Source organism: Callospermophilus lateralis, chromosome 2, assembly GCF_048772815.1.
Source record: "Callospermophilus lateralis isolate mCalLat2 chromosome 2, mCalLat2.hap1, whole genome shotgun sequence".
In the NCBI taxonomy this organism is placed as follows: domain Eukaryota; kingdom Metazoa; phylum Chordata; class Mammalia; order Rodentia; family Sciuridae; genus Callospermophilus; species Callospermophilus lateralis.
Window position 1 is genome coordinate 124,324,296 of NC_135306.1, and position 132,060 is coordinate 124,456,355.

A 132,060-nucleotide genomic window follows, 5' to 3' on the forward strand; every position below is an offset into this window, starting at 1 on the left:
CAGGGCCTCGCATGTGCTAGGCAAGCGCTATACCACTGAGCCACAACCCCAGCCCCCCATAAAACTGCTTTTAACAAAGTTGTCAGTGATTTCCTAATTGCAAAAACGTGGTGGACAGTCTTCAGCCTTCATGCTACTTGACCTGTTGGCCTTATTTTAAACTGCTGATTCACCATCCTCCTTGCCAATATCTTTGACATCACTTTCTTCTGGTTCTCTTTTTGCCTTCTGATTGCTCCTTCCCTCCATTTCATCTGTTTTTGTCACTCAGTTTTTCTGCTGCTGTGACTAAAGGACACCGGACCAGAACAACTGTAAAGAAGGAAAGGTTTATTTAAGAGCTCATGGTTTCAGAGGTCATAGTCCATAGGAGGCCAGCTCCATTCTTCAGGGCTCAAGGCAGAAGAGTGTGGCAGAGGGAAGCAGCTCACATGAAGATCAGAAAGGAGAGAGAGAGGTCTCCACTCACCAGATACAAATATATAACCCAAAGCTATGCCCCAATTCCCACCTCCTCCAGCCATACCCCACCACTTCACTTACCACTCAGATCTCTATAAGGGGATTAATTCACTGATTGGATTAAGACTCTCACAACCCAATCATTTCTCCTCTGAACCCTCCTGCGTTGTCTCACACATGCTTTTGGGGGATACCTCACATCCAAACCATAACACCAACCATGTATGGCCCTTCCAGGTTCTGGAAACATGTCAGTAAACAAAGCAAACACAGAGTCTTCCCTCAAAAAGAAAGACAGACATTAAACAAATACCTATATACTTCAGCCCAAGAGTTCTAGGCCAACGTGCAGAACACAGTGCAACCCTATTTCTAAAAATAATAGTAACAATAAAAATATATTTTTTTAAAAGGAAAAACATAACAGAGAGTACCAACGCATGTAAGAGTACATACCAGGGATCTGATGTACACTGGGGTTCAGCAAAGGCTCCCTGAAGAACAACATTTAAGCTAAGAACTGAAGGATGAGTGGAACTGGGAGGAGAGTCTTCCTGGAAGAGGGAAGAGGAGGAGGAAAGGTCCTGAGGTGGGAAGGAGTTTGCATGTTCCAGGAACTGAGAAGCCAGCATGTTTGAAAGAAGTGAAGGGAGGGACAAGATTTTTTAAAGCCCTATAATCATGTAGGATCTTGGATTAAGTCTTGAAAATAACTAGGAGCTGCTAAAGGCAGGAAAGTGACACAATCATGTTTGTGATCTAAAAAGATATCACTCAATGTCTAAATCTATTTCCCTTATGTTGTGAAATCTATTATTCTTATGTTATATTATTATGTTATTATGTTATGTTTGTTATTCTTATGTTATGAAATCTGTTTTCTCTACTCATTGAAAACCAGAATCATTCTAGACAATATCTCCTTTATCTTCCATTTCCAATCAATCACTAGTTGTGTGCATTTTGCCTACTAATGACTTCTAGATACCAAAGTCCTTTTCACCATCTCTACTATCACTGACTCACTTGGGCCCTTATTATTCCTCTCTTGGTCTATGCAATGACCTTTTAACTAATCTGCTTCCAAACTTCCCCCTTCTTCAAGTTAACTTGCTCTCTGAAAACTGAGTGCTTCATCTAAATTGCATACCTGGCTGTGACCAACTCCCTCACCTCCTGCAAACCTTTCTGAGGCTCCCCAGAACTTTGAGAAATTCTGTACTCTGTCCTGAAGTGTATGAGGCCCTCTTCTATCTCCATCTATATTGCTGCTTCTAGCCTGATAGTCCAGGAAAATTGAAATGCTTGAGGTTCTTCAAACAAGTCATACTGTTTCACCCTGTCCTGTCTTTACTTGCATTTCCCTTCTGCCTGGAATCTCCTTCTGATTTGTTCTTCCTGTAGCTCTCTCTTTTTCAGTTTAACATTGGACTTGGGAGCCTGGTATGGTGCTGCACCCCTGTAATCCCAGGGGCTTGGGAGGCTGAGGCAAGAGGATCATGAGTTCAAAACCAGCCTCAGCAACTTCTCAGCAACTTAGCAAGGCCATAAGAAACTTAGCAACACCCCGACTCTAAATAAAATATAAAAAGGGCAGACCATTCTATTCTGCAGTACTGCCTGTGTCAAGATGGAAACCACTTGAATTGCATCCTCTCCAGTTTGCAACTAGCTCACCAGTTTATAACTGTCCTCAAATGACATAGTCATTTGTCTATGACTCCTTCCTCTTCTTTCTCCCCCTTCCCTTCCTCATCTTCCTTTTACTTTTGCAGTACTAGGAATTGAACCCTGGGCTGCATCTACACACTTTTTTTTTTTTTTTTTGACAGGGTTGTGCTATATAGTCTAGGCTGGCTGCAAACCTGTGATCATCCTGCTTCAGCCTCCTGAGTTACTGAGATTACAGGCATGTGCCACCAAGCTTGGCTCATTGTTATTTCTTAATAGTTTAGTTTTTATACTAGTTTTATTGTTAATTCTAGTATAAGTATTAAAAATTTTTATAATTAGGAATTCAAGGACTTACCAATACAATGTTAAAAACAAAGAGATGACAAATGTGGATACTTTTCCTTATTTGCATTTTATAAGTCATATACATAAGTCTTCTGTGGGAGAACAAAGCAAAATAATATTATAATGAACCATAGTTTAGCTGGAAACAATGGTGCGCAATTGTAATTTCAGAATTTGGGTAAGCTGAGGCAGGAGGATCACAAGTTCCAGGCCAGCCTTAGCAATGTACTAAGCCTCTGCCTCAAAATAAAAAAGGGCTGGAGATGTAGTTTAGTGGCAAAGCACTTCTTGATTCCTTCTCCAGTCCTGCCAAAAAAAAAAAAAAAAAACCAGAAAAGAAACCAAAACAAATCACCAACCACCCACCTCCCCAAACAGAAGGAACCACAATTTGCACTTGCAGTATCTTCTGAATATGCAAATCTCAGGAGGAGGTTTTTTTTTTTTTTTTGGTGGTGATGCTGGGGATTAAATCAAGGGCCTCACACATGCTAGACAAGTACTCTACAATTGAACTGCCTCCAGCATCCCCCAGGGGCTGCATTTGATTTGTGCAAAATAAAGCGAATATTTTATTTGGAGAACAGAAATAAGTGGATTATTTCAAGAAAAAAAAAAATCAATAATCTAATGTTGTTTGAGATGTGTTGGATGTAAAAAGACCCTCAAGTCTTTCAAAGTTTCAGCTAAATCCTTAGGTATTTCATTAAAATGGCAACTGTGTCTAGAAAAAGTGACTTCATTCTCAAAAATGAAAAGGTCTGGGGATGTAGCTCAGCGGTACAAGCCCCTGGGATGAATCAAAAACAAACAAAAAATTAAAAAGAAAATAATAAAACAAAATGTTCCTCTTATTACAAGGGAAAAAACCCCGAAGAACTATCATCATCAGGTTTTTAAAGTTAAAGCATTTAAAAATAATATTTCCAGAAAAATATTTTAGCAACAAGGGCCAACAAACAAAAAGACACTGAGAAAGTGAACTATAGTAGATACCCACTATCCCATTCCTCCCCACCTCCCCTCCCCTGCCCTCCCCTCCCCTTCCTCAGTACTGGGGATGGAACCCAGGGTGCTCTCATTCTGGGCTACATCCAGAATGCATTTTGAGTTGCTAAGGCTGGACTTGAATTTATGATCTTTCTGCCTCAGCTTCCTGAGTTGCTGGGATTACGTGAGCACCACCATGCTTGGCCCCTTTAGCTTTCATTAATTAAACTACATATGCTGAAGAGAAAGGAGAGAACAATAGAGGAATAATGTTTTTCAAAGCCTGGGAAATTCTACTTATCTTCCACTCAATAAGCACAGGCCCCAGGATAAAACGGAAGTGGTGATTGGACCTGCCCTTCTTTCCATCAGTCTTAGTCCTTGGAGTACCTTCCAGTGTGTGAACCTTTTGCTGTACTCTACATAGGCAATGAAAGAGGATTTGAGAGCAATTTTGACTTTCTGTGATTTTCATCAATGTAGTTACAGGATAAATTCACCAGGAATGGAAAGTCTAAGGTTCTGTCCTTGGCTTAGCCCCTTATTAGTTGTATGGCTTTAAGAAAGTCACTTTGACACTCTGGGTCTCATCTTTCTCCCTTGAGTTAATTCTCTGAATTTAAAACCTGGCTGAGCTTCCTTGTCTCTCTGTGACCTTGTGGGTCAGGCTTATGGTCATGACAGCGTGGGTCTCACCCTTGACCAGGGTTGGGTGCCAAGGCTCCAGGCCTCCAATATCCATCTGCATCAAATACTCTCCCCATTCCTGGGATGGTGTAGGACAGTTAATACCAGCACTGAGTAGTTCTGCAGCCATGTAGGTTGAAGAAGTGTTTTTAGAAACCATTGCCATTTACACCTTAGCCAAAGGAAAATCACTCCACCTTAGCCAATGGGTAGCACCATAAACAAGTCTCCTCTTTCCTTGTTGCTGGTTCTGGAGAATAATGGGATCTCTAGGAATCTAGCTCAGGCTTTGGGAGGTTTCTCCCTCACTAAAAACTAACAAACAAACAAACAAAAAGGACAATCTGACTTTTCATTCAATCAGTCTGGTCTTTGCCCCAGCTGTCTTATAGAAGGGAAGTTTCTCAGAGTGGTAACTCATCAGGAACAGCTGGACAGATGCCAACACAGTCCCTCTGCATATGGTAAATAAGGTGTAAAGTGCTAATCAAACACATGTGGCATTTTGGTCAATTTTAAAAAGAACAAATGAGGTCACTTTCTGGGAGGCATGATGTAACATTGCCAACATTACCTTATTGCATTTATTTTTTAATTTTTTTTTTTTTATTTAAAGAAAAAATAAAGGGTTGGGGGTATAGCTCAGTTGGTAAAATGCTTGCCTCACACGCACAAGGCCCTGGGTTCAATCCCCAGTACCACCAAAAACAAAAAACAAAAAAACCCAAAAAAAAAAACAAAACACAGTGAAGTCACCTTTAATCCATTACACAGATGTGTCACCTGTGTCAGTATTTTTAACCTGCCAAATTGGAATAGTCCCTATCTCATTGAGTTGTTGTTGAGAATTAAGTGAATTAATTAAATGGAAAGTGCTTGGGAAAGAGCCTGGTATATGGTAAGTACTCAGTTCATCTATTCTAGCCTGTCAAGAACATCAACTCCATGAGGACAGAATTACTGTGTTCATTATTGTATTCCCAGAATAGTGCTTATACAGACACTCACATTGTTGAATGAATTAAATCTATTATATATTTACAGCTCAGCCAAGCTGAAAAACTTCACTTTCCCAAATAGTCTTAAGTTTTCCTGCCTTGTCCTCCCTCTTTCCTCTCCACTAACCACTTCTCTTGGGTTAGTCATAACCACTCACTGTTCAATTTAAATAGCATCTGAGGCTTATCCTCATAATCCCAGGAGGAGGTACCTTTCCTGGACTATGCTTTCCCAGTACATTGTGTTAACTACCCTTCAGCATGCAGCAGTCTTATTTATGCTAGTTTGGGAAGTTCCTTGAGTAAGTTACCACACCACTGATTATGCAAGTCTAGAATATTGCCTGACAGTGTCTGTTCGACAAATATACACTGGATTTTAAAAAACTGACATAAGATTTAATAACCCATTAGAGTATTTAATATTGTTTTGGATTTTTAGAGCATTGTCTTTTTATGGAAACTTCCTAGGATTCCCTCTGTGTGAAAAGTTTCCTACCTGCAGTGGGTTAGGAAAGCTCACAATCAATTAAAGACAATTTTGAGTTCCAGTGAACATGGTTAACCTTGTACACAGAAAATACTACCCAGTTATGTGCTAAATCATCAAATTTTCACTACTCATTTCACAGCCACTGTGGGATTTGAGGTATATAGGAATAGTGATACTCACTCATATTTGGGTATGATCAAATAAGATGTAGTGGTTTGCTAATTATAGCATTTTAAAATAGTTATTGAAAAACAAATAGCATATAAAACTGGGGAGGGGTGTTTTTTGGTGTGCATATTTTTTCTTCTTTTTAAATTACTTTTTAAATTTATATATGACAGTGGAATGCATTACAATTCTTATTACACATAGAGCACAATTTTTCATATCTCTGGTTGTATACAAAGTATATTCACACCAATTTGTGTCTTTATACATGTACTTTGGTGTGCATATTAATGACAGAGAAAAGCAGAGTTTCAAGTAACTATGCAGATATACTGAGTAGACCTACTCAGGATAGAAGAAGTACTTTGAATTATTGAACAACATAATTCTCTAAGAGGATACTGAGAAAGATCATGGTCACTTTAAAAATATTGCTTTTTAAATGTTAACAGTTCAGCTGGGCACAATGGTGCATGCCTATAATCCTAGTGACTTGGGAGGTTTAAGCAGGAGGATCACAGGTTCAAGGTCAGACTCAGCCATTTAGTGAGACCCTCACAAATTTTTGAGACCATCTTAAAAGGGGTGAAGGGTGCTGTGGATGTAGGTAGGTGGTAAAGTGCCTTTGGGTTCAAAACCGTTTGGGGGAGGGGGAGAAATTTAACAGTTCACCAGTTGCTCTTATAACATTTTGCTTTTGTCCTTATAACCAGTATCTGAGATGAAATAAATTGCAATATTTTCCATTTACCAATTAATGGGAAAAAAGTCTCATAGACTTCAGCTTCTATAGTAATTGATGGCAGTGGAACATCAACTTGATTGGAGTAATTTGCTTTCCAAATTTGGTATACTTAGCCAGACAGAAATAACTGGAAATGTTCAGGAATTTTACTTCAGTGACTTTGGAAGACTGACAGGAATTTTGGTCACTAAATTTTCAGATCAAATCAGTGTTAAATAAACTAAACAATATCCTAAATTTACCAGTGCTTGCCACTTCATTCCAGATCAATATAGTCCCTCAAAGGAGAGTTCTGAACTATTTGTAATATACATAACAGTAGCATCAGCTGTTTTTTGAATGGACAGTACATGGGCTCATGCTGATCTTCTGAAAACCTCAAGGCAGAATTCCACAGAAACTCATCTGGCTTACAATATTGAAGAGCTAAATTGTATATTGTTTTGGATTATAAAAGAACAACTAAATCTTTAGTCCATATTCTTCTCTGTGCAGTCCTAGTGAGATTTTGTAGGGCTCAAGAGATTTACTGGTGCTCAGAGAGAAAACACCTCAGCCAATAGCCTTGATCCAAAAGATAATGCACATGTGGTTTTTGCAGTTTGACTTCAGGATTCCTCGTGATCTGGCTACTCTTGAACATGAGTCTTTGCATCTCCAAAAAATCTCAGGTCTTAATTCAGGGTCACCCCAGGGATCAGTGATTCTCAGCCATCACTGAGAATGCTTCTGTTGAACTCTGCAGCAGATGTGCTTACCTCTTCATCATTAGATAGAAGTGTTAAAAGTTGCTACATTCCCTGAATGGGGAGAAATAATCTTCTGCCAGGTTTGCCAGTGGCTATATCATTGTTGATGGCTCATGGAGAAATGCAGTAGTGCTTTTTCTCAGATTTTGACACTGGATCCATGTCTTTGAGAAAAATTAATTCACACTGGCCAGAAGTCATTAGGAAATACCACTGTAACATAAGTACCTGATTTAAAAAGAACCGAGAGATGGCTTCTAATAACACCCCACAATGAAAATTAACACCCAAAAAGAGATGTTTAAATTATAGACTACTTCATGGGAATTGTATGATAAAACATACTTAGAATAAGGACACACAGGGAAAAGTATATAATAACTTTAAGAAGTTTTCTTTTTTTTTTTTTTTCTTTTAGGTGTTAGGGGATTGAACCTAGGGCCTCATGCATGCTAGGCAGGCAAATGCTCTATTGAGTCATTTCCCTAACCCCAAACTTAGTTTTAAAAAGTTACTAAGAATCAAGCTCTGTGCATCTACACATAATGAATGTAAGTTGGTAACAATATCACAAAGTTGCAGTAATCCTAGTTATTAAAAGTTTCTTTTTCTTTCTTTTTTGGTGGAGGACATCTTGCTGTATTGTTCATGCTGGCCCTGAACTCCTGGGTTCCTGATCCTTCTGCTTCAGCCTGCAGAGTACTTGGGACTACAGGCATGTGCCACAACTTGCGGATTACTTTTTTTTTTTTTTTTTTTTTGGTACTGGGAACTAAATCCAGGGGAGATTATCACTGAGCTACACCACAGCCTTTTTTATTTTGAGACAAAGTCTTGCTAAATTGTGGAGGGTGTTCTCAAACTTTTGATCCTCCTGCCTCAAACTCTTAAGTAGCTGGGATTATAGTTGTGCACCATTGCACCCACTAGTTTTAAGTACTAGAACAAGATGTTTAGGAATTTTATACAAATAAATTCTGCTCAGAGTTCTCCAAATATTGCTTTAAATTCAGCACAGAAAAATGTTGGTGTGTTGCTGTTTTTACTTTTTAACAGTATCAGAACAGTTTATAAGTCAGACCATTTAGTTTGGGAGATTTGTTAAAATATAACAGTTTAAAAAATTCTGAACATCTTTTCAATATCATCTTGTTTTCCCAGTGTCTTAATTTTGTGACTTTTTAATCTGTGGCAGTATTAAAAATACCAGTTTAAGGCTATGTTCATGGTTAAGAAGTTATCCATTTTACTTGAATCACAGGTTTTTGGAGATCCTGATCGTACTCAGGGTTCTACACATGCTAGATGTACATGCTGTACCACTGAGCTGCATCCTCAGATTTATACCACAGCTGTCTATATTCAAATAATATAGCAAAAGATATTCCACATGTAACTTGGAAACCTACAGTACTAAGTCATAATTCTATCTTTGTGTGTGTGTATGTGTGTGAGTGACAGGGTTGTGCTATGTTGCCCAGGCTGATTGCAAACTCCTGGGTTCAAACAGTCTTCTACTTCAGCCTCCCAAGTAGCTGAGAAAATGGGTACGTGCCAACTGCCACATCTGATTCTAAATTCAGTAAACTTTCACATCAGAAAAGACTGTTTATCACGAATTTCTCATGATTAAACTATAGACCAAAGTCAACAATTTAAAAAGTGGAATAGGGATATAAAATGGTAGACACTCTGTTAAGGTCACTGTTGATTCCTTCAGCATTAGTATATGTGGCCACCTGGAGCCAAAGAGAACAGAACATGAATTTACCCACAATAAAGACAGGTTATCAGTATAAATGACAGTTCCGAGCCAGGGAGACTGTGATTGCCATTAGGGAAGGTGAGAAAATGTGACTGGTTTTTTGAGGTTGCTCTTCTTCTGCAACCCCAGCTGTCTAAAAATGGAAACTGAAGGGAATCAAACATAATCCACCATCTACCAATTACCTTGGTTTCCTTTTATTATTAGTTGTTGTTGCCATGTACACAGCCAAAGTGCACTGCCCACTGGAGCAACTAGTAAGAAGGAGAATGTTACCCTGCTTCAGCCCCACCGTTTTCTTCTGTAGTGCTGGGGACTGAACCTAGGGCTTTACACATGCTATGCATATGCTCCATCACTGAGCTACACCACCAGTTTCAAGGTGTGGCTTTGAGCTAAGATGTATGATCACTATATTTTGTACTGAATAAGAGAAATGATTTCAAGCTCCACAAAAATGATCATTCTACCAATATAAAGAAATTCTACGTAGAAAAATAAGTTTTCAGACCTGCCTCACCAAACTGACATACCAATAATGGGAGATATTACACATAACACACAAAAAAGTCATTTTTAAAGACAATCAAATCTCCTTTTTCTTCCCTCTCAAATCTTCTTATTCAAATTTTGGGACTTACCATGTGAATTTGTGAACACTTATTTACAAATCAATAAGTTATACTTTTCACTAACACAAGTGTTCTGTTTTGGAGACAATAAGAGAATACTCTGGAGAAAGAAAACCAAAGGCCATTTTGAAAAACAGTGTCATGTTCATCTCAATTTCCTCTGTGCTGTTACATGTAGTCAGGTCATTTTAGAATGAAGTAGACAGAATTCTGCGTAGACCCTGCCACTGACGATGGGGATGATACATATGAAGAATACAGAAAAGAGTTCAAAGAACTCTACCTAATTTTATATATTAGTTATAGATGGACACAATGCCTTTATTTTATTTATTTTTATGTGGTGCTGAGGATCAAACCCAGCACCTCGCACATGCTAGGCAAGCACTCTACCATTGAGCCACAACCCCAGCCCCTTTACCTAAATTTTTAAAGTTCCAAATGTCATGCCTAACTTCAGGGAGCAAACTAATTTTAAACTTAACCTGGCTTCATCTCTCTACCAGTTACTACTATACTAACCTTTAATTTTTAGTACTACTTCTACTGAAAGACTATTAAGCCAAAGAGTTTTAAATATTATAAACTATCAAAAACAACAAGGAAGAGTTTAAGGAAAGAATATATTTGGACAACATAAACAAACAAAAAAGGAATTACATAAGAAAAAATAATGTAACAATTTTTGTAAGTACCTAACATGAGCATGCGCTTAACATCTAAAAACAAAAGGTAACATTGGTACATTGGTACTATATATATATATCTGACAAGTGTGCATTAAAGAAATCTCTAATATAAAACATTTAAAATGTGGAGAATACTTGATTTCAAAATACAGAAAATAAATGTTAAGATAGGCACACCCACAATTCTTACAAAAACATGCTTGCAAAGATAAAATTCATCTGAGCACTCATTTCTCAGATATACAAAAGCTCTGAAATCATTAATCAATGGATATTGCCTCCTGCTTTTGCACTAAGATTCAACACTGATTGGTATGAATTCTGAATACACAATTACTGTTTTTCATCTTTCTGCCATGTTCTATATAGAATGCATCTACCTAAAATGAGTAGACTTAAAACATTAACATTATTTGTATCACAGTCACTTCCTTATGTTATTTTTTTTAAAAGGCACTATATTTAAAAAATAATATTACAACAAATAGTGCTTTGGAAGATCTGAAATTCCAAATCAATGTGTTCCATCAATCATAAGTAGATTTAAGAAGCCGTAACTTAAAAAAATATATAAAAAGTTGATGGATTTAAAGATTATAAAATTGGTTTATTGTAAAAGCAATTCAAGAATAACCAGTTAAAACCTTATCCCCATACTACCCAATACAACCAAAAAGCATTAAACACTTTTACATTAGGAACAAGAACATAAAACAAGAAAGACCACATCAAAGCTATGATTCAAACTCAAAAAGAGAAAGGACTCTTAAATCTCTTCCAGGTCACTACAAGGGTATGATAAGATCAAAGCACTATGTCAGATACACAGCACTGCTACAACACTGAGGTATAACTGGGCAAATTAAATTTGGGAGGAAATGAAGACTATGTATTTTTGCTTTGTGGGTGTTCTTAAGTGAGTGAAATTTTAGGAACAACTGCCTTTAATGATAGCAAGATGCAAGATAAGTCTTTATTGAAGAGAAAGTTTATAAAGTTTTCTATCAAGGTCCCACTAACTCTTCACAACCCACTCCCACCTTCCCACCCTCCCCCTAAGCTAAAGCTACTCTGCTGATATATAAGATATGATTTTAATTTGTGACTTACTGGCAAATTATAGGCACTAAGTAGCTCTGATCTGCACATTAAAAACAACATACTATCTCATCCAAATGCTCAATTATGCATTCTAGGTAGAATTTCATTATTGTTCTAAAACTCAATGCATTTGCACACTGGCCATCCCCACCCCAACTTGATTCAACACTGAATCTTTCTGCTGTTTTTAAAATAAAAGCTGAGTCAAATTATTATGAACAATAACCCAGGAATCATTTATATAATACAGTGATTGCATTTTTCTTGAGCACTAAAAAGTACTTAAAATAAAACTTCTTACTTCCGCTTTTGCACTCCTCCAAATTGAAGGGTCAAAATACTTGGATTTTGTAATTGGAAAAAGGAAAAAAAAAAAAAATCTACCTTCCGGAGCTGAACCTTTTTCATAGTAATTGAACCCAGAAAAACAGATTCTGTCTGTTATAAACCCTTGAAAATAAGGGCTTATGCTAGAAGCACTGAAAGACCCTTAAATCACAGAGATACTAGCTGGTACCACTCTAATTCATAACCACTACTTTATAGCTTATATATTGAAGAGTAAATTCATGCTCACTTTGTTCATTAAAAAATAGTCTTTGGAAACCATTATTACTCCTGTAGACACATACTCTAGTTATATCTCTTCCTGTAAAAATAAAGGTATAATCATGATTATCTCTACTACTTTGCTAAATTCAACAACCAATATACATTTATTAATCTGATCACTTTACCAGCTAACTCATGACCTTATACTAGCCCACATACTACCTAGAGGTTTAATTTTCAGCATGTGAAAGTAGGAGCTGAGGATGTAGCTCAAGTACTTGCCTAGCACAAGCAAGGCCTCAGATTCGAGCCCCAGCACTTGGGGTGGGGTGGGTGGAGGTGTGGCTTCGGGAGGGTTGTCTACTCTGTTTAGATTTCTAGTCTTCAATGTACTCATTATAAATGAGAACTGAAGTACCAGAGTTTACTTCCAAAACTAAGGCGAGTATAAATTTCCAAAGTTAAAGGAAGGTGAGTTGCTGTAAAGCTCACTTCTGTCACGTACATCATAAACCTACTCAGTGATTTCTAAGACTCAAACTTGTACAAGGGAGAAAATAAAACCATTTCTAGTCTGCTCCTTTCTAATTCATCAGGTATTTATCATGTGCCCAGAGAGCAAAGAGTATTCCTTTAGGCACTATCCTTAGTAATAGCCCTTTTAGAAGACAAAACTATCTCAAACATCTGCAGATTGCCCCAACCAGATTAAAACTGCTTGTGAGATATGCACTACTAGTCATGTATTATAAATGTATACATTCAAAGCTACCATTTTAAAAATAAATTGGAAAGTAGGGAAACTTTAAAAAAAAAAGTACATTCTGCTATCACACTATTATAAACACTGTGTGTGCGTGTGTGTGTGTGTGTGTGTGTCTGTGTGTGTGTTTAGAGAGCAGATAATCAAGATTTAAATAAGATGGCAAAAAACTCAGGAAATGTAAATTTTATCAAAAGAACTACAATAAATGTCCCAAACTACAACTATAAACAGATTAAACAGATTTACTAATAGAGTAATTTGACTAAGTTTCAATAAAACCAACCAACCAACACAAACAAAAAAAACCAAAAAAAAAAGAAAGAAAAACACCAGAAAACCCAAAACATCCACAAAAATATCCACCCAAACCTATACTAGAGTATGTGGCAATAATTAATATATTTCTATGGAAATTGTCTCATGCCTTAAGCTCCTAAAATAAAATCAAGGTCACTATGTGACTAATGATAGCACTAGGAGGAAAAAACAAAACACTGAAAATAAGTCTTCAGCCTTGGTTTCAGCTACCTCTTCAAATTAGCATTAAGTACTTAATATCAGATACAACATTTTTGGCTTGTTAGACCAGTAAGACATGTTTTTCCACTGGCCAAATGCAGCTGAAGAAGCAACTGTGAACAAAGACTAAACGCTGTGACATGAAGCATCTGATTTCCAAGTCTGAGTCAAATATCTAACTGGGCAAAAGGAATGACATCCATCATCCAAACAGGCTCACTTCCCCCAGCCCCCCAAATAAACAGTAGTTATAATAGCAAAGAATTTTTTTGTTGTTTTGGGTTTTTTTTTTTTTTTTTTGATTCTTTAGGGCCAACTGTGAAAGAGGTCAGCAATATATTAACAGCAGCAATGGACAAGGAAGAGCAAAATAGTGGATGAAAGAATCTTGCTGGACGTTTGTTTGTTCATATATATATATTTTTTGTTTGTTATTAGCCATAAAATTGCAGCTGGCTTATTTGGAAATTTCAGGCACACGTCTCATCTCCTTAGATCCTTCACAGATTTAGAATTCAGTCTACCTGAGGGCTTTATAGCCATGTAAGAAAGCTTTCTTTATCTAGCTTGGTGGCAGCCAAAACAGATTCCATGTCATTAAGGATGTCAGAACTCAGAGCTTCCTGAAGACTGGGCATCAACTCCTCTCCTTCTATGTTCATTCCATCTCCTTCCAGTGTTCCAAGGTCCACATTTGTCCCAGGAATGGCTTCAAGGTAGTCTGGGAAACGGTTCTGCTGTGAGGGCAGGGTGCTTTGGTTGATAGTATCACCTAGTTTATCAAAGGGAGAGACAGATCCTTTTAGAAAAGCTAACATCAAAGCTGTATCTTATGAGTGTACAGAAATGCATAGTAATGGAAAAGTATTCCTGATTGGCCTGAATTTATTCTAGAAGACACCACAGAGATAACAAAATTACAATGCCAAGTTTATTTGTGTTTTAGCATTTGTTCATATATCCAATGTATAGCTTGAATGCTTACCACTAAGGACTGAGCACAGAAAGGGATGAAAAAGCAAAAATCCCTTGAAAATTTTTATGTGGCAAAGGAAGAAAGAAGAAGCACACCACATGACAGTATAGCTGCCTATTGTTTTCCAGATATGTACCATCATAATAAGATTAAATATAAAATGAATGGTATAGACCTGCCTTTCTCTTACATATATTTTTCTTTTAAAAGAGATTTTTAAAAAATATTCTTAGTTGTAGATGGACACGATACCTTTATTTATTTATTTTTTTATGTGGTGCTAAGGCTTGAACCTAGTGCCTCACATGTGCTAGGCAAGCATTCTACCACTGAGGTACAACTCCAGCCCTCTCTTACATATGAGGAACATAAAATCAAAGGACTACATGAGTACTCTACTCCACATTCATAAAAGCAAAACAAGCTTCCAAAAAGTCTTTGCATAAATAAATTTTTAGTCTAGCTTCTAGGATTTCCAAACTTAACCTGGTCACAGAACCTTTTTTTTTTCCGCATAGACATATTAACATTCCTCAGAGTTTAAACAATATATACTTTTGAAAAAACTAACATAATCCATTAAGTGCTATAGGGGTCTAAAGAAGAAAAAAATGATAAAAGGAGGAAGGATAGTTCATGAATTGGGTTTGAAATGGCTACTAAGTACGGCTTAAGATCTAGGTAAGCAAAGAGAAAGGGGTAATGTGGATTCTAGAAAGTATCATAGTCATGAGCTAGATAAGAAAGCATCAGCACAAAAGACTTGCCAAACACTTTTAGAGAAGTTGGTAACTAAAGAGTTAGCTAGCTGAGGAGCTGCTTTATTTCTCTTCTCTGCAAATTCCTATACTCTACAGTTGTCAAATCCAGGACAATGGTCACCAGGTAAGCTATGGGAGAAACAGTTCCTTAACTATCTCTGTGAAGCAGCAATTTCTTAATGTCTGAAAGACCTCTACTAACTATTCTAACCCTAAGTAGATAGGCTCCAATACCAAGTCTTTTCCACCCAGTTTCCTGGTCCCATTACACCCAAGTTGAATCAAAAACCCCAGAAAAAAAGAAAGAAGAAAACAATGAACTGCATATAGAAAACTCTCACCAAAATTAAAAACACAAATCTATAATAGGAGACACTTCCAATAGAGTCCTCAATTACCTTGCCAATAGACATGTTAAAATGAATCATGTTATCAGTTTTATTCAAATGGAGCTAAGATATCCATTTCATGACATTTAAATATCAGAAACATACTTGAAATCATAATTTATCTCATAGGAATAAAAAAAGGCAGGCTCAAATTGAAGTTTAAAGGATTTTAAATGGTTTTCCTCTGAATACTCTTTGCTCACAATAGCTTATTAGATCTGGTGATAATATGATTATCTGTGACTAACAGATTTCTTTCTTTCTTTCTTTTTTTTTTGATACTGGAGATTGTATTCAAGGGCACCGAGCCTCATCCCCAGCCCATTTTTGTATTTTATTTGGAGACAGGGACTCAACTGAGTTGCTTATTGCCTTGCTAAGTTGCCAAGGCTGGCTTTGAACTAGAGATCCTCCTGCCTCAGCCTCCCCAGCTGCTGGGATTAAAGGCATGCACCACCAGGCCAGTCAGATTTCTCAGAGGAATGAAGAATACTAACCTGTATCCATTTCATCAACACTGTTCAGGAAGTCATCTGGGGTTCGAGGGACACTGTAGCTGCTCATGCTTAGCCCACTGTCTGTACTCTCATCTCGAGAGTGATAGGTGCCACTATAAAAAAATGATAGTTGAAGACTGATGCAAATTTTTTTTATACAAAGCAAAAATAAACAAACAACAACAACAAAGAAGTCAAAATAATTCTCAAAGATTAGTGAAAATTCTTGACCTGAAATACATAAAACAAGGATCCCCCTTCATGGGCATACATAACCCCTTGTCCTATAAACTTGTAATAAACAAATTAATCCTAATTGAAGCTGGCATCTCTAAAGGACCAGATTGCCAACTGACTATGGTGGCAATGAAAGAAAAGAACAAAACAAAACAGACCTAGTTTTGCTAGAGTTAGAAAATTCTCTGCACAAGTATTCTGTCTGGACACCACCTGAATAGAGGAGAGTAGGGGCGCACACTCCACACAGCTCAATGGTTCCAAGGTTTCAATTATCCAGGTGGTAGTAGCAAAGGCAGAGAGGTCAAAACCCAAATACCAAGTGGATGGGTGAGACAGGCCTGCACTAGACTCATGTTAACTTCTTAGCTCTTGTGCAGAGAACTTAAACCAAGAAAAAATGAACCCAAAATAAAATATCAGAATTTCTTTTTGAACTGGACCAAAATATATGAGTCACTGCTGATAAGAAAAGAATTCCTGTAGTTTGATTTCCTTGCTTCTGCTCAGAGGAGGGGAAAACTCAAATACCTTAGCATAAGACCTTATAGCTCCAATTGTAGGAAAGAACAAAAGAAAACAGTACAAGACACATCCCTTGAGGAAAAACATGAGCCAAGTCAGATTTTTTACTTTAGGCTAAATGAAAAGTTTCCCAGATTTACATACAGAAATTGCAAAAATCCTCAGAATATTACTTCATAAATAAAATATTTTTTCCTAAGCTAGTAGCACAAAGACATCAACTGGTATTGACTGTAAAATTGTGAGTCCCTAATACTAGAAAATCATAGGCAATTGCTATTAATGTTTTTCAACATAAATGTGTGCTTTAAATTTCCCCACATCTTGATATTTAAGCAACTGTTTTGAAAACAAAAAAGCAACTAAACTTAACACACACACACACCAACCAGGCTTACACTGGGCTCAATGCTTCTGCCAGATTTTGGCAAGATTCAGAGCCTCACACCAATCTAAGAAAATACAAATTTGTCTCTAAGACTACTTGTAGACACTACAGCCATATATGAAAAGACCTCAGGATGTGGTTTGTTTTTATTTTGAATGCCCTGATCTGGGACAAGGGCCTCATCAATGTTACAGTCCATTACAAAACAGATGAATTTACAGAGTTAAACAGTTCATTCTAAATCACAGGGGAGTACATGGGTATTCCCTAGAAGACTCTCCTCCTAGGAACAGCTCTCTGCACAATCCCACCATCTGCAGGTCCCATTCAATAAATGTTCACTGAACATTTGCTATTATACCACAAGCATTAGATTAGGCTCTGAGGATAGAAGTTAACAATAAATTACAAATATTGCCAATTTCCCGTGAAGTGCTAGGTATCAAACCCTGGGCTTTGGCATGCCAAATGATACATTTTTTTCTTTTTCTTTTTGGTACCAAGGATTGAACATAGGGATGCTCAATCACATCCCTAGCCCTCTTCAATTTTATTTTGAGACAGGGTCTTGCCAAGTTGCTTAGGATCTCATGAAGTTGCTAAGGCTCACTTTGAACTTGTGATACTCCCACCTTGGCCTCCCAAGTTGCTGGGATTACAGGTGTGCACCACCATTCTCAGCCCAAGTGATGCTTTTTTAAAAGCTCACAAATGCACCAAGAGAGGTGAACAAATACACTAATGAATTAAGGGCTACATGAACTATGTAAGTAAGGTTCTTTCAGGACAAACAGAGAAGTGAGCTCGAAAATTTGTAAAAGGGAAAAGTTTTCACGGAGGGGGATACCTGAACTTGCTTCAAAGGATCTTAGAACAAGAGGGAGATAAGGGGATACTATATACCACTAGTCGATTCCATGGCAAGTGAGGGGAATCAAATTGTTTAGAGCTTAAGGAACAAGCATAAACCAACTAGTAAGCAACAGAGAAACTTCAGAAGGCGAAGTTTCAAGAAAAAACATCACAGATGTGTACTTCAGAAACTAGGGCATACTACAGAGAATGAATATATGATTCTGCCCTTAGATTAATCACATCAACTATCTGTCACTCTGTGATCTTACCAGGAAGAGAATCTCAAATGGCAGCTCAACTCTCATCAAGTTTTAACAATTTTCACCAATGACTGCCAGAGAGATATGCAGCCTGTCCATTTCCCTCCACCCCCTTTCACTACTGGGGACTAACCTCATAACTAGGTAAGTACTCTCTCACTGAGTTATCCCTAGTCCTTTTCCTGCCTAGGTTTCCCGCATAGCTCAGATTTTAGTCATGTGCTACCATGGATGACTCCATTATTTAAAAAAAAAAAAAAAAAAAAAATTTTATCCCTGAACCAAAGGTTGTTGGTAAAACTGGTACTGTTTTATCAATAATACTGATCTGAGATTTTCCTTGTGGAAGAAAAAAAGAAGTTTTGTGCCTGTGACTATTCCTCATTAGCCTCAGTTTAAGTTCAAATATGTAAACTTGTATAAAATACAAGTTGTACTTAAAATGTTTTAGCCTCTAAAATCAAAGCTCCTGGGTTGGAGATGTAGCTCAGTAGTAGAGCACTAGCCTAGCATGTGCAAGACTCTGGGTTCAATCCTCAGCACTGCAAAGCAAAATAAATCAAACCTAACCAGGTCATAGTACAATCTTAAGACAGACAGAACAATGGGAAATTCCATTGTTCTAAATATTTTTAGAATAAAATTTTTTTCCCTACAATCATGAAGTTTTTAAAGAGTCACAACCTTATACTTTATCTCCTTGAACTACACAGACTTTTAAGAACATGAGGCATTTACAATGCTTTGGGATGGAGCCACTCAGGTTGCATAGCTGTGTGGAAAATTTCTGCCAATGATTCTTACAATGTAACCCTAAGTAGGTTTAAGATGCAGTTCATTTGCTCTCACAGAAAGGCACTTACATGTTCCTTTATAATTCTATTAACTTTAAGTGACTGTTAGTCAACAGTATAGGTAGAAGCAAACACATTGTAATTGAATAAGTATCCCTTCCACAAGTCTGAACAGCTTACTTCCTCTTAAAAGAGACATGTTTTATCCTCAATTTTTATTGTACTTACCATACATGGAGATTTATTTACAGCTATGTTTTTTGGCCTGCATGTATGTTCAAAACAGACCACTCTAAGTACTAGGCAGAATAAATTTAAACCTATCTTTTTCAGATATTGGCTATTAGCACTCTTACCAACCTGTTAAGAAAGGGATCTGAGCTATTGGTCGTCATTGTTCTCAATTCCTGAGACATCCCAGGAGAAGACACCGGATTTTGAGTCCCACCATCCTGCTCCAGTGTTGGTAATTGGCTACGAAGAGCTAATTCCTTAAACAAACAAACAAAAAAAGATAATTAATTTACCAATTAACAAAAGTATTGTTAGATTTAAAAGAAATTAAATTCACATTAGAATACCTGGGTACATATAAAGTATTTATTTTAAATTGATATGTTACCTAGTAAGAACAACCAAATTCTTCTTTACACTTCAAGTGATTTCAAATTATATAAATTGAAAGTTTACCTTGTAATATTAACACCAAAGCACAGTTTGCTAGTTAGTTTCATTTTGCAATTTCCCTTACTCTAGCTGATACTCTCAAATCCTCCCTTTTGGGACAGAATTATAAGTCTGGTCTTTAATAAAAAATTAATTCTTAAGTGCTCATGTGTTTTTTTGTGTGTGTGTGTGTGTGATTGGGACCAGCAATAAAAATAAACTAGAAAGAACATTTGATAATATAAAGACAGTAATCTTCCCCTTCACCCCACCTCCACCACTGTTATCACCTGTCTCCTTTAACTTCAGATTTTTCTATCTTGAGCTAGGTAGTGTATGTTCTATCCTCTAGAAGGGACAGAGGAAGGGAAAAGAAAGACATAAGGAATTAAAACACGAACCCAAAGTTTCTCTACCAGAACCATGATATTTAAAATTTCTTCAGGAAGATCCAACAATTTTGCTCAGCAGAATTTTACCTGAAAATCTGAGCAAATGCTATTGGCTACTACACTAATGGTTCCCCAAGGCCCACCTCAACAGGCTTCCAGAAATCCTGGGCTTCAGTTATGTATGGCCCAGGCTAGTTCATCTCACTCTGAGGGACTCCTTCCCTCTTCATTATTCTTGACCTTTTTCTCTCCTTTTTATTCATTCATTGTTCTTTATTCTCAAAAATATGGTTTTATTTATTTTTCTTAAATACAAAGCACCCTGCTCTTCTCCACCTAGCAGCTTTCAGAGCCAAGTCTGCTCCCTGCAAAAAACCCCATTGCCCCCAGGCACCATCATCCCCACATTCCCCCAAAAGTTAGGAAGTATGGAAATAACCTCCTAGCTCTTCACTGTCCCTTATAGATGATGATTTCTCCCGTGTAAAACCCACTTTTTGTTCAGATTTATGCCTTCTGGATATACCATCCTTTAAACATGGGTTTCTTAACCAGAAGACTTTGAAAGAAGTCTGAGGTTTGTGACCTTGGTTGAGGAAAAAAATGTACACCTTAATTTTTGTTAGATTCTAACTTAAAATTTGTGTTTTCTTCATTTATGAATATAGGAAATACAACAGTAGTCATGGTACTTCTGATGTATCATTAATATAAGACAAAGATATTTTCATAATACATTGTAATTGCTGCAAACATCTTAAAATACCATTTAGACTTATTACTATTTCAAATACTACAGTAGGGGTAAGACATATTTCTAGATCTTGATAATTTATACATCAAAAAGAATTGTGTGTTGCCAGGAGACACACCTGTAACCCCAGCAACTTGGGAGGCAGAGGCAAGACAATTTCACGTTCAAGGCCAGCATAGGCAACTAAGTAAGACTCCGTCTCAAAAAATAAAAAGGGCTAGGAGGTAGCTCAGTGGTAGAGCACCCTTAGATTCTATTCTCAATATTATAAGAAAATTTTACATCACAGTTTTTTTATTTAATATTTTGATAACTATCATTGAAATTCCCTTTTAAAAAATAACCCTGTAGATTATCATCCTTCCTATATACTTAAAAAAGCCCAACGTTCTGAAAATGGATCCATGGGTTCAGCTGAATGCCAAAGTACCATGTACTCTTTGACAAGGCTAACTGCTTCTTGTACACAATTTATTGAACTCAAGTTATTCTACCTTAGGTATAATATAATTTCAAAGGCTGGCTAAGGGACTCTTGCCAAGTAGACCCCATGATTCTTAACATGCTTCTAGAATTCAATGACCTTCATTTCTACCTACCTCAATTACCCACGTGTATAGCTGCCAAGATCTTGTTTTTGAAATCAAGCTATCCCTAAAATCCCAATCCTTTGGAATAAGGATCTGTGTTTCACTTCTTCCCAATTACATCTATCATCCTGGAACTGTTGATTACCACATACAAAACTCATGATAAACCATTGTTGAAAATGCAATGATGCTGACTGCTTCACTATTGTATTTCAAGTATAAAACTCCCTCAGCAACACCCTGGAACTAGCTTAGAAATTTCTCTCCTAGAAAACTATGTACACTTTTCCTACTTTCTGACCATATTTTTCTTCCTATCCAGTTTCCTCCTCTACTCTACCAGCAATCCAGACTCAGAGACTCTGGAACCTTCTCTTCTTACTATCCCAGTCTGTTGGCTCTCTTCTGGTTTTATAAGTTTTTCTCCTCTACGAGCTTGAACTCATGCCTGATCATCTGAGATATAAACAGCACTTTTCAGATTCCTGATGTACAGATAATTTTACCTCAGTCCAGCAAATCCCAACCTGAGTCAATGCTAAAATATGCTTGTTTAGTTTTTATACTGAGATTCCTGAGAAATGCTACAGGGAAAAAAAAAATCATACAACTATGAAGAATGGAATGATGACAAATTAATGGTCTTTGGCCTTGGCCCTTAGTACCATTTACTGATTTTGGAGGGGTGAGATAGTCCTTGCTCAGTTCTCTCTCATATTCTCATGATCAAATATTCTAACATGGCATAATATCTTAAGCCCCTAATGGGTCAAGTCCATTTCCATCTCTTTCTAATTTAAACAACACTGAGATTGTGAGGTCCAATCTGGGATCTTCTGACTGCTCTTGCCATCTCTTCCTGCTCCCCTCAAAGGTATCTTCATTTGCACCACCTTTATAATATTTCTTCCACTTTCAGAAAATGAGTTTATTAAAGACTAACCCACTCTCAGTGCTTCTAGAGATCCCTTCTATTTCTTTTCTTTGTATCCTCTATCTTTGACCCCTCCAATTCTCATCTTCCAAAGTGAAAAGTAACTTTATAACAATGATAGTAAAGGAGAGGTTCAGCACACTTTGTAATCCTAGCTACTGAGGCTGAGGTGAAAGGATTGTCAAGGCCAGCCTGGGCAACATTGTGAGACCCAATCTCAGAATCAAAACAAAACAACCCCAAATGATAGTATACTCTTACAGACCTATAAGAAGAGTTTCTCAGTATCACATCTTTCTACATACTGTTCTTGCATAGAACACTTTTCTTTCTTCCCTTTTATATAAAACCTTATAGGGATACCAAGTTCTCTAGGTAACTCCCCTAGATGATTCCATCTCCATTAAGATTGGACTGAACACAAACATGCCAAGTCTTTAACATCCCGAGCATATGTAATACATTTATAGCACTTTTTATGATATGGAATTTCCTCTATGACCTCTAAATGTAAGATGAATCGCTTTACTAGAGTGTAAGAGGCTGATGCATAGGGTTCTAGGATGAAGCTAAGGGTCTTTAAAAACATGTAAGCATTGAGGGGATCTTGAAGATCATTTGCTTTTTAAAATTTTTTTTGTGTGGTGCTAGTGATTGAACCCAGGGCCTTATACATACTCGGCAAAAGATCTGCCATGGATGAAGCTATATCCACAGTTCTTTATTTTGCATTTTATGTTTGTTTGCCTAGTTTTGAACTTCTTTCATCACAAAGCAAGTACATGACACTACCCTGTAAATTATTATTGAAAAAACTGAATTGGCCATGATTTTCATAACTTTTTATTTTAGCTATAAAAAGTTCTCATTTTTCAAGATTATTTTATGAGGTTAAAACTAATAGTTATGTGCGGATTAGACAGTCTATGGTTTTGCTGCTTTGAATTTTGCCACTACGCTTGTTCAAAGCTAATGTTTACTTTTTGCTTCATTTAACAACTGAATTTCTACTGTCAGCAGGCACCACAGAACCAACTCTCCCAATCATAAATAAAAGCAGCTTAGAGATGTGACTAAGAAGGCAAATAATGCCAAGCTACCTAAAGAGATAATCAGACTCCAGAAGAAATATGGAAATATCTTCTCAATCAAACCTATATGTAAGCCATGAGCAAGAATTCATCTGAACTGAATTTGGGAGGATTAATGAAAGAAGGCTACTTTATTATGGGTGCTGGGTATGAGAATTTCTTCTAGTGACAGCAAACCTACCAGAATTGATTAGATATCTTAAGTAATTTTTTAACAAATTTACTGAGACATAATTGATGTGTAATAAGCTGTACATAAAGTGCTCAATTTGATGAATTTTGAAATATGTACTCACCTCTGAAACTCCCATTACAATCAAGATACCCACCCCCAATTTTCCCCTACTTTTTCTTATCCCAATTTTATCCTCAGGAACTAATGATATGCTTTTTTTTCCATTATAGACTAGTTGTTATTTTATAAAATTTTTATAAATGGAATCATACAGCATGTACTCACTTAAATTTAGCATATTTTGAGATTCATGTTATAATTACATAGTTCAATTGCTAACACTACTGTAGGGATATACTACTATCATTTATTCATCTGCTGATAGAACATTTTGGTTGTTTTTAAATTTTGGCTTTGTGGAAATACGTGCTTTCATTTATCTTGTGAACATCTTAGAAATCTAAAAACTTAGAAATATTCTAAGGTCTCCAAACTTCTGACCAATTCTACTGCCTTGTTATTTTTCTAAATAATATGCATCAATTTTATAGCAAGCCTAAATATGGTATATATTGTCTTAAAAGTTTTTGTTTTTGTCTTATTTTGTTTTTTGAGACAGGGTTTCACTATGTTGCTGAGATTGGCCTTAACCCTGTGATCCTTCTGCTCGGCCTTGTGAGTAACTAGATCTACAGACACAGAGTACCACACCTACCTTTTCAAGTTTTTTTTTTTTTTTTTTTGTGTGTGTGTGTGTGTGTGGCGGGCGGGGAGTGGGTGAGATGTTGGGGATCAAACCCCAAGCTATATCCCCGACTCTTAAAAGTCTTTTTTACTCTATGGGAAATTATATTGCTATTTCAAATGACAGGAGGAAACAGAAGGGCTAATGGTTTACTTTGGTTCTGGATCCATAAAAGTCCACTATATGAAGTAGGCAAACTTGTTTTTTCTTTGTGATCCACTCTAGGAAGTTCCTTCCAGACCAAGATGAGACCAGTGGTTTTCCTTGAAGTACAAAGAACTCTGACTCTAAATGTGTCCCATATTAGCTAAGATTTATAAGCTCAATGGGAAAAGCTACTATATTTTTATATTATTACAGGAGAAAATGAGCTAAAAATACTTACTTCATTTATAAAAAGTCAAATGCTCTAGACTATTTGACCTTTGAAATACAGAATAGAAACATGACCAAGTTTTGGCTGAATTTCCTATTACTTGCTTATTTTCCCATTTTTTAAAGATCATCAAACTATTCTACCTTTGGGAAAAGAGAAGTTTAACCAATTAGTATTTTTAGCTCAGTATTCTAAGTTTAGTTACTGTGTTCAGTATAAAACAATCTCTTACTCCTGAGAGATAGATATAATCGATGTAACTTATATTTTGTATAAAATGTTTCAACTTAAATCAGCTATGAAGACAATCTAATTATGTCCCAAAGCTTATTTTTAAAACAATTATTCCAGATTTAACCATTTACAAAATAACGTTCATATCCATAAAATCTCTTTAGTGTAAAAGAACAGGCATTGTCTACACAGGTATATACAGATACAGAAGTGGTATTGGGGATTGAACCCAACTACTGACCTATGTATTTACATCTCTCTTCATTTTCAAACAGTCTTCCTAAATTGCCTATGGAAGCAATTCCTAAATTGTTGGAGGGGACTACCAAGTCAACCTTAATTATTTTCTTAAAGCAATTTTTTTCTAAAAATATATATGTATAACATATATTACAGATATATAACTCTAAAGCTAATATAATAATATGTATTAAATTTAAAGACATAAAGAGTCTGTCTTTGTGGCTTGTATCAACAATGCTGATGAGAGGGAAAAAGCCATTTCTTCCAACTGTTCAATATAGGGGCCTTGCCATATCCCATTTTTAAACACAGTTTTTAATAGTCATGGAATATTTCATTATTTCTAGAGTTATTAAAACACTTAGCCAATACTTACAATGATTCTGTTTCTTTCTTTTATTTTTGTACCCCAATGCTAGGGATTGAATCCAGGACCCCAACATGCTAGGTAAGGGTCTATCACTAAGTTATACACCTAGCCCTGTTAAATTTTGTATCATTTACCAAATTAAACTTTAGAACTATTTTTTTTTTAACTGAAAAAAAAAACATACATAGATTTCGGGGCAATTATGAGAACTGAATAATAATCCTACACTCTGAAAAGTAATATCTAAAACAGAGGTGCTATATAGTGTACTAAGCATTATCTTGAGGTTAAAAATGTTTCTGACAGATTTCTGGAATTAAGTCTTTTGTAATCTATGTCTCAAAGAAAGGAGGTTATTATGGCATTGTTCAAATAACAAACAAGAGGCAACATTACAGTGTGCAGGGTGTGATGCTAAATCTTCCCCTTCCTTTTTTATGCAAAGTTTTCAACCCACCCACCCAAAATAAAATATATATAATGCAAAATACCTAAACAAATATGTAATTTATTCAAAATTAGGTCTTCGAAGAGAAAAGAGATAATGATGAAAAAACTGTTTAAATGATCTTGAAATAGCTTTCCTAGATCCTGCTAATGTAACAGAGAGTTGGAGGGGGGAAAAGCCAAATTGTTTTCTATTATTAAAGTTAGGGGAAAAAAAGATCTCTAACAACTGTTTCACATGGCTCTGAACAGTGGTCCTACTTGTTATATCTGACTAAAACTGTGAACATGTGAACCTTTTTACCACAGAGAGGTAAAGTAAAATATCCTTAATAGTAATACTTGTGGGTTTTATCATTCATTGAAATTGTGACTGATCCTGATTGTTGAGAGTTTAGACTTTATTTTACTCTCTCTCTAAAAAGGTCTCTTTCATTTAAAAAGAAGCAGTGACATGTGAGAAAGAGATATGACAAACAAACTGAGCATTAAATGGTTTCAAAATTTTCTTCTAGGGGCTGGGAGTGTAGCTCAATGGCAGAGCACTTGCCTGGCATGTGTGAGGCACTGAGTTCTATCTATCCTCAGCACCACATATAAATAAATAAATAATAAAGGTACATAAACAACTAAAAAATATTTTTAAAAAGTTTCTTCTAATAGAAATTGCTTTTGGAACATAAAAACAAGGAATAATTGAATAATGAATCTAAAATATTAAGCTCTACATGAACAAAATCTTTCCAGGCCCAGTAGTGCATGCCTATAATCCCAGGAACTCAGAAGGATCTCAAGTTCAAGGCCAGCCTGGGCAACTAATGAGATGGCCTAAAAAAAAAAGAAAAGAAAAAAAGAAAAAAGAAAAAAAAGAAGAAGAGAATGGAAATTCCAAAACATTTTGAAGTTTTAAAGTTTGGCATGTTCTCACATTCCAAAGCATGTGAAGTATGTAACTTTTTTTTTTTTTTTATTGGTTGTTCAAAACATTACAAAGCTCATGACATATCATCTTTCATACATTTGATTCAAGTGAGTTATGAACTCCCATTTTTACCCCAAATACAAATTGCAGAATCACATCAGTTACACATTCACATTTTTACATAATGCCATATTTGTGACTGTTTTAGTCTGCTGCCTTTCCTATCCCCTACTATCTCCCCTCCCCTCCCATCTTCCCTCTTTACCTCCTCTGTTGTTGTTCAGTTCTCTCCCTTGTTTTTTCCCCCCCTTTCCCCTCACAACCTCTTATATGTGATTTCGTATAACGCTGAGGGTTTCCTTCTGTTTCCATACAATTTCCCTTCTCTCTCCATTTCCCTCCCACCACTCGTCTCTGTTTAATGTTAATCTTTTCCTCATGCTCTTCCTCCCTGCTCAGTTCTTAGTTGCTCTCCTTAAATCAAAGAAGACTTTTGGCATTTGTTTTTTAAGGATTGGCTAGCTTCACTTAGCATAATCTGCTCTAATGCCATCCATTTCCCTGCAATTCCATGATTTTGTCATTTGTTAGTGCAGAGTAATACTCCATTGTGTATAAATGCCACATTTTTTTTATTCATTCATCTATTGAAGGGCATCTAGGTTGGTTCCACAGTCTAGCTCTTGTGAATTGTGCTGCTATGATCATTGATGTGGCAGTATCCCTATAGTACACTCTTTTAAGGTCCTCAGGGAATAGTTCGAGAAGGGTGATAGCTGGGTCAAATGGTGGTTCCATTCCCAGCTTTCCCAGGAATCTCCATACTGCTTTCCATATTGGCCACACCAATTTGCAGTCCCACCAGCAATGTACAAGTAAGTATGTAACTTAAAACAAGCAAATAAACAAAAACTTTTAAATAATGCCTGATATTCAAAACTTGTGTTACACCTTTAATATATTCTGCTGAGACTAGAAAGTGCTTTACAGCTTTCTGGATTATGCTGGTAAATCCCATTTAAAGCCATCTTTACTTAAAATATGACTCTTCTTTGTGAAAACGTTCCTGATATTGTTGGAACTTAGAAAGTAATACCCCATAGCATCGTGATTTGACATGCTGAGTACTTTGAAATGAAAGACACTGGAAGGATCACAGAGGCCAAGTCTTTTTCTAACCTTCTCCTCCCCTTCTTTCTCTTATTCTCCCTTTCTCCCTAAAGAAAGGCCGTAGAAACTAGAATTCCTTTTCCTCAAGTTGAGTTGTAATTTCAATGGATTTGGGAGGCTGTAGAAAATATATAGGATAAAAAAAACTCATATAAATGCTTCCAAATACCACCAGATTCTGGGTATTTGAGCTATTGTAAATTTAACCCTATCTGAAATTTCATACATTTACTGACTTTTTCAAAATTGTGTCAGATAAATATGCTGACAACTAAAAAACATACTAAAAAATCAAGTATTTTAATCTCTGGCATGTGCAAAGTGAATTTTTAAAACCTATCTCTTTAAGATTGTTTCCTCTGGCCTCCAAAAATCTAATGCAGTTTTACTATCTTAGAATTTTTATTATTTATAAGTCTGGCCTTTTTTTTTTTTTTTTTCCTTTTTTCTTTGTGGTGCTAGGGATTAAACTCTAGGCCTGTGCATGCCAAGGAAATATACCACTGACCTACACCCCCCAGGCCAAACCTTAACTTTTCTACAACTTCACCGTTTTTAAAAACTATCTAAGAATTCCTAATAATTTTAATTATATCAACTATCTTCTCTTTGACTATAAAATAAAGATCTAAAAGTATTTAATTTATTTGTCAAATTTAGGGTTTAAAGTCTAAGTAGGAACAAAAGAAGAAACAATTTCAACACTCACTTTGGCTTGAAGGACTTTTTACTTGAATCCAATCCTCATTTGAGTTAATTTCTGCTCCTATATTGATTTCCACTTTACTTACTATTAATAAAAGCTTCCTTTGAGAAATACTTCAGAGAAAATGCAAAGAAAAAAATGTCTTTACTTTATGAAGTTTCGATGCTATGCTATTCTTCCAGTCAAATGTGGTAGGAGTACCCCTCATCACAAGAATGTCTATGTTCTAATTTAGTAAAGATGACTTGTTATGAGTTATTCCCTTACTTGGTCTTTTGATTAAATGGAAGCATTAATAAAATAGATCAGAAAGAACAGGCTTCACTCTTTTACAAAGTTAACTGTTTCTATGAGGACTGTATCTAACTTTGTCAATATGATGTTCCAAAGGACAAGTTAACAGTTCCCACTTCTACAGCTGATTCTAAAACAATGCACTCATTTAGCCCAGTGCAAAAAGGCCAACATAGAATATGAGGTATTTTATGGTTACTTTTGCCCATCCAAGAGAAGCACAATGATCCTTTAGTTCCTAATTTCTTCAAATCTTGTGGAACATACAGAATCTCTCTGGTTTCAAGGAGATTCTTCCAATAAGTCAGAAGAATCTGTGTTAGAAAGAAAAAAAACCCACAATCTTTCCATGTACATCTAATGCCTTTATAACCAGTGCTCCCTGGGGTAAATCAGAAAGAAATGCTGACAAAAGCCAAAGAAACCCGAGACATGACCAGGCAAAGCCTTCTCTCTTCTGATAGGATATTCTTCCTTTGGAATGTCTACTAGAAAGAAATTTTCTTTTCCACAGAGTATTATGATTCTTAGTAACATTTCAAAAACCCCAGCCTACCCAAGCAAATAATCTGTACTACCTTTTGCTATTTTCAATTATTAATTCCTTTAAAACATTAAAAGTATCTATATTAAACTACTCAAAAATTCGACATACTTTGAGGCTGACAGCATGTATAAATGAGACATAATACATATCAAATGTGGAATAAAAAGACCTCTGTGGAATCAAAATGAATACTAGAAGGGAGAATTGGGAAGGGAGTAGATAGTACAGATTTTCTTGGAAAAGTAATGTTAAATTAAGTGTTCTGGTAGAAAGATAACTCAAAGTTATGTTCTGGCTAATCTTCGGTGAGGACAGGACCCTGGTATATAAGTTTCTCTTGTTCCTGAAGTGATACCTTTTTTTTTTTTTCCAAGGCTATAACATCATATAAGAGCCTACCTGACATTTTGGAGAATTTGCTGTGCTGGGATTGATATTCCGCATTGCCTAAGAGTGAAAAATAAGACGGATAAAGATTACTTTTAAGCCACATGGTTTGGCTGTGTAGGCTCTTACAAATTGTATCCAGACATATCACCATAGCACAGAATTCCCAAGCTACCCAAAGAGCAGCAGGCTGAGGAAGACAGGAGCCAATGGAGCCACCACATAACAACTGAAACTTCAGAAGTTTTTTAACAGCATCGAGGATAGGACAGCAAGACTTCAAATGTCAGGACTAAATAAAATTTGGTAACAGTCAGGTAGGTTCTTTCCTTCTAAGTATTAGATGAAGCAGGTAAAATATTTTTGATGTTTCAGTGATGAGATACTATCAATGGAAGAAGTTTGCAGGAAGCCAGATGACTTAAGATATACTGAATTTATATTGATTGCTAAAGCAAAAACAAAAAAATTCTAAAAAATAGACTATTAGTATGAGTCAGAGCAGATTGGTCACTTCAACATAAGAAAGACAACACAGTAGGTAGCAAAGAAGAACAAAGATGTTACCTTTAAAAGAAGTGAAGCTATTCTGTCCAGGACCCATCACCCAAAGTAAGAATGAGTACAAGATTTAGAAAAATTCTTCAAAGAAAGAGTTTCATAAGTAGCAACATTTTGTCCACCGAAAACCAAAAACTAAACTGATCTATGGCACACAACAAAATAATGACTGGCTCATTTCTAGACTTTAAAAATTAAGAATAGCAAAGACTTTGACATTACTAGCAACTTTTTTCTCATTATGGTTTCTTGATTTTAATAGTTCTCATTCATGTGAAATTGAAACTTGTGTTTACTTAGACCGACTAGGACTCAGGCACGACAAAATAAAAAGCAAATCCTGCAAACAGCTTTTAAACTTCTTTATTTCTTCTAACAATCATATAATTAAATTCTCAGTGCTACCTTGTTCTGACAACACAGTTTCATATAAATGAGAAATATTTTTTTCTTTAATTTGCTAGAAAGTCAGTAAGAGGAACAATAAACTGTTACTATGTGTCCTCTCTCCATCTTCCTTATGGTGAAATTTCTTTTAAGACCAATTCCTGACATCATATGCTAGCACAAACTCTCTTACTCTCTCTGAGGAATCACCTTTAAGGCCAACCACACTAGAACTACATTGACAGATTACTGACAGAGCACAAACAGTTTAAAAGTAAGTCTGTCTGAGATTCCATGACTACTTAATATAATCAATTCCTTAGGTACTAGTAGTTCCTTACAACCCAAATCAGAGTTCAGGGTTCAGACAACTTAACTTCATGTATTAGATAATACTGAAGTGGTACTTTAAAAAACTAGCCCTTAAAAAAAAAGTATCTTTAAATATATATATATATATCTTGGCAATAAAAATGTAGAGTATAATTGATTTTTAACCCTTTTTTATTTTGGTACCACGGACTGAACCCAGGGGGCACTCAACCACTGGGCCATGTCTCCTACCCTCTTTATTTTCTATTTTGAGACAGGGTCTTGCTAAATTGCTTAGGACCTAAGTTGCTGAGGCTGGCCTCCAAACTGAGATCCTCTTGCCTCAGCCTCCCGAGTCACTAAGATTACAGGCATGTGCCACCACAATTGGCTGTATAATTGATTTTTTTTTTTTTTTTTTTTTTTTTGGGTGGTGGTGGTGTTGCTAGGGATTGAACCCAGGACCTTGTGCATACAGGACATGCACTCTACCAACTGAGTTATATCCTCAGCCCATGTATAATTGATTTTTAAAGGTCTACCCTTAGCATGTTATTTTCAAAAGGACACAGTATAGATGCATGTATTTTTTGTTTGTCAACAATATCTCAGAAAAAACAAAAACCAACATATTTACTTTACCTCCAGAGGAAAGAACCAGGGAAATAGGGAAAAGGAAATTTTATTTCTAGTGTATGTCACCTTTCATATACTTTTCCTGCTATATCATTTATTTTACAGAAAGGTTTTTTATTGTTTCTTTTTAGTTATATGTAATATTAGGGTTTATTTTGACATAATTATAAAAGCGTGGAATATAATTTTATCTGATTCAGTTATACCATGTTTGAACTAGCCATTCAAAACATGCTCATAAAACGAATTTTAAAATCTGTATTACTTAACATAAGATCACATCTCTTTTATCTTAAATTTTCTCAAACAAGATAAAGCAAAAATTAATTTTGACATGAGGGATTATCTGTTCTTTTGCAACATAAAGACCAGTAGTACTTTTTGAAAGAAATTGGTGAAAAAGAATTTCAAGCTCTCTACTATCAGGTCCCATCTTTCTCACTATGAAAAAACACCTATAAGTACTGAGGATTGAACCCAGGCCCCTGTGCATGCTAAAAAAAAATGTTCTACCACTGAGCTACAAACTCAGTTCCATAAATGGGTAATTTTAAGAAATATCAAGATATTATAAATTTGGGAGTAATTGGCATTATGTTTTAAGTAAAAATTCTTAGATTTAGTAATACTGAAACACATGTGTCATTTAAATACACACAGACACACACACTAGATTTAAAGATGTTTTCCCCCAAGTGATATTCCACAGTTTCTTCATTAATAAGATCCTCAGAAACACAGTAATCCAAAATATCATGTACTTTTGAGGAAGCATCCTCATTTTCTTCAATTTTTGCTCAATTGCAATAACCATGGCCAAAATATCTCTTTATGATACAGGTTATGATATCCCATATGATCAAAGGCCATTTAAGAAAGAAAACAAAATCAGAACTGGACAGAATAATTCTCTGTTACTGATTTCACTGAAACAACATTCCCCAGTAACTAATAAATGATAAAATGAAATTTGCCCAATTTCATTCATGTAGGAAAACTCCCAAAATTGAAAGGCTGGTTTCTAACCTGTGGCCTCACCTGCCGAAGCAGTTCTTGCTGTTTCAATCGCAGTCTCTCTTTCTCCATCTGCAATTGTTGCAGCCTCATCTGTTGCTGCTGGTTGGAGTTGCCACTACCCATAACACCTCCTTGTGGGCTCTGGGGAGCCAAAGGTGGTGGTTGTTTCACTGGAGCACTCTGACTGATTCTCTGGTTCATGGCTGAAATAAAACAAAAGATTTGTTCTAAAAATTTAAAGGATGACTTAGTTATTCAAAAGCAACTGGGAATATTTAATGTATTGTTTTTGTAGTATAACTAGAAATAACCTAAAAATATGTCAATAGTACAATGGTTACATAACTTGTCATTCATCGTTTTTATGGGATGCAAGGCAATAATAAGAGAAAAGAAACATGAGGTAGCTCCATAAAATATAAACTGAAGAATAGTCAAGAAGCAAATTAACATCTGTCAACTCTGAAGGTGGCACACAGAGAGGGACTTTTTGTAACTTTTGATACAATGACATTAAAAGAAATCAAGGTGACAGGCAATTCTCTATCATGACCCTTGCTAAAAACTCCCAAATAACTGGCTTTTTTTTTTTTTTTTTTTATTACTGGCCTCTCAGGCACAGATCAGACTTCTTGTGGTGACTTTCATGTGTCCTATAGGGTAGAATAGTGGCCACATGGTAAACACTACCCACTTTTGTGCAAACACAGGAATGTTTCCCAGAGTCCAACATTAAAAAGTCTTCTTGAGGCTTGATTTGGTGGTGCATGCCTGTAATCCCAAAGACTCGGGAGACTGAGGCAGGAGAATCCTAAATTTGAGGCCAGCCGCAGCAACTTGGGTGAGAAAGTTGGGATATAGCTTAGTGGTAAAACACACCTGGGTTTGTTCCCTGATCTCCCTCCACCCTCAACCAAAAATAAAAAATAAAAATCTTCTTGGACTGGGGTACCAAAAAGAAAGAAGAATCCTTTTCCCTCTAGACACTGTCTCAGAATTTTCCCACTTTGTCTATTGACATTTCTCACTGAATTCTAATTTTTTTTTTTGTTTATACTTGTATAAGGAGGATATTGTTAGTGGGGGAACATCCTATTTATTTACAAATCCTCATGCCTGAAAAAACTATTTCTAAATTGAGCATTTATTCACTGAGGCAGAAAGTTAAGGTAAAAAAAAAATTTATTTTATTTTTTTAGTTGTTGATAGACCTTTATTTTATTTATATGTGATGCTGAGAACTGAACCCAGTGCCTCATAAATGCCAGGCAAGTACGCTATAGCTGAGCTCCTGGCCCCAGCCCTAAGGTAAAAATTTTAAGGTTAAAAAAAAACATTCCTTGAGTGCACAACTTTGGCTTCTCCTTCCTCAGTGTCGTCTCCCCCCACACCCCCATGGGAATTGAACCCAGGAGCACTTAACCACTAAGCCATATCCCCTCCCCTTTTAATTTTTTATTTTGAGAGAGGGTACCATCAAATTACTGAGGCTAGCCTTGAACTTGTGATCCTCCTGCCTCAGTCTCCCAAGTTGCTGGAATTGCAGGCATGTGGTACTATACCTGGATAATGTCTACATTTTTTAGGATGAGCTAAAATGTAGTTCCATGGTAGCCAACAAGCATTATTTTATTTTAAAAGTTATAAAATCACAGATTTTTAAATATTTTTATGATACATTTTAATCCAACAGAGTTGTCTTGACCAATGTTCAAAAAGCACCATTTTGGCCAGTGGAAGACCTTTAAATTGGATCCTTTTACTATGGTTACAGTGGGCTTGATTATCTCCCCTGCTTGCTTTTTCCAGGTTCATCTTGTATCTTTTCCCTGCCCCCAGATTTTAGTTCACTTTTTTCCTAAGAAGCCCTCGTTTCTTTTAGTAGAAAATGTTATTTAACATTAATCTGTGGAATCAGGGTACCTATTATTTTGTTGATTCTTTGGTCACTGATTCTAGGTGGTGCTTCCTTCTAATTCAAATTTAGGACTCAGTTTTTACTTAAGATTATCTGCCCCCATCCCATACTGGGGACCCAACCCAGGAATGCTCTGCTACTAAGCCACATCCCTAGCTCTTTTTATTTTTTACTTTTGGGACAGGAAGGGTCTCATACTAAGTTTGAGGCTGGCCTTGAATTTGAGATCCTTTTGCCTGTTTCCCAAGTTGCTAGGATTACAGGTGTGTACCGTCATGTCTACCTACGTGATCTTAAAACAATTACTTTTATCTCATGATGAAAAGTTGATTTTAACATTAATATTATACTTCCATATATATGTAATCATCTAAATAAAAACTATGAACAAATGATTACTAAGAAGTATCAGATTTCTTTGCAAATTTTATATATTATTAGGTATATACAGTGAAATCTTTGTGGTTTAAAGTTGCCTGAAAGAATTCCTCCTTATATGATTAGGCCAACAATTCAATATAAAGATTTACTTGTGAGATTTTGCTGTTGAATTTGGGAACCTGATTTCCTCATCTTCCTACCCTACCCTCCAACAGGTAACAGAAAACCATGCTACATGCTATGAATTTTTTCCTCCATTTTGCTCCCCCCACCCATTTAATATAACCTTGACATGACTCCAAAGCAGCAGCTTTCCCCCCATTTTTTTGGAAACAGCTGACTCCTATTTTATTCAATCCATTTTCTTTTAGGTTTTCACTACTACTTACGAATGTTGTACAATAAGCTCAAACGTAGATCTCTTAGTTGTTAAAAGCATAAGCAATTTTGTAAGATATTGCCAAATCTGCCCATCCCAAGAAGGACTGTACTTTGTTGTTTCCTCATGTGATGAGAGGGCCTCCTTTCACCAAACTCTTGCTGAATTCTTGGATTTTTGCTATTATGAAAAGATGACAAATAGTATCTAGAGTCTGATATCATTTTAGTTAAATCTTACTTTAAAAAAAAAGTATGAACAATTTTCATTATTTTAAAGGCTATTTGAATTTTTTCACGGATCATTTTCATTAGGGCTATTGATGTTTACCTTTTCTATTTTATACAGGATAAGAAACTTTTGTCTATGATGTTAGAAATGACTTCCCCTCTGTTTTCCATCTTTTTACTTTTTTCTACATGAGCTTTGCTTTCTTAAACAGCCAATTTTATCAATCTTTTCTGAAATTTGAGTTGTTTTCCTTACTTGCAAATGACAGAAATTCATTTTCTAATCCCAGTGGCTCAGAAGGCTGAAGCAGGAAGATTTCAAGTTCAAGGCCAGCCTCAGTAACTTAAGAGAGGTCGTGAGCAACTCAGTGTGAACTGCCTGGTGGTGGTGTGGGAGTGTGGATCAGTGGCTATGTGCCGATGGGTTCAACCCTAATACCAAAACAATAACAAAAAATCCTATGTAGCTCTGCTTTACCCGACAATTTAATCCAATCAAGTGGTATTTGTCCTGGCATAAAGTACAAAAGGATTTAATTTTATCTTTTTCCATAGGACTATTCATTAGTCCCAATACTACTCATGTACAAGCATATTTTTGCCCCAATAATCTGTATCACAGTCTGTTTCCATATTTTGTTATTTTATATCTGGATATTTTTATTGCTAATTTAACTACTCTTACACTAGAATCCTCAATAATCTTTATCACAGACCAAGTGTCCATATCTTGTTATTTTATTTGTGGATTTTTAAAAACTGTTAGTCTAGAACCACAGTAGTATTACCTTTATGTTTATGTTATTTTATAAAGCATGTATGCCCATCAGTGCAACATTAATGTTTTAATCAAGCTTTGTAAGGGCAAGTCATAACTTTTTGGTGAACTTTAAATTATGGGATTCTAATTTAATTGCACTGTAGATAAATAGGAACATACTCTGTATACTGACTCCACAGAAAGTTTGTGACTTCTTTCTGTCTTGACATTTGGTGTCTGCACTACACTAGGGCCAGGTCAACTGAATGTCTGGCTTTTACCATGCAGCCTATTTTTGAATAGACTTCCTTATTCTTATACTTAATACTCTGATAACCCCAGAAGCTGAAAGCCCTCAAAGCTGGCAGGCTCCAGGACTTTCTTCACTGCTTTGTGTAGTTTTGTTTTCTGACCTTTACAAACCTACAATCCCAGTTATGTCTTTTTGGTTATCTTATTTTAATATTTTGTCTGGAAGAACAGAGAAGGGATATTGCAATACAATGGATTGCTCAATCTTATTCAAAGCCCGTTAAACCTCTTTCATTACAAAAATAAATGATACTGACTTATGAAATGTTTACCAAAGGATAAATGATTAGAACTTTCATATTATGGCTTATAGTTTAATATATAGGGGAATAGATAAAAAATAAGCTAACCATTTTTGGGAGCCAAGATTTGTCAGGCATCAACAATCTTGATTTCTTTATATTAATTTATCTGTCACCAACATAAATATATGATTTATAGGTACCATGGTATGATATTTTTAAATAGCCTATAAAGTCAAACAAACCTGGATCAGAGTTGGACATATCAATTCAGTAATTCATTTAATCATCAGTTAGTTTCCTTAACTGTTTCTGGGGGTACTGAGTCTCCTTCTGGAATTACCATGGAGACTAAGTATTATTTTGCAGATCTGGAAGAGTAGGTGCTCCATAAATGTTAGTTCCCCCCCCTTCCAGAATAGTTCTAAGCTTTAAGATTACCTCTTCTACTGATAATCATCCCATTTCTCCCTCCTCTTCCACAGAAACAAACCTCCTATCATTTCATCACGACATTTACTGTATCTAAGTACATCTATGACTCACAGAGACATACATGTTTATCTTTCCTACAAGACCTAAATGGAAAAAGATGAGTGGTAGAGATTAAACTGAGGGGATCCTTCCTTCTTTTTGGTGAATCATGTTCCTGACATTCTAAGAGAACACTCATAGAGATACATTTTATGCATTGAGCTATGTCAGGTTCAATAGTATTGACTTAAATATGAATGGAGGACTCATCGAGATCCATTAGGTATAGTGAACATGCTGTAAACTGAGCCCTTCAGCAAATGACTGTTGGGAGTTGGGGGGGATATTTTCAGCTTCAAATAATTAAAAAAAAAAAAAAAAGGCTAGAAAACAGTCTGTTAGTAAGTTCAGAAGTGCTGGAATTATAAAACATAACTTATTTCAAAATAACTTCTGTACAACCTCTATGGAAATCAGTATGGAAGTTCCTCTAAAGACTAGGAATGATTGGGTGCAGTGGCACATGCCTGTAATCCCAGCAACTGGGGAGGCTGAGGCAAGGGATTCCCAATTCCAGTCCAGTCTCAGCAACTTCATGAGGCCCTAAGCAACTTAGCAACACCCTGCCTCAAAATAAAAAAATTAAAAGGGCTGGGATGTAGAGCTCAGTGATAAGGTGCCCCCTGGGTTAAATCCTCAGTATCTTAAAAAAAAAAAAAAAAAAAGACTAGCCAGGTACAGTGGCACATGCCTGTAATCCCAGAGGCTTGGGAGGCTGAGGCAGCTGGACTGCAGGTTCAAAGCCAGCCTTGGCAAGAGAGGCGCTAAGCAACTCAGTGAGACCCTGTCTCTAATTTTATTAATTAATAAATGCAAAATAGGCCTGGGGATGTGGCTCAGTGGTTAAATGTCCCTGAGTTCAACAACCAGTACCCCTCCAGCTATAGCACTCCTTGGTATTCATTGTAAAGAATACATGCATACCCATGTTTATAGCAGCACAATTTATAACAGCCAAATTATAGAACCAACTTATGTGTTGTCAATGGGTGAATGGATAAAGAAAATATTCTATGTATACACAAAAAGTGTTATTTATTCAGCCATCAAGAAAACTGAAATTAAAAAAAAAAAAGAAAACTGAAATTATGTTATTTGGTGGTAAATGAATGGAAACAGAGTACATCATGCTGAGTGAAATAAGCAAAACTCAGAAAGTCTAGGGTTGTTATTTTTTTCTCTCACATGTGGAAACTAGAGAGAAAAAAGGGGGAAAATAAAGTGGGGGTCCTTATGAAAACAGAAGACAGACCAGTAGAGAAGATGATGAGAACCAGGGAGAAGGTAGAGGGAGGTAATAGGGAGGTATTGGGGACCAAAATGACCAAACTATACTGTTATATTTTATGCATATACAAAACAACAAATTCCACTGTTAGTATAATTATGCAAGGCACTAATAAAAATGGGTGAAAAAAAATGAAAGCAGAGAAAGGCAAAAGAAAGCAAAAACAAACCAACCTCCATCAGATTCTAAGGCTCTTAAATATTTCTTCTATTAAAAAACATTAGGAAAAGCTTGAGCTTTCTACAAATTGTATTAATCTAACATTTAATAAGATATAAAGTAATATATACTTGGTGAAAACAAGCTGGAAAATAACAAAAATTACATGAAAATAAAAAAGGTAAATATCCTTTACTTCTCACCAGTTTACCAGCATTTGATATCAAAAGCAGTAATCATTCATTAATGATAAAAGCCATGGCTTATGGCCAACTGAACTGGCTGGGAAGGTCCTTTTGAAATCTAGGCTTATCTGACTATGCAAAACCACAGAATGGGGTGACACAGGATATCAAAAGATGGAGGAAGAATGTGTTCCCAAATTAAACAGAAACTTGCACAAAATATCTAGCAGAAAGTTAGTGAGCACTTCTGGCTGTGTTTATCTAAGTGTTGTTACCTGTGGATACAAGGAGCACTACAAGGTTTCCATATAAAGAGCTCTTTTAAATGACCAATTCAAACAACCTTGTTTATCTACTGAAGCTGGGATTTATTCCTCTCCAGAACCATCTTGTTCTTCACCTTCTGATTATCTTAAGCATTTCAACAAAGCACAGAGCAGTGTACCCACATGGAGTGCAGCAGAGACCTCACAAGCAGGAAAGAAACAAAACAGGCTTTGTTTCCAGGGAAAGGGGGCAGGGCAGCTAGAAAAGAATAGCATTACCAACTTCTTCCCCCATGATGAACTATTGAAATCCCAATGTTTCTAGTTTTAATAAAATTTCTAAAAATTAAAGATAATACACTCTACAAATGTCTGAATTTAAAAAATTATAATATGCCATATTTTAAAATTCAGAGTCTGTACTGTTTGGAATATGAAATAGTAACTTGCTTCAGGTTTTATTTAACAAATCAGTCCTGACAACTTTACTGCAATTCCTGAAAAAGAAAAAAAAAAGGCGGCGTGGTACGGGGTCGGTCATCACCATAGGTCTCTCCCCAACTCCCTCAGAGTTTCATTCCAAACATCTGAATTTTCAAACTTCAGATATTAAAAAACACAAATATCTTTAAACCACTAAAACATTACTATAAACCAAATCTCCCACAGTAAGAGAATAAAAACACTACTTTCTCTAACACTTATTAAAAGAAATGAATGTTTTTCTAAAACTACAAACTAAATATACATACTATCTGTTGGTCTTCAAACAGGAAAAACACCTGCTGGCAGCTCTAAGTGTTTACTACTTGACCAATAGGACTGAATTATCTATATAAATTGTCACAATAATTTATCTACTTATCTAGCATTTTAAAATGCCAGTTTTTCAGTAAAAAATTTTTATAATTAATATTATTTTTAAAGCAATAAAGATTTTAATTTTGGTTCATGGTTTTATAAGTTCAGTCTATGGTCAGCCTCCAAGGAAGAAAAATGGTGGAAGGCCACAGCAGAAGAAAACTGCCAGGTTATGGAAGCTGGAAGGGGAGACAGAAAGGGAGAGTGACCAAGTGAACACATGCAATTACTATATGATTCACCATAAAAAGTTCTCTCAAAAAAGGAACAAAAGATCAGGCCTAACCTAAGGAATGAATAAATATTTTTATTGTCAACACACAAAGAATGTTTCCCAATATTTCTTTCCCAAAGAATTATTCCCAATAAGGTATGTACACAAATGATAATACCACATCTAGGAATCACTTTTTACTAAGATAATTCACATGCAAAGTCACCCATTTAACATGTACAATTCAGTAGTTTTCATCTGTAGAACTGTACAATCATCACCACTAATTTCAAAACACTTCGATCACTTCAAAATCAAATGCTATATCTATCAATAGATCACTGCCCAATGCTCCTCCCCCTAGTATTTGGCCATTACTCATCCCTTTTCGGTTTCTATGGATTTACCTATTCTGGACATTTCACACAAATAAAACCAAATAGCACGTATCCTGTTTTCATTTAACCATACGTTTTTAAGATTCATCCATGTTGTTTTGTGTATTAGCACTGCACCCTTTTTATTGCCAAATAATATTCCATATTTGGAGATACCATATTTGGTTAGTTCATCACCTGATGGACACTGAATTTTCATTTTTTGGCTATTATGAATAATACTGCTATAAACATTCAAGGTCAAGGGTTTTTTTCTTTGTGTGTGTGTGTACATACACGTTTTCAATTCTGCATATATACCTAGGAATAAAATTGCCTGTCATATGGAATGCTATAGTTAACTTCTTGAGAAATTGCCAACTATTTTCTAAAGTGGCTGCATCATTTTTAAATCCCACCAGCAATGTCTGAGGGTTCCAATTTCTCCACATTCTGGTCAACACACTTGTTATTGTCCTTTTTTCTTTGGTCCACAGTTGGGGGAGGCATCCTAAAGAGAGTAAATTGAGTATTTCCTTTGGGGTTTTGATTTGCATTTTTCTAATGACGAGTATGTAGTAACTCTGAGACCCTCCCTAAGTCTTTTCAAAGGTAAACTAATGTCTTTTTTATTTTGCACTTTTATCCCTTCTCAAGCCCCCCAAAGCTGGGTTAAAGTACTCAATTTTTTTTTTGGGGGCGGGGTACACCAGGAATTGAACCCAGGGGCACTTAACCACTGAGCCACATCCTCAGCCCTTTTTAATTTTTATTTTGAGACAGAGTTTCAATAAGTTGCTTAGGCCTCTTTAAATTGCTAGGCTGGCTTTGAACTTGTGGTCCTCCTGCCTCAGCCTCCTGAGTCATTGGGATTACAGGAGTGCACCACTACACCAGGCCAAGTGCGCACATCTATAACTACCCAATTGATAACAAATATTAATATTCAGGGCAATCCAATTTCTTCCTTCAATCTTCTATCAAAAGATTGGCATAAAATTTATTATAGTGGTTTTTTTTTTTTTTTTTTTAAAAATTGTGCGACCTGATGGAGCTAAAAAAACACATTGAACAGAACAATTTCTCCTTATGGCCTCATTAAGCACTTTTGAGGTAGGACATAGGGTTTGCTAAATGACATGAGTTGGAGAAAGTGTTCTAACTGGGCTTTCAGCTCTCTGCCTCCAGAGCACAACCACATTTCTCCCATACTATAAAAATAAAGCTTTAAGTCTAATTTGGAACACAAGTTCAGATCATGAGACTACTGCTCTAAAGAGAAGGGTTACCACAGTTTAAAATATATCTGCTACCATGAGATTCATGTTAGATTAAGGAGTAAACAGGCCCATTAATTATACTATATTTCTAATTTCACATAATTACCATGAATTTCTTTCACTGGAGAAATTTATACCTTAAGAGTTTGTCGTCTTCTCATCAAGACTCCTTCAAAAAAGCCTTCCTTAACCACCCAGAAATGCTACCTATTTCCTTTATTCACACCATGTTTATTGCTCTTCATTCGCACAGAACATAATACAATGATTTATTTATTTCTTTAGTAGCTTGTACCGCTTCCCAATGGCTCACATAGGGCCTAGCATATAATTGCTACCCAAACATTTGCTGAATGAATATATAAATCCTGAAATAATTCCTATCCCTAGTTAGAAGGATGCTGTTTGTAATGCTGTTTGTAATAGGAGAAATCTCTAAATTGAAGCAAGTTCAGAATGAGTACTGAAATGACCTTAGCAACTGGGATAGTAGGACAAAATGAGTATAAAACAAAATAAGAATTGTGAACCACTCTTGTCCTAAAGCATTCTAGTTTATTTCATGAGATTTGACTTTTCCCTTGGGAATGCTTTAATGAATCTCCCCCACCTCTATTTATCTGGTACTGGGGATTGAACTCTGGGTCTTGCGCATGCTAGGCATGCACTCTACTCCTGAGTTAAATCCCCATCCCTTTTTATTTTTAGACAGGGTATCCTCCCTACATTGCTTAGTCTGGCCTTTAACTTGCAATCCTCTTGACTCAACCTCTCAAGAAGCTGAGATTACAGGATCTTTATAATTTCTTTTTCTTTCCTTTTATCAGAATCTCTAGGCTGGTACAAAAAGTGGTAAGCAACACCATCATATTTTATAAGATACCTGTGTTTAATGCAGAGTTAATACAAATATAAGTCGAAACACTCTCAGAAACAAAGCACAGTTTATGTATGTGTGTGTTTGATATAATGGGCTTTAATAACACAAATAGGCTACTAATTTAAATTATCATAGTGACTATAATATAAACTTTTATTTTTAAAAAATCTTGTATGAGTAACTTCAAAAACAAGCATTTTCTTAGCTATACTTACCTATAGCTGAACTATACATCAAGTAGAAACTACATATTAAGTCTGGGTATATAGCTCAGTGGTAGAGGGGGTTATTACCTAGCATGCACAAGGCCCTGAGTACAATCCCTAGCACTGCCAAAAGAAATTATTTTGGCACTATTCTACTGAATTTGCCATATATTAAAACAAACAAAAAAAGTAAAGTAGTGAGCTAATTTTGATATTTAATAATTTATGTATTAAAATATTCATGTCAGCAAACTTTTTTTAAGTCAGAAAGAGGGCAACAGCTGGGCACAGTGGGACACACCTATTATCCCAGCAGTTTGGGAGGCTGAGTTCAAAGCCAGTCTCAAAAACTTAGTGAGACCCTGAGGAACTTAGCAAGACTCTGTTCAAAAAGAAAAAACAGGCTGGGGATGTGACTCAGTGGGTCAATTCCTGGTACCAAAAAAAAAAAAAGGTCAACAGTATCAATCTCTAAGAGAATGCCTTAAATCAGACTTCAATAAGCACATAGCCTGGAACTAATCCCCAAATTCACTCATATTAGATTTTCTATCATTGCAACATTATGGGTATTCTAAATTTTAAAAACATAGCACACCAACAATGAACTATCTTTAAGGTAGTAAAGCTGCACCTGCTAATAATTGCAAGTTTGAGAGTATGGATACAGCTTCACTATTCCACCCATCATCACTTTCTATCCCCCATCAGATTTGTCTGTCTCAGTATCCTTATGTGATATAGCTTATATTTAGATTAAAGGTTGAGAATTTCACTGTCTCCTCTTCAATAGTAATTCCTGTGACCAAATAAACTTAAATGGTACAACAAATAGCTCTTCACCTCTGAAATCTCAAAGCACTCAACTTAAGTTGATTGAGAAGTAATCTTCCACAAGGGTCCAAAGGAGTTATTGAAGAATTAAAAATGTAGCATACTATATTCAGTTAATTAAAGAGTAGAAACATTCTTAAGAGCATCCAGTTTAATACAGTCATATTTACATGAGTCAAATTAAGTCAAGAGAAGTTAGATACCTTTCTGAATCAGATGGTTCACTTTCTGATATCAAAACCACTTGGATCTCTTGATTCCCAATTGAGGAGGTAATTTTTTCTACATGACAATTTAATTAAATCTAGTACATCATACAACTGTTTTATGCAATACAGGATGTTAGCCTTTACTGCAGATTTGAAAAGTGGTCTGGCAGAGGTCACAGGAAATGCCAGGTCAGGTCAATGCCATAACCATTCTTCTTATTGGATAATGTACATATAAAACATCACAGACTATCACATTTAAAGAGGCAATACTAAAATGAAAGGCATCAAAAGGAAGTGATTGAACTATTAACAGAGAACTCTCAAAACATGAAAAACTGGGGAAACCATAGAATAGAAAAATGGAAGTAATTTCTAAGTAATAAAGGGACACAAACTTTCTGATCATTAGGATTTTCATTAAATAGAATGGACTGCTGTAAAATGCAGTAAACCTGTCAAGGAAAAGGTCAAGCTCAGACTGGAAGACAGTCTCTTAAGAATTTCACAGAGGTAAGGAATGAACTGCCTAGACAATTCAACTAGATGGCTTCAAAGTCATCCAATTAGAGATCTTATAATTCTCTTCTAAGAAACTCATTAGCTTTGGGTAATTTGCTCAAGATGAGTCACAATATATGACACAAGTACACTAACTACTGTGCTTCCTCCCTATGAAAGCCCTATATATATCAGAACAGGTATATTAGAAGTGTGTTTGAAAGATATTGGTAAGCAATCTAAAGATCTTATGGATTCCTGGTATCAACAGAAATCTAGATACAGATCATATAAATCTTTTGCCTTTTACTAAATATTTCCATAGAAACAATTCCAAGTTTTTCAACTAACTTTTGAGGCCTTGTTTTGGCAGGGCTAGGAAAAAAAAAAAATGTTTAGATTTTAGTTCTATTGCTTAACTATACAACCTTGAATAGATTACCACTTCCCTAGACCTCAGAGAAGCTCAAGCTGAAGAAATATTCCCTACTTCTTTCATCATCACTATTTTTTTAATAATGTATTTTAAAATATGTGTTTGTTATCTGGAGAATCAAAATAACTGGGTGACTCTATGGCATTTAGTGGCCTAGGGATGGTGAGTATCCTTCAGTGCTCAAAATGACATTCCTTTCACTGAGAAATGCTCATGAAAGAATCGCAAATTTCTTTTCAGGTCAAATTCTGTGAAATTGTTAACATTTTTAGCTAGTAATTGTTAACATTTTAGCTAGTAACTAAAACACAATGAAACATCATATTTTTCTATCCTAAGTAGTTAGTGTAGAACACAACCAAATATTGATTGATTATCTAGGATTACTAGGACAAATTTAATAGAGCTGGTAAAATAACCAAAAACAACAACAAAATCTCTTGTTTTTAATGTATAGATGTCAAGAGAATTACCCTTCAATAAACTCAATAATTTGGTGTCAACTCTGTAACCATGACATTATTAATTAATTTACACTTTTAGTTTCTAAGCCTATTTAGTGTTTTTCCCCCCTTATCACTAAATTGGACAGATTGGACAGATTCTTAAGTATTTAGTGAGCCACTGTGACTTTTTAATCAAAAGAAAAATATTACTTATAACAGCTACCAGAAATATTCAGTCTTAAGAGAATAAGGTTAATGAATGTCAACAATTGTAATTAAAATAGATATTTAATTATCAATACAAATTATATTTATTGATTAAATTGACTGATCACAGTACCAGAGATTGAACCCAGGACCTCACAAATGCTAGGCAAAGGGTCTACCACTGAGCTATATTCCCAGTCACTTCTATTTTATTTTCAGACAGGATTGTGTTAAATTGCCCAGACTGGACTTGAACTTATGATCATCCTGTCTCACCATCCTGACTTAATTACAGGTGTTCTGTAGATTATACCACAGTACATGGCACATATAATTTAATTTTGAAATGAAAGATGTGCTAAAGAATTTTTGGCTTTAGGGACCAATTTTAAATAAGTATGTGTGTAATTTACTTATCATTTTATTTCTAGGCAAATTTTTTCTTACATCAAGAAACATTACACACATAAATAGTAAGTTTTGGAAAACCTGGAAACAAGGGGCTAAAATCAACATCTGAATTTTAATTACTTTTAACACTTCTGGCACAGAATTGTAGTTAGGAATTAAAGGATATTCTGCTTTTACCACAATAGATTGTTCATTACTTCCTCTAAAATTCAAAGGTATACCTTTGTCCCCAAATATCTGGCTTCAATAATTTGTTTATACCCATTTTATCTCAGTGATACCATCAGTACTTATGTCTAAGAATACAGAGCACTAATATTATTTTAATAGATCTTTTATATAAAAGGACAATAATATTATACAAGATCATTTCACTGGCTTTTTAAGTGTTTAGAGTCCTTTTTTCATTTTGATGAACAGAAACTAATGTTAGTGTGTTTTCATTAAGGCTTTCTCAGGAAAACATTCAGATGACTATGTTATATAAAACATAATTGTACAATATATAAGGTAATATTTAAACTTGAGATTCTTCATGTTTACTGGCATAAAATTTCTAGCAACAAAAAGTATACCTAACATATTTTATGAAATAATTTAATGGTCTGCATAATACTCAAGGATCCATATTCTTTTTACAGAATAAAATCATTCTTAATATGATTCCTTAAAATACAAACATAAAAGCCTTCTTTTTAAAAGCTTAATATCAGCACATCCATACTACTATTTGATTTGTTATAAATTACTAATAAATTATCTAAACAATATAAAGACATACAGGTATTAAATGTTAAAAGAAAAAAAATCAGACAAAAAAAGGAACCAATCCCCAACAAATTAGTATTTAATTTTCTAGTATTATATCGGTATCTTACTAACATCATAGAGGATGCAAAAAAGTGGCAAATTATTTTTAAATTCTAAATTAAAGAATCTGATAAGAAAAATTAAGCTTACACAGTGTGTTATCTTTCAATCTAAGATGTCAAAAGACAGGTCCATTTGACTTAGCTAAAAACTGGCCAATACTTTAATACAGATTTAGAAAATATAGGAAAGTGAACTCCCCAATCATGAAAGCAATGACCTATATCATTTGCTTGTGTTTTCATGGCTCAAAGGTCAGAAATAATAGTTTATATTTCTTTGGCAGAGATAAAACATAATCCTTTATACAGAACTTCAGATTTCAGGGAAAACTTCAAATCCAGCAGCTAACAGCTTGTCTCTATTTGCTGTCACTCTAGATCAGAGAAACCCACATGTTTTTTTTCTTTTCTGCCCCCCCTTCAGTTACACTTGAGCTCTCTGACTGAAAAGGTCTGGAACAGATTAAAAGTCGGCCACAAAATAAAAAGCTCTGGCATGTTGTCAAGCCTGTCTGGAATACACATACACAGTGGGCCCAAAAAGGGAAACTAAATGCAATAGGAGAATATCATGAAACTGTTTTTGGCATATCTAATTGTATGCGTGTGTGTGTGTGTGTGTGTGTGTGTGTGTGTGTGTGTGTGTAAGAGGTAGAAAGAAGTACTTTTTAAAAAATATCTTCCCATGATTAAAACAAAAGACTAAGTGATGGGTATAACCAGTGAATGTACTTAATCTCACAGCAAAGTTATTTTATTTAGCTGTTTTAAGTAAAACTATTCTTTGTTTTTTAAAAAAAGAATAAAGAATATATTTTATTTAGTTCGTTGCTGAACGACCTTTCTTTTTTATTTATATGCGGTGCTGATAATTGAACCCAGAGGCAAGTGCTCTACCACTGACCCACAACCCCAGCCCGTAAGTGAAAATACTCTCTTTAAAAAAGCTTTGATTCCTGATCTCTGAGGTTAATTATGAGTTAATTATCATCTTTCATAATTTAAGAATTTGGGGGGCATTTTACTCATAACACTATTCTTTGAATTTTCCAAAATGTGGACAAGTTTAATTCATTCCAATAAATATGATTTAAGGAAACATGTCCATTGTCATTCCACTCCATACAAATTTATTATATTTTCCATCTTACTTGATTTCCTACTTCAACCACAGGCTTATTCAAATATTAAATAAAATCTGAAGCTACAAATTATTAACGTGACACAGTGCTTTGTTTAACACCGAAAGAAGTCTTAAAGCTCAAAAGCCTGGCATTTAAGACAAACGGGATCTCTGTCAAAGTCACAGTCTCTGCCTTGATCGCACCTTTGACTTTACTTTGAATAGGGGTTTCGGTCAGTCAATGAAGCCAAACAGTCAGGCAATCTGAGGTAAAACTGAATACTGTTTGTTTTTAAAGCATATCTAAGACACAGGAGAACTTGTTCATAATGTTCCTGACAGGGAAGTTGTTTTATCCAACCAACTCCCAATAATTTTCTTTTTCTTTCTCCTCCTAGAGTTGTGTTTTGATGGCATTCACAGAGTTAATTCTTCTTTCCTGTAAGGGCCTCACAGTTGTTGTTAGGTCAACCCCTTACAGCTTCAAAGGTTCCGCATCCCTTCGGTCTGACCTACTCCTAGATCTGCACGTTGTTTTCATTAAGCTGCATCTAGTCCATGATGAGAGCTTCAAAACCACAATTATCTGCTTCTTTTTAGACTCATTTTTCCATGGCTTTGGAAAAATATCTCAGAAACCCAACTGAAGAAACTAAAAACAGTGGGAAAATATGGATAAAAGGGCACTAAACAACTTGTATACTTTTATCACAATGTGCACATTTGAAAGGGAAGAGTTCCTCTGAGCACTGGTGATTTATCTATGTCATCTGGAGGGAAATATGGCATGCCTTTTGCTTCTTATATAAAAAACAAAGGGAAGTATTTTTATTTACAAAAAAGAAAAATGGGGAAAATGCTTTCATTAGACCATTTCTAGGGCTACAGGTCCCCCCCCAATCACCACCATTCAGAATAACGCTCAAGCATGGGATGGTGCCCATTACTCTCAGAAGTTAAACATAAGCTGACACCAGGTCACTGACAAAAGCTGGTATTCCAGATTTTCAGTGTTATCTGATAGCCTGATTATTTCAGTGTTATCTGACAGCAATCAGGTAGAGAGAGACCATTATCAACAAGGTGGATGTGTTTCCCCAAAACATGAATTCTGGTTAGTAAGTAAGTAACAGTAATTCTGATTAGTAAGCGACTATACCATTCTCTCATCCAAACCAGACTAAAAAGTCAAGTTAGACCTAAACCTCTCAAATTGAAAATGAAAAGGTAAAAAAACAATAATGGGAAAAGTTCAGTGAGCAGTCATTTTAATACTATGAAGCAATGCAGTTTTAAATGTGCTTTCCTAAATTCACACATTAAAAAAGTAATCAAAAATATCTAAAAAGGTTTTGAGATGAACCTTTACCAAAACGAGGGTCAAGCCTTGGGTCTAGCCAAGAGGTGGTCTTGTTCTTATGGTTTATATAGTAAATTTCTCCATCCTGAGTCATGGCTTGCTCCCATCCATCAGGAAGAGGACCTATAACACAGAAGAAAAAAATAAATCAGGATTGGTTTCAATTTGGTGCACCTAAAAAAAAAAAAAAAAAAAAAAGTGGGAGGAGTGCTATTTTAAAGAGAAAACACATCTTAACATAAAACAATTCATTAAAACAGATTAAAAGTCTATGTTCAGAGAAGAAAGTTAAACCTTGTACCTAATTTTTCTCAACTAAAAAGAAACTATCAAATAATAATATTGACATCCCCAAAGACACAAATGACAGGGAAAAAAATCCTTTTGGAAGTCATAACCCAAATAATTATTACTGTTAATACAAGTCATGGAAGTGCTACAGTCCAGGGACTTAGTTCCCAGTCCAATCAGTTTTGTGACAGTACCTTATTAGGGACTTCAAGGTTCTGTAATAAGAAATACATGCAGGTATTTTCAGAACATCTAAAGTATTATAAACATTTTATTTAATACAGTGCACACTTTTTAGCAAGAACTGCCAAGCTCCATTTATTTCCATTATTTATTTGACTGGCTTACACCAAGAAAACTATAATTCAGAAAACTACTGTCCAAAAAAGCACATTTTTAAAAAGGCCAGGTGGGGATGGGTAGTTGGAAGTTTGCTAAAAGCTTGGAAGAAGGGCAGGGTTAAATGCTAACGCTGTTAGAAATGCTAATGCTGTTAGAAAGCAAATTTCTCAAGAAGAAAAGGAGGAAGACGAAACATTTCAAAGCTACAGAATGAAGAAACAACATCTGGGATATAGGACTACAGAATACTCTAAGACTTTTGTTTTAATGAGGGTAGCCAGACAATTGCTTTGGGGAGGTAACAGTCCTTGGATAACTTGGATAAACAAGTCCAACAGTAGTCAATGAATGCCTTTCAGAGTTTCAACAACCACAAGAAACTTTCATTAGAAGCTTAACTATGCAGATTCTGTCTTTTGCAGTACCAGGGTCTTGTGCATGCTACCACCACACTATACTTCCAGTGTGACTCTCTATCATTTCTCAGTAGCATTACTCTTCCCCTTAGTTATCCGAGTTAGAACTAAAAGACGTATCTTAGATACAAACAAAACTTTTCCTACCTGCTCCATCCATTTCATCCTGGACATTCCAATTTCATTCTGATTTATCTCTCCTACTTGGTCTCTAAGAGCTCAGACATCAATATTTACCATCTCTTTTTCTTAACTGTCAGAGCTTCCTTCCTTGGTGTCTGTCTTCTCATCTCTTTTACTCAACTACTTTGTATCAAACAGCCACCAGGGTTTTCTTAAAATTCTTTCTTTTTGCAGGGTGGGTTAGAGTCTGGGGACAAACAAGGGCCTGGCAAATGATAGGTAAGATAGGTAAGTGCTCTATTTCTGAACCACATTCTTAAAGTCCTTTCTAATCAACTTTTATATGTCACTCCTTCTCACACTAAAAGTATTTCCATTGCTCTCTACTATCAAAAGGAAAATGCCCAAATCCTACACTAACTGGACTGCCTTCTTTTTTTTTTTTTCTTCTATTTTTCAGTACTGAGGATTGAACCCAGGGCCTCATGTACACTAGGCAAGGGCTCTACGAATGAACCACATCTTTAAGCAGGGTCTCACTAAGTTGCTCAGGCTGGTCTTGAATTTGTGATCTTCCTATGTCAGCTTCCCCAGCAGCTGGAATTACAGATGTGTGCCACCTCATTCTTCTTCTTCTGGTACTGGGGATTTAACCTAGGAGCTCTTTGCCACTCAGCTTTATCCACGGCCCTTTTTATCTCTTATTTTGAGACAGGGTCTCACTAAGGTGTTGCGGGTCTCATTAAGTTGCCTGAGCTAGCCTCAAACTTTCCATGTTCCTTCCTCAGCTTCCTGAGTCACTGGGATTACAGGCATACACCCTTGCATCCAGCTGGACTTATTTCTTACATTGTCTTCACTCTCCCAATTTTTTCAACTTTTCATGAAGCTCTTCTTTGTATACATTTATTGATTTATGCTATTATTAATAATAGTACATTGTGAGAGAGAAGATAGCAATAGCACCTCCACCACTAATAGTTTCATTATCACCAGTACAAGATGATGAAATTACACATTTAAATCCACAGATTCGTGATCTTCCCAGAACTCTGAAGGGCGGGGGATGACAGAGATTATTTGGAGACTGAACCTAAGACCTGGAAATGTGGGATTTGAAGGTGATTTAGGGGACTAAGAACTGGGTCTCTCACCACACGAGTGGAAACCAGGGGAGATCCCTGGTGTACAGTCCAGTGTGGACCAGCAAGTATGGGCACTGAGAAGTGTGATGATTTAAAATCTCCAGACCAACTGGCATTCAGTAAGAGTCTTGAACCTACATAAGCCTGAACCCTGCCTCCAAAAATTCCACCTAAGGAATTATCTCACTCACTCCAGCAATCCAGAGGATGGAGCATAACCCTCCAGATGACCCCACCTAAAACTACTGAGAATCTTTTAAACTCCAACAGAAAGAATTCTTAAATTCATCAAGATTATTATTTTTTTTTTTTTTTACTTTTTTTCTCTGTTTAATTGTGGCCTTAATGGTACATGGGCATTTATACATATTCATATTTTTTTTCTAATTTCTGACATCTTTGAAGCAAGTTATTTTTTCTGGATAAGTTTTTTGTGAACTAGAATGTTTGATGAGTATATTTTAAGTTTATTTGTTTGTTTGTTTTTGTGGTGCTGGGGATTGAACCCAGAGCTTTGTGTATGTAAGGCAGGCACTCTACCAACTGAGCTATATCCCCAGTCCCTCTTTTATTTTTTTTTTAATTTTTACTTTTTATAATATATATATATATATATTTTTCTTCCTGTTTCCCTTGATTCTCTTTTCTTCTGCTAACAGCCATTCTCTACTGTTCTCTTTCACTCTTCCTTTAATTTTTTACTTCTTCTCTCTTCTTCCCTTAAAATCATCACATCTTATATCACTTTTGTTCCCCCCGCCCCCGTCTACCATTTGAAACTATAAACCCTTTTGCAAACTTGTTATTTTTATTGTAGGCAATAGCTTATCGCATCATTTCTATCTGTTGTGATAATTAAACCAAATAATAATTATTTGATTTAATGCTGTATAGTATTTGCATTAGTGGTTATTATTAAAACAGCAAGGTAGTGGAAACCTTAAGGATACTTTAAGTCCACAGGGCAGAAACTCTATTACCTTAGATCCATACTTTCAGATGGGTAGACACAAAAATAACATGAAAAAGCAAGGAAACAAACTGCCCCAAACTAACCAATATACTCCAATAACATAATACATTGACACCACAGCATTAGAAATGTTAGGAGTTCAAAATGTACATAGTTAAGCTGATGTGCAAATTAAGGATGGTATAAGAAATGAGATTAGAGAGAAAATACAGAAAGTAAATCACTTCAATAAAAAGTCAGAGATTATTAAGTGGAAAACCTTGAAATGAAGGAAATAAGTAACTAAATTAAAAATTCAATGGAAAGCATCACCAACAGACCAGACCACTAGAAAGACAGAACCTCAGGCAATGAAGACAAAATATATAATACTGAAAATAGAATTGATCATGGAGAGAAGATATTAAGAAACCACATACAGAACTTACAAGAACTATAGGATACATGAAAAGACCAAATTTAACATTTATCAGGACAGATGAAGGTACAGAGATACAAACCAAAGGAATGCACGATCTTTTTAATGAAATAGCATCATGAAATTTCCCAAACCTAAAGAATGAAATGGAAAACCAAATACAAGAGACTTACAGGAACCAAATGTACAAAATTACAACAGACCCACAACAAGGCACATTATAATGAAAATGCCTAATATACAAATAAGGATAGAACTTTAAAGGGTGCAAGAGAAAAATATCACATTACCTATAAGGGATAACCAATTAGGATCTCAGCTGATTTCTCAACCCAGACCCTTGAAGCTAGGTGGTCCTGGAATAATATATATCAAGCTCTGAAAGAAAATGGATGCCAATCAAGAATCTCTGGATTAAGAGATTAATTAAGCAAAATTAAGCTTCATATTCGAAGATGAAATGTAAACCTTCTATGATAAACAAAAGAAGAATTTACAACTGGAAAGCCTTTATCTCAGAATATTCAATAAAATATCCCATGAATACGAAATGAAAAAAAAAAAATGAAAACCAGCAAAGGGAGGAACTACACTAAAGAAATAGTCAATCAAAGCAGAAACTAATTCAAATTAAAAACTAGAAATAAACCCAAATGACCGAGAATATAAATCATATCTCAATAATAACCTTGAATATTAATGGCCTAAAACCATCAATCAAAAGACACAGACTGGCAGATTGGACTGAAAAACAAGACCCAACAATACATATGCTGTCTCCAAGAAGACTTACCTCATAGGCAAAGATGTCCACAGACTGAAGGTAAAAGGATGGGAAAAAACATACCACTCATATGGATTGCATAAATGAGCAGGGATTTCTATCCTTATATCAGAGAAAGAGGACTTTAAGCCAAAGTTAATCAGAAGGGATCAAGAGGACATTTCATACTGCTTAAAGAAATTACACATCAACAAGATATAAAAATCGTAAATATTTATGCCTCAAACAATGGAGTATCTACACAAATCAAATAAACCCTCTCAATTTCAAGAATCAAATAGACCACACACAATAATATTAGGTAACTTTAATGTGACTGTCAATACTGGTTAGATCCTCCAAACAAAAACCAAAGAAGCTATCGAAGTAAGAAATACAATTGATAATTTGGACTTAACAAACACATAGAATATTTCATCCATCAATGACTGAATACACTTTCTTCTCAATAGCACAGGGATCTTTCTCTAATACAGACCATGTTATGTAAGCTGTCACATATGTTGGCATACAATTGTAATATTACCTTAATATATTTTTAGCATCTGTAGGGTTATTTTGATCTCTTTTTCCATTGATATTAACATTTGTTTTCCTTCTTTTTTCTTGATTAGACTTGATTTTTATTAAATTTTAGCTGTATTATTTCTTCTCTATTTCATATATATCTGCTCCTATGCTTATTTTCTCCTTCCTACTATATAACTTGAAAGTAATTTTTATTCTAGCTTCTTTCTGATACAAGTACTTTAAGTTACAAATGTTCATCTAGTACTGTTTCATCCCGGAGTTGCTGATATTTTAAGCTTATATTATCACTAGTTCAAAGCACTTTTTATTTACGTTTCTTGTACTTTCTTCCTTGGCTTGAGATATTTATAAGTATACCATTTAATTTTGAAATGTGGGGGTGGGGTTCTATGTATCTTAAGGTGATTGATATCTAATGTAATAAATCATGCAGGAAACAGAGTCTGCATGATTTCAAATTTTTAAAAAAGGAATGGAAATTCTTTTTATATTGACTGTATTGGTTACATACATGTCAAAATTAATCAGAGTGCATACTTCAAAAAGATGCATTTTAGGGCTGGGGTTGTGGCTTAGTGGTAGAGCACTTGCCTAGCACATGTGAGGTCCTGGGTTCAATCCTCAGCACCACATAAAAATAAATAAATAAATAGTGGTATTGTGTCCAACCACAACTAAAAAATAGTTTTTTTTTTTTTTTTAAATGTTCATTTTCTTGTACTTCAATTTTACCTCAATAAAGCTATGGGGGGGGATTAAAAAGAAAATCATATACCAAATTCTTGCCCTCATTTGAGTTTGTTTCTGGGCTTTCTATTGTGTTCTACTGTTTTGCCTAGTGTTTTGTCAGTATTATATGGTTTTAATTTTAACATGTTAAAAAAAAATCCAGATTTATTAGGTTCTGTTTTTGTCCCTTTATACAGATGAACATACTGACATCTGAAATAGTCTCAATTTATTTTTAACCTATACAATGTACTGTCCTAAAGATATAAATATCTTCCCCCAAAATTTATTTTATGCTAGTGTTTCCTTCTAAAATTAAACTCTAAAAGTGAAAGAGTGAATTTATCCCATTTACTCCCAAGTTTTAATCATGAAGTATTAATTTCAATAAAAACGAGGGCTGGCAATGTGGCTCAGTGGCAAAGTGCTTGCCCACCAAGTATAAAACCCTGGGTTTGATGCCTAACAGACACACACACAGAAATTCTAAAAAGCCAGGTAGTGGTGCACACCTGTAATCCCAGTGGCCCAGGAGACTGAGGCAGGAAACCTTCAAGTTCAAAACCAGCCTCAGGAACAGTGAGGCGCTAAACCACTCAGTGAAACCCTGTTTCTAAATAAAATACAAAATAGGACTGGGGACATCACTCAGTAGTCGAGTGCCCAAGTTCAATTCCCGGAACCAAAAAATAAAAAATAAAAATAAATAAAAATTTTTAAAATCCCACTAAAATGGTAGAATTAAAAAGTTAAATTCAGGAAATACACAAATACTATTCTTGAAGAGTATAATGTAAATAATCATGAATAACCTGAATGAAAAAATTTTGAACCTATAAAGGAGGCGATCCTACGAAAATCAATAGTGTAATCACTATTGTCTATTTTCTCTCTATATTTTGTATTAAAGAATTAAATAATGAGCATATCAATTAGAATAGTTATACTAATCACTTCATAAGCACTCAAATGTATATCAAAATATGTGTGCTAAGGGCAGGGGATACAGCTCAGTGGCAAGGCACTTGCCTACCATGCACAAGGTTCTGGATTCAATCCCTACTATCATGAAATACACATATATACACACACACAATATGTGCACGGCATGCAGAAAAGAACACTTCATATAGTCACTTATGTCTATTTATATCTTTAAAACTTTCTGGATAAAACCAGAATGTTATGTAGAAAGAGGAGGCCCAAGATGGGGTGCTTTTTAAAAAGAATATTTTCACTGGTACATAATTATTATAAAAAATCAGATTCATTTTGACATATTCATAAATGCATAACATAATTTGCTTCTTTTCAAACCCTAGTATATCCCATTGCCCTCTCCTCTTCTCTCCCCGATCCGTTTCCATTACTGTTAGCCTTGCTTCTATTTAGTTTTTTTTTTTTTTAATGGTGCAATATAGTTAAAGGTAAAAGTGGAACTCACCATGGATATATTCATAAATGCATATATAGCATTGTTTGGTCAACATCACTCTAGAGGTCCTATCTTTTCCCACCCTTCTCCTTCTCTTTCCCTTGACCCCCTCCACTGTTCTCCCTTCTATTTTCATGAGAACCCCCTTATTTAAAAAAAATCCTATTTCTCTCTCTTTGCATGACAGAAAACATTTGACCTTTGACTGAGTCTGGCTTTTTTCAGATAGTACTCATTTATCAGCAAATGTTATACTTTGATTCTTTATGGCTAAGTAAAATTTTATTGTATACATATAACTATATTTATATTTTCTTTATCTATTTGTTGACAGGTACCTACAGCTGGTTCCATAACCTGCCTACTATGAATTGTGTTGCTGTGTATCACTATACTATGGTGGTTTTAGCTCTTCTAGACAAATACCAAGGAGTGGGATAACTAGGTCATATAATGGTTCCATTCCTAGTCTTTTGAGGAATTTCCAGACTGCCTTCCAAAGTGGCTGTACTAATTTTCAGACTCACCAACAATGTATGAGTGTTCCTTTTCCCCAAATCCTCGATAGCATTTATCATTTGTGTTTTTGATAACAGCCATTCTAACTGGAATGAGATGAATCTCAGTATAGTTTTTTATTTGCATTCCCTTGATCCCTAAGGATTTTGAAATTTTTTCATGTATTTGTAAGTCATTGTATTTCTTTTGTGAGAAAAGTCTATTTGGTGCATTTGCATAGTGCTTTCTTTATATTAAAGAAACACCTCTGGTAAAAGGCAAGGTATAGATTAGAAAAAATAACCTTTAAATATTTTGCACCACAATTGAGTATTTAGTAGAAGAATTAAAATGGAAAATTGAAAAGAAAAATCTTCAAACCTTAAATGTCAATTAAAAAACATAACTTTTCCAATATGCAATATATAAAATGAAGTAAATTTAAGTGGCAAAATTTTATTTACCAAAAAATGATCTAAAACAATGGCCTTCAAGCATTACTATGTATCAGGATCACTGGACACTTCACTAAAACACATGCTGCTGAGTCTCACTCCTACAGTTTCTGATCCGTGGGTCAGGAATTGGACCTGAAAATTCCCAGATGATGGTGATGCTGCTGGTCTAGGAAACACACTATGATAATTACTGACTTAAAATAACTGCTTAGCATTCTTTAGCTTGAACATAACTGCTTCTTGAATCTATTCAACTTATATACAATTACATCTGTTCATTTTTAGGCACCATGGGCAGCACATAGCCAAGTCTGCTAGAGTTATACGAGGCAAATGGCTTCCAACTTATCAGAAGACAATTTAGAAGGATCATTGTGAATTTTTTTTTTTAATATTAGAATGACCCAAAGTAGAACTGTGGAGGAGAAGACCAAAATTAATTTCTCATCTGTCTTCTAGTGACCAGATAGAAACGAGAAGTAGGCATCTCAACCTAAGAACTGACATGACCCATGGGAATTATTACTGGCCACTTAAATTCAAATAATTTTTAATTAAGAACTCTACTTTCTCAATGTAAAGCAAAGAGCCCTTTCTTTTTGTTAAGAGATCACTTTATTTATGCAAGGTCATAGCATTTATCATACAGTATTATTTCATTATATGTGGGTTTTTTCCCCCCATGATTGAAATTCTTGAACACAAAAGCATACACATGCATTTTTCCATCATATCCAGTATAGTGAATATTACTTAGAAAGAATGGGAATGATGGCTGACATGAACATAATCAAAATGAAATTCAGTTAAAATCCTTTATTTATGTGGAACAAGATATTCTGTTTTATTTTTCTAATTCCAATTTCTCTATTATTTGGTGACAATAAAACCAAAGGTATAGGGATATAGCAAATCCTTTAATACAATAAGTATTTATTAAGCTTCTACTATATAATCAAGCATTGTTCCATGCCCCAATGATAACAGAAATAAACAAAATAGTCCCGATTTTCTGTTCTAGCCAAGAAAACACATTCTACAACATATAGTACAATGTTAACAAATGATAAGCACAGGAAAGGGAAAAAAAAGGAAAGGCAGCATAAATGTGGGTGGACACAACATACATGTTTTAGAAATGCAGATCAGGATGAGCAGCAATGAGCAGGTGATCTTTAAGCTTTACTCTGAATGCAATGCAAATCCAAAACAGAATGATCTGGGTCATGAACATTCCAGGTAGGGGACACACACATTGAGGAGGACAGTGTGTGTGAAGGGGACAAAATAAGCAACAAGTAAGGTACAGTGTTTCACTTAGTATGCATGATGACTAACAGACTAGAGGGCCAGGGTTGTAGCTCAGTGGTAAAGTGCTTACCCAGCACGTGTGAGGCACTGGGTTTTATTCCTCACAACCACACAAAGATATTATATCCATCTACAACTAAAAATATATATATATATTAAAAAAAATAGGCTAGAAAATTTTTCAACATTTCAACCAATAAAGGGTTGAATGGGTAATATTTAAGGAGGATTAGTATTACTAAAGGTTAATAACAATTCCCTCAAATTCATGGACAACCTCCAGATAAGACAGAAGAGGCGAAGTCTTATATCTGGAGGGGAGGGGAAAAGAGGCCAACATTTTCATGAGATGTAAAAAGGATAGGAAATCTGAATTAGGATAAACAAAGACATTAGATGGGCTGGGGCTGTAGCTCAGTGGCAGAGAACTTGCCTAGCATGGGTGAGGCAATGGGTTTGATCCTTAGCACTACATAAAAATTAATTAAAGGCATGCTGTCCATCTACAACTATAAAATTTTTTTAAAAAGATATTAGAATAATACAAAATTAGAATTATTTATCCTGGGGGAAAATAAAATTTTTATGTGAGATTTACTAGTACTGCTTGATAAGTAACTTATCTACTGTAACAAATACTACTTCCTGTAATATTTTAAAAACAAATAAAATACTGTCATTATTCTGCTGATGACTCAATATTAACTTCCTGCTCTCGCCTAAGGATTCTCTTGCATTAGTAATGAGTTACTAAAACCATTTGTAATGTCTAACCAAACAAGGAAGTCTTGATTAACTCTACCACAAGTTAAATGATCAACCTCTCCTTATGACTGCTCCACAATTCAGGAATAAAGAAGTCACCCAGGACACTAATGATGAATAGTTCAAAGTATAGGGCTATCACACAGTTGTTTCCTTAGAAAGTAGATTTTGTGATCCTTTAAAGGAACCTAATCCTAAAATTCTTGCCAGTTTTGGTTTTGAAATTCAAGTCTCTTGTATTTTTGATGTCACAGACTGTTCTTACAATACACAAGACACTTATCTAAATTCTTTGATAGCAAATAGTAATTCATTTAACAACCACATGACATAGGTACAATTATCATCCTCACTTTACAGATGATGAAACTAAGGCAAAAAATTAGCTTGCCCAAGATCACTCAGTAAATTAGTTTAAGTGGCAGAAACTTGACAGTCTAGCTCTCCAGAACACTGTATGATAAACAGCAACCAAAAGTTGTTTTTTGTTTTTTTTCCGCCCCCCAGCCAGGCATGGTAGCATATGCCTGTAATTCTAGTGACTCAGGAGGCTAAGGCAGGAGGATCACAAGAGCAAGGCCAGCCTCAGCAACCTACAGGCTCTAAGCAACTTAGCGAGACCCTGTCTCAAAAAATGAGAAGGATTGGAGAATTGGCTCAGTAGTTAAGCGTCCCTGGGTTCAATCCCCAGTACCAAAAATAAAATAAATTGTTTAAGCATGTCCTTTTCCTGAAAGTTTCATAAAATCCCATGGCTTCTATCATATTTATATAGATGATTCCCTTATCTTTAAAAGGCCTCTCACAGGGTCAACACTAGGCCTTTCTACCAACTAGATACTGACACTTTCACAAAACACATTCCAATATTTTAAGTTTTACTTAAAACATCACTTACATTTGTCCCTCAAATAAAACTTTCAAAGGAAAAATTCTCAAATCTTAAGTTGTTTATCGTTTGTAGTCTTTATAACACTGTATAAATACTGAAAACATCCAACAGTTCAGATTCTATTCCTCCATTATCATTTTACATCCATCCTCACTCAGTCTTCTTTCAGTTAGACAAATTTCTCCTCTCTTCCCTCCTGGACTTTCAATAATGCAGTTTTTTTTTTTGCGTAATTAATACCTATTTATCCCTTGCTGGTATGACTGCCACTTACTCCTCATTAACCTGGTTGACATAGTTCCCTCTCCTTCTGCATCAGGTACCTTATCTTTGGTAAGATGATTCCATCGCTTTAGCTATTTAGTCATCATTCAGCCTCAGTCCTTCCAGCAACATAGCTTGTTTACTCCTGTCTTTCCAGCACCTACCAGTGTCATTGATATACCCTCTCCTACTGGCCTTCAACATTCTTCATTCCCTGAAATTCTACTCTATTCTCATGTAGTATTTTTGTGAAGCTTTTCTCAATTCTGTCCTACTACTAAGGCTCTTCCCCAACTGTGAACTGAAACTTCATTTGCTTTGATTTCTTAGGTTCTTATTATATATTGTCTTACGCTCTTTTTTTGTTTTCTAAAGAGAGAGTGAGTGAGAGAGACAGAGACAGAGACAGAGAGAGAGAGAGAGAGAGAGAGAGAGAGAGAATTTTTAAATATTTATTTTTTAGTATTCGGCAGACACAACATCTTTGTTCATATGTGGTGCTGAGGATCCAACCTGGGCCGCACACATGCCAGGCGAGCGAGCGCGCTACCACTTGAGCCACAACCCCAACCCCTATGCTAACTCTTCTACAGTGAGTTTAACTAGAGGTCATGAAGTAGTATTACAGGAACAATTTATCATTCTGCCCTAGAATACAGAAGAATTTGTCTTTTCAGCCGGGCGCTGTGGTCCGTACCTGTAATCACAGTGGCTCTATAGGCTTGAGGCAGGAGGATCTTGAGTTTAAAGCCAGTCTCTGCAACTTAGCAAGGCTTTAAGCAAATTAGCAAGACCCTGCCTCAAGACATAAAAAGGTCTGGGATGTGGCTCAGTGGTTAAGTGTCCCTTAGTTCAATACCTTATCCTCCCACCTCCCCGACCCCCTCCCCAACCCCCGCCAAAATTTGTCTTTTCACACTCCCCAGTGGGTATTCAAATTTTTGCACAGTTGCTCAGGACAAAGATGGCAACATTTATCAAAACTACAGCCAGGTCAGTTTATAATACTTTAGGATGTGTAGAGTTGTGACTTTCAAAGGGGACTAAAATTATAATCACCTGATTCTTCTGGGGTTTTGTTCACAAAAGTCTTCCACAAACATAAATATCTGAAATTCAGAGCTTGAGATCCAATATGGCGGCAGGCGCGGAGAGATCAAGTCTCTCACCTCTTCAGCTGCGCGGGCATAGGGAGTCGTAAACCGTCTAAATGCTATTTGCTCAGGATCACTAGGCAATGCTGAGCTGACGTGGATCTGGGGCGAACAGTCTGGGCCTCTCAGAACACACACCAAGCTGGATCGGCTGAATTCAAGCTCCCATTCACCTGCATCTCGCAGACAAACAACTGTGACTCAGCACTAAATGATCCCGCTGAAACAACTGGTCAGCCCTTCTGAACCTGCGGAGGTTAATACCAACCGAGCCTTCATAGGCATTGGCCACAGGATTGAGACGGGGCTTGGGAGAGCCAATCAGGACCCACCCGTTGCATTGGTCACCTGGCAAAGGGAACGAACTGTCGCCATTTGCATGGGATACCACCATGGCAGAGAACTGACATCACCAGAATGCGGTGGAGGAGATAACTTCATTGAAACCGGTGGGGACAGGTGTGTAACCCCCTAGCCCCCCACTCCACACAGCGGGGAAACCTTAAGGGTCCCTCCCAGCTCTCCCGTGAGCGCGATAGTCAGACCCAGGGAATCAGGAGTGGTGTGGGACCTGTGGTGCGGAACCCCTGGCTACCGCTCCCACCAGTGCTGACAACTGAGGTCTCTTGCACTAGCTACCGGGGGCGTGGCTACTGGAGGGCAAGCAAAATGCACTGAGGGTTCTCAGCACCAAGCTCCACAAACTTAGGGTCTGAGGGAATGGCAAACGGGGAGAGTGTGCCCAGTCGTTCAAGAAAATAGGGCTCCCGGGAGCAGCAGACCTGGCGTGTAGCCAGTATTGTGGTGAACATCACCGGTGAGCAGAGCCTGGCTTGAGGAAAAGTGGGGAAGTGACTAGACACAAGAGAGGGCCCTAGGCACTCAGGATTGGAGACCTGCCCAGTCTGGGAGGAGGAGATGCTGCACAGTGATTGGTTCCCGCGTATGGAGAGGGAAGCTTGGCCCGGTGGGCACAGCTCCACCTACTGGAAGAGAAGTTAATCAAACTCTAAGACTGCATTTATTACATTTTTTTAAATTTGGGTATTTTTTTTCATTTTCATTTTTAATTTTTTAAAATATTTTTTTAATTTTAATTTTTTATTTAAAATTTTTTTTTCTTTTTGATTTCTATATTTTTTTCTTTTGTCTTCTCATTTCTTTTCAATTTCCTTATTCCCCCTTCCTTGAATTCTACCTGCTTACTCTCATTCTCTTTAGTGACTTCTTCCCTTCCCTTCTAATACCTTTCCTCCCAAGCATCAAATAAATTTATAGGAGTAAACAGTAACTCAGCAGTCAAACAGAACAAGAAGTAACATGAGCAGCATGAAAAAGCAAAGAAGAAAAGGAGTACAAACAGCCTAAATATTCAGGAGGACCTAGAGGCATCAGAAAAATGGCCAAATAAAGAACTCAAGGAATACCATAGACAGATGGAATGGAATCTTAAAGAGGATATGAGACAGCAAATTCAAACAGTGAAAGAATACATTGAAAATGAATTACATAAACAGATAAAAGAAGCAAATAAGCTTTATCAGGAGATAGAGATTATAAACAAAAAAATTGTGCACCATGATCAAGTAGGATTCATCCCTGGGATGCAAGGCTGGTTCAATATACGGAAATCAATAAATGTTATTCACCACATCAATAGACTCAAAGATAAGAACCATATGATCATCTCGATAGATGCAGAAAAAGCATTCGACAAAGTACAGCATCCCTTTATGTTCAAAACATTAGAAAAACTAGGGATAACAGGAACTTACCTCAACATTGCAAAAGCTATCTATGCTAAGCCTCAGGCTAGCATCATTCTGAATGGAGAAAAATTGAAGGCATTCCCTCTAAAATCTGGAACAAGACAGGGATGCTCTCTATCACCACTTCTATTCAATATAGTTCTTGAAACACTGGCCAGAGCAATTAGACAAAAGAAACTGAAGGCATAAAAATAGGAAAAGAAGAACTTAAATTATCACTATTTGCAGATGACATGATTCTATACCTAAAAGACCCAAAAGAAACTACTAGAACTAATAAATGAATTCAGCAAAGTGGCAGGATATAAAATCAACACGAATAAATCAAAGGCATTCCTGTATATCAGCGACAAAACTTCTGAAATGGAAATGAGGAAAAACACCCCATTCACAATATCCTCAAAAAAAAATAAAATACTTGGGAATCAACCTAACAAAAGAGGTGAAAGACTTATAAAATGAAAACTACAGAACCCTAAAGACAGAAATGGAAGAAGATCTTAGAAGATGGAAAAATGTACCCTGTTCAGGGAGAACTGACACCATCAAAATGGCGATATTACCCAAAGTTCTCTATAGGTTTAATGCAATGCCAATCAAAATCCCAATGGCATTTCTTGGAGAAATAGATAAGGCAATCATGAAATTCATATGGAAAAATAAAGGACCTAGAATAGCAAAAGCAACTCTAAGCAGGAAGTGTGAATCAGGCAACATAGCGATACCAGATTTCAAACTATTATACAGAGCAATAGTAACAAAAACAGCATGGTACTGGTACCAAAACAGGCAGGTGGACCAATGGTACAGAATAGAGGACACAGAGACTAATCCACAAAGTTACAACTACCTTATATTTGATAAAGGGGCTAAAAGCATGCAATGGAGAAAGGATAGCATCTTCAACAAATGGTGTTGGGAAAACTGGAAATCCATATGCAACAAAATGAAACTGAATCCCCTTCTCTCGCCATGCACAAAAGTTAACTCAAAATGGATCAAGGAGGGCTGGGGATGTGGCTCAAGCGGTAGCGCGCTCGCCTGGCATGCGTGTGGCCCGGGTTCGATCCTCAGCACCACATACAAACAAAGATGTTGTGCCTGCCGAAAAACTAAAAAATAAATATTAAAAAATTCTCTCTCTCTCCACTCTCTCTTAAAAAAAAAAAATGGATCAAGGAGCTTGATATCAAATCAGAGACTCTGCGCCTGATAGAAAAAAAGTTGGCTCCGATCTACATATTGTGGGGTCGGGCTCCAAATTCCTTAATAGGACACCCATAGCACAAGAGTTAATAACAAGAATCAACAAATGGGACTTACTCAAACTGAAAAGTTTTTTTCAGCAAGAGAAACAATAAGAGAGGTAAATAGGGAGCCTACATCATGGGAACAAACTTTTACTCCTCACACTTCAGATAGAGCCCTAATATCCAGAGTATACAAAGAACTCAAAAAATCAAACAATAAGATTAACAAATAATCCAATCAACAAATGGGCCAAGGACCTGAACAGACACTTCTCAGAGGAGGACATACAATCAATCAACAAGTACATGAAAAAATGCTCACCATCTCTAGCAGTCAGAGAAATGCAAATCAAACCCACCATAAGATACCATCTCACTCCAGTAAGATTGGCAGCCATTATGAAGTCAAACAATAACAAGTGTGGCGAGGATGTGGGGAAAAGGGTACTCTTGTACATTGCTGGTGGGACTGCAAATTGGTGCGGCCAATTTGGAAAGCAGTATGGAGATTCCTGGGAAAGCTGGGAATGGAACCACCATTTGACCCAGCTATTGCCCTTCTCAGACTATTCCCTGAAGACCTTAAAAGAGCGTACTACAGGGATACTGCCACATCGATGTTCATAGCAGCATAATTCACAATAGCTAGACTGTGGAACCAACCCAGATGCCCTTCAATAGAGGAATGGATTAAAAAAAATGTGGCATTTGTACACAATGGAGTATTACTCTGCACTAACAAATGACAAAATCATGGAATTTGCAGGGAAATGGATGGCATTAGAGCAGATTATGCTAAGTGAAGCTAGCCAATCCCTAAAAAACAAATGCCAAATGTCTTCTTTGATATAATGAGAGCAACTAAGAACAGAGCAGGAGGAAAAGATTAACATTAAACAGAGACATGAGGTGGGAGGGAAAGGGAGAGAAAAGGGAAATTGCATGGAAATGGAAGGAGACCCTTGTTGTTATACAAAATTACATATAAGAGGTTGTGAGAGGAATGGGAAAAAAAAAACAAGGAGAGAAATGAATTACAGTAGATGGGGTAGAGAGAGAAGATGGGAGGGGAGGGGAGGGGGGATAGTAGAGGATAGGAAAGGTAGCAGAATACAACAGTTACTCATATGGCATTATGTAAAAATGTGGATGTGTAACCGATGTGATTCTGCAATCTGTATTTGGGGTAAAAATGGGAGTTCATACCCCACTTGAATCTAATGTATGAAATATGATATGTCAAGAGCTTTGTAATGTTTTGAACAACCAATAGAAAAAAATTTTAAAAAAATAAAATAAAAAATAAAAATATCTGAAATTCATGTGCTTTACCATGTAAGCCCTGAACAATTCCTCATAAAGTTCTGTCCATACTACTAAAGTTATGAGGCAGACACAATGGAAGAAACTGTCATATACAAATTTGAAGAACTTTATAAATATTATCACTACCTTTTTTGTGGCTTCAATAAGTCAAACATGGGGCAATAAATGCATTTATTGAAGTAAGAGCAGTTTATAAATCAAGTTTTAGTCAAAGGAGCTTTTTCTCTTGAGTTCCAGAGTAACTGTTTAGACTGCTCAAATACAACAATCATCTTTCATTAAAATCTTAACTTAAAAAGGAAGTTTCAGTGCCTTATCAGCCTCTTTAATGCTAAAAGGAAGTATTATTTTAGAATAATCTATTGTTGCAGGATTTACTCCATTTCACTTATGCTGCCTATATATGGTAGTATATGGACATCATTTTAAAAGAATTAGCATCTCAATCTTTCACACAAATATTCCTCCTATGAGTCACAAAATTATTGTAGCAATTGAGTAACCAGGATTTAGAAATCAGTGGGAAAGACAAAAATAATAGTCTAACATTTATCAAGAGAAGAAATAAAACAGGAATTTGATCTTGCTCTTAAATGTAAATAATTTAATCTTTTTCACTCACTGTAAAGCTGAGCAAAGTTTCAAAAAATATAAAAATAATCACTGAAGAAAAGTTGAACATATACATTTGTATTTTTAAGTCCTATTAACTCATTTTACTAAGAGAATTATTTAGTAGCAATGACATTCATACATCTAAAATTTTTTCCTTATACAGCGCATCCTCTTATTCTTCTAAATTAGTTTTCCTGGTAAAAATAGCAGATGTTAATATATTTATTATCAGACTCAGTGCTTCTACTAAAAACTTAATAACTTTCAGAATAATAATAAACTTTTAAAGACTTCCACTACATAAAAAAATACTAAGTATATGTGCTCCAAGATCAGGTCAAGACACCAATAATATTGAGTTTCTCTTTTTTTCCTCTTGCTTTAGAAGCTAATTTCTAAAAAAAAAAGCAGAAAGGAAAGAATCACCTTACCTGAAATATTTAAGTATCTAATTCAGCATACAAACAGTATTCCCCAAACACTTGAGTGTTATTTTGGATGTCATGATTCTCAAATTAAAGTGATCTTTTAAAAAAATGCAACACTGTAAAAAATTACTGATAATTCTACATACACCCACCTCAACTAATTCGGGTTTCTTTAAAGAAGGAAGAAAGAAATTAATACTCTAAAAATACCTGGAATCAGGTAACATAAAGAGTGATCCCCAGGAGAGAAATTTAAAAGCTCTTGCCACCAGAATAAACTAGAAGATACCTGCTACTCTGACATGAGTGGCATGCTTATGTACTAAATCAAGATCCGTGATTTCAAAGTATCACCGGTTGGCCATCACTGGCCAACAAAGACTTCAGAACTCCTATACTAGAGAAAATCTAATGCCATCAGCAACTTGATTGGGCATTATCATTGTATTGCTTTTTCTATTTTACAAAAAGATTTTTAAAAAAAACTTCATATTCTCTGTATATGACTGTTTGAACTTTTATTAAAATGAAATATGATCCCAGCAGTTCGGGAGGCTGAGACAGGAGGATGAAGAGTTCAAAGCCAACTTTAACAAAAGTGAGGCAACTAAGCAACTCAGACCCTGTCTCTAAGTAAAATACAAAATAGGTCTGGGGATGTGGCTCAGTGGTCGAGTGCCCCGAAGTTCAATTCCCAGTACCAAAAAAAAAGGGGGGGGGGGAATGGACTGACCTACATTTTTAAATAGGAAAAATGATGGCTGATCCTTTATTACCAACCATCTTCCAGGAACTCAATTATCAAATAAATCAAATGCAAATGAACCAAGTTTTTATAGGACTGGTTATACTGATTATTATTTAGCTTTTATTATTTTCCTTCTCACTTCCCTCATTTCTCTCAGTGTTGGAATTAAACCCTCACATGTTAGGCAAGAACTCTACCACTGAGCTACCCACTTACCATCTTTTCTTATTTTATGTGAATTTCCAGAATTGGGGGAGGGGGGTTGTTCAAAAAAACATTACAGATATTTGAGATAGGAGGTGAAAAGTAATAGGATACAGTCTCAGTCTCTTTACTGAACTGGCTTTGTTTTTTCATATCTATTTGATTTCACTTTGGTGTAGTCTTGTTCCATATAATATATGGATTTAGAAGTTTCATCTTATAATAACCAAGAACTTTCAGAAGAATCAGAAAATTTCTGACTAAGTAAAAGAAACTATTTATTTAATACTACACTGCCTATACCAGAAAGAAAAAAAATGATTCTGAAAGCCAGAAGAAAAACCCACTACTTTGGTAAGAGTCAATGGCCCACATCAATGTTTACAGCAGCTCAAGTCACAACAGCTAAGCTATGGAACCAACCTAGGTGCCTTGCAACAGATGAATGGATAAAGAGAATGTGATCTCTACACACACACACACACACACACACTGGAATATTACATATTACACCGCATAAAGAAAATGAAATGATGTCATTTGCCAGTAAATGGGTGCCAACTGGAAACTAGGGCTAAGTGAAATAAGCCAATCCCCCAAAAAACAAAGGTTGAATGATTTCTCTGATATAAGGAGGCTGATTCATAGTGGTGCTGGGAGGGGATGCATGGGAGATAAGATGAATTCTAGATAGGACCAAGGGGAGGGAGGCTGGGGAAGGGAGGGGGCACAGGGGTAAAAAAGATAGTGAAATGAGATGGACATCATTACCCTAAGTACATGTATGAAGACACAAATGATGTGAATATACTTTGTATACAACCAGAGATATGAAAAACTTGTGCTCTATGTGTATAATATGAATTGTAATGCATTCTGCTGTCATATAAAAAAAGAGCAAAACTAGGCAGTTTTGGTTAAATTACATAGTCATAAAAATGTGAAGAGGCAGGATGATTTCAAGTTTAAAGCTAGCCTCAGCAACTTGGCTAGACCCTATCTCAAAAGGCGCTCAATTCTTGAACAAGAGTAAAATCTCTTTTTTTTTTTTTAAAACTATTTAGGAAACTTTTGTGTGCTTCACTAGAGAGGACATATCCACCACACCTCAGGGCTGCTTTCTAGATAAACAGAAGTTCCTAGATTGAAATCTTATCAAAATGCCATGATTATATATCAAAATTACATCTACCATGAGGCTGGGGGTTATAACTCAGTGGCAGAGCACACGCTTATTATATAAAAGGCTCTGGGTTCAATCCCTGGCACTAAGGAAAAATTATAGTTTCTGAGACACTCATTCCAAAGTGTATAAATACCATACATAGGTCCTCATTATTCTTAAAAATCCACTGAAATGGAAGAATGACAAAGAAGTTCTTATAATTCTGAAAAAGCCTACACTACACAGATATATCAATAGCCTAAGCACTTGATTTGACAGCTATGCCTCCACTTGTATTTTTGTGACAAAACTCAAAATAATCCTGACTTAAATTTGTTTGATTCTGGGAATTTTCAGATATGGTTGGCCCCATTATCCATGAGTTCTGCATCTATGAATTCAAACAGCCAAGGATGAAAAATTTTTGAGGGAAAAAAAATGCATTTGTACTAAAAGTGTATAAATTTTTTTCCTTGTCATTATTTAATAACCAATAGTTTAGCAACTATTTACACTGTACTAGGTATAAGTAATCTAGGTACGATTTAAAGTATACAGGAGGGGCTGGGGATGTGGCTCAAGCACTAGTGCGCTCGCCTGGCATGCGTGCGGCCCGGGTTCGATCCTCAGCACCACATACAGACAAAGATGTTGTGTCCGCCAAATACTAAAAAATAAATATTAAAATTCTCTCTCCCTCTCTCTCCTCTCTCTCTTTCTTTAAAAAAAATAAAATAAATAAAATAAAAGAAAGTATACAGGAGGTGATATGCCTAGGTTGTACTTGAACTTCTGCAGATTTTGATATCCATGAGGTGGGAAGGTGGGAGGGGTCTTGGAACCAATCACTCAGGAATGACAAGGTATGACTGTATGTATATCCAATATAATACCTCGTTTTCATTGCAAAACTTTTGGTGACTCCTTTATCTTTTTAGGACACTTTTTTTTTTTTTTACTATTTAGGTTAGGTACACAACATGTTAATTAGTCTCTTCCTTTCCTAACTCACTGTGCTATCTGACTATCTCCATTAAAGGCAATGACCTCAAGTGTTCTCTTCAAATATTTTCTCCTCTTTAAAGGACAGTGTTTTTTTATTAGAAACAACCTTCTTAAGTAAACATCATGCCCACATTCCCCCACCTTCTGAAGAAGTGTTTCCCTAGTACATCTACTAGTATTTTTAAACAGTGCCTCTAACATATGAGGTCCTATCCCCTTCTACTTTCTCTGAAGGGTTTACTTATCCTATCCATGGTTCACATACAGAGATAAGGAGCATAGGATCAGGAGGCCCATTACCAAAATCTGAATCTGGCTTCTGTTATTTAAAACTTGTGTGATGTGGAGAAAATTATTCAAGGTTTTTTGTTGTTGTTATTTCTTTTTCTTTTCTTTTTTGTAGCAAGATTGAACCAGGTACTACTTAACCACTAAGCCACATTCCCAGCCCTTTTTAATTTCAGACAGGGTCTCACTAAGGTGTTTAGGGCCTTGCTAAGTTGTTGAGGCTGACCTTGAATTTACAGTCCTCCTGCCTCAGTCTCCCAAGTCACTGTGATTACAGGTAAGCATTACCACACATAGGCTCAAGTTTTCTAATATACAAAAGTGTGTGATAACACCACCTAATAAATAGCCATCATGAGGACTAAATGAGATAGTGCGATGTGACTTTTGCAAAATGCCTGGAATAGAAATAGAACTTGTTACTATCATTATTATTAATAAATACCTCTTATCACCATTTATTTAAACATGCTCAAGTCTATGGAGGTGGCTTTTTGCATTTCAATTCTTTCCTTACCCATAGCCTTCTCTTCATGCTTTTTCCCTGTCATTTCTAACCCTCCAGTTGTATTTCTTTTTTAATTTTTTTTTGTTATCCTTGTAGATGGACACAATACCTTTATTTTATTTATTTCTTTTTACATGGTGCTGAGGATCAAATCCAGTGCCTCACACGTGGCTAGGCAAGTTCTCCATCACTAAGCCACAATCCCAGCCCCACAGTTATGTTTCTTACCACTTTGTGAAACTATTTCCAGCAAAGTTGTCTCCTTACTAAATACAGCTTTTAGTAAGCATGTCAACTAATTTATATGCAGAGTACAAAACATTTTAAAAATAACACAGTTGAGATAAAACATACGTAATTATTTTAACACCCACATACCCTAGATTAAAACATAACTTCGAATATAAAGACTCCCATTTTCTTATACTATTACATCAGAAAATGTAACAAGAAAATAAATCAATGTTCTAAAAAAAAAAAAAAATCAAAACCCTGTTAAGACACAGAATGTTTTATCTTTTACTAATTTCCTCAGTATAATTTTAGATGGTATACTTTTAAAGGAATATTTGTGAATCATCTTTTTTATCATAAATACAAAGCAAATGTTACAACTTTTATTTGAAAATTTGGTAATTAAAAAAAATTACAAAGTAAAACCAAAAATACTTGCATAAATTTGTCTCTAAAAATTTTAAGAGTTAAATTAAATGCCACATATAAAACAGATTCTGAGAATAAATAAATATATTTATATAGTAACTAAAGGCTTAAGGAATTTTTATTAAGGAATAAGGAATGAATTTGTGATAAGAAAATTTTAATCACAAATTTTGCCTTGTTCATTTTTAGCTTTTAACTTTCAGAATTCAAGTTTTCAATCCACCCAAACTAAAAGAAGTGTGGAACAGCAGAAACATTCCCACAAACTGGCATTGTCTTCAGGAATAAAAAGCCAGGAATATGAGCACTACTACTCAAAGAATCTTCCCCAGCAACCAATAGGACTACTCTCCCACACTTAGCAGTCCTTTTCCAAAGGTTGTTATTTGAGAAAAATCTACACTGCAGTTGCTATTATTGGTAGTATCAGAGCCAATTTTTTGGATAGAAACAATGGCTAGGGTGTAAAGGTGAAGGTCAACTTAATCACTGGTTATTGCTACCTATGCCCTGATCCAAGTACCCAGCATGGAGATAAGTGTGGGGGACAAAAAAATGATCAGAAATCCAGGCCAGAGGAAGAAACACTTTTCCCTATTACATACAAAGGTGCATAATAAGCTAGCTTGTGGTTTTGGACCTACCTGAAAAGTAAAAAGAGGCTGCCGGACAGTACCTGATTAGGGAAGGTAAAGAAATTAACTTCCACTTAGTACCTATTCCATACTTAGTAATATTCTTGGTACCTAAAGAAGTATTATTAGATTATTTCCTTTAATATCTTCTTCTCTATCATAAGGGGCATTACTATTCCCCATAATATATATGAGAAAAACTGCAGATTCAACTAAACTGCAAAATAAGAGGAAGGAAAAAAACCTGCAGACTCAAGTAAATTACCAAATAACTGAATCTGAGTTTTTCTCAGGTTTATCTTTTGTGAAAAAGGTAGAGATGTGTTGAATAACACATGCCAGACCTGGAGTAAGAACGATTTTTCTTGGTGGTGGTGGTGGTGGGGGGGGGTGTTCCATAATTTACTTCCTCCTGGGTATTTTCAGGGTAGAATAAATATCTATTAAAAGGTAGGTTAAGAACACCATAGTGTGGAGTCTAATATTCCCATGAGGTTGGCCATGTATAATAAATTTTATGTGTTCTCCCCCCGCCTTTTTTAAAAAAAGGAATACCATAGCTTATTAAGACCCCAGACATCTGTCTGAGCAGCAGAATAAAACACAATCATGTCATGATTAACAAAACTAGAAATCTGAGATACTCACTTGAGAACCAAAACTTTAGTAACTACTGGCTTACAGTTACTGGCCTCCTTATGGATTAATGCCTAAATCAGGCCATCATACAACACACGTTTTGAAATAAAATGTCTCTAGATGAAACTGAATAGAAATTAACATCATGATGCTCCAGTTTCCTTAAAAGAATAAGGACTATTTTCAAGATCACATTTTACCAATGCATAAACCTTACTCTTTGTGCTCTAATTAAAGTGTCTCCTCACCTGAGGGCGTGTTCATCAAATTCTGCTGCACTGGTGGACTGGTTGGGGCTGGAACATTCATCTGTGATAGCATGGCCTTCCTGGGGTCTTGCCATGTTGTAGTCTGATCAATGTGACTGAGACAAAACAAACCACTGCATTAGATTAACAAATACAATGCCCTAAACCCAACAAATCCCCTATCAAAACAGAGTAGATATGAGGACTAATAACTAATTATCTCACTGCTCTCACTCTTCCTTTGCAACGTTTCTTCATCAAAATTTGCCTCTTAAATTTTTTTAAGTGTAAGATTTGAAAAAGTTATGCCTGGAATTTTAAGTAAAGAAAAATAATTCCCACCTAGTAGACAATAATTTCTCACTTGTAACTTAAAGATTAAAATGCAGTTTGTAAATTAAGCATCTAAAACAGTAATCATATAACTAACATTCAAGATTCACAAGAGACTTGCTCACTTTTTTCTCCTAGAGCTAAGAATGTCAAATAACATATCATTTTTAGGCCTAAAACCCCTTTTTAAAAGTACAACACAACAAAAACAAAACCCTGAAAGTCAAATTATAATAAATACTCCAGTTTTAAAACATAACTAAAAACTTCATCTATAGGTTTTAATTTTCTCCTATGATTTGAGTAACTACGTATTGTCTACATTAATTTTTTTTTACTTGCTAAACATTTCCTCCATATTGAGAACTTACTGAAAAATATATGTATCCCCATAAAATTGGGGATGAAAACAGCTAAAGTCTATGAAAGACAAAAACTACAAGACATCTAGCAGAGTGACTGGTATATGGACTTTAAATAAATATTAGTTTTATTTTTCCAGCAAAGGTTCATTGTTTCAGTGAAACAAAACTACAAATACTATAAAAATAAAACTACCTAAAAATTTATTCCAAATAACAGCCAGAAGAGTGCATGAACTTCTCTTTAGAAACACATTTTCTGGGGCTGGGGTTGTGGCTCAGCAGTAGAGCGCTCAACTAGCATGGGCAGGAACCCGGGTCCGATCCTCAGCACCATATTAAAAAAAAAAAAAGGCATTGTGTTGTGTCCACCTACACCTAAAAAAATAAATATTAAAAAAAAAAAAGAAAAGAAAAAGAAACACAATTTCAATAGCAAAAATTTGGAGGCCAGTAAATGTCCAATGATAGGAGATCAGTTAAATAAATGTTTACATATGATGACTACTTTGCAGCTATTAATATTTTAGAATATTTAACAGCATGAAAAACATTCATAATTCAGTTTTTAAAAGGTTATACAATAGTATGTAAAACATAAAGCTAATTGCTAAAAAGAATACACAGAATACATGCATATGAAAAAAAAACAAAAACAAAGAAAAGAGTACATGTATGTAGTTAAAGCATATAGGAAAAAAAACAACACTAAAATGTTTTATCAGTGTTTATTTTCAATAATAAAATCATATTACAATTCTGCTATGCTGGAGGTATAGGTCAGCAGCAGAGTGTTGCCTAGCATGTGCGAAGTCCTGCATTCAACATGTGGCACAGCAAAAACAAAATTAAGTAGAAAATAGACCACTTTGCTTTGCTAGGGTTCTCTATTATTAAATAGTTACGAACTCATTATTTTTAAAATGGGAGAGAGAAATGGAGTCATTTTCCAAAAGAAAATCTCAAAATCATTTGTAGTTATTAAAATTTTAAATGTGAGTTCTGACTTTTTGAGTCATCCCATGACAAATAACCAAGAAAATCCTTAAGAAATGACACCCTGTGTCTTAACTATATGGTAATAGAACTGGAATTCTACCTTATCATTAGCATAGTAAGAAAGGGTCATTTTCTCAGAATAGGCCTTAGATTTGGAGAAGAGTTCTTTTAGCTTCTCAGCAAGCAGAAAAGGGATGAATTAGGAAGGGTCTATATACTTAGGGATGACAATGGTACCTGCCACTTTAAGGATATTTCAGAACTATAAATGTAAAGAAAAAATATTTATTTATTTAGCGAAGTATGCAATGTCTCCTCCCAGGACCTCTTTTTTCAGTGTCTGTATCTGTTTTATAGTAGCAGTCCTAGCTTTTGTTCAGGTCTAAACAATACAGGACATACTTTATTCAAGTTTTTGTTATCTAAACCAAGTTTTCATCAAGCTCAGTAAAGGTTTGTTCCTCTTCCCTTTCAATCTTCCATGTGAGCCAAGTCACTTAATCTTAACAAATTGTAGGAACTTTTTTTGCTTCAGAAATGGAGAGCAAATTTAAGGCCTTGCTTATGCTAGTTAAGCTCTACCCCTGAGCTAAATCCACAGGCTCCATCCTCTTTTTAAGTGATTTTTTTTTCCAATTCTTCTGAGAGACTCAGAATGACACATCATCATCCTCACTATTGAACTCTAGTCCTAGAGAAGTAAGATTTCAGGTAGCATTTAATGGTTTCCCCACCAATTTGATGGCAATGACAAAACTGTCACCTTTCCTAAGATCAGAACCCCTATGTGTTGAAGGTCCAGGTTTGAGTTTTACAAGACTTACATCTCATAGAAGGATAATAAACTCTTTTTAAATATTTCTATATACTGTATCCTTAATTAACTAGTGGGATCATGCAAAGTCATTGTTTGAATGATTTATGTAAGAATTTCTGCCTTTTGGGGTTCCTACATTTTACTAAGTCTTCCAATATGAAAGACCAAATTATACAATGTGAAAGATACAAAAATCAGTAGGGAAAGGTGATTATACATGGGAGAGGCTGCTGCTGGACACAGACCTTGGTCCAAGTATAGCTGTGTGAGTTTTATCAGTCAGTTTTATTGTTTCCCAGATAGAGTGAGATGACAGGGTTTAACTTGGTCATATATTCAATGGCCTTTTCTTTCCAAAAATAGTAGCAGAGAATAATTTATTTACATGTCTTGAAAAGAATGTAGAATTTCACATTTATCAATTAGACTATTCTTAGGAACAAGATAAATTAATCCTTCTAATTATTTTCTATTTTTAACTCTGAAAATACTGATTTATAAGACAAGTACCTGGAGTGGGCTTAGACAACCTATGTTGCTTTAAAAAAAAAATCCTTTATGTAAATCAACAGTGTTGTCAACTATACATACTTAGTATCAATCACTGATACTTTGGAAAGATCTGTTATTACTTCTTGAAGCTCCTTATGTAATCTTTCCCCAACTGACCCACAAAGAACTATTTGACTTTTTAAAGACCCACGTGGCTACCTTTTGTGGAAAAGTAAGGCAGACATATATTAAAACTCCAGCTCTGTCAATGACAATCTAGATTGTGCAGGCAAGTTTTATTAATCTGCTTCATCTTCAGTATGATGGGACTGATTTCGCTGAATGTGTTGGTACACACCTGAAATCCCAGCAACTTGGGAGGCTAAGACAGGAAGATTACCAAGTCTGAGGTCATCTAAGCAATTTAGCAAGACACTGTCTCAAAATAAAACCCAAAAGGACTAGAGGTACAGCTCCATGGTAAAGTGCCCCTGGGTTCAATCCCCAGTACCAAAGGAAAAAGAAGGGGGAGGCCTCACGTTATTTCCTTACTTCCTAGGGTTATGAGGATTAAATTCAGTAACATTTATAAAACCAACTAGGACTATGGCTCCTGATATACAAAAGTCCCTCAAACAGTTTTCCTGGCTTCATTCCTTTGCTAGCTTGACATTTAGAATAGGAAAATAGGTGGTGAATAGGTCAAAAATATGTTTAAGAGTTCATTCAAGGGAGGATGAGAGATCTAGGGCTTTAAGAGCTTTAAAAGGAATTTGGTTTTCATCTGGTAGATGATAAAAAGATGCCTTAAGTAGACACATTAGATTTTGATGCAGGGAACAGAACAAAGTGTTTCTAAATGATTAGTTCAATCTACACAAAGCTATCAGGTTAGAGTTAGGAATGAACTAGAAAAGGAATCCAGCAAGCGAAGACATACTACTTCTTAGAAGAAGAACTATAAAGTAAGCTGAGAATAAAAGAAAAATTTCATTCCTATAACCAAATGTCAAGATATTGTTGGAAATTGTTGGAAACGTCTCTGTACAAATATTTCTTAACTTAAGCTAGAAGATGATCAACCCTGTCAATTTAAACCAAGGTAGAGAACAAACAACATTTCTAAGTACTAGTTATAGATCATCCCAATAAGTTCTAAAATTTCAAATTCTTGGCTGTTTTATTTTCAAGTACTGAATCTTATTATCTACAGGAGACTGGTTAACATAATGGAAAATGGGCTTTATAGTAATAGGAAAATGTTGAGATTTTCTTACATGTACCCTTAAATTTTAGGATTAATTTTATGCTGCTAATTTGTGAAAGTACCACAGAATTAAGGTAAAGTTAGCAAAATAAAAGTTAGTGATTAATATTGATTCTAATAGTGTGATAAAGGTTGTGAATCTCAAAGAATGTATTATAGCCCTCTTCCTAGGGCCAGCAACACTAATAACACCTGAGAGCTGGTCAGAACCACAGAACATCAGGCTCCATTTCAATCTACTGATGAAAATCTGCAGTTTAATAAGATTCACAGGCAATCTTAAAGAATAAGAAGTACTGCCTTAGAGACTATTTTGAGACTTGCTCAACTGGTTTTTTTTAAAAGGGTGAAAAATTTCTGAATTATAAACACTACACACTTCAGTCTGAATGGCAATTATCAAGAATACTGGCAACAATAAATGTTGGCAAGGATGTGGGGAAAAAGGTATGCTCATACATTGCTAGTGGAACTGCAAATTAGTACAACCACTATGGAAAGAAGTATAGAGGAGATTCCTCAGAAAACTTGGAATGGAACCACCATTTGACCCAGATATCCCACTCCTCAGTTTATACCCAAAGGACTTAAAATCAGCATACTATACTAATGCAGCCTCGTCAATGTTTACAGCAGCTCAGTTCATAATAGCTAAAATATGGAACCAACCTAGGTGTCCCCCAATAGATGAATGGATAAAGAAAATGTAGTATATATATTCAATGGAACATTACTCAGCTTTAAAAAAGAATGAAATTATGGCATTTGCCAGTAAATGGATGGAGTTCGAGAATATCACACTAAGTGAAATAAGCCAATCCCCCAAAGCCAAAGGCTGAATGTTTTTTCTAATAAGTAGATGCTAATTCACTTAAAAAAGAGGAACAGACAAGGCACTAGAGAAGAATAGTTACCTTAGATTAGGTAGGAGGAAGTACAGGGAGGTGAGAGGAGGGTTGTGGGGATAGGAAGAATAGTAAAACAAAATAGACATTATTACTTTATGTATTTTGTGACTGCATTGACCAATATGATCCTACAACATGTGCACTCAGAAAAATGAGAAATTACACCCCATCTATGGATATCAAAGTGCATAAATGCATTCTACTGTCATGTACAACAATTAAAACAAATAAAATGGTTTATATAGTAAACATAAAGAGGGCAGAACCAACAACTTAAAAAGGATCCTCTCAAACTCTCAATCTCAAAATGACCCAAAGTTGGTTAAAATCTAGAACTAATATCAGTAAAATGATGCTGTTATAAATATAAACCTAATTATATTGGATATTTTATCCCCTTTCCATAGTTCACTTTTGAAAATGTTTTCTAAACAATAAAACTTGCAAAGTCTATTTTCACAAAATCCCAGAAACATAATTTTATATTATTTGTACCCTTGCACAGCTATCTTTAAGCCAATTCTTCCAATTCTGCTAAGATTCTGTGATGTCTGATAAGAATTCAGTAATTATCACCTATGAACTTTATGAACAGAAACATTCTTAAAATGCAGCTATCAAGAACTGAAGCTCCTAACACACCTTTAAGACTTTCTTCATTGTACTGCTAGAGGAAAAATCAAACTGAAACCAAAACCAAAACAAAGCAAAACCAAACACTCTGGCAAGAACAAGTTCAGACACCATGTTAAATATTCCTTTGTGAACTCATTTTTGCTGCCTAGACTGGTAATTTTGGCTGTATAATGGGCACTATTTGAAATGTCTATCTTTTTCCAATAAGACAAAGATAAAATAAATGTGCTCTGCTTTTATGCCAGAGACTTGAGGCAACTAAATCATCTTCACCCAGAAAAAAGTGGGAAAGTTTAGACTTAAATTTATTTGAGACCACAAAACTCAACTAGCTAATGAGAAATCAAGTGACCAAACTGAAGATTTTTTTTTTTTTTTATTAAGAAAAGTTTATCTGACTTTCAGGAAAACAATATTAAAACTGGAAAACTAAGAATACAAAATGGGTGTGAAAATGTTTTAATTTTAAACTTCTATTATTGCTGTCTGGCCCTCAAAATACTATGATAGCAGTATTGGGAGTGGGCAGTCAGCCCAGATTTACTGCTCACTTATCAAGCTCATGTTTGTTGTGCAAGTGTTATTTATAGAGTCACATGCTAGAGACTGTTCCCAAACCAGCTAACCATACACGCTTAATTGACTCTATGAACAATGATGCATTGTTCAATCTAATCCTTCTACAAGCTACAGTTCCTAAGCCACAACCATATGCTTTTTATATTTGTATATGTCTATCATGGACTATTTTTAGAACCCTCAAAAAGTTCAGATGTATATACATTATAACTCCTTGATAAGGATGAGATAACTTTTTAACACTTTGCCTCTATGACAAGTTTTTATGTCACCAAAAATCAAAATTTTAAATTGAAATTTAAATGAGTAGGCTATTGCTAAATGCTTAAAAATGAGCTAAAATTAGAAACAAGTGTGGACAAAAACATTAAAAACAAATGTGACAACTGATTATACTCTGCAAATTATTATACACATTGTCTTTAAAGCCTTAGATTGAATAAAATTAATATTCACTCAGTATCTGAAAATCAAGTTAAAAATCATAATTTAAACATGTTGCCATTTAAGAGTGGCAGGCTTATATACATCTCCCCTTGGGAATGATTTTTCCCTAAGGAAGGAATGAAGATAGAGAAGTCATGAGAATAATGCCAAAACTCAAGTGAAGACTTCCTGAAACACACAAACAGTACTCTTCAGCTTGAACCCAAATGACTTTTATCTGAAGTTATATTCAATAATGTTCTCTTCATAATGCCATGACTGAAATAATTTCTCCCAAAAGTTCAAAAACTGTATTTGTCCTTTTATGATACAGAAAATTACAGATGTCACTATAATAGGAATGAGAACAGAAACCAGAAATCAACACTTTCTTGATTTTCCAGAATAATGTCTATTTCTGTAAGTCACCTCAGAGGAAAAAGAACAAAGAAATGCCAGAACTACAAGAAACAGCTCTGAAAATTTTTAAGTGTCAGAATGTCAACCATAAATGTTATTCAAATGTGGTCCTCAATCAACCTACAGAATTCCCTAGGAGGGGCTAGGGATGTAGCTTAACAGTAGAGCACCTGCCTAGCAATCATGAAGCACAGGCTTTGATCCCCAGCACCCCTCCACAACCTCAATTACCTGGAAGACATTAATTAGCTCATGAGTGCTTTGAAGAATAGTAAAAATTAAGAATAATCAAGCTAAATTAAATGTTCACTCACAATCTGAGACCCTTAGATACAAAAAGACATTTATTAACCCAAGAGTCATTTTAGGAATTCAACTATTTCAAAAGATGGTTCTCATAATCCATTGTTTTGCTTAAACTGATATTCCTAAGCAAATACTGTTTAAATGAAACTACTACATGTCAAATGTCAAAAAGAAGTGAAATTTTTTTATTACAAACTAAAGACCATGGCAGTATCATCCTCTCATTTTATAATGGTCTATCTAAGAGTTGTAAACCCTGTGAAGATATGGAAACAACTGTGTTGAGTACCAACTCTGACCAAATTGGCCATGACATGACTTAGGCTTAAGGCCTTCAAAAAAGGAACAGGAAGGAAGACAGGTTTAGGCAGTCAAACAATGCTATAATCAACTTTCTGTGGCCACATCAGTCACCAGTGGCTTCAAATAAGGATCTGTTCAGTTTTCTGGCTCGTGTCTACTGTGAAGGAACCACATTTATTATATATTTATAGCTACATTCAAGTTTTCAATTTTTATCAATACAACATGTCTTCAAGCTACAACTACTAATACAGGATAAGTCTGATAGCCTGGAAAACATTTTAGCAAATGGTAATCACCAGGAAGATAGTCAAGAAAATCTATACCAAACACTTCTGAGAAAAGGAGGTAAAAGGCCTTCACCAAGCTAAAGCATGTATGGAATTTTTAACAAACGGTTGCTGACACCCTTCCCCATATCAGGCCATTTTGATGAAAATAATACAAACAGGGGAAGAATCCTAGTTATTTTCTTTACTACTTACTTTCAACAATAGTTGGTTAACATTATAGAATGTCTTTAATCATCTAAAAAAATTTATATCCAAGATAGTAAAGTAACTTGCAGACTGACCTGACAACCTTAAATATTCAATGCCACATTTTTTAGGATGAAAAGATACATGTATATCAATCCATGAGATTGCTTCTATACAAGTAAATACCAAGCATAGTCTTACTGGATCTTTTAACTACTTGTTAAATGGTATATAAAATTTATTTTATTTATGTTTCGTTATTAGTTATCACTTTAAGGGAAATTATTTGGGTAACTTTAAAATTTTGACAACATCTTCAGAAGTCCTACAGTCAGAAAGGAAAACAGAACACTGGTGGAAAGGCAAGAGATTTATCTGAGAAATAAGTTATCCAATCTGTCAAGTTCACTGACTTTCTTGGACCTCAGTTTTAGCAGCTGTGATATGTGATAGGCTTATATTAAACAAGAATACCTCACTTAAGAGATTGCTTGCTGTGCTAAAAGGAAGAATTTTATCCATGCAACCATTGTTTAGTAAAGTAGTATCTGAAGTCAACATTGTTCAGTCTTTTGGCTCATATTTAGTTATAAACTTGGAACCACATCCGTTGCATATTTATGGCTACATTCAAATTATCAATACATCAGGGCTTAACAAGTTACAAATAAGTAACAAATTAATGTGCAATAGGTGATGGAATCTTAGGTTAATTAAAAGTTACTAGTGAAAAATAATAAATAATTTTTATACACAGGACTACTGGAGATATTTTTTTAAATGGTTTGCCTGACGTGTGTATTATCTGCAGTGTTTGTTAACACTTTTTATTTTGCAAATAAGAATAATATATACATATATAAAAAATAGCATTAGATAATGGCACCTTAGATAAGGAGCCAACCAACATTTTCTGTAAAGCCATATACAAAATATTCAACTTTGTGAGTAATATGATCTGTTTCTATGCTTAACTCTGCAATTACAATTTAAACTTTAGTTGTCTTCCTCCTCTGAATCTCCATTCAGTCTTATCTTGTAGTAAAAAAAAAAAAAAAAAAAAAAAGTGAAGCTCAAGTGGAGGAAAGATAAGATTCTAGTATTCTAAAATTCTTAAAATATGAAAAACACATCACACCTCAAGGAAAACTTCAACTATTAGTCACTATTTCACATCTCCATGCCTTTGTTCACACAGTATCTCTTCAATTCCTTTCCTTCTCCACTCCTCTCCTCTCAAAAGTCTACAAAGCCACCTCAATGTCCACTCTTAAGAAGACTTGCCTGGGGGCTGGGGTTGTGGTTCAGTGTAGAGCACTTGCCTAGCATGTGTGAGGTACTGGGTTTGATTCTCAATACAACATAAAATAAATAAAATAAAGGTCCATCAACAATTTAAAAAATTTTAAAAATCATGCTATGTGCGTATATAAATATACCACACGGAACTTCATTTTTATGCACAGGTAGAAAGAAAGGGAGAGAAAAGAGGGGAGCATAAACTGGAATTGTACTTCATGCATGTGCAAATCTGTTGGGATGAACCCAACTACTATATATCATTATAAAGCTCTATTTAAAAAAAAAAAAAAAAGAATTAGGAAAATGACAAACAAAAAAAACTGACTTTTTCTTAAACAATTGAAAATACCCAAACAAGTTTCATGACAAATAAGTTTCTGTTTCTGAAGAAGATGAGGGATATTAGTAAATGAAAAAAAAAGGGGGGGGAGGGAACAAAACAAACAAAAAACCCCTGCTAGTTCAGGCAACCTCCAAAACCATGTAAAAGCTATGAAGAAATCATCAACATAGGAAGCAATAATCTGTTTAGACCCAACTAATAAAACTTTCTTAATGACTTTATTTATTAATGACTTTTCCAAAATAATTATGGTAGTTATAGTGTGTTATTTGTCATTCAAACATTCAATTTCCTAATACTACGCATAGAATTGGGTACAGGGAAAACAAAAATGAATAGAAATATTTCAGTTTTGAAAGACTCTAAGCCTACTATGAGGCAACTGTTTGTTATGGCTTATCTCACCATTATCCTTCATCAATAAATTTCACTTTCTTTTCTTTTACACTATAGCAAGGCACAGAATAGCAAACTCAAGCCATTGGTTAAACAGGAAGGGAGGGAAAAAACAACCCCAGAATATGCATACAAGTAGTTAAAGTCCTATCCAGAGGTTTTGCTTTTGCAGGAGTTCAGTTATTCAAGCATTAGCGTGGCTCAATCATCTTCCTTTGATGTATGGTCAGGTCCTTTTTATGTATGTAGCTCCCCTCTGCAGAGGGGAATATATTACTCAACCCCCAGTGGATACCCCAAACCACAGATAAAACTTGACCCTACATTTCAGTATCTTTTTCATGTTAATTTGAGCACTTATTATACACACTGGCTATAAATTGTTTGAGGCGTAACAGCAAAACTAGCTGGAAATTCTTATTTCACAGATTTCAGAAGACTTATTCTTATAATTGGTCTTAGCAATCTTAGCATATACTTTTTTCTTTCCTTATTAAGAACTTTTATCTTTTCACTTATAAGAAGTACTTTACAGATTCTCTTTGGCATTTCTGAATTGCTGACATCACTACTCTAGCATGCTGGAGTATTATTAAATAAAGTAAGGGTTACTGTGATACTGTGATGGTCTGATACTGACATAGCTATTATGTGACAAATAGCATATACAGCATGGATGTGATGGAAAAAGATACAACTGATATCTAGGGCATGAAGGAACGGGACAGCAAGAGATTTCATCACACTACTCAGAACAGCTTAAAATTGAAAACTGATGAAATTCTGGAATTTACATTTAATAATTTTGGACCACAGGTTTATCATAGATAACTGAACCAGCAAAAAGCAAAACTAAAAAAAAAAAAAAAAGAAAAAGAACAGCGAAACCACTAGGAAAGGGGACAACAGCAATAGCCCAATATTCCATCACAATGTCTACATCATTCATCTTACTTCAACCCGTCATGTTAGCACTGTATCATCATCTCAAAGATGAATTCAGTACAATCTTGAAAGAGATCATATTCACCTTATATTCATGAGTGCATTACATACTATAATAAAAGTATAGTTGTAATTATTCTAATGTTAGTATTAATCTCTTTTGTACATAAGTATAGGAAAAAATAGTGTGCATGTGTGTATGTATGTATATGTGTATGTGTGTGTGTGTGTGTGTGTGTGTATATATATATATATATATATATATATATGATTAAGTATTATTTCACTTTCAGGCACTCACTCGCAGTCCTGGAATGTATTCCTGCAGATAAGAGAACACTACTGTTATTTCCAAAATGGGCTGTTAATGTTTCTCTTTAATTATCCAGAGACAACACAACTTACTTCTACTAATTGATGAAGACCCTAAAATATATTTGGATTACTCAATTATTCCCTAGGCATAATTTGAATCTTCGGAATCATTGAATGGCTTAATTTGGTGATTAAGCCAACAGGAATAAAAGAATTTCTAAAATCAAAGTACAAACCATATGATGTTAGAACTAGAAGATGAGGAAATAATTTAGTCATTTAACTAAATGCTTGCAATGAGACTGTTAACACACATTTTCTGATTGAGTAGCATGGCTTTCTTTAAGCAAAACCCAGAGTGGCATCTCAAATCTGATTCTGGTGTATAGAGACCAGAATGAAAAGTGCAAGGGTACTTTCTATCACTTGCTCAACTGTAACACCAATGTTACTGGCAGATGCCATCTACAACTACTTCAATGTTAATGACTCAGATGTTGAAAAACTCATTAGCATCTTAAAGCTAGTTCTTCATTAGTGCAGTGAGAAATGCTTACTGAAGACTATATGCAAACCAAATGGAATATTTTACTTATCCAGTTCATCAGTAAAAAAAGAAAATATACCCCCAAAATTCCTTCACAAATGACAGGACCTCTTCATTTGGATGCCCACTGCTTGGTGTTTACTAATGTTTCTGATCTGTTTTCTTAAATTATGGGGAAAAATCCAGCAATTACACTGAGGCCTCTTCTGTTTAGTCCTCGACACAAAGCTGTGTTCAGTAAGGTTGTCTGGTCTCAGTTAAGTGGACTGTGATACACTGCTCCAGGTTGAGTGCTCTTCTCTACCATGTAACCCAATCCTCCATCTCTCTCTCTCTCTCAGGTGCACATGATGGTCATTCAACCATGCCTGAGGTCATGACATTAGTGGGTAGCTGAGCTACAACTAGAATTCCAAGTCTCTGTCAATTAGCTTTTTGTGTAATGACAACAATGGTAACATGGTAAAAAGGCAAAGTCACAGGGGAGATACATTCGGGACGCATAAATCCCCACTAAGGGAGGAACACCCTGAGGAGCCAACAATACAAAAAATATTGTGTGAGAAAAAAAGTGTTTAACTACTCAAGGCTTTTATTGCATTGTTATCCTGCATAACATAGTCTATCCTAATGTACAGTACAGAAAAGTGTCACTTATATATCTATTCAGATGTTTAAGATATGAGGGCACTTCCTGAAGAATATGTATAGGTTCTAAACTCTTCATATATCACAGGGAAAAACACAAGAGTTCAAAATTTTCATAGTGAATACTAAATTTGGTTTAAACAAGTAAGGAAGAAATGGCCAATATACACATAAAAAGATGTTCAACATCACTGGCCACTGGAGAAATGCAATCGAAAAACACAAGGTAGAGCTGGGGCGTACCTCAGTGGCAGAGTGCTTATCAATATGTATGAGACACCCTGGGTTCAATTCCTACCCCTATACATTAAAAACAAAAGGAAAGCCAGAAAACATCCCAGAAGATACAACTTCACACCATTGTGATACCTACTATCAAAAACTATGGAAAATAAGTGTTGTCAAAGATATAAAGCCATTGCAACCTTTGTGCATTGCTGGAATGTAAAACAATACAGCCACTGTGAAAAACACTTTGCTTAAAAAAAAAGAAAGAAAGAAAGAAAAAGAAAAGAAATATCATCACATGATCCAGCAATTTCACTTCTAAGTATCACCCCAAAGAACTAACAGCAGGGACTCAGACACTTATACACCAATGTTCATAGCAGCATTATTCACAACAGCCAAAAATAGAAACAAACCAAGGATCTGTCAATAAATAAATGGATAAACAAAATGTGACATACAAGTATAATGGAATTCAGCAATTTTAATAAAAGGAATTAAAGTGTACTACAGCAAAGGACAAATACTGTGTTAATTCTTCTTATGTAAGATACCTGGATAGAAAAATTAATAAAAGTAGAAAAAAAAGTTACTAGGGGCTAGGGAAAAAGGAAGAATGAGGAATTATTATTTAATAAAATAAGTGAACCCTTTATACTTGGAATGATAAATAACTTCTGGAGATGGATATTGGCAATGGTTGTATAACAATGAATGTACTTAATGCCACTGAATTGTATACTTTAAACATTAATTATGATAAATAAGCTAATCATGCAGACTACGCGCTTCTTTTTCCCTCACAGCCTAAGACCTGGTGAAAATCCTTCTAAATGTGCTACTGAACCACATTTTCAAATCTGTCTTCCAAGAATTGCAACCAAATGGAATTCAAAGCAAGTTACTGCCTGTAGGTATAGGGAATATTCAAAGAAAATCAAGATTTCTGTTCAGTTTCTACTGACTTCATAAATTCATCTGACTCCACTGGACGATCTGGGCTTTGGCAGCTATAAACATTTATAACAATCGAGGCAGGAGAAACGCCTAAGGAACTAAGGCAGGGCCATAACCAATGAGCTCTAGTCACAAATCTAGAATGACAAGCAGACCAGCCTTGTGAACAATCAATAATGGGATATATATACTCTGTTTAGGTAAAGGGTTCTGGCTTATTTCATATTCCAAAAGGCACAATCTTAATTGACTCTGGAAATAATGGTATAAGTCAAGTAGAATATTAAGGTGTGCTGGATGGAAGACTGGGTACATGTACGATGACACTCTTACACAATCATTAAAATTAAATAAATAAGGGGCTAAGTGTAGCTCAGTAGAAGAGCATCACCCTCAAGGTCTAGCACCTCCCCTACCAAAAAAGAAAAATCAAGTAAGTGAATTTTTTTTCCATCTTCAAAATGGAACCTAAGCCATTAAAAGTGACAGAAACCAACTATACTTGAATTAAAGTTTGATAATTTCACTAAGGTAAAGAAAATAAAATTTTACCACACCATAGTTACTATGTAGTAAGTAAAATGCTATTCGGTTACACATAACATTTTTCTAGGGAAATGTAGACAGAAAAAAAAATATTTAAAAGTCTATGAATTTTTCATTGTTTACAGTTCTACTACTATTATTTTTAAAAATTTTTAATTGTAGATGGGCACAATATATTTATTTTAATTTTTTTAATGTTGTGCTAAGAATTGAACCCAGTGCATTCCACATGCTAGGCAAGTGCTCTACCACTGAGCTACAACCCCAGCCCTCTATTACTATTCTTAATCTTATCTGTGAAATAAAAAACATTTTAAGAATTACAGCATAAAAATTAAACCAGTATACACATATTTTTAAATTACTGTAGGCCATGACAATTCTATAGACATCATAGAAACTAAAAAATAATACAAAGTATGATTGTAACAAAATAAGTTGTAAACTGACCCTCTTTAGGATGCCCACCCAAAAAGAGACAAAGATTTGAGTGTAACTATTAGCTAACCAAATAAATTATACAACTAAGGCTATTATACAAATAAAGCTATTTGCCATTAAATTTTATATTTCATCAACTTGCTATGCCAGACAGCTGAGTACTATGCCAGCTGAGTACTATCATTTTAAAAGCTTCCATAATACTAAATGGCAATACTTCACTTGGCTAAAGATCAACACTTTCAGAGACTTAAGACAAAATGTGAGGGATTCTAAAACGATAACCTTCATTTCTGTAAGAAGTGAGTACAGGGCTGGGGATATAGCTGAGGTGTACAGCATATACTTAGCATGCCTGAGACCCTGGGTTTGATCCCCAGTACCACAAAGAAAGGAAGGAAGGGAGAAAGAGTAGAAAAAAAAAGAAAAAAGAGGAGGAGGGAAAAAGGAGAGGAGAGGAAAAGAAACAGAAAGTAAGAAAAAAACAGTAGGGCTAGGGATTTGGCTCAAGCGGTAGCGCGCTCGCCTGGCATGCATGTGGCCCGGGTTCGATCCTCAGCACCACATACAGACAAAGATGTTGTGTCCGCCAAGAACTGAAAAATAAAATAAATAAGTAAATAAACCTGTCTCTAAAAAAAAAGAAAGAAAAAAATAGTGCACTAATCACAGTCTCTTAGCAAATTATACTAGAGGAACGGAACTGCATCCTCCAATAATATATATCCTTTCATTTATGTAATTAGTGAATGGTCCTGACTATCTATTATGGGCAAAGTCATCATGTGAGGTAATATGAGGTATAGAATAAGGGAGATCCAGTTCCTAACAAGAGTCCAAACTTTCAACACAACAAGGGATTCAAGGGAATAAACTTTCCAGTGTTCCCTTTCAACCATCCTCTGACTTAACACTCACTTTGAACACTCTATTTCACCAGTTTGTTACCCTCTTGTAGATATGCTATTAACTTCTTATCCAGCACAAAGGTCACATTCATTTGTTCCTTCTCCTTGAACAAACTATGCCTCTTCTTTTCCTTATCCTATTCTGGCTACAAAATATATCTTGTTCAAACTGACTCCACTGGCTGGTGATCTCCTATCTAATGTGCTAGGGCTGTATAGCATTAAAATACTTTTAATTTGTTTCTTTATAAAAACAATCTGAAATTTCCCTCTATATCTTCCAGAATAGCATTTTGCTATTAGGTTTATTTTTTAATAAACCTAAAAGAACACTTACTTTAATACGTAATAAAGTAAAAACTACAAAGTAAGACATAATGAGGTAAAAAACAATATATTAGAATACCACAAAGAGAATAAAAAGGTCATACTGTAATAGGCTCTATCATATACTGCTAATGGGAAGACAATTAGTTATAACTTTACTGAAGAGTTGTTTGGCAATATCCAGACCTTAAGGCAAACAGTTTGAAAAAATATATATAAACAATATGTTATCAATTACTGATGATAGTGAATTATTTATTTGTTCATTTGGCCTCCCTATGTTTCCCAATCTCCCCACATTAAACTTCTGTGAAATAAAAAATACAATTTTAATTTATTTTTAAAAGTGCATTGATAAAATGACCAGAATGGACAGAAGATGAGTAAAGGCATCTGAGACACTGAGCATACTGTCTAGAGAACAGTTAAAATACTATTTTAAAAACACACCAAATACTTTATAATGGTTCCAGTGCTATATGGTTACCCTCAACTTGAAACCAATACTGAGTATCACTAACACAGAGTTTCTTAAATTTGCTACATTAAAACCATCCAGAAACCATCAACATGAACATGCAGGACTTAATGGAACTTAAGGAACCATGTAGGTCTTAGTTGTAGGTCTTGATTTTTCAGTTATTATGTCATACACAAGATACTGAATCCAAACCCACTATCCTTCTACAGAAGCACAAGCTGTTATAAATGTATACTTCAGCTTTCTAATCAATGATCTTAAGTGTTTCAAAAGCCCTAAACCCATTTTTCACTCACAGCATAAAAGATCAAAGCTGCAATCTCCTTTCCAAGTCACCAAAAAACACCAGTTTCCCAAGTTTAAACATGCTATCAATTTGAGGTCATAAAGTGAACAAGAGGATAGGAGATGAGCCTGGAGTGATATTGGCCAAATTATACTGTTAGATTGTGTAGGTGTTCTGTACTAATATGTAAACAAATTCCATCAGTCTGTACAACTATAATGCACTATTTTAAAAGTGGGGGGGGGGATATTTAAAAGTTTTAAAAAAGAAATGAACAAGAATTTAAGCAGAGTAACAATGTTCAAGTACAATACAAACCATACTGTGCTAATTGTTCTAAATAACCAAGGGTAGTCATAAAATTAATACAGACTTAGAAAAGTCACAAAGGTTTTTTTTTTTTTTTTTTTTTTTTTTTGGTTTTTGGTACCTGGGATTGAATTCTGGGGCACTTTACCACTGAGCTACATCTCCATTCCTTTTTATTTTTAATTTTGAAGCACAGTCTCACTAAGTTGCTTAGGTTGGCCTTGAATTCACAACCTTCTTGCCTTAGGCTCAGGAGTAGCTGGAATAATAGGCATAAGTCACCATACCACTCACAGCTCTTAAAATCTTTCTAAAGCTTTATTTTACAGATATTCTATACTAAACATAAATAATGTCTAAAATCTACATAGTAAACATTGTTCCTTTTTTTTTCATGACTATCATTCTAATTGCTCTAGTACTACACCAATTTTTTAAAGTCCATAGCATAGTTGGTAGAGAAAAGAATGTGGCTCACAGTAAATATAATTGTTTATATAACAGATATAAGATTATGAACTTTCTGATAACTGCTGTTGAATATCAACAAGTTATATAAGAGGCAATAGAGAGCAAATTACTTTTAGGATAATTCAATGCTAGAAAAAAAGATTGGCTGAAAAAAAAAAAAAGACTTCCTAAATACCCTAAAATTAAAAAAAAAAAAAAAAACAACCATAACACCACAGATGACTTGCTTGTTTAGAAATCATTCCTAAAGGCAGAGATATAATGCTGAAGATGAACTCTGCTTGAGCTTTTTGTTGAATCAGTGGGTCAAATTATTTCATTTCCTTGAAATATTTGAATTTACTTTCCACATCTGTAAACTGAGACAATGTCCTTCTCCCTTAAGGTTAGTAATTTCAAAAGACAGGAGAGACATAAAAGACTCATCGTACCAACCTTCATAACCCAGCATGTACAGGATGCACATAAATGAACTTATTTGTATCTTCTATATCTCTCTATAGTATTAGATAGGTATTAAAATTTATATCTAAAGATGACTAGTGGAGTGATGTATTAACATGGCAATATAAATCTTCATGAGGCTGTGAGAAAGATTAAATGAGAAATGCAATAAATACTCAAATATATCTTTTTTAAAAAAATATTCTTTAGTTGTGGATGGATCTTTATTTTATTTATTTGTATGTGGTGCTGAGAATCGAACCCTGTGCGTCAGGCATGCTAGGCAAGTACACTACCACTCAGCCACAACCCCAGCCCCTCAAATATATCTTATTATACATGGTTATAAGCATGGACTTTGGTGCCAGACTGTCATAGCTAAAATTCAGTCTGTGCCACCTATTAGCTATGTAAGTTTGGATGAATTATGCTCTAGTTGTCCTCATCAATAAAATGGGAACAAAAGAGTCAGTGTGAAGACTCACTCGGTTACTCCAGATAAAGAACCTATTCTAGTACCTGGCATATATAAGCAATCAATAAATGCTAGTTATTATTGTTGATAATATTTTAGAACCAATCATGTACTTGAAATTTGCCTGAGATATAATAAAATACAAAAAAGAGTTTAAAAGTTCCAAAATAGGGGCAACCACAGAAAGAACCTCAATTATCTATAGAATATACCAGAACAGAGATTATCTTATTTTTTGGTCATGTATCACATCAGTAAAAATATTCTTAATATGAATATAAATGAATTTTAAGTACCCTAATGTCAGAGGTTAAAGTGTGAAAAATATACATGTTAGAATTTTTTAAATGCTATAGAAAAAAAAGATAAGTAAGGTTAATGCCTTCAAATATTATTAAGCTATAGAACAAAAAATGACACCATCTGAGCTACAGCTAATCCTTAAATCTTAAATGGTAAATGAAAATAGGAGGAGGATTGGTAGACCTTCTCTGCCCAAATAGTAGGAACATGTGCAACCCAACTAGTAAAAGTATGTGCAAAGTAAAAAATATGCAAACAATTAAGGACCCTTCAGTGCACCTTACTGGTAGTGTCTGGTGGGCTGAGAGAAGAGATAAAGATAAGACTAGAAGATGATCTGGGACTAGGTTACATATGGACCAAGGTAGTGGTTCTACTGACTTATGAAAGTACATTACATATCCAATGTTAAGTAATTTAACTAACTGAACTAATTCTTGATTTAAGTAATTTAATTAACTTAACTGAATTTTAATTAACTACTTGGGTCGGGTAAGAGGCCTTTTCTTCTTTTCTCTTTTGACAGAGAATGGCTTTATAACCAACTGTCCCCAAAGACTCCCAAAATATTCCAGGCACTGAAATTCAGAAAATGTGCAAAGAACAAGATGAGGGAGCAATGGAATTGGAAAAGTAGAAACACAGATCAGGCAGCTTGGATCTGAAAATAGGAACCCTCAATTTATTAAGTATTATTAATTGTATTCATCAAAAGAAAAACTGTAAGGGTTACTGTGTTTTAATTTTGAACAGTTTGAACTAATAGACTGAACATTATGATCAGCATTTCACAAAAATGTAATGTCTCACAGATGCATAAGAGACCTAGATAATTCATTTCTTACATGTTTCTTTTCAAGTTGGCTAATATAAAAATGAACATTTCTTTCCATACTTTTATAACAACTTCTTTGGGGGAAGGGGCAGAGGTAGGCCTATGTATTGGTGGCATTTCTAATGCACTAAAACCTGTTCACAAACTTTTTGAAGAAATAATTCACATTTTATCTCCCCTCTTCCATTTAAAACAACAACAACTTATGGGCTGGAAAGAGATATAGCCCAGAAGAACACTTACTTAGCATGAGCAAAGTTCTGGGTTTAATCCCAATACAAAGAAAGACAGACTTGCTTATCCACTCAGAACACATACAGAACAAACACATGCATCTGGGATTCTGACCAATTACTGGATAACACCATAAGCACTGAGTTGAACTCCAATCATTAAGCAAAGAACTTCTATTCTTAGGAAACAGCAGGGTTTAGTTCAGTTGCCAATACTCCTAGCCTCTCAATCAAGAGGTCACAGTCTCATATTTCACATAGGAACTCCAGCATACAACCCTTGCTAACACTCCAGAGGAATAATTCAAGAGGCATTAAATGATAGTCCCAACAAAACCAAACATCTCATAAAATTTCACATCTTTAAGCAAATTATAGGAAAAAACTGGACATACTAATCCTAGTTAATAGTTAAGGAGACACTGTATATGTTTGTATATGTGTATGTATTTGCTGGCCAAAGGCAGGATAAAATAATTTTTATATTTCATAACTATATTGATACAGGTTTCTAAAGACTGTCCTATTTTAAGATGAATTACACTTGTTATATTAGAAGCAAGCTTCTAATTTGCAAATATTTCAACTTCATATCATGGTGGTGGGCTAAAAAGACAGGAAAAATTTTTGCAGAAATGGGAGACCTTATGAAGTGATTTCATGTAGACAATCCATAAGCACGCTACTCAGACAGGGTGGCACCAAGTGATTAACAGCCCTCTACAAAAATAGATAAATAATGTTGCAATACATGAGCTCTCATTTGAAATACTAGGCTGAATTCCTGAAAGCAGAAGCTTATTCTGTTCTTTAAAAATAGGCACCCAGTAAAATCAATAAGCCATACTGAAGATTCACACAATAGGTGACTGATTTTTAATTATATCTAAAGGTCCTAAAGTACCATATGATAAGTTTCCTTAAATAAACTACTATATTCTCTATATAAAATTATGATTAAATATTTAGTCCTAAGATCATAACAAGAACTATGCAACTTGCCAGACACAGTGGCATATACCTGTAACTCCAGCAAGTTGGAAGGCTGAGGCAGAAGGATCTCAAGTTTGAAGCAAGCTTCAGCAACTCAATGGGACCATCTCAAAAAAAAGGGGGGGAGACTGGGGATGTAAGCTTGGTCAATTCCATATATAATTGAGAAAAGATTAATAGGATTTGTATGCAGGTATAATGCAGGTATAACCTTTACTGTACATTAATTTTTTTTTTTACTTCTTATTTAAAATGGGCTAATCTGAAACCACTACTTTCTGTGTTCAAATACTTCAGTTATGGACTCTTGATGATGGGCGTGAAGCCAGGAGGCACCTGGAAGCCATCTTGTCTCTCTTCTTAGGCTTGTTTACCAACAGCGGACTGCCCTCCACAAATACACCGACCAGTCTCCAGATTTATTTATTGTCTTTACATATCATCATATGAAGGACACTTTATCAGCTATTATGAAAGAAATCATTCCAGTTGGGCTTGGTGACACCTGTGATTATGGAGGCTAGAGAAGGAAGACTGCAAGTTTAAGACCAGCTAGACAATTTAGCAGGACCCTGTCAGAAACAAACAAGCAAACAAACAGGACTAGGGATGCAGCTCAGTGGTACAGCACTCATGGATTTAATTCCTCATCCTATAAAAGGTAAAGAAAATCAAAATAAAAAATTAAATCAGCAGGGTGTGGTGGCACATGCCCATAATCTCAGTGGTTCTGGAGGCTGAGGCAGGAGGATTGTGAGTGCAAAGCCAGCCTCAGCAATTTACAGAGGCTCTAAGCAACTTAGTGAGACCCTGTCTCTAAATAAAATATGAAAAGAAAAGGGCTGGGGATGTGATTCAGTGGTTGAGTGCCCCTGTGTTCAATCCCCAGTACCCCCCAAAAAGAAACTAAATCAAAATTTAAAAATCCCTCTTGCTTACCATCTTCACAAATGGAAAATTCCACCAGGAAAAGGTCCATTAAGAAAATTATAAGTGACTCTCAATTTGAATTTGCTATTTTCTTGGTTATCATACAAAAGTAGAGCAACACAAGCCTAAATGAAATCCTCAAATTCTTATCTAATATGTAATTTGTCCAAATAATTATGTAACCTCTTCTTCAGTATCCATATATACCATGTGACCTGCTGTTAGCAAAAACCATAACTAGGTTATAAAGGACATTTGTATAGTTCTGTCACTCATCATAACATGTATATAAAATAATAAAGAGAAATCTATCAGCAGCACTTGAGAGTTGGGATGCTGGATAGACTGTGAATATTTCTACACGCATCAAATAAGGATCTACCCATCTCACAGTCTGATATATGTGTCTGATGACAGAAAAGAGTAACAAGTATATCTGAATTTGAAGTATTTTCAATTCATTCAACTACTACTTGATAAGAGGATACATATTATCCGAATCACCTGAGGAGCATTTGAACCAATAGTTAACTCATTCTTACTGGTACTATTTCTTATAAAGAACATGATAAATACCCATATATAAAAAACATAACAAGTTTAATTCAGAAAGTATTTACAAGACAAAAACAAAAAAATTTAAAACCTTTACTATTTTAGTAGAAATGGCTCATGCCTTGCTGTGACAGAGGCCTGAGCTGTGTAAGTAACTTCACTCCCCCAAAACTGATCCCCAATCTATAAAACAGTTTTATCTATGGGGAGAATTCAATGAGATATGGCATGGTAAGACAGTCACATACACATAAGTATCCAAGACATGGTTGCTTTCATTCTAAAGTAGCAATACGTTTTGCACACTCCAAAGGAAGTTTCTTTAGCATCCAAATACTGATGAAGACTGAAAATTATATTGTTTTATTAACTGCAGTGCTTTTCTTCGAAATTAAATCACAGAATAAATTATGAACCTGCTCAACAAAACATAAACATTCTTCCCTACACCTTAATGAATAACACAACTAAACAATCACCAGCAATTTGATGACTGCCTAATGAGTTAAAAACAATTCTAAGTTTTACTTGATAATCAACAGTCCGAAATTAAAACTGATTATGAAAAACAGATTCCCAAAGACATGGAAAGCATCTGGCTCTGACATGAATGAATAGCTCTTCTCCCAGAATACTGTAAAAAGCGTTTTTCTGGCATTGAGAGATGGTGACTGCCTCTCAATTTTTGTGCTAAAAGAAGAGGTAGAAATGAAAACCAAATAGAAGTTTAAATCTCAAATTTTATTTCTTCTTTACAGCTTGACAGATGATAAACAATTGGTGATATATTAGTATTTTCTGAAACAGACAAATATTTCTTAAAATTAGTTTGCATTCCTAGCAAAACTATACCCCAAACATATTGCTGACTTTCTCCAAAAAAAGCAGCCCTCTCTTTCCTAACTCAACCCTATCAGGTCCATATTAATTTCTACCGAGACCTTGCAATGTCTCCTTTAAGAGCTTTCACTTTTCATTTTCCTCCACAAGTTAAATTAGAACAAGAAAAACTCCTCTTCTATAACAACAACTCCATTTGCCAACATTACTGGGGTTTTTTGTTTTGTTTTGTTGTTGTTGTTAAAGGACAAATTTATATTAAACAGTATTACTTTATTCTAAATGAAAAGCACTATAAATACAATATTATCACAGCAAAAAAAACACTTATTTTGATATTTATATAGACAGCTAGTAATTTACTGGAAATTTTTTCATTGAGTTTCACAGCATTTCAGAGCAGAAAAATTCTTATAAATCATATATTCCAATCCACTAACTTTACAGATGAGGAAACCAGTCCTCTCAGTCAGAAAGCAACATTATTAAACATCTATTATATTCCAGATACTGTGCTAAGTGCTTGAGACACAATGTCAACCCAATGAACGAGTCCTGCAGTATCTAGTGGAGATAAACAGGCAGCTAAAATTCAAATGAGAGGGAAAGGGGAAAAAAGGGTGGTGGAGCAAAAGTGAGGCAGAAAGTCCAAAGAGCAGTATTAAAAAGGCACTATTTAGCTAAATTGAGATTTAGAATGTTTCTGTTTAAGACAGAGAACTAGGAAATTTCTCCCAATTATAACTACCATGGTTAAAAAAACATATTTCATGCACATATTTCATGCCATTTTTAAAAGGTCTAGTAATTTGGGGGACATGCAATAATGATACTCTTCTCTTCATTTTAATCTTGCTATTATGTTTTATTGTTTGTTTGTTTTTGGAGTGGGGTGGTTAAAATTAAATAATCACAGTAAGGAAATATTCATCTCTTATAGATAATGCCCACAGGACTAAAACATCATTTTCTAATATTGTATAGATTATTATAGTTAATCAAATGTCAACACTTTCAAAGAATGTCAATTAAAAGCAAATTTCAATCTTATATAATTCCTGATTTTATCTGATGCCTTCTTGAAATTAAAATTACAGCTGTTGCTAAAAATAAACTTTCTAGTAGTTATTTATATTTTTCCTGAAACCAAATCCAGAACAATGGAAAAATATTTTGTTTTTTAAACAGAGCTAGAGAATACCATGAAACAACACCCAAAATTTTTAATAGAAAAGCTTATTATGTTTTAATAGTTTGATACCACAGATAAGTTGTAAAATTCACAGGTTAAAAGTATCCTGTTTAAGATAAAACCATTACTAATTTTATTCTGAGCGCACTCAAGCTCGATGATTTTCAGTTTGTTATGTGCAAATATCATATGCCAATTTCATCCCTTGATGACAACACAAATGAAACCAATTTGATTTAATTTTGTACACTATTTTAAGAAACAAAAACAAACAACCTACAAAGAAATGAAGTTTCATAGGTAGGCAACAGAGTTACCTAAAATTAAACAAACTCCTCCCTAAAAACAAACTTTAAGGGATGTAATTCCTTTGATAGAAAGTCCAATATCTGTTTCTATGAGCTTAAGCAAAATTGGTAGACAAGGTATACATTTGACAAGATGAACTAATTTTAAGTAACTAAAAGAGAATGGGGGATAGAGGCATCTCTGTATTCTTGGATACTGAAAGACTTCCTTAAAACCCAAAATTTAACTCCTATCCTATAATAGCTTACTCTAGCTATTAACAGTGGGTTTAGGATGCTCTTGCTCTTCAAAGAATAAGTTAAAAAACAAAACAAACAAACAACAACCAAAAAAAAAAAAACTTGAAGAGAGCAAACTTTGCAAAGCAGTAGTTCTTAACTCTCACACCACACAGGCTACAGGGTAGGGGCCTCAATGACTGCTAGCCTGCAATCACTGACTTGCTCAGCAACTTTGCTATAATGGCTTCAAATTGCAGGCCTGAGGAAATGCTCCATAAATAGCTGCTCTTTATTCTTATAAAGCCTCTTCATAGATCCAATACAACTCCACTACCAAAAATGGAGGAGTCACCATGAACTACAGTTTTTTTTTTTTTTTTTTTTTTTTTAAGTCAAGAGAACAACTAGGGATATCCCGCTAATCATGTTACTCATTACTCATTTGGGGAGTATGAATCATACTGCTAAAATCTGATTCACTGTTTAAATTCAACTTCTAGGTAACAAAAAATTACAGTGGATAAAATCAGTCTTTTAATTATTGAATTAAAAATTGAATGATTTTACGATTCAAATTCATGAAGAGGAAAAAAACTGTCATTTTTATAGATTTATACGCTTAGTTTGAAAATTAAATGAGCATGTCTTCATTATCTTCCAGTGAAGGAAGATAAGGGTTCATTATAAGAAACCTGGAAACTTGGACAAGTGTGGTGTGATCACAGAAAGTACTTCAGGGAAGCAGGAACAATATAACTAAGCAATCATTCTAAAGTCACTGTAAGTATTCACTTCCTACATTGTTTTAATACAAATCTATAACTTGATAATTCAAATAATTTACCAGTCTACAAAATGACAAAAAAATTCAATGAACAGTAAATTAATAAAGACTAATCTATCAGTAATAACAATAAACACTTTTTCAACTTATTTGAACTGGTAATTCAAAGCAATTAAATGACACAGGTACTAGGAATCCAGGTTCCATTTTTGCTGTTTTTCATTTGAGTTCATGCCTAAATTTATCTAAAGATAAGTAACATGAGACAGTCTGGGGGGCCTTTTTTTTTTTTTTTTTTTGGTAATACCAGAGTCAAGTTTTATAGGTAATTACAATTAAGTGTCAATTAGAATTCATGTTCATGAACACAATGAACTGTAGCCAAAAGTCTATGAATATATTCTGTCCAATCTAATAAATAGCCTAAAATAATCTAACTGATCTGATGGCACCTCAAAAGGAAACACCTATCAAACTCACAAGAAATGAATTTTTTTGACAGTATAAACTGTTTTCCATTGATGCCACGTTCTACTATGATGTTTTTAGAGCCCAGATAATTTCTCTACCATTACCATTATTTAATAAAACTTTTAATCCAAGTGCAGTCAATTAAAAAACATGGTCACAATCTTTCACAGTTCCTTAATTCAACAGGCTGAGTCATTCCCCAGCCCCTTGAAATTGTCCTAACTCATTTGCTTTGACCAACAGAATATAGAAGAGACATTATATAGTGACCTTCAGAGGCCTTAAAGTTTCCTCTATCACCCTTTGAGAATGCTCCCACCAACATGTAAGGACACCTGTAAAGATATAATGTGCTGCAGCTTTTTTGTGTGGGTAGGGGAACTGGGATGGTACTGGGGATTGAACCCAGTAGACCCATGAGACCATGTGAAAACAAAGGCTTACCCAAGAGCCAGCACCAACACCCAGACATTTGAAAAAGATTTTCTCAGACCCTCCAGTCCCAATGCAGCTGCCAAATATAGCTATATGACTGACCTCAAGTAACAGTAGTAGAAAAAATGTACAGTTGAGCCCAATTCAAAAGGCAGAATCATTGTTTTAAGCAACTAATTTACTGCATAGTACTTAATACATTAAGGAAAGAACTTGGTGAACCCTTTCACCTCTCCAAAAATCTAAAGATAATTATGAGATGGGTTACAAACACTTTAAGAAGATAAGGTTAAGAAACTCCATGACTCTAAATCAAAAACAAAAAAGCTCAATGACTATAATAATTTGTAAAATATTTAGAAATACAGCAGCAGCCCACAAGAATACATGTGTGGTGGGGGATGTAGCTCAGTGATACAGGGCTTGCCTAGCATGTGTAAGGCCCTAGATTCAATCCCAAAAATGGCAAAAAATAAATATATGTGTGCTTATATTTCAAAAAAGTCATCTAAAAAAAGTAAAATTTAACTTGTCCTTATTGTGACCTCACAAGGGAGTAAAGAGATGCAGCAAATTCTTTAAAACACTGTATATTTTTCCTATTATTTTCCTCAAAAAAAATTTTTTTACAGACATATCAAACATACAGTAAGATTAGAAGAATTTTACAGTACACATTCATATACCCATCATCTTAATTCTAACCATTTACAGTATGATGAATCTGTTACACCAATAAGCTTAACTTTTTTAACATCAAAAAATGATGATAAAACGACTGAGCATCCAGCGGGGCACAGTGGCACATGCCTATAATCCCAGCGGTTCAGGAGGCTGAGGTAGGAGGATCACAAGTTTGGGATCAGCCTCAGGAATTTAGTGAGACCCTGCCTTTAAAAAAAAAAAAAAAAAAAAAAACAATAACTGAGGATGTAGCTCAAGGTAAAGTACCTCTGGGTTCAATCCCTAGTACCGAAAACAAAAACAAAACAAACTGAACATCCAGTTTAAAAATGAACATTTCACAAACTTCATGGGAAAAATTGTGGTATAGAATCAAGGTATTAATTTGTATTCATTGGGAGATTATTATTATTTATCAGTTTCTATGCAAAGAATTTATAATTCTGCTTGGTAGGTATCACCACTTTAATTTTATATATAAGAAAACAAGTTTATAGAGTTTATGTGATTTGCCTAAAGTCCTAAGTCAATAAGAAACAAACTGAGTTTCCAAATCTAGTCTGTTAGTTCTAGACCTTTAGGTTACTGTAATGTAAGGGGGAAAAAAGAGGGAGGTGTTCATACCATCCTCACAGATTGGAAGATTACTCGTATAAAGATGCCAATTCTCCAAATTTTTCCATTGATTCATGGCAACCTGAAAATTTCAGGAAGTCCTTTGTGGAACTTGATAGATCAATTCTAAAATTCATTTGAATATGACAGACAATAGTCAAGATAGGACAAGATAAATGGGCTTTCTCCACTATTCTAATGCTCTAGTAATTAAGACAAGGATACTTGCACAGGGCTAGGGAAAAAAAAAAACAACAAACAAACAGGATAGAGTAAGAGAGACATGCAGCTATTATGGACAGAGGTAGAATCCCTCCTAGAGGAAAGGAGTGGGCTTTTGAGAAAAATTAATCTGCACCGCTTCCCTCATATTATTCATAAACGTCACTTCCAAGAGCATTAAACGAACCTATATATGAAATGTTTTGAATATAGAGAAAAGGTTCATGTTCTAGTGACATGGTAAGATTAGAAAATAAGCACAAATTATGCAGAAAAAGCAAATACAAAATTTAGAAAAGAGGACAGCCAAAGGCCAAAAAAGTATATGAAATATACTCAGATTCACTGATGATGATCCAAGTGATGTTAAAACCACAATGGGCTGAGTACAGTGGTGCTCATCTGTAATCCCAGTAGCTGGGGAGGCTGAGGCAGAAGGATCCCAAGTTCAAAGCCAGCTTCAGCAATTTAGTAATGCCCTAAGCAACTTAGAGTTTCAAAATAAACTATAAAAAAACAGCTAGGGGTTAAGTGCCCCTGGGTTCATTCCCTAGTACAAAAAAAAAAAAAAAAAAAAAAAATGTACAATGGGATACCAATAAAACACAGAAAACTAGCAAAGGTACTAAGCATTGGAATTCATTTCTTCTTCCTCTTTTTGCAAGGCTGGGCATAGAGCCCAGGGCCTCATGTATGATAGAGAAGTGTTCTTTCATTGAGCTACATCCCTGCCCTGGAATATTTGTAATTTGAAGATACATTTAACCTATAACATATGGCAATTCTATTCTTTACATACAACCTAGAAAAACTATTGTACATATAAGCAAAAAAACCTTTATATAAGAATATGAATGTTCATCAAATATCAGTTACTTAACCCAATGTTCCTCAACAACAGAATGTGTTAAAACTGATCTAATCACATAAAATGGCCATATAGCTATGAAAAAATCTATAACAACATTCATGAGTCTCACAAAGTTGATAAATAGCTGCATATTATAGGTGCATGCTTGTAATCCCAGCTACTTGGAAGGCTGAGGCAGGACAATCACAAATTAGATCTCCATTTGAGAAAAAAAAATGGAGTTCTACCATTTGTAGATAGGATTACAAAATTGGAGGCAAGCCTGGGCAATTAATCAAAATATTGTTTCAAAACAAAATAGACTGGGTGAGTAGCTCAGTGGTAGAATACTTGCCAAGCATCAGGAGGCCCTGGGTTCAATCCCCAGTACTATCCTAGTTCCCCCAGCCACACAAAAAAGCAGCACATTATAAAAATATTTGCAGGATTATTTTATTTATATAAAGTTAAAAATTGGGAAAACTGATTTAAGGACTGAGGCAAATTAATAACCACCACCAATTCTTAATGAATGAAGTCTATCTTTAGCAATGGAAAAGAAAAAGAAAAGAAAAAACAAGTAATTCCTTTGACTTGCTTTATTGACCAACTGGCCTAACCAACAGAATGGGATGTACAAGATTAGGCTCTAAGAAGCTTGAAACTTTGGCCTGAGCGTGTCTGTCTCTTCTCCAGGAATTTTCAGTTGCCATTTAAGAAACACAACCACCTTGAGACTGGAACACTAGAAAAGGCCACATGAAGGAATTCATGTGGATAGACCCAGCTAAGTCAGCCTTCCATCTACACCCAAGCCCGAACCCTGGGAATGACATAGTCAGCAGCTACATGACTCCATTAGTACAAGATAAAAAAGAATCACTCTGTTGTGTCTTGAATGAATTTCTGATTCACAAAATTATAAGATATAATTTGTTTTAAGCTATTTAAGAAATAATTTGTTTTAATTATAAGATTATTTGTTTTAGGGTAGTTTATTACTCAATAACAACTAACTGAAAGGGATGTAGATGTAGAGAGTAAACTAAAAAGTAAAACAAGGGGTTGGGGTTGTGGCTCAGTGGTAGCGCAATTGCTTGGCACATGTAAGGCACTGGGTTCAATTCTCAGCACCAAATAAAAATAAAAAATAAATAAAACAAAGGTATTGTGTACATCTACAGCTAAAAAACATTTTTTTAAAAAAGTAAAATAAAAGTCAGAACATTGTTTACCTCTCTGAATGGAAAGAGAGATAATTAAAGAGCAGCATAGAAGATTTCTAAGAAATTAGCAGTACTCTTATTAACTTAGACAGTGATTATGTAAGTATTTGCACCTTAAACATTTTAAGTATGTTTTATACGTTCTTCTCCCCATATATCTCAAGTTTTTCATAAAATAAATAAAAGGAGCATACCATGTCAGCAGATAGTATGTACCGCTAGGTAATATACAAAGAAATACTATAGTGTAAAAAATTGAATTCTCACACCATACATTTACACATAATGTATATGCTGTTTATAATACCTTGTTAAATCAGGAGCAGTAATATATAAGTATGGCAGTAAGTTGCTAGTCTGGTACCTTCAAATGAAAAAGTAAAAGGTTTCCCTAGTAAGTCAATGCCAAGAAAAAAGTTAGAGACCTTTAATATACTACCTAAATAGCTGGCCCTTTTGAATAGCTGACCTAAATAGTTTAGAAAAAGAATTCTGACTGCTATGTGTTCCACAGTTTTATTATAAATTAAAATTGTATTAATAAATTTAAAATACTAGGAGCCAGTTACAGTGGCATACAACTATAATCCTAGCTTTTCAGGAGGCTGAAGTAGGAGGGTCCCAAGTTTGAGGCCAGCCTGGGCAAACTAGTAAAAAGAAAAAATAAAAAGGTCTGGTATAGAGCTGGGATTGTGGCTCGGTGGTAGAGCACTCACCTCTCACATGCGTGACCCTGGGTTCGATCTTCAGCACCACGAAAAATAAATAAGTGAGATAAAGGTATTGTGCCCAGCTACTACTTAAAAAATAATAATAAAAATTAAAAAAAATAAAGGTCTGGCATATAGCTCAGTGTAGAGCATGCTTGGGTTCAATTGCCAGTACTAAAAAAAAATAAATTAAAATAAATTTTAAAAATGTGTACAGGATACAATTATATTTGACAATGTTCTGTAATCCATGTTCCTCATTTTTATACAATTTGTTTCAACATGTGAATAAAACGAGGTAATATAGTGGGGTTTTCCCCTTAAGTATTTTGGTATCAAAAGAACTGTTGAAAAAAATGAAAAAAATGTCAAAGTCAGAGCAGAATTAACCATAATCAACAACATCAGAGAGGACTCTCAGTTGGGCATGGTAGCATATGAGTACAGTCCTAGCTACTTGGTAGGTTGAGGCAGGAAGACAGTTTGAGCCCAGGAATTCTGAGCCATACTGGACAGTATATCAAGCCCCAATCTCTGTTAAAATACAAAAGAATTCTCTTATGACACAGCACCTCATCAGAGCAAGCCCTGTGGTTTTTACCAGAAAACCTGTCTGCAGCTGTCTTCAACTCTCTACCTTGTCTATCCCCACATTCCTTGAATTGAAAATGTTAATTCCTATAAGCCTGATATGAGTACTACCTCTTTGCATCGGTCTCATTGTTATTGCCTCATTACTTCACCTTTGCACTGTGTCTTCACATTTCTGACAGAAATGTTAATTATCCTGATTCAATCAACACACACCATATACATGTATTAAATTATCACACCATAACCCCAAATATATGTATTTCTCATATGTCAATTTAAAATAATTGGCCGGGGCGGGGGTGGGGTGTCATCCGAGATTGAACTCATGGGCATTTGGCCACTGAGCCACATATCCAGTCCTATTTTATTTAGAGACAGGGTCTCACTGAGTTGCTTACCACCTCGCTTTGGCTAAGGCTGGCTTTGAACTTGCAATCCTCCTGCCTCAGCCTCCGGAGCTGCTGGGATTAAAATAATTTTATTTTTATTTAATTTTAAAGTAGTCAGACACTGTGAACGTGACTTGTAACTTGGTAGAACTACTGTTAATTTATATCAAGAAGAAAGTATCGTGGATGTGTGTGTGTTTGTCTGTCTCTCTCTCTCTCTCTCTCTGTTCTAGGGATTAAATCCAAGGCCTCACACATGCCAGGCAAGGGCCCTACCACTGCGCTCCATCTCAGTGGTACTTTAAGATGGACCTCACTAAGTTGCCAACACTAGCTTCAAACTTTTATATCCTACCATCTCAGCCTTCCAAGTAGCTGAGATTATAGGCATGCATCACCACACCTAGTCAGCAGTATTTATTCATACACACACACACACACACACACACACACACACAGAGGATTGAACCCAGGAGTACTATACCTTTGAGGTATATCTCCAGTCCTTTTTGAGACAGACTTACACTGAGGATTGAACCCAGGAGTACTATACCTTTGAGGTATATCTCCAGTCCTTTTTGAGACAGACTTTTAGATTGCTGAGCCTAACCTCGAACTTGAGTCACCAGGATTGCTGTGTATTTTTTGTTTTTATTTTTTCTTTTGGATTGCTAGAGATGATCAAACCCAAGGCCTCAAACATACTAGGCATGCACTACTCTACCACCGAGCTACATCTCAAGCCCAAGCTGCACAAATGCTTGTCTGTAGTATCATAGGCACTAACTGAAAACTTACCTGTCTATCGACAGGTAAACAAAGGGCATGCTTTGTCCTCAAATATAGATGACAATGATATTTAGATATCAATGTGAAGAAATAATGATTATTTTCTCACTCATAAGATATCTGTAGCCAGTCCTAACAGGAAAGTCCACACACCCTCCAGCTAGAAGAGGTTAAAAGTGATCCTATTACATCATATGGAGCCTATCCAAACTACATGACTTTGGAAACATAACCTGTATCAGTCTGAACATGTGTAAAAGAAAAACAGAAACATCTGTATTTGGATAACTCTTCACTAGTTTGTTTTTTAATCTTAAAAGAGTTATCCAGGAGAGCTTGGTAAATTTAAACTGTGAGTATTATTTCCAGGCAGGGTCTGAGAAATCTCCATTTATTTAGCTCATTTCTAACCTTAAAGTACTACTACTTTTAACACATTTCCTTGTTCTACATGTTTAACTAAAATGTATGGATTCTATTCCTTTCTTCCCTACATTATTCAATATTTTAATACATTTTAGAACTTAGAAATATCCACTTTTGGGGGAGGGGATGTTTAACCCTCTTAAGTAATAGCTATTTAGTGCTCTGGTCTGGTTTTGTTCACTAAAGATTTTATGCAAGTTTTCAAAGATTTGCTTTTTTTTTTTTTTTTACACTAGTAGTTTTCCATATGTAACAGATTTTTACCTAAAAAGAAAAGAGATTACTTGAACTTATTTTAACCTAAACCCAGTCTTCCTGAAATTCTAGCACTCTAAAAATAATTACATAACCACAGAATGGTTTATTAAACTGGCAACTTTATGTAGTCAACCTGATAAATGGGATCCATTCAGCTTATACACAACTGCCCAGCTCAAGCAAGATATGGGATGTATGTGTGCCAGACAAATGGACCAGGAGGTTCTGGATACAGTCACCTGGCACACCCACAGTCCCTGATGTCCTCTCAGAGACTGGTAGATTTTTATATAGAGAAACTGGCAAATATAAGAAGAAATAACTAAGATACTGATATTTAGAGCTCCCAACAACTTCAGGGCTTGATCCCATATTATATTACTCACCAGTGAAGCCCAAAGAAGAAAATCTAAAAAGAAACTCCCTATATAATATCCCCAGAGAGATACTACATGGATCAAATAAGAATAGTATATTATTGAAACTAACAAATGAACAATGAGCTCAAAAAAGAAACCACTGAAAATTAAGAACGATAAATAGCTTCTTGAAAAAAAATCAAATAAAACATTAAAAAGTCAAAGTTAAAGAGATCTCCCAGAAAGCAGGCAAAAAGCTAAGTGAAGGAATATTGCGGTGGGGGTGGGGTAGGGATAAGAATATCAGAATTATTCTGACAAGCAGGAGTTACAGAAAAAGAGAACAGATAAAACAGACTAAAAGAAATTATCTAGGAACTTATCAATGTTTTATAAGACTAAAGGACATTTGGAGAAAATGCACTACAAAACTTTAAGGAGCATCATACACACTGAAGAACAAATTTCCACACCATGCATTCTTTACAAAGAATTTTAAAGGTCCATACCATGGCAGATGAATTTTCAGAACCCCAAAGATGAATACAATCCCCAAGGAAAGCAAACTGGGTTTAACTGCTCAATAAGAAAATTGGAAAGAAGGGAACATATCCTTCAAAATTCCAGGGATAAGTAACTTTGAACTCTATAACCAAACTGCCCATCAAAAGTTAACAAATAAAGATAATAAAGATATTTTTAGACACAAAAGAACTCAATACAGTTAACCTCCCAAAAAATCTTCTTACATCATTTGGAGCCTATCCAAACTACATGACTTTGGAAACATAACCTGTATCAGTCTCAGCAAATTTCTGAGGGACAAGTAAATTCTTTTTTTTTTTTTTTAAGAGAGAGAGAGAATTTTTTAATATTATTTTTTAGTTTTCGGCAGACACAACATCTTTGTTTGTATGTGGTGCTGAGGATCGAACCCGGGCTGCACGCATGTCAGGCGAGCGCACTACCGCTTGGGCCACATCCCCAGCCCGGGACGAACAAATTCTAAGTGTGAACAAATCCAGAAAGAGAAAAACAGTCTCCAACCAAGAAAAGTGATGCAGGAACTCTCAGGATGAGAGCCAAAGGACATCCTAATGGGACAACTCTGAAGCAACAAATCTAGGTAACCCAGAGCAAAAAACACTAAGGATTCTTAGGTAAATGGGGAGGATAGCGGGGAGGCAAAAAAGCTACAGATATGCAAATGAAAATGCAATTAATAATTCCAAGAAAATATAAAAGTATTCAAGAAAATCATAGTATATATACAGCTCAGGTGGAGGAAAAACCTAAATCATCATAAAAACACAAAAATAACCCCCTCCCAAATTCTAGTAATTCTACTGGGAAGATTAAGGAAATGAGAATCGTAAAGGATGAAGAAAATAAAGAAATAATGAATAAGCATATAGAAAATATTAATAATTTTATAAAAAGCATGGAATTTTAAAAAGTATCAAGGAGGGGGAAATCTGAAAGGACTGGAAAAGTATTTGCTTCTGGAGATTGAAAGCCAAAGATTAAAAAGAGATCACTGTTGTCTTTAAAAATCTTATATAGCCAGGCATGGTGGCACATGCCTATAATCCTAGTGATTTGGGTGGCTGAGGCAGGAAGTCTGCAAGTATGAGGAGAACCTCAGCAACTTAGTGAGAGCCTCTGCAACTCAGCAAGACCCTGTCTCAAAATAAAAAGGATTGATGAAGTGGCTTAGTGGTAAAGCTTCCCTGGATTCAATTCATATACCAAAAAAAAAAAAAAAAAAAAAAAATTTAAATAAAATTCTTAATGGTATTGATTTGAGAATGTAGCTCAGTGATACAGTGCTTGCCTAGCATAGGTATAGGCTCTAGGCCAATGGCCAGTACCCCAGTACCGAATAAAACGATAAACAAAAACCCTCATAATATCAAGGGATTTTCTACATCAATATACATTACTCCCTTAAAATTATATTTCAAAGTATATGTTTGTAAATGAAATGATGAAGCAAGTATTTCCAAACACCCTTCATTGGTAGGATCCAGCTGCTTCTTCTCCTTTCTCCTTTCTAGAATTTTCTGATACTCTCTAATGAAAGTGATACTTCTATAATAAAAAACAAGCTTTTATTTTTAAAAAAATCCACAAAAAGAGAATTCATACCCCATTTGAATCAAATGTATGATATGTCAAGATCATTGTATTGTCTTGAGAAATTAATAAAAAAAAATCCACAAAATCAGATTAATGAAGAAGTGAGGAAGGATAGTTTTATAAATAAAAAACAAAAGAACCCCACATTCATGTCTTATACAAAATAATAATCCACATCTGGGCTGGGGTTGTGGCTCAGTGGTATAGCGTTCGCCTAGCATTCATGAGGTACTAGGTTTGATTCTCAGTACCACGTATAAATACATTAATTAATTAAATAAAGGTCCATCAACAACTAAAAAAAGTATTAAAAATAAATAAATAGCTCACATTTCCTAGATTGGAGGGCTTACTTCCCAAGAACCTATTCCATATTAAGTGAATTGGGATATATGAGTTCAAACAACTTTCTAATCTATATTTGATTTTGTCAAAGCATATACTAGCACTCTAAAAAAGGTTATCTTTACTCTAAACTCCTAATAAAATATTCTGTAGTAAGTTTTCATGCATTTATCAAAAAGCACATCTCTCTAAATATATTTGTTGGCCAAATAAAGCCCCTGGTTAACAAACAAATAACCCTCCTCGGGCTGAGGTTACGACTCAGTGGTAGCGTGCTCGCATAGCACCCATGAGGCAATGGGTTCAACCCTCCTCAAGTTAAGAAAACAATTATGAGGAGGAGTAGGAATGAGCTTTTAATAAAATGTCCCCTCACCTATCCCCACTAAATCAGGACTCAGTTGAAGAATAATTTAGTAAGTTTACTAAAATTATTCCACAAAGAGAAAGAGAAGCACATAAGAAAATGAAGTGATAAAAGCATTAATCACAAATAAGGCACTAAAAATATCTGATTTAAGAACCTGGCTTTTTTTTTTTTTTTTTTTTTTGGTTTTGAGGTTTTTGTATGTCTGGTTCTGGGAATTGAATGCAGTGCTAAGCAAGTACTCCACCACTGAGCTACACCTTCAGCCCTTTTGAGACAGGATCTACAAATTGTCCAAGCTATCCTCCAACTTGTGATCCTTCTGCTTCAGCCATCTGAGTAGCTAGGATTGCAGGTCTACACCAAGGCCCAGCAAAACCTGGTATTTTAATCAAAAGTTCCAATTTCCATTATTTTATTAATTTGCAACATTTTATGAAAAACAATAACTTGTCATTTAATATAGAGTATTATCATTCTCATGCTAAGAGCCAAATAAAAATTAAACTATTTACTACTTTTCCTCATCTTGAATATGAAGGGGGGAAAGAAGGACTGTTGTAATTAATACCAACTTCTTTGTTTTCTTTTAGGAGGGGTCAAGTCCTACATAAATAAAAGTGCTTCCCGGGTGGCATTACTTATTCCTGGGAATTTTGGTGCTATGGTACTTGAGCAACCAGAATCATGAAGCAATTCTTCTTCATAAAAATAGCAATGTCCCTTTCATGGCTTAAAGTTCTGATTAATCCTAGAATCAAAAGCTCTTTTTGTAAGAACTTTATCACTTAGTAACCACAGCTACAGAACGACAGTTTTTTAAGAGTTCCCTTCATACAATGCTACTCAAGTCATTAAACTTTCAAGCCATAATTAATGACTAAATTATGCTATTACAATAGAGAATAAATTAATTTTGAATAATTTTAAATCTTAGCTGATTTCTAAAATGACTTCATTTTGTTTTTGTTTTTTTCTAAATCTAAATTTCAGCATACATTCTGATAACTAAAAGGTTATATAAGTTTAGAGTTCACTTCTCCCCAAAAGCATTAAGGTAAAAGGCAATTCAGAATCATGACCTCATTACTATGTTAGGTTGCTAATTTACATTTTTTCCCAACTATAAAGAAAAATATATTTGTTTATATTACTAAAGAACTGATCTCAGGGAATCAAAAAGTTTTCTGGGCTTTTTTTTTTTTTTAATTTACTCAAATACTATCTAGTTTTTTATTATTTAAAAAGTAGTTAATAAGAGGCTTGGGGGTAGTTTTGAATGTTATATTTCAAAGAAAATTAGCCTACCATCTTGCAACAATAGGTTGTGGTATTAAATATCTGGTTTCTTAATTAAATTTTTTTTTTTTTTTAGATCACCTCAGAAGTACTATTTTCCCCAGGAAATCAGTTAATCTTTATGTTCTATTTACTGTGTCACATCCACTATCTTCCAACTGTTTTTCTTCTGCAACTGGTGAATACATTTCCTCCTGAGTTTTTCTCCCTAAATCAATGTGCCAGTGGGAGCCATTCTTCCCAGGGATGCCCACCCACTGAGCATAAGCAAGCACTTTTTTTTTCTCAGAGCTAAGGCATACTTTCATCTTCTCTCTCCACTCAGTTTCAATAGCAAGACAAACAGGCAGAGACTGACCCTCCCCTCAGACAGGGAAATACTTTGATTGCAATTTGAAATGTTTTTGTTGTGTTTTGTTGTGATATGTGTATGTAGCTTAACTGATGTTTAAAGGCAAAGTTAAGAGCTTTTCATTTTTAAATGAAAGTCATTTGAATTATATTAGCTACAGTTAAAACAAAACAGCATAGTCTTATATTCTTTATGAAACTGTTCCTTTTTAAAAATAATTTAATCTTTATTCTGATAGTATGCACCATATGTGTTTATGATTTTCCATTGGGCAAATATTTGAGAAGCGAAGGTATGATCAAATTATAACAAAAAAGCAGTTTGTTTCCTTTAACTGAATGGTGATCATGGAAGCTTTAATTAGGGCAGTGGAACATTTGTTTCTAAAATAGTTGCAGCATCAATTGGATCCTCCAGGCAAGTTTTATTTAATGATGGTATGTGCCTAAATTATATCCTGCATAGTATCAAAGAAAAAAAAAAACAACTCTGAAAAAAAATACCCTTTTAAACTATAGATCAAGATACTCAGAATATCCAAGCCAGGATTGTGGCTCAGTGGTAGAGTGCTTGCCTAGCATGTGTGAGGCACTGGGTTCTTAGAGCCACACAAAAATAAGAATAAGCAGGGCGTGGTGGAGCACACCTGTAATCCCAGTGGCTTGGGAAGTTGAGATTCAAAGCCAGCCTCAGCAAAAGCAAGGTGCTAACCAACTCAGTGACCTGTCTCTAAATAAAATACAAAATAGGGCTAGGGGTGTGACTCAATGGTTCAGTGCCCCTAAGTTCAATCCCCAGTATCCCCCAAAAAAAGGTTCATCAACAACAACAACTATACATACACACACAAAGATATTCAGTATAATTAAAAATATATATATATAAATATATAAATATATATATATATATTTATTTTTTAGTTTTAGATGGACACAGTATCTTTATTTTATATTTATGTGGTGCTGAGGATCAAACCCAGTGCCTCATGTATGCTAGGTGAGCACTCTACCCCGAGCCACAACCCCAGCCCCTAGATGGACACATATCTTTATTTTATATTTATGTGGTGAAGATCAAACCCAGTACCTCATGCACACCAGGCAAGCACTCTACCACTGAGCCACATCCCCAGCCCCACTCAGTATAACGTTTAAGTGAATCCCAACCACGAGAAATCTTGAATCTTCCAGAAGTAAACACACTAACACCACTGTTCAGAAAATGATAAATAAAAATGAAATAAAACTATCTTAAAAATTATTAGAACAGCAATATTAAAACAATGCAAATATACAAGCTTGTTAAATCACTGGATCACATTCTTTAAATTGAATTATAACAGTACAGTATGTACAAAAAGTTCACTGTGTGTGGTAATGGTTAACAAGGTATTAGAGTCAATAAAATAAATCTGAGAGGTAAAAACACTCCTAGTAACCAAAGATATTATAGAATACCAAATCAGGAAGTTATTCAGCAGCTTATAAAGAAATAGGAAGTTGTTGACCAACTACTTGAAAAACTATTTCCTGTAGGAAAACTATAAGGACAGCTGAAGAAGGCAGTAACTGAGTTGTAAAGAGAATTAGTTCTTTTAAAATAAATCGCAAGGTACTATGTTGAAGAAATTAGTTTCAAACAGGAAGTACAGTAGAAAAAGTATTATATGTAGTATATAATGACTAATCTTTTTCACATATATCATAATCTTCTCAGAGCTTGAAAATGTTATGGTTGATAACTGTCCTAGTACCATATATCCATTATATCACTTGCCAAGACAAGGGTCAAGTCTTCTCCAGAAGGTCTCACTGACCCAGGGAGGGCTTTAAAAATACTAATGATGACTGTAATTCTTCAGTATACTGCCTTCAAAATAGAGTGTTGGCCAAATGACTTAAAAATACATTTATCTACAGTCAAAGTTAATAATTAGTGTTTCCAAAGTCAACATTTCTAAGTGTTCTCTCAAATTACATCACCTTGCATGTTTGGGCCATTTACAGTCAAGAGTTCTTCCTGCAGAGCATAAATTTCAATAAATGCTATACTTTGTAACTTAAAAGCTCCATCAAATATTTAAAATAATATATAGTAAGATAAAATTTTCACTGTTCAAATATAAGCATACAACAAATTTAAAACTTTAGTCTACCTCCAGCTGCTAACAATAATCTTCAGACACAAAATACATAAGAAACATTGCAAAAAGAACTTTTTTTTTTTTTGGGTGGTAGTACTGGGGACTGAATCTGGGGCCTTACACATGCAAAGCAAGTAAGTGCTCTCCAGAATTGCATCCCTAGCCCCTTTTTCTATTTTATTTTGAGGGACGGGGTCTCATTAAATTGCCCAGGTTGCCTCAAACTTTCAATCCTCCTGCCTCAGCCTCCGGGGTAGCTGGTATTACAGGCATTAGCCATATACCCAGTATGAGATTCTGATCTAAGACATTAAAACTAAGACAAAAATGAATTTGAAGTTTAGGTTATCATCATCTTTTATTCAGGGAGGATATTAATTCCATTTAGCTATTTAGTATACACAAAAATAACAACTTGAGAAGGTAAGCTAATCTTAACATTTCTTCAAACTGCATATTTTCATAGGGCAGATAACTTTGAAAACTATGAATTTTTCTCTTTTCTTTTCTTTTCTTTTTTATGGTGCTGGGGATTGAACCCAGGGCCTTGTGTATGTGAGGCAAGCACTCTACCAACTGAGCTATATCCCCAGCCCAAAAAATATGAAATTTTATATGTCCATAATCTGTCTTCCACATACAATGCTTAGAGGCCCTCTTTATATACAATCCCAAAAGATATCAACTAATTCATTTCACCTGCTTTTACTGAACAAGATTTACTTCTCAGGGAAAAGCATTCTATTTCTGAAAAGTGATACAAGAAAGTTTTACAGAATCAAACCTTCTCATATTATAATAAGCTTAATCTTACTTTCACATGAGTCTCTCTCAAAAATATGGAAAGAACATTCTGTCTAACCTCTCCACTTGCCAGTTTTTCCTTTCTGGAGGAAGCTTTCCCCAATCTTGCAACCATTCCTCAAAGAGCATGACTCTTACTTTGGCCTGGTTTACCTTCTTTACAGGCTCTCTGGGAAGGGATGAAATGAGATGAGCAGAGAAAATGTGTACACCCTTAATTATTTCATCTACATATTAATATCTTTAAGAGAAACATTTCTTTTCAAAGGAAGACCTATTGGAAAATTTTAAAAACAAATATCTAGAGTCTATTTCAGCTTAAAAAAAAAAGACCATTCAAAATAATGAAAATATAGGCAGATGTCACCTACAATTATGGTAAGATAAAAAAGACAAAGAATGTAAATGTTGCTCTTTTAACCTTATACTTTCAGCCACAGCATCAAAGAAAGAAAGAAGGCAAACAGGCTATTAGGCTGTTTAAAAATCTCCCCAGGTCAACATGTGACCCAGCAGGGAGAGGTTCAAAAAGTACAGCTTTTTCTTTTTCTTCCTAACAACCTGGTTTGTTTCCACTGTCTCTCCTTCAAGACACATCCCTCTCAGCTAGCAGCTCTTTCAATCATTTACTTTGGATGTCTGCTTGAGAACAAATGATCTTGCTCATGCAGATGAGTTTGCCAGACTTGGTGTACTTTCCAGTCTTAGGCCCTTTATTTTTCTGGTTGAAACCTAACCGTTTGAAATAGATACCAGGATACCAGAAAACAAATTTTTAAAAAGAAGAAAAAGTTGCAGGAAAAGAAATAAAAAAATTGGTAGAAACTTTTCAAAATCAAACCTTTTCCTCTGCTGCTATTAAAAAGCCCGTCATAAAACTCTATATTTTACAATGCAAAGTAGCAACCTACCACAAAAGAGTCAATATAAAACACATTTTAAGACACACAATAAAAGAATATCATTCACTGCATTATTTGATCTAATAAATATATCTTACATTTGCTGGGAGTAGACTATCAAGATAAATCTTGATAAATTTATCAAGATTTATCTGAATCAAAACATGAATTTTCACTTTATTATCTCAACCTCATTATTTAAAAAGAATTTTTAAAGAGTAATTTCAGCCTCAAAACAACTAGTTTTAGACAATATTATATGTACACTAAATCCAAACAAACCAGACAAAATTAAAGTTTTACTAATAATTTCAAAATTAGAGAGGATGAAATTCTACTTAGGTCTTTTCAGCCTAATGTAATTTTGCCATTTCGTTAAAGACAGAAAGACTGATAAAAACAAATAACCTGGTGGCCTTGTTTTCCCAGAGGAGAGGTTCTGTTTTGATGACCTTGAAAGAAGCTTGCCACTGAGTGTATATCAAACCTAAAAATTTATATATATTTCTCTTCACATTTTGGGGAAAAACTGGTAAATCACATCAAACTACAGCTAAAATGTTTGCCATAAGATAGTTGAAAATACTGTATAAATAGACTCCTCCAAAAGTCCTACTTATAATTCTTCTCTAACAATAAAATATTTTATAAAAATATAGATAGCTTGGGGTACAGCTAAGTAGTAGTGTGTGTTTGACATTTGCAAGGCTCAAGGTTCAATCCCCAGAACCAAAGAATAAAAATAAAACAATTATATAAGTAATACCATACACATTTCATATGACTATGACAGTCTTTTAACTCTCAGAATTATTTTCTGCTAGACTAATTACCACATTTGGCAAAAACTCAAAATGAGACTATCCAAACTGCCAAGAGAGACTGTAAAAAGGCTCTGAACCAAGAATCAAGCAAGCATTCGATAATATTAACCATGCTAAAGAAGGTATACAGGATTTGGTACTTCATACCAAACTAGAAAGAAAACATTATAGAAGACATTGAGCTTGACATAAACATTAAGTAAAATATTAAAAATAATATTCGGTATCTTGACTTTTTAGTACGTTTTCTAATACATGCTTTTATTATTATTATTTTCACTTACTTTAAGAAGTATCTCTGACCAGAAGATGTCTTGGCCATCTCCCAGCCTGCTGGCAGAGGTACATCATCAGGTATCTCAAAAGAAGACTGCCGAAGATGTTGAGCTGTAGGTGTAGCTGCTGGGCCAGAGACTACTCCAGTGGGGGTCAGTGTCCCAGGAGAAACTGCTCCTAGCTGCAGGGAAGCTGGAGAAGAATGAGCTCGAACATGCTGTGGAGTCAGGGCTCCTGCAGTGCCTGCATCAGTACTGGCCTATTAAGAATATTAAAATGAAAATTTAAAAAACAAAAAAAAATTTAGAAAAAAAAATTTTCAAATTTCCTAGACAGAATTTTATTGCAACCAAATATCTAAATAGCAAAGGTAAATTTCAACATTTAATATCTAACACTAAGAAACACAGGTGTTCAAATAATACTATAAAATTATGTAACTTTAAACCAGCTGTGGTGGTCCATGCCTGCAGGTCTAGCTACTCTAAAGGCAGAAATGAGATGATCCATCACTTAAGCCCAGGAATTAGCCTGGGCAATACAGTTGACACCTTCTCTTGAAACACTTAAATGATGCAATTTTAATATGCTCTATAAACATAATTTTATGGATGAGCAGTTCAATCTAAATGAAATTTTACCTGCTACAAATAAAACATGGCTTCTACATCTTTTAGAGACAACTAGTACAGAATGAAAGATTCCTAGATAGTAAATACTAAATTTTAAAACCTAATTTCTAAAAGGACAAGGCAAAGACTGGAGGTGTAGCTCAGTGCTCAGCAGAGCACTGCTTTTCCAAGTTCTAAAATATTCCAGGTATAAGCACAACCCAAAGAACTACTAAGTATTCTTTCACTAGGCTTTAAAGTTACTGTTTCTTCCTAGGTCTAGAAAAAAACAAATCACTGTGAACAAGTTCATACTTTTCACTATGAGCAAATGCTGATTTATTGATGAACAAATCAGTCATCAAACATTATATGAGTTCAGAATATTCAGAACTGTCCAAAAATGAATAGAATTAAAAAAAAAAACCCTCTTTGTACCTAGCAGATAGATATTACCAGCTCAATTATGATATAACTTAAGAATGTACATGCATATTTACAACTATGCAACAGCAGGAAAATTCTGCACTCAAAATCCCAAAGATGTGAATTCCAAGTCCAAGTGGGATAATGTGACACTGAACAAATATCATAACCTCTGTGAATCTGTTTTCTCTTTTGTAAAATAGTCTTTTCCTGTAATAGGAAAATGAAGATATGAGAATTTATAGTTCCCAATTTGTGAACAATATTTGCAACCCAGATTCATACCATATATTGTATATTTTTAAAATTTCTTTATTAGAATTAGGGCTTGGTCATCAAAAACTTAGGATTTCCGAGATTCATATAGGCAAGGAAAAGAAAACCGGAAGGCATCAGCACGCATTTACACCTTAAGACAAAGTCATATATATTTCTGACTTTCCCATCAAAAAATTTTGGGGGGGGTTGGGGGGTACCAGAGATTGAACTCAGGGGCACTCAACCACTGAGCCACATCCCCAGCCCTATTTTGTGTTTTCTTTACAGACAAGGTTTCACTAACTTGCTTGGTGAGGCTGGCTTTGAACTAGCAATCTTCCTGCCTCAGCCTCCGAAGCCACTGGGATTACAGGTATTCGCCATAGTGCCCAGCCAGATTAAATTTTAATGAGGAAATCATTAGCAGAAATAATTTTTCAGATGCACAACACTTAAATTTTTAAAAAATTAAACAAACTACAGGGAATTATGAATAACATGTATCTGCAAATTTCTGCATATAAATTCTTGTGAAACTGTGTACTGTAAGTGCAAGTACACTTTTCATGTTTCAGTTGCATTTCTTTTTTGGGTTACAGACGCCACAAAACGAGTAGTGAAATCTCCTGTGTATACTTTCAACGGCTATTATGTAACTAACAACTTCACTGCGTTGTCTACAGTGTGCATGCCAATATACATTTACCCATAATGAGTCCAGAAACCCTCTTCCAGGGGTATGGAAAAAAAGCATACCCAAGTCTACATCTAACAAATTGTTTAGGCAAGCAACTAAATAATTTTTCCTTCCTCCTCCTTAACCCAAGTTTTTGTCATCAGGTTAAGTGAGCTTTTCTCTATTCCAAAAATCCCTTGGTCTGCATCAGAAAATACAACAGGCCTGCAAAAAGGAGGGGAATAGGAGTGGGGGCGGTACCTCTTCTTTCCACTCAAGTTACAGCCCGAGTGGGCTACTTGGAAAACCAATTAACTCTTGGGCAAAGTTCCTTGCTAGTTTAGCCTGAAGCGAGTTCTTAAAAAAAGAAAGAAAGAAAATCCTACACTGAATAAATCTACTAGGGCCTATCGGAATTTTAATCGTTTCATTTCAGTGTTGAATCAAGTTGGCAAAATAATCGAACGATGTGTGTGTAGAAAAGCAGCCATGTTCATATCCTCAATAGGAATTAAAAAGCAATGGCGATCCTAGAATTAGTCATCGCTTCCCAAACATTAACTTTTAATCACAGTTGAACTAGGCAGGACTCGGACTATGAGTCAACCTGCAGTGTATTATCAAAGGCTTGTGTTAAAACCTCCGCATTGTAATGCGCAACTCAGTTCCTGCGCAACGTACAGATGTGGCTAATTTAAAAAGCATTTCGGCAGACTGTAAATAATAGTCTACAATTAGGAAAACTAACACGTGAACTTACTAAATTTGTTAAGGGCGAGCCTGCCCGAGTTCCAACGCATAAGGGAAACGCAGGGATTTAAAAGAGGAGGAAAAAAAAAAAAAAAAAAACTCCAAAAACAACTTCCAGGAAAGTCTGGGCAGGGGAAGCCCAAATCCTGTATTCTGAAAGCGCCTGGGCCGCGAGGGAAACAAATGCTTTCGGGAGCTGGAGGCGGAGGGGAGGGAGAGAAGGAGCAAGAAACTAAATGGACCGGTTCAAACCCCCACCCCTAATCAACACTGGAAAACAAGAGAACAATTATTTGACTCCCCAGGAGACTGAAGTGGACCGAGAGGCCCCGAAGGAAAAGGGGGCCCAGGGCTCAACTTCACAAACTCCGCCGCCGCTGGCAACTCACCCACACACAAATGCCAGAGGTCCCCCTCCCCCCTCCCCGGCCCGGCCCCGGCGGGAGAGAAGGTGCAGAGCGCGCGGAGGCGCGCGCATTGTGCAAGCCCACCGCGGCCGGGGCCCGACTCTCCCCACCCCCTTCCTTCCTCCCCCACATCCCCCTCCACTCCCGCCAACCTCCCGGGAACCCCGGGAAGAAAGAAAGGAAGAAGGGGGAAAGCACGCCCCCCCGGGGGGGGGGGGGGCTGCAACCACAGAAACTCCAAAGGGAAAAACAAATCTCGGCTTGGGACTCTGGGAGGAGTGGCCGGCAACCGTGGCTGGGAGCCTCCAGTTTCTCCACTTCACCACGAAACACTCCCCCCATCCCCCGCTGGAGCTCCGGAACCCCCTCCCCAGGCCCGAGCTTGAAGCCGCGGCTCCCGAGCGCCCCCCCCAGCCTGGGGCCCGCCCGCCCGGGAAGGAGGGAGAAGGGCGACGAGGTTACCTGTCGGGAGTGAGATTTGGGCTCTGGCGGCTTGAAGAAGGAGTCAGGCAGTTTCCGCAGCCTCATGGGCACGGTCTGGGGCACGTTGGCCGTCTTGGGGTTCATGACGGCGTTGAAAAGTGCCTCCAGGTCGGTCTCCGAGTCCCCCCGGACGTGTACGATCTGGTGCCCGGCTGGGGGGGCCTGCGGCGCCGCCTGGGACGCCGGGGGTGCCGGCTGCCCAGGCCCGGACGTCGGGCCCTGCCCCTGGGGGGGCTGTGCGGGCGGCTGCCCTTGGCCCTGGGGGGCCGGCTGGGGCTGCGGCTGCTGCCCGGGATCCATGGCTTCTGCCTCCCGCGACGCGCACCCCCTGGCCAGGCGGCGAGGGCTCCGCCCGGACGCCCCGGCTCGACGGGCCCAGACGCGAGAATCGGCGAGGGCGGCGCTGGGCGGCGGGAGCGGCGCTATCCTCGCTCTCAGGGCCGGGGGGCTGCGCCGCGGCCCCGCATCCCCCGCCCCGGCGCCTCCGCCCCCGCCCTGCGCCCCGGCTCCACTGGTCTGGCGGCTGCGCCTCGGGAGGGGCTGCGAGAAACTCGGACCTGCGGCGCCTGAGAACTTTTTCCCTTCAACTCCCTTGACTGAAGCCGGACAGCTAGTTGCCTTTCCCCTCCCCCTTTCTCTTTTATTTCCTTTTCTTGTTCCTTCCTTCCTCCCTTTCTTTTTCCCGGCGGCGGCTGCGCCCGACTGAGACAGAAACTCGCCTCAGACGCCAAAACTAAAGTTGAGAGAACCGCCCGCCCGAGCCGCTGCCGGGCTCCGCCTCCTCCCGGCTCTTCCTTCCTCTGCGCGCCCGCCCGCGCCGAATCTGCTGCCGGCCTCCGAGGAAAACTTTCCCTGCAAGTTACTACATTCCTCCAGACTCCCGGCCTCACGTGATCAGTGCGTCCTCAATCCAGTCTTCCCCCAGCGCTTCACCGAGCAGGGACCTGTGTAAGGCTCCTTGAGAAACTTTTGAGTTCGAACCCCCCAGATCTCTGCAGACGGCTCGGCCGCCTTTGGCCGCAGGAAGTCCTCCCACCCTGCCTGGCCCCTTCCCGGCCAGCGGTCAGGAAAGACTGAGCGCGCACGAACAAATGAAATGACCCAGGCCGAAAGAAATCGGGAGAGAACGTGGACAGGCACTTAACTCCCACCCGGCGGAGTGGCTGTCCCGGGCTTAAAGCCGCAAAGAGGTTCGAGTTAAAAATAGATACCATTAACAGGCACCGATCTTTAATAAAAGTCCATTTTAAAACATTAATTTTGTAATTTTTTCACTTACCTTAAAAAAAAAACTTGAAAGGAATAAATGATTGCTGTAATTAAAACTTTGTGACTAGGTCTATAACCCAATGTATTTTATTAAAAAAAAAAAATTAAGTTGAAAATCGCTTCAGCTTTTTTAAGCAGTGAAATTTGCAACGTAGTCACTGGAAATCTTAACACACAAACATCTAAAATCAGTGCTTAACTTCAGGAACAAGCATTCCTCTATACTTATCTTTCATCCTGGAGGCTCTGGGAGCCTACCTCTTAGTTGAATTTCTAATGTGAAATAAGAATAAGAAGAAATGGGTGAGGAGTCCATTTGGAATCTCAAAAACAATGGAATTTTATTATTATTTTTGTTGTTGTTGTTATACACTCCTTTTTGGAAAGAAACTTTACGGAGGTAAAATTTACATACCGTACAGTTGGTCTATTTAAACAATTCAGTAGATTGGTTTGTTTTTTTTTTTAAGTATATTCACAGAATTAGGCATTTTTAAAAGTGCATTCACAGGATTGTGCAATAACACTCTAATTTTAAATCTAACCCTTTCTAAAGAAACCTGGCTGCTGCTTTTAATGATTTTGTCTGCAATGCTAGTGAAACAGAGGTATAAATAGGATTATGCAAGGAAAGGGCCCCTGAGCAAAAAGATAATCTTCTTCCAGCCAGGACATGCCCAAGAGAATTCTGAGAAGAAATCCATATCACTTGGTGTAGTAGAGCTGGGTTAACAGGCTGCAGACACGCAAGATTATGAACTGTTCTGGAACTCCAGTTTCCCCTCTGAAGAAAGGAATTGGTATAAATGATCTCCCATGATTGCTTCTTGGTTTCATTCCCACCAGCCCCCAAATGTCAAGTGTATTTAACCACAAGTGTATTTGCAGATTCTGGAGCTAGAGTTTTGAGCTTGTTTTCCAGTTCTAGCATTTACTAGTTGTAAGACACTGGACAAGTTACTTATTTCCTGTTCTTTAATATGGGCGTCAGGGGTAATAACACCTACCTCATACATTGTTGAGGCATTAAATGAGTCAATGGATATAAAGTGCTTAGCCCAGTTTTTGACATATGGTGAGTTCTGAGTAAATGTCAGCTATCATCATTGTCCTTGTTTACAAGTTACTTCACAAGTAATGACACAGCTCCTCCTTTGCAGCCCTTTCTAATGCAGTCTCAGGAACCCTGTATGCACTCCCTTCCAGTGATCAATTGGAACAAAACCTTTGCTGGAAAAGTATACATTAAACACTTCAACTAAAAGAAAACTTCAATAATTAAAATGATGAGGTTGTAATGGAAGCTGTCCCTTAACTAGAGCATTTACTACTATGAACACTATAATTAAAGGGCTTAAGATACAGCAAGAGTTTGCTTTGTTCAATATTGTTTCATCTGACATTAAATTGAGAACTAAATTACTTTGATAAGTGGATTGAAAGCATTTGGGAGTGATTTTTATCTTCTATAAGTGCCTCTGTATCATCAACCAAGATTTTGTAACTTACTGTTCCTTGTCTATAAAATTTCAGTCACATACAAGGGATAAAGACAATATTATGTGATTCTTTGTCCTCTTTCTTTCTCCTCTCTCCCCATTTGGGGTAATTATCCGTTTAAGGCACCTTGAAATGGAGAGGCATCTTGTTCATAAAAAAGATACACCTTTATCCTGGATCATTATCTAAATCTATAGAGATTATTATCTCAAAACATTATTCTTAGAAAATTCCTCAACCTCTCAACTACAGTGGACCCTCATCTTTACTTCACTTTAGCTACCTGCTTCTAAATCTAGTCCCTGTCATCATCCAGAACTACTCCAGTTGTTAAATCAGACTGCTAAAACATTCTCTTAATAGTCATTGAATTCTGTTGTTTTATTACTCAACCTCATTTATTATTAACTTCTCTCTTTCCCTTTTGTACAATTTATCATTCCCTCCTCTTTTCATTGTGTTGTGGTTTGAATGTTTGTGTCCCCAAAAATTTAAGTTGCAATTTAACCTATTAAGTCCCAAGTTTTCAATTATGTGAATATGTAAATAAAATTGACACAGGTGCTTAAAATAGATTGGAAATTGTAATCTAATCAATAGATAAATCTAAAAAATTTAAATAGGTTGGAAGTTGTAAACTAATCATTATATATAAATCTAAAAATTTATATATAATGTTATATTAGCTAATATAAGTACTATATATGCTTATTATATGTTACATATTATATAATCATATACTATATACCATACTTACGTTTTTATAGGTGTTTCACATCTGAGACAATAGGACAAAGCGAGTTAATTTCTAATGCATTAATATTGAGAAATGGTGGGCTGGGGATGTGGCTCAAGCGGTAGCGCGCTCGCCTGGCATGCGTGTGGCCCGGGTTCGATCCTCAGCACCATATACAAACAAAGATGTTGTGTTCACCGATAACTAAAAAATAAATATTAAAAAATTCTCTCTCTCAAAAAAAAAAAAAAGAGAGAGAGAGAGAAATGGCGCCTTTTGGAGGTGATTAGGTCATGAAAACTCTTCCCTCATGAATGTGATTAAGGCCTTTATAAAAGAGGTCTATTATATCTCCTGTCACTTTTTGCAGCACCTACAAAATCATATTCTTGTTTCTAGTGTGATTTGGCTCCATCAAACTTCTATTCTGATGTCAGAACGATCTTTCCAACATGCAAGTTTGTTCATGGTTTGGTACCATTTAGAACAAATTTGGGTTAACCCCCACAGTATGGCATGGAGGCCTCTAACCATCCTAGTCCTTGCTTTTCTCCTCAATCTTTTACCACACATCTGTTTGTTTTGTTTTCCAGGCATACTGAGTCACTTGTGTTTCCTTGAACAAGCTGTTTTCCCTCTCACCCTTTTGCATCTGCAGATGTAATTACAGCTGTTTGTATCTCTCTTACCTGCCTTTCACCTGGTTTCCCTTGGTACTCAAACTTCAAGACTTAACTTCTAATAGGAAGCCCTCCTTGGTAGTCCCCTTTTCAGAGATTGCCACCTCACAGTAGTCAACAGGCTTCCTTTCTGGGCTCTTAACAGAATCTGGCCATTGCCTCTATCATGGAATATACTACCGTTTTTTTTTTTTTTTTTTTTTTTTTTTTTTTTTAAGTATTTATATATGTGTCGGTTCCTCAACATTCCTCTGAGTGCTTCTGCAACAGTGTCTCCCATTTCTTTGTCCCCATGATAGCAATGCTTACCAAATAGTATGGGCTCAATAAATGTGGAAAAGTAGGAGAAGGAAAATTAAGGAGAATTCCAGAGCCCAGAAGTGGGTTTGAATCTCTACTTCTTGCTACTATGATTCTAATTTTGAGAATTCAATCTCCACAGACTAGACAGATGTTTCTCTACCAGATACCTGAAAACTTTACAACATTTACTAAACACTAATGAATTTTGCCTAAATTAAAAAAAAAAATGTTTTTCAGTTCTGGGGATTGAATTGAGGGTCTCATGCATGCTAGGCAAAGCACTCTACCACTAAGCTATACTCCCAGTCCTCAAATATTTTTGATAGAATAAAAGTAACAGTTAATATTGTGCCAGACACTTTGCTAAGTGCTTTAAATGGAGTATCTCATTTATTTCACACAACTCTTAAAAATTAAAAATCAAAATTTAAATCAAGCTGTTATACATGAAGAAACTGAGGTACAGAGGTTAAATATTTGCCCCCAAATTTTACTGCTGGAACATGACAGAGCTGAGTTTGAACCTACATTTCTGATTCCAGAGCTCAAACACTCCATCGCATGTTTAATTTCATGCATTGTGAAAAGTTTATCAATAAATTTATGTATATAGAAAGATAAGGGAGTATAGGAAATCTGTAATTTAAGGAGTAGAGTTTTATTTATTTATTTTGACTAATATTGTTGGTTTAGGTTATATAATCTTAAACATTAAGGACAAAGCTGAGTTGATCTCCGGGAAGTCAGAATGAATGAGTGAGGAGACAAAAATCTTTCTTCCAAATAAGGTGTTGCTTAGAAAAAAATTACTGGTTAATATAAGTTTGGGGAGTTTTCATATTGCCACTGATATAAATGACCTCAGTTAGTGAGGATCAACTTAAGAATTCATAGGAAGAAAAGGAAAAACAGTCCTAGCAACTGTAGCTGTGTCTCATAGAGCTCTGTGTATTGCTCAGGACTCAGTGTAGCCCTTATTACATTGGAGGTGGTTTATAATCCCTCCAAATCCATCCCTCCCTATTTGTGAGTTCTCCTATCATGGTGAGCCACAACCGGGATTCTGCCTTCCTTTCTGCAAAGACTTTCCTCTCTTCCTTGTGATTTGTTTATTTATGGCTTCCAAAGCTCACCATGCTTATTCTCTTCTGTTTCTGGGTCTTCCTACTATTTGCTAACTACATATCTAGCATTGGGTGAATGAAAAACTAAGGTGAAACACTTGTGAAAGCACTTCTAGGGTGCTGATTTTTGTGCTGGGCATTGGTAGTAATTGTTATAATGATTCCTATTTCACAGGATAATAATGAGGATTTAATAAGAAGTTTGAATGAGTTTTTATTATTGTATCATGTAGATTAAGGATACCAAAGATATAATTGATTTAGAAAATTGCATGAAGAGAAACTATAAGAAACAACTTGCTAAAGTTGTTTAGCATATAAAGAAAGTGGGCTGGGGATGTGACTCAAGCGGTAGCCCGGGTTCAATCCTCACCACCACATACAAACAAAGATGTTGTGTCCGCCAAAAACTAAAAAATAAATATTAAAAAATTCTCTCTCTCTCTCTCTCTCACTCTCTCTTAAGAAAAAAAAAAAGAAATTTCCACTTGACTTAATAGGATTTAATTATTGAACTCAGGGACATTATTTCAGAATCCTCTACTTCTATATTTATAGTTTTATTTATTTATTGATTGATGGTACCAGGAATTAAAACCAGGGGAGTTTAACCATTAAGTGCTGAGGCAGGCCTCTAATTTGCCATCTTCCTGCCTCAGCCTTCCAGTTGCTGGAAGGATAGTCCTGCACCACCACATGTCTTAGAAGAAATTAGGTGTGTGTCTGTAAATTAATGTAGCCCTGAAATTATTCTTTCATTCTAACTCATGTTCTAATTTCTCAAATATAAAATGTTTATTATTACAGCTTTCCTTGTTATGCATGTTACACTCTAGATACTAATCAATAATTATGAAAGATTTCTACTTGAAAGGGATACCCCTGCAAAGAGTTAGAAACAACTGTGAACATTAAATGCATATAATAATGACTAAGAGCCTTGCTGATTTTGAACACTGTTTTCCATCTTTATGTAAACAGTCCCTGACATAAGATGGTTCAACTTAGAATTTTTTACTTTATGATAATGTAAAAGGGATAGGTATTCAGTAGAAACCATACTTCAAATTTTGATTTTTCATCTTTTCTTTGTCTAGTGATATGTGGTATGATACTCTAGAGATGCTTGGCAGCATCAGTGAGCTATGGCTACCAGGTAGCCACAAACTCACTAGAAGAAACTACCTACTCCACAGTGCACTGTGATGCTAAATTATGTTGTTCAGCAGATTAGATATTTTCAACATAGTTTGGCTTAACTTTCAAAATTTGATAGATTTATTGGGATATAACCCCTTCATAAGTTGAGGAACATCTGTAGTTATAAGTGGAAGGGAATCATAAATCTACCTAATAAACTACCTGCTTTTTAAAAAGGAAAAAAAAAAAAACCTCCAACAGCTGGGTGTGGTGGTGCATGCCTGTAATCTCAGTGGCTTGGGAGACTGAGGCAGGAGGATTGTGAGTTCAGAGCCAGCCTCAGCAGTGTAGCAAGGCTTTAGGAAACTAGGTGAGACCCCATCTCTAAATAAAATACAAAAAACGGGCTGGAGATGTGCCTCAGTAATTTAGTGCCCCTGAGCTCAATCCCTGAACCAAAAAAAAAAAAACCTCCTTATAAAGTATAGATAGTAGGTAAAGCTGAAAAAGGAATTAAGCACACAGATGTTTGAAGACAGACTGACCACAAAGCTACTGGGAGTATGTGTTAATTAAGGGAATATAATGCTAAGTGAAGTTAGGCAATCCCAAAATACCAAATGCCAATTGTTTTCTATGATATAAAGAGGCTGATTCATAGTGGGGTTGGGAGGGGAGCATGGGAAGATTAGATGAACTCTAAAAGGAGGGGGCATGGGGTAGAAAATATGGTGGAATGAGATGGACATCATTAACCTAAGCACATTGTACGAAGACATGAATGGTGTGTATAAAACCAGATATATGAAAAATTGTGTTCTATATGTGTAATATGATTTGTAATGCATTCTGCTATCATATATAATAAATGAGAATTTAAAAATAAAATTAACAGTTTAAAAGTTAAAAAAACAAAAAAACATGACTTTGGTATCTGTCACAATAAGTAGTGTCATTCTGAGATTTTTACTTTGGTTATAATTGTCTATGATATGCCTAAGCAAAGAAAAATACACAGTCATTTGTTTATCAGTTTTAGAGAACAATTTGAAATCAATTTATTTTTTTAATGGTGTTGTATTTTTTATACCTCTCTCTCTCTCTCTCTCTCTCTCTCTCTCTCTTTCTCTCTCTCTCTCTCTCTTTTATGTGGTGCTGAGGATTGAACCCAGTGCTTCACACATGCTAGGCAAGTGCTCTACCATTGAACTACAACTGTAGCCCCTTGAAAGCACTTTAAAAACAGATTTCATATGAAAGTAAATATTTTAAAAACTACAACCAGGGCTGGGGTAGTAGCTCAGTGGTAGAGTGCTTGCCTAGCATGTGTGAGGCCCGGGGGTTTGTTTCCCAGCTCCACATAAAAATAAATAAATAAATAAATAAATAAAATAAAATAAAATAAAAATATTGTGTCCAACTACAAGTAAAAAATAAATATTTTTAAAAAACTACAACCATGTTCACTTATGTTTAGTTATTCAGTGTCAGCGTGGGGGCCTGGGGTCAGAAAAAATGTGAGCAACGGTATATGACAATAATATTATATATTTAAAAAAAAAACTATATGGCTGGGGTTGTGGCTCAGTGGTAGAGTGCTTGCCTAGCATGCATGAGGCACACTGGGTTTGATCCTTAGCACCACATAAAAAAATAAGTAAATAAAATAAATGTATCCATCTACAACTAAAAATATATTTTTTAGAAACTATAATGACAGCATTTTACTTATATTAATTGGTTTCTCTGACACTGATTTGTATGGTGAATTAATTGGCTCAGTTCTGTTCTTTTATATGTTGGAGATGTTATAATAAGGTCCACTTCCTTCAAATATATATTATATTATTCCAACTACAGATGCATTTTGATTAATAGACTTTTTAATGAAAAATATAAGGTCATATGTATAATTTTCGATCACATTTTTCCCTCTAAAATATAGCTACAGTTGTCCGTATGGGAGAATTTGAAAGTTTGGTCAAAGAGCTAGGGGTGAGGAATTTTGGAATATAGGCCTTTCTTAGGACAGAACTGAGTGAGGCATGTATCAAATGGGTCCCCAAATAACCTCTCCAGTGCTAATATAGGTTATCAAATGCAGGCTTGTGCTTTCCACATCCAGGCTTGAAAATAAAGGCTAGCTGATCCCACTATTTACTATACTTTACTAAATTATACTAAACATGAGATGGTGTTTTCTGAAAACTAAAAATGTTATTCTCTACCAGTGGTTCTCAAGATGTGGTACCCAAACCAACAGCAACAGCATCACTGAAAACTGCATACTATAAATGTAAGTTCTTGGGCTATACCCCAAACAAACTAACTCAGGTACTCTGCAGGCGGACACATCAGCAATCTGGGTTTTAATGAGCTCTGTAGGTGACTTTGACATATCCTAATTTGAGAACTGCTCCTCTATATTCTGCATTCTGTTCATTCTATATATAATGCCATGTTTTGTGAGCATGATGCATCAAAGTAAACACTTTCATTGTATTAGTCATTTAATCTCATTTATTCCAGAAATACTTGTATCTGATATATAATATATATTTAGTTGACAACTGAAAATGTCTACTTGATAACATGTTTGTGTTATAAAGGATCTTTAAAAGTGATGCCTTGAGGGGTTAGGGTTGTGGCTCAACAGCAGAACACTTGCCTACTTACGCGTGTGAGGCCCTGGGTTCAATCCTCAGCACCACATAAAAGTATTTAAAATAAAGGTATTGTGTCCAACTACAACTAAAAATTTTTTAAAAAGAATATTTTTTTTAAAAGTGATGTCTTGAATCTTATCTGAGAGTTGACAATACTATTTTTAAAGATTCTAAATAAGTGATTCCAATTTATTTGTAATTTTTTGTTTTGTTTGTTAAAATTTTTTTAAAGAAATTTAAATTCAAATAAATTTAAATTTATTCACTATGTTGCCTAAGATGAATTCCTGGGCTCAAGCGATCCTCCTGTCTTAGCCTCCTGAATAACTGGAGACAATAGGCAGTGGGTGTCCAGCTTAATTGTCATTTCAACATCTATGATTTCTGTTTTGACATAAGCATAACTTCAGCATGGCATGTGGCACAAAAATATTTATAAAACCATTAAATTAAAAAATACATTTCTTTTAAGAATTTAATGTGCCTAATTCTCTGGAAATGTCTTTTTAATATCTACCTATTGGGTTGGAGATGTGGCTCCAGCGGTAGCGCGCTTGCCTGGCATGTGTGCGGCCCAGGTTCAATCCTCAGCACCTCATACAAACAAAGATGTTGTGTCCGCCGAAAAATAAAATTTAAAAAAACCTGTCTCAAAATTTATAAAAAAAAAAAAAATCTACCTAATTTCCTAGTGTTCTATTAAATGGAAAACAGCTAGGTATCATTTCTAATAACCTCTCATATGTTTGAATGTAATTATTAAATCTTCCCTTAGTCTTTTTTTCTAAACAATCTCAGTTCCTTAAACTTTACTCAGTCTTGTTTCTCAACTCTTTAATCATCTTCTTGCAATCATCTGTATCCTCTCCAAGTACTCTATGTTCTTCAGTTTTAATGTCACAATATATGCTATATACAGCCCCCAAATCACTTGTATTTACATAGCTAATTAAAATGTGTCAAGATTTCCTATATGCAAAAAATGTCTAATTTATCATTTTTTCATGATACACTGTTTCAAAAACTCAAAATTTGAATGGCATTTCAAAACTAAAAGGCAAAGGAAAGCACTTAACCCCATTTCCCTTTTTTAGAGAAGACTTTGAGGTCTTGAAGAGTTCATCTGCACTGTATAATATAGTAGCCACTTGCCACATTTAAATTAAATATTCAGTTTCTTAGGTACACTAGCTGTGTGTCAAGGGCTCAAAGCCACACATGTGATTAGTAGCTATGATATTAGATTATCCATCTATAGAACAGTCTTCTTATCACTGAAATTTCTATTGGGCAGTGCTAGTTTAAAAGACCTTCCCTGGGTGCCATGGTAGACACCTATAATTCTAGCAATTCAGGAGGCTGAAACAGGAGAATCATGATTTCTAGAATAGAGTTAGCATTTTTAGCCAAGACCCTGTATCAAAAAACGAAGCAAATCAAAAGGTGGGGTGTGAAGGCAAAGTATAAGATGATTTCACTAATATACAATCATATCTTATGTACAAAGCACTTGGGCAAGGAATGAATCCTGACCCCACATAGATTTTTAAGAAGTCTATAAATTTAGGTAGGATTGCTGCCTGGATAGAAAATGATAGGTGGTTCGATCACATTTTCCCTTTTGGCCCCCAGCTATTCAATGTATTTATATATGTAAGTATGTATTTTACTTAGATATTTCCAGTCCTGGCTTTCTCAGGAACATCAGACTCTTCTCAGCTCACACTTCCATTTCTGGCTGGTCTCCCAGGTTCCATCCAGCCTTTCCTGCTCCTATCAATCGTTTTTGATTCTATA

General features: G+C 35.5%; 1 protein-coding gene, 1 non-coding gene and 1 pseudogene across 9 annotated transcripts; 2 read left to right on the plus strand and 1 right to left on the minus strand.

Annotated features, from left to right (window-relative positions):
- Positions 1-4,789: 4,789 nt before the first annotated feature.
- Trnav-cac (transfer RNA valine (anticodon CAC)) lies at positions 4,790-4,862 on the plus strand. Its single transcript has one exon. It is a non-coding gene; the product is annotated as a tRNA-Val (tRNA).
- Positions 4,863-10,317: 5,455 nt separating this feature from the next.
- Positions 10,318-121,625, minus strand: Yap1 (Yes1 associated transcriptional regulator). Of its 8 annotated transcripts, none has more exons than XM_076846483.2 (9): positions 120,825-121,625; positions 117,243-117,493; positions 73,865-73,980; positions 49,848-49,967; positions 32,995-33,176; positions 30,073-30,120; positions 19,378-19,508; positions 15,959-16,071; positions 10,318-14,107 (listed from the first exon to the last, which is right to left on the minus strand). In XM_076846483.2, the coding sequence occupies exons 1-9, from the start codon at positions 121,143-121,145 to the stop codon at positions 13,869-13,871; spliced, it is 1,521 nt and encodes a 506-aa protein (XP_076702598.1). In that variant the 5' UTR covers positions 121,146-121,625; the 3' UTR covers positions 10,318-13,868. The 8 variants fall into 8 exon arrangements, with proteins under 8 accessions (XP_076702598.1, XP_076702595.1, XP_076702596.1 ...); XM_076846480.2 differs by having other exon boundaries at positions 32,983-33,176; XM_076846481.2 differs by having other exon boundaries at positions 32,983-33,176; positions 49,854-49,967; positions 120,825-121,624.
- On the plus strand, positions 45,261-45,366 carry LOC143393323 (U5 spliceosomal RNA; annotated as a pseudogene).
- Positions 121,626-132,060: the final 10,435 nt, after the last annotated feature.

Coding starts and splice junctions, on each gene's coding strand:
- Yap1 (XM_076846480.2), bottom strand. CDS start 121,145: ATGGATCCCGGGCAGCAGCCGCAGCCCCAGCCGGCCCCCCAGGGCCAA. Junction 49,968..73,864: donor TTTGATGAACACGCCCTCAG/GTGAGGAGACAC, acceptor TCTGTGTTATAG/GTCCTCTTCCTGATGGATGG. Junction 33,177..49,847: donor TGACCCTCGTTTTGGTAAAG/GTTCATCTCAAA, acceptor GTTTTATTTCAG/CCATGAACCAGAGAATCAGT.